The 144,179-nt window shown below is 44.8% G+C and overlaps 3 protein-coding genes across 4 annotated transcripts; 2 read left to right on the top strand and 1 right to left on the bottom strand.

Moving 5' to 3' along the window:
- Window positions 1-63,352: 63,352 nt before the first annotated feature.
- Window positions 63,353-68,050, top strand: TMEM119 (transmembrane protein 119). The gene is made up of 2 exons (XM_083145824.1): window positions 63,353-63,431; window positions 65,801-68,050. Exon 2 carries the CDS (start codon window positions 65,821-65,823, stop codon window positions 66,688-66,690), a length of 870 nt encoding a protein of 289 aa, XP_083001950.1. The 5' UTR covers window positions 63,353-63,431; window positions 65,801-65,820; the 3' UTR covers window positions 66,691-68,050.
- A 7,470-nt stretch (window positions 68,051-75,520) lies between these two features.
- ISCU (iron-sulfur cluster assembly enzyme) lies at window positions 75,521-86,476 on the bottom strand. Its single transcript, XM_083145810.1, has 5 exons — window positions 86,299-86,476; window positions 82,467-82,580; window positions 82,105-82,215; window positions 79,648-79,726; window positions 75,521-76,726 (listed from the first exon to the last, which is right to left on the bottom strand). The coding sequence occupies exons 1-5, from the start codon at window positions 86,380-86,382 to the stop codon at window positions 76,644-76,646; spliced, it is 471 nt and encodes a 156-aa protein (XP_083001936.1). The 5' UTR covers window positions 86,383-86,476; the 3' UTR covers window positions 75,521-76,643.
- A 2,320-nt stretch (window positions 86,477-88,796) lies between these two features.
- SART3 (spliceosome associated factor 3, U4/U6 recycling protein) lies at window positions 88,797-142,449 on the top strand. 2 transcript variants are annotated; one of them, XM_083145797.1, is made up of 19 exons: window positions 88,797-89,223; window positions 92,131-92,257; window positions 98,948-99,052; window positions 102,816-103,000; window positions 103,755-103,860; window positions 104,560-104,684; window positions 109,200-109,355; window positions 109,925-110,063; window positions 118,037-118,144; window positions 119,422-119,499; window positions 121,626-121,684; window positions 122,089-122,198; window positions 125,202-125,314; window positions 129,864-129,940; window positions 130,051-130,219; window positions 130,473-130,915; window positions 133,374-133,526; window positions 140,727-140,908; window positions 141,779-142,449. In XM_083145797.1, the coding sequence occupies exons 1-19, from the start codon at window positions 89,023-89,025 to the stop codon at window positions 141,954-141,956; spliced, it is 2,814 nt and encodes a 937-aa protein (XP_083001923.1). In that variant the 5' UTR covers window positions 88,797-89,022; the 3' UTR covers window positions 141,957-142,449. The 2 variants fall into 2 exon arrangements, with proteins under 2 accessions (XP_083001923.1, XP_083001915.1); XM_083145789.1 differs by having other exon boundaries at window positions 88,798-89,223; window positions 130,470-130,915.
- The last annotated feature ends 1,730 nt before the right edge of the window (window positions 142,450-144,179 follow it).

Below are 144,179 nucleotides of genomic sequence, written 5' to 3'. Positions count from 1 at the left end.
TCGGGATTTGACCCCCTTCCTCAGGACACAGTCCTACAGCAAATGTGCAAACAAACACTTACCAACATTGGCGTGCGTACATTGAGTGTTAGGGGTGCACAGGCACCCCCTTATGCTGTGCACAACCTTATGAACACCTTTTTGCCGTTAGCAATACCAGCACTACCTTTCAAAGACTTTTGCTTTTTAGAACTGTATTCCATTCAAATAGTGCCCATCAATCAATTATGTGTGTTTTGCATTAATGGTACTGGACCATTGTCATATCACTACATACCATGTATGTTTATGACTTTATTTGCATGTACTGTTACACAGAGTAATTAGAAGGTTAAACCTGGAGTAGGCAGGAGATTATGGTGTGGCTGAGAGATGTTTTATATTGTAGCGAGTGCCAATAGATCATGGTAGACACGCCTGATTGGGCGTGTTAGACATACCCAATGGGCAGTGTTAGACATGTCCAATAGGTGGTGATAGAGAGGGGTACTGTGGTACTTGCAGAGTGGAATAGAGGAGGACTGGCAGGGGGGATAGAGTAGGACTGGCAGGGGGGGGGGGCACAGGAGGACTGGCAGATGGAGGCACAGGAGGACTGGCAGATGGGGGGGCACAGGAGGACTGGCAGATGGGGGCGCAGGAAGACTGGCAGTGGGGGGGGGGGGGGGTCACAGGCTACAGAGTACAGTTGCAGGCTACTGACAGACATAAGGGGGGATACACATTCTCAGTGCAGCCAGGCTGCATGAAGCTGGCTCACCTCACTACCTTAGAAGCAGCTCTGCCATGGAGATGCGGGGTGTATCGTCAGAGGAGAAACATTACAGGCGCCTCTCCACGTCAGTTCTGATGGCCATGGGGAGGGATGCAGAGGGCAGCCACTGGGATCAGAAAAGCATCTCCTCCTCTGCGGTTCAGGTGGCCGCATGGAGGGATGCTGCGGGCTAATGCTGCTGTGATCTGGAAGCTTGGGGGAGGAAGAGCCGTGGGTGCAGACCAGCCAGTCCGATTCTGCCCCTGCAGCAGCAACCGCCCTTCCTCCCTCCACAGTCAGTCAGGCACACTCTGAAGGCTGATGTGGATTCTCTGGGTCTGGAAGAGGCGGTAGTGGGGCCAGGGGTGTACGGCGCCTTTGTGATGTCGCACGGAGTGCCATCAGATGGCGCGGAGGAGATGCTTGGGTCGCAGTGAGTATGTGGTGCAGGGAGGGCTGTAAAATCCTTCCACTGCGCCACCAGCATTCAATCCACAGGTACTGTGGGGCAGATTTATTAAGCTCGGTGAAGTGATAAAGTGTCTGATTTTTATCATCGGCCAACCAGCTCCTAAAAGTGAAGTTACAGGCTTGGTTTGAAAAAGGACAGGCAGGAGCTGATTGGCTGGTGATAAAACCCATACACTTTATCACTTTACCGACCTTAATAAATCTACCCCTGTGGCCGGTAGCAGGGGTTGTGTTGAGACTGACATTTTTTCCTGTCTTCTGCAGCAAAGAGCTCTTTAGATGCTGTGGGCCTGTTTGGAGTGTGGGCCTGGAGCTGTAGCTCCATCAGGCCCATTGTTAATCCAGGATACGGTCGTATTGTCGACCTGACTTAGGTCGACAGTCATTAGGTCGACAGGGTTCTAGGTCGACAGGGTTCTAGGTCGACATGGATGAAGGTTGACAGGTGTCTAGGTTGACATGGGACAAGGTCGACATGGTTTTAGGTTGACAAATGAGTTAGGTCGACATGGGTTAGGTCGACAGGTCGCGAGGTCGACATGGGTTTTTTCACAGTTTTTTTCACACATGTGCTGACAGGCGGTATTTACAAGGGCGTAACTACCATAGCTGCAAGGGGTGCAGCTGCTATGGGGCCCAGGGCTGAAGGGGGCCATCTTTGCTGTCTAACTAATATGTTTTACATACATTTATCACCATCACTTGCTAAATAGGGGGCTCTGGGTATTTCATACTAGGGTGTGGTGGGAAAATAAAATAGTGTGCCGAGCATAGCAAGGCACCGTGCCCGAAGCATGGCAAGCGCAGCGAGCGATGAGAGGGGATGTGGTGCACTTTAAAATGTGTCCAAGCGAGGGGCTGCAGTTGACTTCCAACTGTGTCCATGTCGACTGTGTCGACATTTAGGTAAAAAAACTGTGGAAAAACCCATGTCGACCTCGCGACCTGTCAACCTAATCCATGTCGACCTAATGCATTTGTCGACCTAAACCCAAGTCGACCTAAACCCATGTCGACCTAGACACCTGTCGACCTTCACCCATGTCGACCTAGAACCCTGTTGACCTAATGACAATACGATCCACACCCGTTATTCCGGCCCTGCCAACAGGCATACTGGGAAGCTGCCCAGTGGTGGGAGTAGCTTGCAATACAAGCCCTACACTGGCTCCCCTTCAGAATACAATGCAAGCTTCTCACACTCACATCACCCATTCTACTCCCACCTACACATCTGACCTTATCTCTCTGTACACTCCAACCCACTCCACAAATGCACACCGCCTCTCCTGCCAATGGGTTACTTTCTCCCATTCCTGCCTCCAAAATTTTGGCCATTGTGGTCTGTATCTCTGGAGTTCTCTATCCCTCCCAATCAGACTCTCCACCTCCCTACAAAACTTTAAATCTAGCCATTTCTCATCCCAGGGCCGCCATCACGGGGGTCACAGGCCCAGGCAGATATGGGGGCCTGGGAGTCAGCGGTGTGCATAGGTGGTGATTCCAAAATGTTCATAATGTTGGGACACCCAAACCCCGCCCATGGACTTACTTTGCTCCTGCTCCTGCACGGCTGCAGCAGAACAGATTTCAGAGGCAGTGTACTCCTATGCACCACAGGCCTGCCACTGCCACTATCCTCCAGGCCTGTCTGTCAGCCTAGAGAGTGCGCTCAGTGCGCTGCAGTGCTACATTGTTCTGAAGGCAGAACTGCCCACCCGGGCAACAGCAGCATGCTCCTTTCACTTTTCCCCAGGCTAGTTAGCAACGGCACCTCCTCACATGCCATGATTATCGTGCCACGGCAATCACCAGCGTTCTCTCATCTGCCTGGCCCTGGCTAGCTCAGCCTCCTACCCCTACACAAGAGAAGAGATCAGCTTCAGCATGCAAAGAGAACAGGAGTCTGTGGGCAGTATTCAATGAGAAAAATTTGCCGTGTTTTATGTCGAATTTGTGCTTTTTTCACGTTGAACGGAGAATTTTGGTCTAAAAAAAGTGAACCACCCTATTCAACGTGCACTTCTCGCCGTCTTTCTAAGTGATTTTCGCTGTGTCTCTCTATGTAGCAATTCTCCATCTTTTCATGGAGAAGTGGAATGTGAACTTTTAAAATTAAAGGTTTTTTTTTTAATTTTGGTGTAAAAAAATCAGGAATTTTATTCTGTGAAGGGGCATGCTATTTTTATTCATGTGCTTACAGCTTGTGCTGCCTGGGTCCCGGGGAGCCCTCCTTCCCTCCACATATGTTCTGGGGCAGGCAGGGAGACTGCAATCTCCCTGCCTGCCACCGTCCCACGGCACCCTGCAGCGGGCGCTCGTCCGCTGGGACGAGCGGGTTAAGATTCGCCGAGAGGGGCAACGAGCCCCTGCGATATTGAATAGTGTCTAAAGACCCGTGACGGAGAATCTCCAAACATGGAGAATCTCCGTAAAAACACGGCGAGTGCATGGCGAGAGAAAAAACCTCTCGCCATGCAAGGAGAAAATTCTCATTGAATACTGCCCTGTGTGTCCGTCAGCCCAGAGAGCTTCATATGCTGATGGGACAGCTTCCAGCATCAAGTAGATCACAAAAGTAAGTTAATATAGATCTTACCTTATACAAGAGGGGTGTAAAATTGTTGTCGGGGGAAGGGGTGTGCGTATGTGATAGAAATAAGGTATATGAGGGGTGGTGGGGTGATTTACATAAAATATACAATGGGGGAAAACAAAATTCTAATACATGGTGTGTGTGTGTGTCCTGCACCTCTCCATCGGATTTTTGACTCATTTTGCGCGGCGTAATGTGATTTTTGACTTATTTTGGGGGCCTTTTTTGTTTTTTTTTTTACTCTGACTCAGTCCCGCTGTTTGCTTATCAGTCTTCAAAGTGCTTTTTCAGCATTTTAGTCTGCGTCTGTAAATGATCTCAGTATCTGCTTGGAAGTCACAGGCGTTAGAGAGAGAATCATGAGTCTGACATATGCTCTCCACTTTCAAAACTATTTTATACAAGCCAAGACAGCTTCTCCTGCCTGCAGCCATATTACTCAGTTCCTGAGCTTGTGCAAAGTCATAGAGCAATGTTTGCTAATCTGCTGCTTAAACTAAACACACTTTAAAGAGATGAGAATCTGATAAAACAAATATTGCATTTGTTGTTTCTTTCAAACCTGTAAACAAATCGTGTGGAGCCATGCAAAACAGAAGGAACAGCCAAATATAAGAGAATTGTCCCAATTTGCTGATTTGGAAGAAGGCCTCCCTCAATTCTAAAGTCAAAGGGGGAGATGTATTAAACTTAATTTGACATTTTTTAATTATCGGGTCCCTTATATGATGTACATGTTGACATATGTTGACAGACACAAACAATTGTGCCTATCTTTTCCTGTGTTTCCATGTTTATGTTGACCTTTTGCTACTGTAGACCTTCTGTCAATGTCGACATAGTGTATATCGACCATTCCTAAGTGTCGACCTACTCACTGTCGACCATTAGTGGTCAACCTAGTGATTGTCGACCAAAACATTGTCGCCCATTTATTTCAGAACCGTGATAAGTGGCCAGTGTATTTACCTTGGTCCCACTAATATACATTATTAGGGTTATATCCCTGGAGGTTTTTGCCGAATAGGAATTTGTCCAACCCTTTCTTGAATGTATTAATTGAGTCCGCCGTCACTACCTCTGCCAGCAGAGAATTCCAAACCTTAACTGCCCTTACTGTAAAGAATCGCTTCCTTCGTAGTGTACAAAATCTCCTCTCTTCTAGTCTCAAGGGGTGCTCGCGTGTCCTTTGCATAGACCTCAGAGTAAATAGGGCACCCGACCATTCCTTATAGTGACCCTTGAAATATTTGTACATGCTAATCATGTCCCCTCTGAAATGCCTATTCTCCAAAGTGAACCAATCAATCCTGGCTGACCTTTCCTCATAGCTCAATGTTTCTACTCTTACTTAATCAGTTTAGTTGCCCTTCTCTGAAACTTCTCCAATTCTACTGTCATTTTTATGGTGCCCGGAGTTTACCTAAAGATCCTACCCAAGTATTTAAATCTGAACTTGATGCTTTTTTGTCCACAGCTGTATCTGAGGGGATTATTGATATTGAAATCAAAGAGGCACTCACTACACAATACCGAGTGGTGCCCCTAATATATACGATCCCCAAGATCCACAAGGACCTTCACAAACCCCCTGGGCGGCCGATAATATCTGCCAGGGGGTCTTTTGAAGCAGTCTCCGTCTATCTGGACTTTCACCTGCAGCCTGTAGTACAGGCGCAAAGGACTTACCTGAAGGACACTAACTCGCTCTTGGTAAAGTTAAACGATATAGGGGATTTGCCTAGCGGTGCACATCTTTGCACCATCGATGTGAAGAGTTTATACACCTGCATTCTGCATGATGGCGGTCTGCGGGCTGTTAAACAACTGATTACAGAAAATCCTGTGTACACTGGGCCTACTGTTTCATTTTTTCTCTCTCTGCTAGAAATGACGTTGAAACGTAATTATTTTATGTTCAATAACAATTTTTTTCTGCAGCTACAGGGGTGTGCGATGGGGTCCTCAGTGGCCCCATCATTCGCCAATTGCTATATGTTTCTAGCCGAGGAGGAAATCTTCTTAACGCAGTCATCCATTAGCTGTCAAATTCTTCTATATACTGTACACGCTATATAGATGACCTTTTGGTCATATGGTCGGGTTCACATGATGCGCTCATCTCTCTGATTGAGGAGCATAATGCCACTGAATGCCACTGAATCTCCAATTAAATTGACATTTGAAATAAGCGTGGAAACAATCCACTACGTGAAGATCACAGTCGATCAGGGTAAAATAAACACGTCCCTTTTTTCCAAGCCCACAGACCGAAATAATTTACTTCTGGCCAGCAGTAATCACCCAGTTCCTCTTAAAAGAGGACTTCCATTTTCGCAAATGCTCCGTGTTAGCAGAATTACCAAAACTAGTTCCGAGCTCATTTCTATCAAAACCCGCGGTTGAATGCCACCAGTCATTTACGTACATCCTCTGCAGTAAACTCCATGTTATTTATTGCAGCATTATCAACCTTATTGTTATCTGTTGGTTCCCCCTCTTGATTCTTCCTTGTAAATACTGATGAAAAAAATCATGTTCAGTTCCACTGTCTTTACCTTATCCTTGCTAATCCATACACCTTTATTGTTTATTATGGGTCCTATGCTATCCTTTTTTTTTAACATTTTACTGTTAATGTATTTAAATAATTTGTGGGGGTTTGTTTTGCTTTCTAAAGCTATTTTGTTTTCATTTTCTCTTTTAGCTACTCTTTTTTATAATCCTGTTTATAGTCCTGTTATGCCCCTTTCAGACCGCACTTAAAAACCGGTATTTTGCCGATTTTTAACCGTTTTAAAACGGTAATCTGTGCGGTCAGAAAGGTGCACAACCACTTTAACTGTTTTAAAAAAGCAGGTTTTTTAAAACAGTTGAAATGGAGAGTCCTACCCCTTTCAGACCCGGTATTTTGGCATCAAAATCAGTCTGAAACGGTATTTGTGACCCAGCGCAGTGAATGAGTCACTTTTCTTATAAGAAAAGTGACTTTCCGAAAATGGCTGCCCCCATACGAAAGACAGTTTTTTGAAACGGGCTTTCCTATGGGGCAGCCATTTTCCGAAAGACACTTTTTTTTTACAAGTGCAATGCATCCGCCCATACTGCCGGGATCCTCAATGCGTCGCAGGAGGTACCGGCTGAACGGGGGGTTCCTTAAAAACATTGGGGGGGGTCCTTTAACACATGGGGGTTGTGTGTGTGTGTTAACACGCGGGGGGGGCCCGGTTGTGTGTGTGTTAACGGGAAGGGGGGGGGGGTGCGGTTGTGTGTGTGTTAACCCGGGGGGGCACTGAAGACCGCACTGGCTTTGACCCTGTTTTTGGAAAGCTTCCAAAAACGGGTCTGCCAGTGTCAAAAAAACGCCACTTAAACGGTAATATACCGTTTAAGAGATGCGGTGTGAAAGGGGTTTTACCTGGCAGACCCGTTTTTGGAAACGTTTTCAAATACAGGGTCAAAGCCAGTTATGCTGTCTGAAAGCAGCATTATAATCCTTGTACAATAATGCAGAATATCTCTTCATTCACATTCCTTGTACAATTTGAATGCTTTCCTCTTTCTTTCCATTTTATCCCTCATCTTCTTATTCAACCACTTTGGTTTAGAGTAGACCTTCCACTCTTACATTTATTACCCATAGGGATATAGTTATGTGTATATGTTATTAACAGTGATGGCTAACCTTGACACGGATGTTGATGGCTAACCTTGACACGGATGTTGTTGAACTTCATACACATCCCAGCATGCCCTGCTACAGTTTTGCTATTTGGCCATGCTAAAACTGATGCAGGGCATGCTGGGATGTGTAGTTCAACAACAGCTGGAGTGTCAAGGTTAGCCATCACTGTGTTATAAACACATTTTTAAAGGCTTCCCACATATCTTCCACATTCTTCTCTTCATATGGAGCATCCCAATCTAGAGTATGTCCTATGTACAGTATGTTCTGAGTAAAGTGTAATAAGAAAGATTGCCACACTCTTCTCGGAGTCCTGGAACGTCTGTTATTTACTACTTTTTGTCAGAATGCCTGTTTTTGGATTGTAGGTGAAAACCACTTCATCTGGAGGATGACAAGGAGGACATTCGAGCTCCACACAGATAGGGCATTGGTGGGAATCGATCCCAAGACCTCAGTTAGGTAATATTGCTATCTACTACATGAACTGTGCTGCCCAATGGGGTTTATGGAGTTCTCCTGCATTAACCTCTTCACCGCTGAGTTTTCTTTAAACTAGATTGTGAGGGCTACATATTTTGTCTGTTCACTTTAAAGCACTACATACAAAGTTGACACTGCATAAATAATAATAATTAAAAAATACAATTACATTTTGAATTTGCAGCAATTCTAGGCTTCTTCCACTAGAGAGCAATCCTATACAAGATACTGTACTGTACGTCAATGTTCTATAAAATTGTTTGAGGAATTTTTCCATTTCTTCTATTTATTTTTCAGTCACAGTATTAAAATCCTTGGACAGAGATAAAGTAAAGAAAGATAAAGTAGCAGCCAGTAAACTTCTAACTGCCATGTTTCAGACTGTGTTTGAAAAATGACAGGAGCTGATTGGTTGGTATCTCTCACCGCTTGAACACCCCACAGAGAGAATAACCATGGGATCACTGTGCATACACAGCACTATTGTAGTGCTAAAACAACCTGCACTGTGTTAACTTATATATGTAACTAATACTAATAATGATTATAATATTATTATCAATAATAATAATAATAGTAAAAACCAATGCTTTAGAAGTGCCTCATCAAATTACAATTATTCATATATTATAAAATATATCTATAGCCATACCATTCCTATAGATTTCCAATAATCCATTGATCAGCACTCACATGTGCTGAGGTTACTGAGTAGCAGGTACACTTGTATAAATAATCCCAACTAGTGAGCATTTACAAATGATGTATATTCCAATCAGTTGATAACCAATAAGAAATGTGCCAGTGTATATTAGAGATTCCTTATGGCTAATGACAGCTTATGCCCTTCCATAACTACTCTTCCCGTCGTATTTGGCATTTATCAGTGCTTATTGTCCAAAGGTTCGCTTTATATCTGTCAATTTGCCAATCGATGGTTAAATTATCCTTTCACACAGATCAGTTTATCTGCAAATTACCTGGTAAATTGCTTTTCTGTGTGAAATAGGCATCATTATTATTACACATGCTGGGTAACCCATCCACATCATTATCATTCCCCTACATACTGTCCCAATTATTATTGAGACTGCAACTCCCACAACAACAACTGTCTTCTTTAGAGTGATAACTGTCTTCATCGATTTGAATAATAAGAGATCTACTATTATTCATCAGTGGCATCTTCTGCATTTAATTGATCCAAAGGATATAGTAGTTCAGAACATTCACTCATGTTGTAGTTTCATATAAAAGATATAGTATATAACTACTCATGTTGTAACTTTTCCATTTCAGAGTGTGAGTCCATAGACTCGGGCGCCGACAGCTCTGCCGTCCCCTCGTAAAATTAAGGGGCGTGACCAACGGGTGGGGGCATGGCCAATGGGAGGGCGTAGCCACCTCCCTGTTAAAAAGAAAAGAAAGAAAAACAGCAGGAACTAGCGGCGGCAGGCGGAATCGAAAAACCCTCTTAGGGAGAGAGAGGACAGGCTGCAGCTGCCTCTCTCCCTAGCTCAGCAGACAGCACTGAGCAGCGTGTGCTGGGCAGAGAGACTGCTGAAGGAGGCGTGGTATCAAAAAAAGGAGGCATTACACATTATGGAACACACCGTAATGCCCATTACACATTGACGCGGCGCGGCTGCAGGAAGTTCAAAGAACCTCTAAGTTCTAAGAACTTTCTGCACAAATACGGCCAAAAAGGCCATCGGCGCTTCTGGCATTTGCCAGAAGTGCCAGATGGTCAGTCCGGCCCTGGGCTACAACACTCTGATGCTGCTGGTGCCAATCTATGATATACTTTACATGCCAGAGCTTGGTAACTGTAATAGCATGGCATCCCCATAGAAACCTCTTAGGGCAACAGCTGCTGTCAGAAATAAAGGCATCAGAGATATCTGCTACTATGAATGCAGTCAATAGGTCGACAGTAGTAAGGTCGAAAGTCAATAGGTTGACCACTATTGGTTGACAGGCAAAAGGTCGACACCTGAGAAAGGTTGATATGCATGGTCAAAAGGTCAATATGTCAACATGGAAAAGTCAACAAGAGTTTTTAATTTTTTTTTTTTTTTTTAAATAAGGGGAGACTATAACAGCGTGCCAAGTGTATCGAGGCTTCATGCCCGAAGCGAGGGGTCACAGTACACTTATATGTTGTCCATGTAGACATAGACACCCAATAAAGCATAAAAAGCCTGATGATGACCTTTTGTCATGTTGACCTATTGCTTGTGTCGACCTTTTGACCTAATGCATGTTTACCTTTTTCATGTGTCGACCTATTAACTGTTGACCTAATTACTGTCAACCCTATGACCCATACCCCTGCTACTGTCCCTCCTTCATACATGCGGGTTATACTAAATATTTTCAGATATCCCCCTAAAATGTATGTTTTCGGGGAATATGGAACAAGTAGTTATTACCGATAAATGGCCCTTGGAAGATTTAGCAGGGTACTGCTGCACAGCCACATTCTCCTTACCCAGAATCCCTTGCTATAACACAGTTATTTAATGATAATGTCATTGGGACTCTATTAACTCCCAACTGTTCTATGTTCTCATACTGAGCTCCCGTATATCGGCTGAATTCATCTTAATTGGCAGCATCTGGATTGTTATCACACCCTCGCTTCTGTTTGCTCCATGACGTGTTATCTATTTATTACCAGTCATTTATATAGCACACATATATTCCTCCAGTACACATGGGGGGAGATATATTGCTTAGCAATATATTGCTAGCAATACATTGCTGAGCAATATATCAATATATTGCCCAGTGTCTTCTTTTCATCAGCAACCAGAGATGGTTGCTGATGAAAAGGAACCTTTGCCGGGGGAGTCGCTACTGTTTTTTCTCGTATTACTCTTGTGTTACTATCAGATCTGGGCATTTACCACCCCCCCCCCTCTAAACCTATGGTACCTAGTTGTACTCATATTTGCAATATTTAACTGACATAAACCCCTCAGTGGCAATCCCGAGAATTTTCCAGGCCGTGCCTCAGTGCCCAGTCTGGCAAGCCTGGAAAATTCTTGGGATTGCCACTGTTTAGAGCTAGCTGCTCCCTCCCCAGGGGTGCAAGTATGGCGGTACGAGGTGGTATGGCGTACCGTTAAAAGATATGTTGCCGGTACCCTGTACCGCCATAAAAACATCCTTGAAGTATTTAATGCGCATGCGCGCATATATAAGTGACGGGGGGTGTGGTCTCCGCCGCCCCGCCTCAGCTGATCTAAAGCGGGTCTACAGTGACTAACCCGGCAGCGGCTAACTACTGTACTGATGTACAGCACCACTTCTGGCTCCTGTATTGAACAAGGGTAGTGAAGGCTGATAGCACCGGCTACCGAACTTTCCCCTCTCAGCTCCTGGACTCATCATGAGTTCATGACACGCCCCCCAGCAGCGTGGCTCCCGAACAGCCAGATCAACACACCGCCTTCCTTCCTCCATTATGCAGAAGCGCCAGACTGTGGGGTGGGCGCAACAGGTGACCATTAGTGAGGACTGACAGGTGAGAATGCCGGGAACTGCACAGGCTCATGAGAACGGAGGCAGCAGCTCTGCCGCAGGCTGTCTGAGAGTGGCTGCACACGTATCTGGCGCTGCGGGCATACTTAGCACTGTGGGGGCTATATGTGGCACTGTGGGGGCATATCTGGCGCTGGGAGCATACTTGGCACTGTGGGCATACCTAGAACTGTAGGGCCATATGTCTGGCACTGGGGGCATACTTAGCACTGCTGGGGCATATGTGTGGCACTGTAGGGGCATATCTGGCGCTGGGGGCATACTTAGCACTGTGGGCATACCTAGAACTGTAGGGCCATATGTGTGGCACTGTGAAGGTATATCTGGCACTGGGGGCATACTTAGCACTGTGGGGGCATATGTGTGGCACTGTAGGGGCATATCTGGCGCTGGGGGCATACTTAGCACTGTGGGTATACCTAGAACTGTAGGGCCATATGTGTGGCACTGTGAAGGTATATCTGGCACTGGGGGCATACTTAGCACTGTGGGGGCATATGTGTGGCACTGTGGGGGCATATCTGGCACTGGGGGCATACTTAGCACTGTGGGCATACGTAGCACTGTAGAGCCATATGTGTGGCACTGTGGGGTTATATCTGGCACTGGGGGCATACTGTGGGGGCATATGTGTGGCGCTGTGGGGTTAAATGATATCTGGCACTGTGGGGGCATATATGTGCACAAGCCCAAACAGAAATGTCATTGGGCGGTATTCAATGAGCCAGAATCGCCAAGTTTTATGGCGATTCTGTGTTTTTTTCATGTGTGCCGGCGATTTTATGAGCTGTATAAGCGAATCACCCTATTCAATGACCTATAATCGCCGTTGAGGACCGGTGAATGAAGCACCAATCGCCAAATGTAATTCTCTAAAAATCGCCGTTTTTAGTCTATAGGATTTTGCATGGGGAATCGACGGTAGTCGAGGGGAATCGCCAAAAGTGTATTCAATGTGAAGTTGGCGATTCCTTTTTCTTGTTACATATCGCCGTTCCTCACCGAGTGTCCCTCGTCATTTTTTTCTGGTGAACTTTGATAGGAACATGTCAAATAATTGGTTTTAAGTGTTCTATTTAACTGTGCAAGTGTAATGTATTATTATTTGCTGCCCTTGTGTGATGTGATGGTCGTAGAAGTGCTATACAAATATATATTTAATTTTTTGAGGTATTTTTTTTTTCTCCCACAAAGCACTGTTCTTACCCATGGTGCACCTCACTTACCCATGATTCTCCTCCCCACCTCACTCCTTCGTTTGCCCTTTGTGCAGATTACCCCGATTTTGCCGGCTGCAGTATTGGAAGCGTTTATTCAGGGTAAATAGCATTTCTCTTGCATTTCACTGCATTTTTTTAAACACTGACGACATTACTGACGCTGTTTTGGGAAACGCAGGGTTGGCTGAGAATCGCCGTTAGGGCCGGCGATTCTCAGCCACGTTGAATAGGGTGACTCGGCGACTCCACACGAATCCCCATGCATGGCGATTGGCAGCAAAAAACCGGCGATTGGCTGGCGAATGAAAAAACTGAATCGCTGTGACAAACGATTCAGCTCATTGAATACCGCCCATTGTGTTTTGTCATGTAGCCACTCCCCCTCGTGTCATATGACCACACCCCCTGACCACGCCCATTTTTCGTCGTGCCCCTTCGGCGCGCAGCACAGTACCAATAAGAATTTTTTTCTACTTGCACCCCTGTGGACCCTCCCATCTGCCGTAGACTTATGCGACTTATGCCAGGAGCAGGGACAGAGCGGCAGGGCCCAGGGCCGGGCAGCGGCTGATTGACAGTTCAGTGACACTGCCCGGACCAGGGGAGAGAGTGGGGGGGTTTTGTTTTAGCGAGTGCTCCTTATAAAAAAAGTCGCCCAGTGGGGAGCACTCACTAAACAAAAAAACACCACTGAAGGGGTTAAACATTACCCGGACTCATGATAGATTGACCTCATGACACAGTCATAAGGTCAACCACTATTGGTCAACAGTGAAAAGGTTGACAGGGTCAAAAGGTCGCCTATCAAAAGGTTGACATGGTCAAAAAGTCAACATGGAAAAGGTTGGCATGAAAAAGGTCGACATGCATTTTTTTACCAAACTTTGAGCCAACATGTGCCGACAGGCGGTATTTCATACCCTACCATCCACTACGTTGTGGAGGGAGAATATAATAGTGTGCATCGAGGCACCGTGTCCAAAGCACGGCGAGCATAGCGAGCTATGCGAGTGGACGCAGTAGACTTAGATGGTGTCCATGTCAACCTATGTCAACATAGACAACAAAATCCATGAAAAACTCATGTTGACCTTTTGAATGTCAACCTTTTGAATGTCGACCTTTGGACCCTGTTGACCTTTGGACTGTCGACTATTAGGGCTGTTTCACACAGTACGGTTCCTGCCGCACGGTGAAATCCCGTACGGCCAGGGAGCCGTGCCGCACTCAGCAGTTGTGAATGGACACTATTGTGTCCATTCACACGGGACGGCCACGGCCCGGCCGCACGGCTGCAGCCGGATCCCCCCACTGGAAGGGACGGCTGCCGGGCTGTGGCCATCCCTGCCATTATAAAATTCTGAGTGCGGCGCGGCTCCCTGACCGTACGGGATTTCACCGTGCGGCAGGAACCGTACTGTGTGAAACAGCCCTTAGTGGTCGATCATATTACTGTAGACCTAGACATCGTAGATCTAAAATACTATTAAACAAATCAGAGCTGACACACTGCCTCCAAATAAAGCATGTTATCTGGCAGCTGAAATAGCTTTACCAATCCTAATTGCTAGGTACACTAGAGAGCACTGTGAAAGATCTACACACATGCATATAATTCACCGTGTGAATGCGACTCCTAATTATGCTCACCACAGCACATGTGCAACCAGGTGCCACATTCCCTACAAACCTCATGCCCTCAGCGCCTGTAATTACCAGCCTTCTTTAGCATTTTGTAAGCTCCTATTTATTGCAATGAAAGTAACAGTGGAGGAACACCCAAAACATCAAACTTGGTAATACTGTAAGCCAGTGGTTCCCAAACTGTGCGCCTAGGCTCCCTGGGGTGCCTTGGAGCACTTGCAGGGGTACCTCAGGTTGGTGGTTCAGAATCAATTCAAGTTATTTATGGCCAATGAAATAGGCAAAATCAGTGCTTGTGGCTTCCAATTAAGAATATGTGGGTAACCAGAAGTGAATCATGTTTCTCACCACATAAGTGGACCTTAGGAAAACATTTAAATCACAACTTTTTTTAAAAAAAATTCCTGAAATTAGTAACCAACTTTTGGCCTAGGGGTGCCGTGAAAAATATTCTGATACTTTAGGGTGCCGTTATTAAAAAAGTTTGGGAACCACTGCTGTAAGCAGTTCTGAGCAGAATCCTGTTGCCTGGTCTTCTGCCGGCCTGTTCATCTGTGAATCCTTGTATTATGGGCCTGACTCAGACCAATCGGTCAGGGACGAATTCTGCCCCTTTTCCGATTGTGCGGGTCTGCGCATGCGTATGGGTATATATATATATACGCATGTGCAGAACCCCTGTGCGAACGCCTTTGGCGAGCATCACACTCCCCAAGGCATTCGCACGGGCAGGGGGGCATTCACACGGCCAACGGTGGGTCAATGATTGCTCAGGGCGGATGACTGAGGTCACATGATATCAACACCCGTCCCCTTTTCGGCCATCTCCATAGGAAATAAGAGCCAGTCTAGACTGAGTTTTATTTGAAAACCGGGAAAAAAATTATTCGACCAATGCCGACCTTGCAGTATGTCGACCTCACCTAATGACTGTCGACCATCTTTAGGTCAACCATATGATCCATACCCGAACAGAGGGTGCATGGAGGCGTTTTGGCGTGGGAAAAGTGGAGCTTACCAGGGTGTCACCACCCCCTCCCAAATGATGTAACCAGGGGGCTTCCAATAGGCCACCCCTCCATTATAACATAAATGGGGCAATACCGCTTACCACAAAGACACTTCCCTTTTTATGGGGGCACAATTTGATACACTAGATGTCACCCTTGTGCCATAACTACTTTGTATGTATCAAAGAGGAAAGCAGGAGTTATCAGAGTTATCTTCTGTTTTTTTGTCCATCAGACCATCTAGTTTTAATGTGTGTTAGTTATTTAACAATCTCTTGAAATTGAAGCCTGTCTGATGGGCTGCATGATGCTTTACAGCTCTTGCCTCATCGCACATATGCAAGCATACCTCCCAACTTTGTTGTCGCCGAACTAGGGACACTGCTGTGGCCTAATTTAAGGGGTGTGGTCTATACGCGCGGCTCTCCTGCGAGGCCACGCCCCCATTTTGCTGCTATGGGTGCATGACCCAGAGGCTCTGTGAGCCTCTAGCCATGCCCCCAGCCCCCTGGCTGCGGGAATAGACGCTGTGCGCATGCGCACAGCGTTTATTCCACGCTGCTTAGCAGCCAACAGGGGGGACTCCCAACAGCCCCCCCTCACCGCGGGACACTGCCGCCCGCGTGTGGTACAGCGGGACAGGCCATAATAATAATCGGGACTGTCCCGCTAAAATAGGGACTGTTGGGAGGTATGTGCAAGGTGTGCATGTGTATCAGGTGCAAGGGGGCATTTTGGGCCCGATTCAGTAACAATCGGTCTCCAGTGTATTCTCATATGCTAATATATGCATGTGCAGTAGGGTGACCAACTCATCCCTTTAATCCGGGACACATATTAATTACACAGGTTCTGTGGCAGTTTAAAACCAGGTGAAATTGAGTCTTGAGGTGTGGCAGTTTAAAACCAGGTGAAAGCCAGCCACAGAACCTGTGTAATTAATATGTGTCCCGATTAAAGGGATGAGTTGGTCACCCTAAAGTGCAGGGACGCTGTGTGGAAGCGATCAAGGGGATGGTGCATGTACGTGGGTGGGCAGTTTCCTGCCGGGGCGGTGACTTATTTTTGCGAACAGGGGAAACATTATTCAATGGTGACCACTCTGCTAAACATCAATTTGCAATGTGGCAGGGGGGGGGGGGGGGGGGGTCGTTATTTGCTCGCCCGGCAGGTGGCTCGTTAGGTAGTGAATTTACGCTGCTTAGCGAGTCAACGTGAATCAGGCCCTTTATTTCTTGCAGGCAGCCTCTTGCAGAGCCCGTGTCCCGATGATTAAAATTTACATTCAATAAAAATTCAGACATATTTTTCTGATAAATAATTCTCACAAATTGTGGAGATATGCGGGGAAATTTAATAGGATGCGAGATTCAGAAAGGGAGAGATTTGTAAGAAATCTGCAATTTTTTTAAAGCAGCAATCATTCACACTGCAAACCCAGTTTATTTTGCAAGTAAATGATTGCTGCTTTAAAAAACTGGAGATTTCTTACAAATCTCTCACTTTCTGAATCTCTCATCCTATTAAATTTCCCCGCATATCTACACAATTTGTGAGAATTATTTATCAGAAAAATATGTCTGAATTTTTATTGAATGTAAATTTGAATCACTCTAGTTCTCCTTGGTACATTGCTGCAAAATTTGAGGCTCTATATAAAAAAAAGTCAATAATAATTACTGGGTGTGGGTCATAGGGTCGAAAGTAGTTAGGTCAACTACTATTGGTCAACAGTCAAAATGTCGAAGCATGAAAAAAATCGACATACATTAGGCAGCCATGGTCAAACGGTCAACACAAGCAATAGGTCGACATGAAAAGGGTTGATGTCAAAAAGATCAACATGAGTTTTTCATGGTTTTTGATGTCTATGTCGACTTACATGGTAAACATAGTAGTTGATGTGGAAAACAGACTTACTTCCATCAAGTTCGACCTTAGACAGGACCCGTTAGGTGGTATAGGCTAGATGTGATTTTCCCATTTTAGTATTACCATCTGTTCCAACTATGGCTGAATAGTGATTAGTTGTACCCCTGAATGTTTTTTTCTAGAAGATGTTCGTCCAACCTTATTTTATATGTGTTCAATATGTCTGCCATCACCACCTATTCTGGAATAGTGTTCCATACCTTTATTGCCCTGACCGTAAAAAAAAAGTTTCCTTCTATTGGTATGGACTCTTCTCTCCTCTAGCCTGAAGTCTGAACGCATGCCCCCTTGTCCTAGTTTCCGACCTCAGAGTAAAGGTTGCCGGATAGTTTAGAATATTACCCACTGACATGTTATGCATGTCTCCCCTTTAATTCCCTTTTTTTCTAGCGTAAACATTCCTAATTTGGCTAGTCTGTCTCCGTAACTTTTATTAGCTTGGTTGCTCTTCTCTGGACTTCTTCCAGTTCCAAAATGTGGGGCCCAGAATTGCCCTCCAAATACCAGGTGAGATCTAACCAGTGCCATATAAAGTGGTAAAATTGCATTGTCTTCCCTAGTTTCCATACCCCTTTTTGTACATGCTAGTATCCTGTTGGCTGCACCATGAGTCTGAGCACTGCACCCCAGTTTGTTATCAATTTGGACTTCTGTTTAATGTGTAAGTTGCACGCTGGTTATGTCCTCCGAGATACATAACCTTACATTTATCTACAATGAACCTAATTTTCCATTTATCAGTCCATTCATCAAGTTAATCTAAAGGAGTGTACACATGGTGAGATTTTGGCAGGAGATTTTGACTAGATAGTCAAAATCTCTTAGAAGGTTAGCCAAAATTTCCCAGTTTTTCTCCTATTGTCTAGCATAGATTGCTTAGCATAGATTGACTGTGCAGGGAAGGCAATTTTGACCAGATCATAGACCAGGGGTGGCCAACCCATCCGAGACAAAGAGCCAAATAATTTACCCTGTTAAGACAAAGAGCCGCGACCATTTGAAAATGGGCGTGGCCTAGTGCCCAGAAGGCCACGCCCCATTTTTTAATGATAAATATATATATATATATATATATATATATATATATATAAAAAAAATCTCAAAAGTTGGGAGGCACTCACAGGTCTTATAGTGCAGCAAATAAAGTAATATGAAGAGTACACAGGTCTCATTAAGCTTATATATATAAATATACATATATACATATATATATACACACACACACACACACACACACACACACATATATATACACATATGAGTCTGTAGGATCTCATAAACACATTAAGGTGATATACATGAGTATAAAGGAAATACATTATAATCCATTATACACAATAGCAGCATATATAAACAATGAAAGTGTCAGTGCATAAAACGTACCATAGCCGGCTGCGCGGATTGCTATTAGTCCAGTGGACCGCAAGATGGAACGCACGCCACCGGAACCGGACGTTCGTCACCAGGGTCAAAAACCGGTAGACGCAGCACAAGGGATCTGCGTCGGGTACCCTATGTACAGGGGAGGGGACATAACAAGGAGGCACAATCCGGAAGTGTTTTACTGCGCTGTGGAGCGCATTTGAACCGCATATTATATTTGATCTACTGTGCCAATTTCATCATCGCGCTGTGCTGCCGGACGCAGGAGGCAAGGGAGGGAGCCGCACATAGGGAAGAGAAGAGCCGCATGCGGCTCGCGAGCCGCGGGTTGGCCACGGCTGTCATAGACTATCATTGCTTAGACAAAATCGCTTAGTCAAAATCTCCAGTGCATCTACCGAAAATCTATCTCAAAATTGCTTAATCAAAATTGTTCATTAGCCAAAATATCCCCGTGTGCTCACCCCTTGACCACCATTAAATTTTTTTGTCACCTGCAAAAATTAAGATTCTGCTTACTATCCTGTCCTCTTAATCATTAATAATTATGTTGAATAGAAGAGGACTAACAACGAACCCTGTGGTACTCCCCTTAGGACTGGTATCCAACTTGGGAATGCACTGTTTACCACCATCCATTGCTCTCTATCATGCAGACAGTTTCTTACCCAGTTATAAATTTTAGCCCCTAGTCCCAAATCCTCCATTTTTTATAACCAGCCTCTCATATGGAACGTTCCAAATTCCTTTGCAAAATCCATGAAGGCCACATATAAAGCCTTGCCAATGTTTGGGTTTCTGCTAAAATCCTCATAAAACTTATTAGGTTAGTTTGGTATGAAGTTCTCATCCAAATCCATCCAGTGGAAGGCCCTGAACATGTATCCCATGCCCATATTTTCCCCGGCATACTCTCAGTAGTTGGCTCCCGGATCTGACCACATTGTTTTTCTTAAATCCCATGTCCTCTACCCTTTCTATGTAATGGAACTTTGCCATATCTTGTTTGCTGACCCATGTTGTGTATTGGCAGGGCCCCTTTATGGGCCTCTGGGTCCCCCATGTGGTCACGATTGGGGGTCTTATTTACAGTGAACCTAATCTGGACCCAATTAAGTAACCTAGTAAATTGGTCCAACAGTATCCATATGCATACTGGACAAACAAACAGACAAATAACTGACAACCTACGAGATAACAAATATGTAAGAGATCGTGGCTCTGGGGCCCCTGCTCCTCCTACTATATAACTCTCAGTCTGTGGCTTCCAGCTACCTCCATTCCTCTCCTCACATCATGTCAGTGCCACTGTCACCTGCAGCCCTGTCTTCAGTGACACATCCCTCATCACCTGGTATACTCTGTGCTGCTGAGGACCCTGCTCCTCCCACTATATAACTCTCAGCCAATGACTTCCTGCTGCCTTCATTCCCCTTCTCACATCATCTATTTATTTACAGTTTCTTATATAGCGCAGCATATTTCGTTGCGCTTTACAATTATGCAGACCTGTCCTCACTGATACATCACACATCTCCTGATATACTCTGTGCTGCTGTGGACCATACTCCTTTAACTTTATAGCTGTCAGTCTGTGGCTTCCTGCTACTACCACATCATATCATTGCCTTTGTCACGCGCAGCCCTGTCCTCATTGACACATCACCCGTCTCCTGATATAGGGCAGTATTCAATATCAAATATTCTCCGTGCATGGCGAGAGATTTTTTCTCTCGCCATGCACTCTCCGTGTTCCGGAGCCTCCTGCTCCCCCTATTCAACGTGTTAAAGACTCGCCGCCACTCGCGGCGAGTCTTAACCCCTGCAGCGGACGAGCGTCCGCGGCAGGGAGCTGTCAGGGAGCCGGGGGACGTAGCAGCCAAGAGAGATTAAAGTCTCTCTTGGCTGCTGCAGGGGACATGGGGTGGGGAGCAGGGCTCCCCTGGACCCAGGCAGCACATGCTGCCCCCCCTATAGCCAGCGGGGGACCCAGTATTCACTGTACCCGAACGTGCATCGGGTGCAGTGAATATATGAATATCTAATGAGCGGCTCGAGCGCTCCGGCCCCCTGCTGGCTGCACTGTGTAAAAAAAAAAAAAAAAAAAAAATGTAAAAAAATATTTTTTTTTTAAAATTAAATATATATTCATGTGCTATAGGCACATGAATAAAAATAACATGGCCCTTCACAGAAAAAAAAACCTGATTTTTTGACACCAAAATTAAAAAAACACCCTTTTAGTTTAAAAGTTCACATTCCTGCTCTCCATCAAAAGATGGAGAATTTCTACACGGAGAGAGACGGCGAGAATCACTTAGAAAGACGGAGAATATTTCACATTGAATAGGGTTGCTCGCTTTTGGAGAGCAAAATGCTCCATCCAAGGCGAACAAAGCACAAATTCTCCACAAAACACGGAGAACTTTTCTCATTGAATACTGCCCATAGTCTGTGGCTTTCAGCTGCCTCTATTGGTGTTTCTTGGGTTCATATCTTGCTTCTCTGACCCACATTGTGTATTGACTGGAGCCGTTTTTGTCTAGTGTCTGATTGTGTGTCTCTGAAACACTGCCATCTGCAATCACAAGGTAGCAGACTAGCTTCTGAAGCATTTGCTTTGAGCGATCTTATTTATATATATATTTATTTATATATTACACATACAATGTTAGGAATCTATTCAAATTATTTAGATTTGGATATTTCTCTTGCTATGCTATATAATTAGTCTAATTCTTATGTGTAATTTCTCAAAAAGCAAGAAGAGACATTCTACATTAAATTCCTGAAACTTACAAATGATCTTATCCTCTTTTCCTGTTTATCCAAAGATACTGTATGTAAGTTTTAGGCTCTGTTTCAAATATTTTCCTATTTACAGGAAAATAGAAATATTTCTTCTTCATACCAGAGATTTATGCTGCTTTCAGACCGCATAACTGGCTTTGACCCTGTATTTGGAAACGTTTCCAAAAACGGGTCTGCCAGATAAAACCCCTTTCACACCGCAGCACTTAAACGGTATATTACCGTTTAAGTGCCGATTTTGGAAACTTTCCAAATACAGGGTCAAAGCCAGTGCAGCCTTCAGCCCTCCCCTCCGTGCAGCTCCCCCCCCCTCGCGCGTGTCGACCGAGAGCATGTCGACGCCCCCCGCATGTCGACGCCCCCCGCGCGTGTCGACGCCCCCCGCGCGTGTCGGCCCCCCCCCCCTGTCGACTTACCCTGTGCCGGTATCTCCGTTGTGGTTCCCGGCACTGCAGCTCAGTATGCTCGGAAAGCACTTATGAAAAAAGTGTCTTCCAGAAAATGGCTGCCCCATAGGAAAACCTGTTTAAAAAAACTGTCTTTCGTATGGGGGCAGCCATTTTCTGAAAGACACTTTTTTCATAAGTGCTTTCCGAGCATACTGAGCTGCAGTGCCGGGAACCACAACGGAGATACCGGCACGGGGTAAGTCGACACGGGGGGCGCCGACACGCGGGGGGGCGTCGACACGCGCGGGGGGCGTCGACACGCGCGCGGGGGGGGCTCCAGTGCTGTGAATACTTAATGAGCGCTCATTAAGTATTCACTGTGCTGAATTTAGGACCCAGCTCATTGGCTGGGTCCTAAATACCGTTTCAGAACCGATTTTGAGCCTAAAATACCGGTTCTGAAACGGGTAGGACCCTGCATTTTAACCGGTTAGAAAAAACGTTTTTTTCTAACCGGTTAAGTGGTCCTGCACCTTTCAGACCGCACACATTACCGTTTTAAAACGGTAAAAAAACGGCAATATACTGTTTTTAAAGTGCGGTCTGAAAGGGGCATTATGCTGCTTTCAGACCGCATAACTGGCTTTGACCCTGTATTTGGAAACGTTTCCAAAAACGGGTCTGCCAGATAAAACCCCTTTCACACCGCAGCACTTAAACGGTATATTACCGTTTAAGTGCCGATTTTTTGACACTGGCAGACCCGATTTTGGAAACTTTCCAAATACAGGGTCAAAGCCAGTGCAGCCTTCAGCCCTCCCCTCCGTGCAGCTCCCCCCCCCTCGCGCGTGTCGACCGAGAGCATGTCGACGCCCCCCGCGCATGTCGACGCCCCCCGCGCGTGTCGACGCCCCCCGCGCGTGTCGGCGCCCCCCCCCTGTCGACTTACCCCGTGCCGGTATCTCCGTTGTGGTTCCCGGCACTGCAGCTCAGTATGCTCGGAAAGCACTTATGAAAAAAGTGTCTTCCAGAAAATGGCTGCCCCATAGGAAAACCTATGGCATCGCGGGCGTCAGGGGTAAAAAATCGCGGGCATCGCGGTCATTGTATGCACATAAAAAAACGGGTGCGACGCGATGCCTGCGATTTTCCCATAGGGATCAATGTTAAAAGTCAGATTGGACGCGATTTTAGTGTTAAATGCCTCAATGGCCGCGATTTTTACATAGGAAACAATGTTAAATGGGCCACAGAGCCCTAATAGTCCCCCTGAAGTCTTAAATGGCCCCCACAATTTTTAACGCCACCCCACGATCAACGTGAACCCGAAGCGTGGCGAGCGCAGCGAGCCCGCGAGGGGCGGCGGTACGCGTCCTCCGACCTTTTCATACCCCCACTATCCACGTCGGCGTGGAGTTGAGAATAGAATAGTGTGGCGAGCGCAGCGAGCCACCGAGCCCCAAGCGTGGCGAGCGGACGCGGATACCTGTGAAGCCCGCGAAGGGACGCGTTTACCTGTGAAGGTATCCGCGTCCCCTCACGGGGCTCGCTGCGCTCGCCACGCTTCGGGCTCGGTGGCTCGCTGCGCTCGCCACACTATTCTATTCTCAAATCCACGCCGACGTGGATAGTGGGGGTATGAAAAGGTCGGAGGACGCGTACCGCCGTTCACGTTGATCGTGGGGTGGCGTTAAAAATTGTGGGGGCCATTTAAGACTTCAGGGGGACTATTTGGCCTCTGTGGCCCATTTAACATGGTTTCCTATGGAAAAATCGCGGGCATTGAGGCATTGAACACTAAAATCGCGTCCAATCTGACTTTTAACATTGATCCCTATGGGAAATCGCGGCCATCGCGGGCATCGCATCGCACCCGTTTTTTAGTGCATACGATGGTCGCGATGGGCGCCGTTCTAGGTTAAGAGTACCAAAATAATAATTTAGTATTCAATTGCAGCCGGTTTTCAGTAATTTTTTGCCCATGCAGGTTTTTTTTTTCCAAAGTGAAAATTGCATTGAAAAATACAGTCGAAAACAGAATCAATTTCACCCAAAACACGTGGATCAGCGAGTAATTCACTGATCCACATGTTTTGACCAGATTTTTCAACTACTTGCACTTTGCTCTGCTCTGCTCTGCTCTGCTACTGCTCTGGCTTCAATGTGACTGGAAGTGACTACCTATTGGAATTCCGACCTGCCAGTCACTCGAGGCAGTCCCATTGGGAGGTGTACCCTCCCTCAGGGATGCCTCTCTGTGCGCAAATGCCCCCAAAATGGGTTCTTTGCATGCACAGTACCATGGACCATACTGCGCATGCACTGGACCTGGGAACCTGATTAAGCCTCCGGGGGCTGCAGCAAAGGCAACCCATGGAGGCTTGGGCCAGTGCAGTGCCTTAAGGTCCCCATACATTAGGCTGACTTGTCCAAAGAACAAGTCAGACCTGATTTCCCTGGCAGCTCCCCAGGAGGGCTCACATACGATTAGGCACTTGATGTGACATTTTTTACATGTGATAAATAGCATGCGATTTATTACATGTAAAATCCAGGGAGCTGCAGGTATAGGGAGTCGGGCTAGGGGGCGCAGAGGGAGCCGGGTTGCAGGAGAATAAAAAAAAATATATACAAATGAATGGACAGCCACTGATTGGCTGAGAGAGCTCTCTCAGCCAATTAGCGGCTGCCTATTCATTTGTATGTTTTTTTTTTATTAGCCTGCCACCTGCCTCCCGCCTCCCATCCGGCTCTCTGTGCCTAGGGCTCCCATAGCAACTGGACAGCCCATGGCTCCCTCCCTGCCATGGCATCTCTCCAGCGATCACCGGCTGATCTGAGCGGTGCAGAGCAGAGGTGATCTCCGGCACCTCCCCCTAATCTCCTTACCCCCACCCGCGAGACATTGCCGCCCGCGGGAGGGACAGCCTCCAAATAACAGGACTGTCCATCTGTAATCGAGATAGTTATGCCTTAATACAGTAAAATCTGTGTCAAGTTCCAAATAAAAGACCTTGGGCCTAAATCAGCTTATCAGAGAATTTGTAAATTGAGCGATTATTGAACGACTGCGCATGTGTACCATATGCATTGCATTGCGCATGCACGAGGGGAATAAGCGACTGAAAATGTGTATGGATCGTAAACGCAATGGAACCGCAATTTGACTGACTGGAAGCCAGCATTTGAGGGCGGAAATTTGACATTTTCTGGGTGTGTTTGAAAAAATGCAGATGTGTTTGTAATTGTTTTGTTCTATAAACCTTTTATATACAGTAGGTTTGGCTTTGAGGCACCTGTATTGCAAGCTGATAACACTTTTTGATATGCTGCAACTTGTATCTTTATTTGTATTTTATGTATAAGGATCATCTATGACAGGGGTTCCCAAACTTTTTTGAATTACTGCGGCCTAGAGCATCAAAATATTTTCAAGGCACCCCTAGGCCAAATGCTTCTTATCGTGAAATTCTGAATTATTTTTTTTAAATGAAGTGCATTGTGTTTACATGTCACAGTTATCTGGCGAGGGACAGGATTTGCTTCTGTTTTTCCACATATATTATGATTGGCAGCCACAAGCCATAACTAATATGAATTGATCCTGGTCCACCAACCCAAGGCACCCCTGCAAGTGTCCTGAGGCACCCCAGGATGCCTAGGCACACAGTTTGGGAACCACTGATCTATGTAATTTACAATAAGTGATTGTTAGGCTTAGATTTAATAAATATCAGAATTAACTTATTTTTCAAGGCATCTGAATCCTTGAGTTTATTCTAATTAATTTATATTAGGTTGCTACAGTGCCATCTACCTGATCGATGGGCTGGGAATCTAAAGTGGGCCCTCATTCTCAATTGTAAATGTATTTTTTATGTAATCATAAAACTTACTGGCATAGTTAGAAAATATAAAAATTTGCTAATTACATTTTCAAAATAAACTTAATGTACAGTAGTACTGGTGCCGTGTGTGTGTTTTGTACTTCTAGTACAGTTTTCTACTGTAGCCAGTGGAAGTTATAAATCCACCACACACTGTCCAGTAAAGCTTGTTAGCCAATTTAAAGCCTACTAAGGATGTATTTACATGTTGTCTTCCTGCCAATAACTCGGCGCAACAACGACTAAGCCCTATCTGGTGCCAGAGGACTCCCAGCATGCTTTGTGATCTGAGCAATGCTTTAGAAATCATGCTTTTGGCAGTAGCGGCATTAACACCTACCCTGCCAGGCAACCTTGTAACAGTGCTCTCAGCAGAGAAAGGGTTGTAAAAGGAGGGGACAGTTATTCCAAAATAGACGTCTGAATTTAATTACAGATAGATGAATATATGCTTCTAATTAAGCATCCACCACAGGCAGGGCTAAATTCCAAGCTAGTTGGGTGGGATACACAACACAAACTTTGCGTAATATCAACGCTTTAGAAGTGGTCCAACTTTAATGTACAACCATTGTGTTTTAGTGGTGGAACTAGAGTCCTTTTTTCACGTTGCAGCAGTGGATCCTAGTCTTAATTTTACCTTTCATATATGTTAACATATTATAGTTCTATCTCTTGGGGATTTTCACAACAACAACAGCAAGAAAATGCATCCCTGTGGTATTGAAAAAGTTGTTAGGCTGATACAAAGCTGAAGCTACACCTGTTTGTGGTGTCTATCTTGCGTGTCCTCATGCAGACAATCAGGGCCGGATTAAGCATGGGGTGACAGGGGCGGTTGCCCTGGGGACCCCGACATGGGCACTGCTGTGGCGGTTGAGTGGCGGGGTTCCTGCAGCAGATGGGAACTAGTAGCGCTACTAGTTCCCATGCACCACAGGGACCCCACCGTTGACTGCCAATCTGCCACAGGGACCCCGCTGCCTCCCTAGCACTGCCTGGATCCCCTACGGCACATCCCCTGCTGCCCAGGTACCACCTGCCTCCGTGGGTGGTGGGCCACCACAATTTTGTTGTCCAGGGCCCCCACAGACCTTAATCCAGCCCTGCAGACAATGCACAGTGTGGGTGTGACGATAGAACAGTGGGTTGATTGCAAAAGTGCCCAGACAAGATTTTCTGAACAATTCAATCTGTTACCCAATTTCCCTTGAAATTCAGAACACTCCTTGCCAAAAAGATACAGTATCATGCTCACACACACAGAACCATTGTGTAAATGATCAAAGAATTAGATGGGTTGTTTAATGACCCATCATTGAGCGATGTGTGCTAAATTGTGAACGAGAGGTCGTTATCTTTCCACATAGTGAAGAGATCAGCAAGCTAGATGAACAACTGGCAGGTACGTGTATTGCATTAAGAAAGGCTGGTGCAGTGTCAGAGGGTCCAGCTGGTTGTGCTTCTTTGTATGTACAGATGATATCTGAAAACAATGAATAAAAAATGTACAAGTTAGCAATGTTAATTCCAGGATTACATAAAGATATTGAACTGAAATGGTTCCTGTGACACTCCATACTCATCTTTCCGAATAATATCTTTTTAATACTTTTTATACTTCTATATGTATATTTGATATATTTTATAGATATAGATTTTTTCTATTCATTGTTTTCAGATTTTGGGGGAGATTCTCTAAGAATCTCCGCCCCCCTTCGCCGCCCATCGCATTTATAATTATCGCATATGTTCTAACATATGCGATAATTATAGCAAAGGACAGCTCTTGCATTAAGAGCTGTCCTTTGCGGTGAGAGTCGACGGGTCCCAGCAGGTCCCGGCGGCTCCCCTCTCCCTCACACACCCGGCGCTGCTGCGCCGGGCTCTCCTACTCCCTGCACCCGGAAGAGGATCAGTGCAGGGAGGAGGTCACAGGTCCGGGCAGCACAGCTCTGTGCTGCCCGGACACAGGTGAGGGGGCGATGCGGGGCGGCGGAGGGTTGCGGTAGAAGCCCATTGGCTTCTATGGGGCATCGCCAGATTTTTCTGGCGATGCCCCCCGCCGCGGTAACCCGGCGGGGGATGCTTACAGCATCCCAAAATGCGGTAAAAACCCAAATAACTGGGTTTTTACCGCATTTTTCGCTTAGAGAATCTCCCCCATCATCTTTTGTCTAGTTTCAATATATTTATGAATTCTATTCTATTTTGTTCGCTTTTATATGTACATTATTCTTTACAGTTCTAATATATTCTCCCCTTATATTTCAGGTAAATCTAAAGGAATAAATTGTCCCAGGAATAAGAAACCTCAAATTACATACTGAACTATGAACATGTGACCGATTACCGCCAAATTATGATCACTTCCGGTAATTACGGGACGTCACTTCTGGTCATACGCGACTCCGCTTCATGAACTGGATATAAACCATCAAAAATTAACCCTTAACAATGTTACCTGCCTTAATTCGAATAAGTCCTGCTAGATACAGCTAATAGCGGGAGATGCCGTGAAAACTTCTTAGCACTAAGCGTAAGTTGAGGGGGGAAGCACTTCCGGTGATGGACTTTCCATTTCCAGTCACCTGACTGGATCACTTTTAAAAGAGAAACCTGGAAGAGCATGCAGACATCCTTGACAAAGGGCACATAGGCCCGAAATGCATTGGGCCATGCTACTATTGAGATGTTTGACTGACTGATCTAATTCCATTCAGCCTGTGAGTGTCAGAAATAGAGAGAGACTGCAGATTCCCTACTTTACAGAAATAAAGAGTGTATCTTTTAGCCTTGCAGCTAAAGGGAAAAAACAGGCACCTACTGGAGTGGTGTGTCAATCTGCTCCTACGGGGGGGATGTCAAAACCCCTAAGAGGGTACATGTAAAACAAAAAGGTGGAGCGCTAGAAATGGACAGTATTTATTAATTAGTATAAAACATATACTAAAATGCATGGGTATAAAAATTTAGTTTTTTTAATTATTAAAACATAAACATATATAGTATTCAATGGAAAAAAAAAAATAGGGAAATCAAAGGTTGTATACTTAAAGGTTGGAATCGCATTTGTGTACCTTTGGAAAGCTCAATTGGTGGTTAGAAATGCTCAGTTTCCCCAGGATGGGTCCATTGTGTGATTAAAGCACATGTGGGAGTCCATTAACCTTGTAGGATTCTGTAAACAGCGCTGGAGGATGTTTAGCAGTCCTCAAATGGAGAGGCGTCCTCAACGATATTGCAGTGTTTGTAATCCACAATCGGCAAGTGGTGTCCCAAAAATGGTAGTTTTCAGCTGTGGACCCAGGGGTGGGAAAGTCTTTGAGCCAATTCCAATAAGGGCATCCAAAAAGAAACCAGAGATTATCCCAAGAGCTGTTTGAAACCATGTTTCGTTAATGAGCACCTGCTGACAGCTCTTGGGAAAAAGAAAATGTGGCAGGGACAGCATATTTCCACATGAAGATAATGTGGAGGATCCACTCCAGGTTTTAGGGCAGCAGCAGGGAACGTGATGTGATCAAGGTTGGGCTGATGAGCATCACCTGTGCCTTCCTAATAAAAGTGTTTCTAGGGCAGAGGGTCATTGCTCTTGATGGTGGAATGGCTACCCAAGTGATAGGCTGGGATGTGGGCCTATAGTAGGGACCACTGTAGCTTTCTGAAGAGTTTGTACTGTGCTGTGACACCTGTATGCTGCAATGCTGTATGCATTCTTGCTTATGCTGATTACCTAGTAAGCTGTGAACCTGCTACAAAATAAAAACCAAGGGCAGGATGAACATATGCGGCTGGCATCGCGGTGCGGTGATGGAGACCCCCGCGATACCTGTACTGTGGTGTGTGGGGTGTATCCGTCATCTCCCTGCTGCCTGCTTCTCCCTCCTGCTGGGGACTGACAAGCAGGCTGTCCCCGGAGCCTCCTCCTTCCCCTGCAGCCGGAAGGATGTCCGGCGGCCTTGCTAGGGGGAGGAGGGGTTTACATTCCGGGGATCCAGGAGGACCTGCAAGAAGGTAAACTGGAGGGAGGGGTAAAGGGGGGTCGGCAAGGCGGCGGGGTTGAGGCGGCAGGCGGTGAAAAGAAGCCCATAGACTTCTATAGGGTATCGATACCCTACTATGCAGTATCGGTGCGGCCGGGTTTTAATACATAGGAAAATGTGGTAAAACAGGGGTTTTACTGCATTTTCAGCTTAATACATCTCGCCCCAAAACTTCATCTTATCCAGTGTATGTGATTCCTGGTCACACAACCTTATCCTTGAAGTAAAAAGCAAGATATTGGGCAATGGTTGCAGTCAGAATGTTTGGGGTAGAAGGGTTGAGAATAAAGATGATTGGAAGTATGTTGGTTCATTAGCATCCATAGCATTTCATAGGAGTGGTAGATAACAGTATCATCAGGGCTTGAAGTCCTAGCCCCAGCTGACTGTGAGCTTTAAGTGTATTGTCATAAATTCACCATCGGTACTCTCATGCTTAAAACCCTTAACACTTAACCTATAAAACTTATCTACAAATAACGACACGGACACAAGTGCTGGCGTTTCAAAATAATGAATGTCAAATTTATTTTGACAACAGATTATAACTATAATATTGGTGGCGGCACTAAAGAACGGTCAGAGTAAGAAAAAGGGGTGGGGTAGTATCACCATAGCATTCACACACCGCTGGTGATCAACTTTACCAGCCAACCACCCAGGTTGGTAGTGGCAGCCATCGTCCGTGCCCAGAAGTATGGCACGTGACAATCGATGCCTGGAGAGCGCACCCACTAATCTACACACATTACATCTACACAATTGACTGTTCTTTACCGCCGCCTAAAGGAAGGAAATAGAGACAGAAAAACAGGGATGGGAGGGTGGGGAAAAATTCCAGAGAGGCTGAACTTCCTGTTCACCAGACCCTTCTCTCCTCCCAACTCCTCCCCCTGCACCCATTGGCTGCCAGACGCAGCACACTGCCTAAACCTTTTTGAAAACAACAGATGTGTCTTTGGCGCTAGAAACTGAGGGGGTGTATAACTTGTAACCCTGCTGCCAACCACGTGGGAGGATTGCCAGCCTCCACAAACCAATAAGCAAAAAAGAGAAATACGTGGGGCGCTTAAAGGTAAACAAGAATATGAATTTTATTAAAAACACATACACACAACACAATAATCACAATACATATGTATATATAAAAAAACACTAAAAACAATGGATGGCACTGTATCACAATTGTAAGCACTAGATGAATATGCACAAAACAGCGTGGACTCTTTTCCCTTTCCAATTGGGGAGAGATGGTATATGTTAGGGAAATCCAATTATTTTAATTGAGTTAATGTCCACTTCTGCTTGAACCATATAGGTTTGAAATAAATGGCCAGTGTGCACACTTTAGCAGTCCACAGCAATAACGTTTGCTTTTATGAGAATAGACAATACTGAATGGGTGATGACAAGGACTTCTGTTATGGATAGTGAAAACAGTGTCCGTCCTGTTATCACAAATAGTAGGGCTCTTACCACTCCGTGGCGCTGGGCAGTGTTAGCAGACTCTGATGTGCATAGCAGCGCTTGCTGCCTCCGTCTCTCTCAGCTGACCTGTTTGTAGGACTGGATCAGCCGGCTGAGTGAACCCGACAGGAGCCGCCTCTTCGTTGTATGCCTTCTGTTGCTGCGATTCCCACACAGCGCTCTGCCACAGCGTCTGTGCTTAGTTGGGGGAAAAGAAAAGCTGCGGCTTTGGCGTGGAGGCAATTTCGGCTTCTAGTAAGTAGCAGATGTCGAGGGAGACGGGAGAGCGGCACTTCAGGACTTCAGAACGCTTTTCGCCGCACACTGGGCGGCTTTCTCAACAAGATACCTTGTTGAGAAAGCCGCCCAGTGTGCGGCGAAAAGCGTTCTGAAGTCCTGAAGTGCCGCTCTCCCGTCTCCCCGACATCTGCTACTTACTAGAAGCCGAAATTGCCTCCACGCCAAAGCCGCAGCTTTTCTTTTCCCCCAACTAAGCACAGACGCTGTGGCAGAGCGCTGTGTGGGAATCGCAGCAACAGAAGGCATACAACGAAGAGGCGGCTCCTGTCGGGTTCACTCAGCCGGCTGATCCGGTCCTACAAACAGGTCAGCTGAGAGAGACGGAGGCAGCAAGCGCTGCTATGCACATCAGAGTCTGCTAACACTGCCCAGCGCCACGGAGTGGTAAGAGCCCTACTATTTGTGATAACAGGACAGACACTGTTTTCACTATCCATAACAGAAGTCCTTGTCATCACCCATTCAGTATTGTCTATTCTCATAAAAGCAAACGTTATTGCTGTGGACTGCTAAAGTGTGCACACTGGCCATTTATTTCAAACCTATATGGTTCAAGCAGAAGTGGACATTAACTCAATTAAAATAATTGGATTTCCCTAACATATACCATCTCTCCCCAATTGGAAAGGGAAAAGAGTCCACGCTGTTTTGTGCATATTCATCTAGTGCTTACAATTGTGATACAGTGCCATTCATTGTTTTTAGTGTTTTTTTATATATACATATGTATTGTGATTATTGTGTTGTGTGTATGTGTTTTTAATAAAATTCATATTCTTGTTTACCTTTGAGCGCCCCACGTATTTCTCTTTTTTACACTGCCTAAACCCTAGCAAAACTGTTAACTAGCTTGTAGCATGATCTCCCTTCGGTGATTTATGTCACCTCCAGCCTAATCAGCCATCGGTGTTACTTACTCCAACCAAAGATAACTTTTTTTTAATTGTTTTTATGATCATTGAATCCATATTGCTGAATTGTGCTTTAAAAGCTGTTTCTGCCTATTATCACGGCCAGATCATTGTTGCGCCTATGCTGCATTTCCTATTTCCTGTGATTTGGCCCTGATGTTGTTCCTCTTGGCTAGCTATAAGCTATCCCAAGATACCAAGGTCGACTCTGAGAGGAAATAATAGCTGTAGCCACTAGAACAGGGACTGTTGGTATGATTTATTAATATGTGGATAGAATAATGGAGGATTGGGGAGAGAAGTTGTTGCATAAAGGTGGAAAGACTTGGAGACCTAGGGCCTGATTCAGACCTGATTGCACAGCAGCGAATTTGCAGCGGCCAGCGAACAAGTTAACACCGCCCCGCTAGAGTAAAATCCATCCTTGCGAATGAATGTGCTCGCTGTGCGAATAGATGTGTATGGCTGCTAATCTAAGCGCAGCTGAGCCAATATGCCCAATATCATTCGTTAGATGCTCACTATCGAGTGATTTCCCCACTGGTCATAACTGATCACAGGCTGAGAGAAGCCAGGGACTTACTCGATGGCTGTGATAAAATTAGCCTGATCGAGGCCCGAGCTGAAGTCAGAAGCCCTCCTCTAAGATGCTTGGTCATGCCTGCATTTTCCCTAGTCCATCGCTGGACAGTGTCACGCACGCGAATTGTGCAGATGCACAGGTCTCTGGAAAAATGGCCATTCCTCACATTGCTGCTGCTGCTGCTGGCAAAAGCACCCATTTGTGGCGTCTGAGCACTAGAGCTCTCAGACCCTAATGCGCATGTGCAAAGCTCTGGAAAAATGGCACGGCGGCCATTTCTCGCATCGCTGCTGCTGGCAACAGCCCACATTTGTGGAGTCTGAGCACTAGAGCGCTCAGGCTAAACTGCACATGCGCAGATCACAGGAAAAACAGCAGCCATGCCATTTTTCTGGCAATTCCGCCAGCACTCCTACTGCCGTGGCTGGACTTTGGAGGGTAAGTATTAAAAAAATTAGTGCAGCATGGCTAGGACATAGGTTTTCAAACAGTTTGTGTTTTCCGGGTCACCACACATCTGATCGCTCATCTTCAAATTTGCAGCTGACTGCGAGCAATTACCCGCTGCCCAGACAGAGTGAAAACCCGCCCTGTGGAAATGTGCGAGTGAATTGCAAAAAAATTGCTATCCGGTCACACATACATATGCAATTTTCTCACCATCCAATGGTTTTCCCAGTTTGTGCAAATGTGAGTCTGACCCTTCCACAACTCCGCTACAGATACAGGCCTATCGAGGCCAGCGCTGATGTCACAGGCTCTAGCTATAAAATACCTAGGCATGCCTGGGTTTCTTTCTGACACTGAAAATGGCTGGTTACAACCCCAAAAGCCCTATTTTGGCTTGTGCATGTGCACAACGTTCCATACGCATGCGCAGTTGTTCAATAAACGAAGATATTGCGAATTCACACAACAGCAATCAGCTCTGCATAACACCCATAATCACAAGTGAAATAAGTAGCTCTACCTGTGGCTATTTTCAAATGTGTTAGTGAGTAATGAGTGCACCTGTGCGCCTACTAGGTAACCTGCAAAAAGAGAACTGGTTGGGGTCCTAAAGATGGCGTTTAATATATTGACTGTTCTTGTCAATAGTTGCAGCATGCATTTTTGTCTATGGGGGGTTATTTAGATGGACAATTCTCACAGCCCATGGATTGGATAGCCCACCCACTCAGACCCATGCAAGTCTGAGAATGGCTAGCGAAAATCTCACCGGTCACCTGCAAATCCATAGGCACCTCACTCACCATCCAATGACAATTCCAGTCTGTGCAGTCTGTGTCCAGACCCTTCTACAACTCTGCGATAGAAACAGACTGATTGAAGCCGGAACTAACATCACAGACCCTGCCTAAATAAGTGCGTGAGAACGCTTGCGGTTTTCCGACGCGCCCAGAAAACAGATGGATGACACCCGCAAAAGGTGGCTTCCTGTTAATCAACTTGCATATAGAGTAATCGTTGATTTTTCGCTGTTTGGACTCACGCATGTGCGCTACGACTCATGCATGCACAGTTGTTTGATAATTGGTCGCCCTACAAATTCGACCACCGTGATTTAGGGTAACAGATTGTTAGGAACAAGCTAGGAAGCATAAAAGAACATATTTGTCCTATTTTAATTTGAATCATACTTTTTAAATTAGACTTTGTAAAACTCCTCTCCGGGCTTCCCAGAGAGGAGTGAAAGGGGGGCTGGACGAGGCTTCGTTTTGGGGGCGGGGTGAAGCTGACGTCACCAAGCCCCGCCCCCACAACCGGCAGCCGCATTAATTTGCGGGCCCGTGGATGGGGGAGGGGCTAAAAATGACACAAAATGACGCGATTCGTGTAATTATAGCCCCGCCCCCTACCCGCGGACCTGCGAAATTCGGAAATTTATACTGCGGGGAAGGGGGGAGCAGGGGCAGTGGCTACAATGCGGGAGACTTGCCCACCTTCCCGGGGGCCCGGGAGGGGGAACCGATTTGCGGGACCCTCCCGCCCATTCCGGGAGGGTAGGCAAGTATGATTTGAATACACGTTACAGGTTATGGGCCAGATGTACTAAGCTTCAAAAGTCTGTTGTTACCCAGTTTGATTTATCTCTGTTTATAATTGTAAAGCGCAACGGAATCTGCTGCGCTATATAAGAAACTGTAAAAAAAGAAATAAATAAAAGTGATAAATGGAGAGTAATAAACAGCCAGCCAATCAGCTCCTACCTGCTATGTCACTGACTGTGTTGTCAGGTAGGAGCCGATCGGATGGTTGTTTATCACTCTCCATTTTATCTCTTTTGAAGCTTAGTACATCTGGCCTTATGTGTGAATGAGCCCAAAGTCATATGGAACAGATACTTTTTATCTGCACAAAGCTTTTCTTCTAGAAGTTGCTGAATGGCTTAGGGCAAGTTTGTTAAACTCATCATTTGTCTTTTCTTCCAGACTAGTTGGACATAATTTCCATTAGATGATGCAGTTTTGTGACTGATGTTGTCAGCTCTGTGCGCAGATAAAGTTAACGCTTACTGTTCCCGAGAGCTCAGCAACACAACAGTCTCGCTTTAAACAAATGACAGGCAGGGAGTTCAAAGTCCCTAAAATTACAGACAGCAGTAACTTCACAGCCTCCATCCCAAACCGTCATGCATTCCTCCACTGCTATTTATATCCACTTCAAAACTCTGTGGTTTGAATACAGATGAGGAGGGAGAATACAATATGTTTAAAAGTCCTTTTTTGTACATTTCTGTACCATTTGGTGCTGACTTAACCCTCTTGTAGATGACTGACAGGAAGTAGTTAAGTAAAACACAGGCACCACAATTATTATCCAAAGGCCATACGGCTAATGAAACATAGCTTAATAATGTCAGAGCTGTATATGTTGTCATGTATGTCTGTTTAAATACTGCTGAATTCTAAATATTATGTGCTTTAAAGAGCAAATCTTATAGACCGCAACGGTGCCTAGTATTAGCAGCCCATGATATAACTCTTATAAGGGATGTGCACTGTTTAAATGTCCGATTCTCATTGCCAACTGTGTCCATGTCGACTGTGTCGACATTCGGATAAAAAAACAGTGAAAAACCCATGTCGACCTTATGACCAGTCGACCTTACTCATGTCGACCTTTATGCAAATTCGACCTTAAGTCATGTCGACCTTGGCCCATGTCGACCTTAAGTCAGGTCGACCTTCCTGCCAGTCGACCTAGTGGGGTCGACCTAATGACTGTAGACCTAAATGCAGTCTGACGAATGATCCCATTCCTGTTTCACGTAGTGGAAACTAGCATGGGACTTGTGCCACTCATCCTTACCCACTGTGAGTAAATTTACATGCAGTGGGACTCACCGGAAAACTTTATGACCACTTTTTTTGACCCTTTAAAATGTACTTGTCACTGAGTCTTCTCAGCATAATACTCATATAAGCCATATTGCCAACTGCTGTCCAGTTAGGAGGCATTATGGGTGTGGTGCCACATATGACATCTATTCAGCCCAACCCCTACTGCTCTATAACAGTTTGTGTAATTGTATCATCCAGTCCCCAGATATGGATCTATCCACAAAGTTTTAATTGCCCCTTCCACCCCCATCAGCACAACATGTATTTGTGAAGATGTATTATTGCTCTGTCTTGCTGGAATTACTCTTAAGAGTAATGGGTTTATTCTGATTATTATGGCCCCTAATGATACTGCCTGGGGAATCCGCTTCATAGTTCTACAGAGTCTAGGACAGGCATGTCCAAAGTCAGGCCCGGGGGGCAATTGCGGCCCGTGCTGTCATTTCAAGCGGCCCGCAGCCTTCAGCTGGAAGCGGGCAGAGCATCAGATGTGGGAAGCACAGGACACTAAAGGTGGGGCCCCGGCGAGTGCCTTTACCTTGCTGTCTGTTGCAGTGAGGAGGTGCCGGCCGTCACAGTCAGATGTGTGTGGCGTCCTACCCCTGCTGCTTCAATCGTATATCACCCTACTCCACAATCACAGTGACAGCAGTGTTTGGGGAGGGGGGCAGCAAGGGGGAAGCTTGCTCCCGTAACATGCAGAGCGGAGGAGGGCAGCAGTGGGAGCCCAAGCATCTCCTGTTCTTGCAGTGCCTGCTTTGCCTCTCCTTCCTCTTGCTTACACAAGGGGCTGGGAATCATACAGAGAAGGGAGGTGGCGGAGTGGGGGACATACAGTGAAGGAGGGTCAGGCTTGGGGACAGTGAATGGAGTCAGTGATGGCCATTCAGAGAAGGGGGAGCAGGGGCAGACTTGGGGACATACAGTGAATGGGGGCAGAGTGAGGGACATACAGTGAATGGGGGTCATACAGTGAATGGGGGCAGAGTGGGGTACATAGTGAATGGGGGTCATACAGTGAATGGGAGTCGTACAGTGAAGGAGGGTCAGGCTTGGGGACATACAATGACTGAAGGCACTGATGGACATTAAGAGAAGGGGGGAAGGCTGGGGGACAGAGTGAATGGGTGCAGAGTGGGGAACATACAGTGAATGGGGGACATACAGTGAAGGAGGGGCAGGCTGGGTGACATACAGTGAATGGGGGCAGGCTGGGGGAAATACAGTGAAGGGGCAGGCTGGGGGACATAGAGTGAATGGGGGCAGAGTGGGAGACCATTCTGATGTGATTAATGATTTTTGTGCCACATGGACTCGGAATAGTGTGCCGAGTACGGCAGTCAGTGGCGTAGTCACCGTAAAGCAGACCCCGCAGTGGCTTGGAGGAGCGACCACCAGCAGGGTCTGTGGTGGGTGCCGGTGCCTGTCAGAAACATGCAGTGTGTAGCTGCGCTGCGCTCTGGCGGCTTTGCTCTAGGACCGGGTTCCCCGCTGACAGCCTGAGCCGCCGGTGCCTATAGAAGAACAGGACAGCTGAGCGACGGCTCAGCTGTCCAATTGTGTCTGCCACAGCAGCCTATGGGCGGATTTAGGGGGGGCACCCGGGCACGTGCCCCCCTTTCATTTCTGTCACTTTTTTTTTTACTTTCAAAAACCTTTTCAGATTCAGACATTGTGACCAGAGCACACTCACTGAAGGTGAGAACCGCCTTTGAATTAACTCCAGAATCTGTATTGAGTTTACTGTTTTATTCCAATTTCTGAGCTTTTACAGTTGGATCCACCAGGGATTGAAACCATGTCCAATGTGAATTACACATCGGTACTTCCCCAGACCGATTGGAGTAGTCATCTCCTTCATAACCTTATACTGGTACTGCTATTAAAGAGAAACCTTATCCACCAACTTAACATCAGACTACAAATGTATTAGCAGCATAATCAAGAGGAAGGCCATCCGCCACCCAGCCAGTGGGTTTATCCACAGAAAACATATCAATAGGTCTTGAAACCCCTTATGATCTGTTAACCCCTGATGAAGTCCTAGTAAGGGACAAAATGCATTGGGTTTCTTCTGTGCAGGTTTTAGACTACACATTGCCATGTGCACCAGCCATCCCATGAGCACACCTCCAAATAGGGATGGCCATCATTACCTTTGCCATCGATGGTGGTTTTTACATATTGATGGCCAACCATTTGCTTTGAAAGATTGGCCTGTGGGCCAATCAAACTACGGGGGAGGGGCTTCACGGGTATTGGGGGCGGAGCTATGATCCGTGTCCCGGACCCTTGATGAAAAAAGAAAAACTAAACTATTCAGTTAAGCCTGACATCGATGGTTGGAAAACATCTGGTTCTCCCCCATCGATGTAAAAAATATTCGACATTGGCCATAAACCAACGATGATTTCTAATCATCGACGGTCGATGGCCATCCCTACTTCCAAACTGTCCCACTCTCCCGGTTTTTGGGGACGTTCCTGCATCCCGCCCGAAGCCGCCAGTGTCCCGCGGCAGGGGTGGCAGTTGGGAGTCCCCTCAGCCTGAAGGGAATAGACGCTGTGCGCATACATACAGCATCTATTCAGCGATGCAGACGGGCAGAAAATAGGGGCATGGCCTAAGGGCATGCCATCCTGCTGGGCCATGCCCCTTTCCATAGGCCATGCCCCTTTTCAAGAACACACGCGGCTCTGCCGCGTGAGTGTCCCAAGTAGGGAGACGCAGATGTTGGGAGGTATGCATGAGTATATGACATCCCAGGAGTATATCATTCTATATTCATCTTTTGTCAAAGTCTAATATTCTGTTGGCTATGGATTTGCTTTCTAGGCATATTTACTCATTTTTTCATTTAGGGCGGGGTGTATTAACATACATCGGTGATGGAGGCCCCCTGCTGCCAGAAGGACATCCCAGGCTGTGACATGCTGCTGGGGGAGGAGGAGCAGCACGGAGGACAGGGGAGGGGGTTGCGGACGGCGGGCAGCGGGCGGCGATAGAAGCCCTTAGGCTTCTATAGGGTATTGCCACCCAAAGGCGGCGATATCCTGCCCACCGAAGACGGTGTGGCCGGGTTTTAGTAAATTTGAAAATGCAGTAAAACGGGGGTTTTACCGCATTTTCGTCATAGCCCTTAGTCAGTGTTACTTCTGCTGATGTGCACATTTTTCATACACAATGTATTTGCCTAAAATATTTGAGCTGCTTTCCCATTTGGCAGTAAGAACTCTCTGTTAGTAAGAAGAAACCATGTGGCTGAGTAAGAGTCTAGATATGGCGGTGCGGTGACTTACAGACTCGGAGTATCTGCATTTCAAAGCCAGCCAGGAAATTGTTATTATTTAAACTGCACAGAGACATCAAGAGCAGAGGAGAAATTCCCTTGGGACAAAGAAACAGGGAAGTCATTTTAATGGTTCATTTTGTGCTGAACACACTGAAATGCAATTATAGTGGCTGCATTCTGCTCAGAGGCCTCCGGTCTGCATGAGAGCTGTGGACAAGGTCTGGCAAAGGCAATTAGAGTTATTATTACTCTTATAAAAATCACATACATTAAAAGGTGGGTATAATTGGCAGGTGGAACCATATCAAAACTCAGCAATGTTTACAGGATCAGATCCGATCGGATGTCATACACAAAATACAATTTCTCGAACCGATCTGACAGAATCGGGTAAAATCGGGCCCAAATCACATTGGGTATTATTCTGGTTCACTCCTTCTGGCAAATTCCTTCTTCAATGGACAAAACCATGTGCACTGCAGGGGGGCAGATAAGGGGGTGCTGAACACTCTAGCACTGGCCCTGGCTCAGCCTAGGTTGCAAAGGACATAAGATCCAGCACCTCTCAAGGACCACTTTAAGCACTGAGTAAAACCCCACCCAAATCTAACTCTCTCTGCACATTTTACATTTGTCCCGCTGCAGTGCACATGGTTTTGTCCATCTAAGAAGGAATTTGCCGGAAAGAGTAAATCAGAATAACCCCCATAGTGTATGGGGTCCTTACAAGTGCTGTAACTTGCCTTTCTGACAGGGGGGGGATCAAACATATGGCGTGCATACTGAGTCCAAATGAAACTTTTCTGGTACACAGATGTAGAATCTTGGGTGACATTCTATGCTCTGCGCTAAATGCGCATGTTTAATTCGCACACTATATCGCCGCAAATCGCCTATTTTCAACTCGCATTTTTCAGCCTAAATGCGCATATTTAATGTGATGCGCATTGGAGGCTGAAAAGTGCGAATAGGGGCGATTTGCGGCGATGTGGTGCGCTGTTTTTAGTCCTGAAAATGTGCGATTTTCATGTGTGAAAATCGCACATTTGCAGGACAGCGCAAGGTGTAAAAAAAAGAACTGAGCGCGGGGTCCCCCGCCCGAGTGTAACCAGCCCCGGGCTCACAGAGCCGGTGCTGGTGACATAAAATCAGGGTCCCCGACAAATAGGGGTCCCCTTGATTTTATGAAACCAGCACCAGACTCAAGGTCCGGCGCTGGTTCCCAAAATACGGGGGACAAAGTGACTAGGGGTCCCCCGTATTTTAAGAACCAGCACCGGACACAACCAGCCAGCAGGGTAATGCCACAGCCGGGAGGAGACTTTTTATACAAGTCCCCCCGGCCAAAGCATTAACCCCCTGGCTGGTCAGCATGGGCAGGGGTCCTGGGGAAGTGGGGACCCCCCCCCAATGAAGGGGTCCCCCCCCTCCAGGACTTACCAGCCCATGCTGATAGTCCGGGGCTGTCCTCCATGCCCCTGGGCTGTGGGCATGGAGCTGATGCTTTGTGTAAAAAAAAGAATGTAAACTATTGTTTTACACTGGCGAACTATCAGTCCCAGCAAGCCTACCCCGCATGCTGGGACTTGGGGAACCACAAGTCCCAGCATGCGGGGCATTAAAGGGCCCGCTGGCACTTGTAGTTCTGCAGTGTAAAAAATAGTGCACAAAATCACACTGACACCCTGTAAAATAAAACTTTAATACACACAAAACACACACACACTGATACTTACCTACCTTGAGCCCGTAGGTCGGTCCCTGGATCCTGGATTCTTCCTCCGGGGCTCCAGGGCAGAAGAGTCCGGTTCCGGGGCCTTGGTCCTGGTTCCGGGGCTGGTCCTGGGGTTCCGGGGCTCCTGGCGTGAAGAATCCGGGGTCCGGGATCCGTGGTAGTCCAGAGGGGTACCTAAGGAGGGAAATCCAACTCACCTGCTCCCCGGCGGCGACCTCCGGTGACAGCGCTGCTCCCGAATGGTACCCGGCTTCAAGGAGTTGGTCCGGCGCTGAGATGTTTCCTCTTCGCCGTCTCTGAACAGAATGATTTCTCGGCCAATCAGGAGCCGAGAAAGTCGGCTCCTGATTGGCCAGAAATCATTCTGAATATAGACGCCGACGGAGTAACATCTCAGCGCATCCAGAGCAGAGATGTTACTACGTCGGCGTCTATATTCAGAATGATTTCTGGCCAATCAGGAGCCGACTTTCTCAGCTCCTGATTGGCCGAGAAATCATTCTGTTCAGAGACGGCGAAGAGGAAACATCTCAGCGCCGGACCAACTCTTTGAAGCCGGGTACCATTCGGGAGCATCGCTGTCACCGGAGGTCGCCGCCGGGGAGCAGGTGAGTTGGATTTCCCTCCTTAGGTACCCCTCTGGACTACCAGGGATCTCGGACCCCGGATTCTTCACGCCAGGAGCCCCGGAACCCCAGGACCAGCCCCGGAACCAGGACCAAGGCCCCGGAACCGGACTCTTCTGCCCTGGAGCCCCGGAGGAAGAATCCAGGATCCAGGGACCGACCTACGGGCTCAAGGTAGGTAAGTATCAGTGTGTGTGTGTTTTGTGTGTATTAAAGTTTTATTTTACAGGGTGTCAGTGTGATTTTGTGCACTATTTTTTACACTGCAGAACTACAAGTGCCAGTGGGCCCTTTAATGCCCCGCATGCTGGGACTTGTGGTTCCCCAAGTCCCAGCATGCGGGGTAGGCTTGCTGGGACTGATAGTTCGCCAGTGTAAAACAATAGTTTACATTCTTTTTTTTACACAAAGCATCAGCTCCATGCCCACAGCCCAGGGGCATGGAGGACAGCCCCGGACTATCAGCATGGGCTGGTAAGTCCTGGAGGGGGGGACCCCTTCATTGGGGGGGTCCCCACTTCCCCAGGACCCCTGCCCATGCTGACCAGCCAGGGGGTTAATGCTTTGGCCGGGGGGACTTGTATAAAAAGTCTCCCCCCGGCTGTGGCATTACCCTGCTGGCTGGTTGTGTCCGGTGCTGGTTCTTAAAATACGGGGGACCCCTAGTCACTTTGTCCCCCGTATTTTGGGAACCAGCGCCGGACCTTGAGTCTGGTGCTGGTTTCATAAAATCAAGGGGACCCCTATTTGTCGGGGACCCTGATTTTATGTCACCAGCACCGGCTCTGTGAGCCCGGGGCTGGTTACACTCGGACGGGGGACCCCGCGCTCGTTTTTTTTTTTATTTAACCATTTGTTTTATTTTTTACAGCAGAACCCTGCACGGAACATTGCGATCTGTGCAGGGTTCTGGCTAATTCGCCTAACAGACCCAGGTCTGAAATTAGTGCGAAAATTAGTCACTTAAAAAATGCGATGTGCAAATGCGCATAGCATTAAATAAGCGACTTGTATACTTTTCTGTGCGCAAACATCTGGATGCGATAAAAATGCGAATTAATCTCGCATTTTTATTCACCAGACCTTAACGCACAAAATATGCGATTTCAGCCCCTATGCGCATCCCATTAAATCAACGATTTAATGGGAAAATGCGATATCGCCATTTTGTGGTCTAATTACCGCAAAATAACGATACTCGCATAGCATAGAATGTCACCCATTGTGTTTTCAAAGCGTTCCATGTGTAAGTCATTCTGTGTGAAGAAGGGCTTTGTCAGAAGCAAGTTTACAGAGGCACCTGAAACATAGGTTATGATTAGTGGGACACAGTGTAGTCATTAAAACTGTGCTTTTAAAATAGCGTGCCTACTATTTATGAATAGTAAACCTCACATTCCACCTATTCTCAGTTTATTGCTGACTTCTCCAGCAGTGAAAGGTTTAAGAGATGCCAGACATTCAGTGTGTCTGCGTCTGTACATACCCCAGCAATACAGACTGCATTTACCCTCAGTATATATTACAGGGTTGCCAGTGTAACTTGTGGCATTGACTAGCTCATTATTTTGACACTGAGCAGATTGTGCTGCCTGTTCTCCGCTCTGTAATTTTCCTGGATAAAATAAGAACATTACTTTGAAATCCTAGCTCCTCCTGCCACAGGTTGTCATTGAATCGAGTCCCAGACCACAGATTCTAGCAATTTGCTCTTGCACAGATTAAAGTCTGACTGTAACAGAAAATGAAGGGTCTGCAGCTTTGGGCGTCACACTGAGACTGCTCAAACAGAGAACTAGTCGTTTTTAGGCTGAGGTTCCTATGTAGTGAATAGCTGCTAAAAATGCTATGTACCAGAAAAGAAGCTGCTGCCTGAGTGACAGGTGCATATATATAGCATCATTTCTCTGCAATCAGAACAGTAAGCAGGGGATTCATTCAGGAGCAAGTTTTGAGCTGTAACCTTGCTCAGTAATGTTCCACAGACTTTGCAGGATATTTTTACATTGCCGCTCGGAAAATCCTATCTAGTTGACTTAGATCAAACTTAGGTCCTTATTCTGGTTGACCCGCAAGGCTGCGAATTTTGCAGCCTTGTAAGTCCCTCAGCGGCCGCCCGCCACCCCCGATCCCTGCAGGCATGCGAATGGATAATTTGGATAATCATCCATTCGCAGCCTTGGGTGCGGGGGAGAAATCATTCAATGCTCGCCGATCTGGTCTATGGTGTCTCAGGCCTGCGAGTGCCCTGTGTGGGAAGAAGGCAGGTAGCTGACCCCGCACCATCAAGGGAATTACCATGGGAACACCCAGCATTCTCATGGGAACACCCATGAAATGCTGGGCTTTCCCATAGGCAAATTACCTGGCCCGCCCCACGCCTCTCCATGCCCCCTGCCCCGACTTCTGTGTGCGATCGCTGTGGGCGCTCGCACACAGCAGCTGAACAATCGGTCCACCGTGCGAACGCGCGGGGGATTGATTGAATTAGAATAACCCCCTTAGTCCTTAGGATCCCACACAGGTCATGTTTTACAGGTCACACGGAGGAGCACTGTGTCATATTTAAAAAATCCACAGGTGACCTGGAAAACATGACTTGTGTGGGGTCCTGAGGACAGCGTTTGAGAACCTTTGTCTTTGATTGAACTGTGCATCGCACAAGACGTGCAAAGTACATTTTTAACAGTAGCTTAAGCTATCAATAGACTTTGCCCACAAATCTGTGTTCACCTCTACAGCAAAAATGTCAAACAAACCAGTGACAGCTGACAGGTAATAAGAGCTGTTTTAGGGGCATATATACATACCTCCTAACATAGATCGATAGTGAATTGTGAAAAGGTGGCATAGCCTCACAAAATGCCAGTATTGCAAGACACGCCTCCCTCTTTCATCACTGTGGGGACATGCCCAGCATTGTGTGCTGTATATTTTCATAGGAATTGACCATTCGGCCCTAGCCAGGTAACAGCCCTTTCCAGTGAACAGCTGGAAGCAGAGTGATAGCTTTCACCAGCTGTGGTGAACCACGAGGGGCAATCAGTCAGCACATGCATTAGTAATGGAGAGGGATCTGAATGATACCTCTCAGAATAAATCCTCTATTCAATAGTCCATGGGCTACAATAAGGATCATCGGACCATCTTTAGGCATGAGCTATCAGGGTCAAGCACTTGCTTTGTAACAGTGGAAGGGGCACTAACGCATTTAATAACTGCATTAAGTTTTAATCATAATTGTCAATGAAATATAAATATGGATTCAAGGGTCCAGGAATGTATTGGGACTGAATTGTTTGAAAACAGAAGTAACCGTAATTACTTATTTCTATGTTTGATCAATGTCTCCGACATGAGAATAATTAATTGCACTTATTTATTACCCACATTGCATGGGTAGCCCCAGAGAAGAGGTGGCTGATTGGGTCTTACAATGTTAAAGCACATAGGCTCTTTCCTTTGTTCTCATAGCAAGTTAAAATTTCCTGGCCACCCAAACATCATCAATAAAGGCACAAAGATCTGATAACCAATACAAGAACCCATTCATTACATCTTTAACAACCTGAAATCAGGGCTGAATTAATCACTGTTGTAAACAATTTTCTGCATGAATAATGAAATATATTTTCAAATGGACCATTGATGGCCAATTACCACTAATTCACCCGAGAATGGGCCATGTATTCCCTGAATGGGTTGGCTTTCTGACAGTGGGTTACTGGAAAGGTAGAGGGTATCAGTTTCTCCAGCTGTCCTTGTGTGTCTCCACCCATCAAGCCTCACTCTACCTTGTGTCTCCAGCCATCAGACCTCACCATATCTTGTGTCTCTAGCCATCAAGTCTCTGTTGAAGAGGGTGTGGATCAGTTGGTCACCAGCAAGTTGTTAAACAGTCATAAGATCGACACCATTAGGTCGACATGCATTTAGGTCGACATGTGTCTAGGTCGACATGCAGGAAGGTCTACATGAGTCTACATGTTGAGCTAAATGCATGTCGACCTAATGGTGTCGACATAATGACTGTCTAACAACTTGCTGGTGACCCAATGACCAGCGTATCCTGTTAAAGTTTGTGTAGATAGTAATTTTGAATGGGGACAACATTGTATTAAGACTTTTGTGCAGCTTTCTTTATCTGGTTAGATCACTTGTGCCATTATTACCTTATTTTTCTGATGTATTTTGCTAGAAGTTTGCTGATACCTTACTTGTGTATTTTAGTTTTGATTGCTTTATCAAGATAGTAAACAAATAAATTAGATTTTTTCCCAAAGAAGGATGGGCGTTACACCCACGTAACACGAATAGGGATCTGAATAAAAAAAGTCTTTAATCAGATCAGATGGCCAATGCTTTCTCCAAGACTGTCCTCAGAGGGTCTTATAACCTCCTCTGAATTAAAAAGGGTGTTGAAACTGGTTTCAATATTCACATATCTGGGGTCGCCATTTGGTTTGTGCAATATCCCTTCATTGTTTCAATATGTTTTTTTATCAGTAGTGTTTATTAAAATGTTAGCAAAAATATATATATAGAATGGGAGGGGAAGGGAGGAAATCATCAATCACAGTCGAAAAATACAATAAAAGGAGAAAATACAATTCAAAGTGGCAATTGAAAGGACAAAGTAAAAAAAATAGTATGAAAGACACAAACTAAACATCAGGAGCACCCAAAAGAAGTGTCATGGACTCCCAAGAAGCATAGTGACAAATCAATGTTGTTTAAACCATTTTTCCAATGGGGGAGAGACAGACTACAGTATGCCCAAAGTTTCTATGTAGAAACCCAGGGGCGTAATGGGATGGAAAACCAGCCAGGGAAATTTATGGAAGCAGCCCTAATGGGAGTCGAGATCTTGTGAGAGATAGAATGGATCCCTCCTCATAAGGCTTGATTCTAAAGGCCCCCATATACTACTGCGACTTCTCCGAGGGGAGAAGTCACAGCTGATGCCCCTTAACCCCTTCCCGACATATGACGTACATGTACACGTCATATGACGGTTGCGGGGGAATCAAGCCAGCTCACGGAGTGAGCTGGCTTGAAAGAGAGCAGGTAATGGCTGTATATTACAGCCAGGTACCTGCTCTCACGGCCACGAGCGGTGAGTTCGCCGATCGTGGCCGTTTAACCCTTTAAGCACCGCGGGCAAAGCGCCCGCAGTGCTTAAATAGCTGATCGGAGGGGGGGCGCCACAAGAAAAAATCAACACAGAAAGGTCAACACATGTAAATGTTGACATAAGTGTTCCACTTCATTGGTGTCCATGTGGACACATGACAATGAATATGAAAAAATTAAAAAAATTAAAAATAAATCTTCAAAAACTCATGTCAACCTTTTTCATTGTCGACCATAGCCATGTCAGTGTTTTGCATGTGCCATTTAATCCTGGGGCTGCTGCGAATTGCGGGGGGGGGGGGTGCCGCGAATCGCGGGAGGGGGGTCGCAGGGGGGGTGCCGCCAATCGTGCAAGGGGGGGTCGCGGGGGGGGGTCCTTTTTGCCGCGAATCGCGGGAGGGAGGTCGCGGGGGGGTGTTTTTTCCGCGAATCGGGGGGGGGGGGGGTCAGGGGGGGAGGGTTTACAGCGATTCGCGGGAGGGGGGGGGGGCGCGGGGTGGTGGTTATGCCGCGAATTGCGGGAGGGGTCGTGGGGGGGTTCTTTTTGCAGCGAATCTGGGCTGGTTCTCTGTCACATACCTCCCAACATGACCCTCTCCAGGAGGGACACAATGCTCTGTTTCTAGACTTCCCCTTAATTTATGATTGCCATCACCTGTTTTAAACAGGTTAATTTCTCAGAAAGGTGTTCAGCACAGATGAAGGCAATCACACATTAAGAGGAAAGTCCAGGAACAGAGCATTATAGACACAGACACCCACTTTGAGTGACAGATGTAGCCAAATATATAGGAGATTCCCATTCACCACTGCCGGAAGCTGTCCGATCCGACTTATGTGCAGCACCTCCAACTCCAATGTGCATGGGGCCGCACATCGGATCGGAATCGGAATCAAAACAAATATGTTTTGCCACATTTCATCCGATTTCTTGGCTCGATCCATCGATATCGGATGACAAGTGGCCAAATCGCACTAGTGTATGGCCAGTTTAAGCTGGAATTGAGGCCTTCTTGTGTCTTTTGTTGTAGTTGAGATGCATCCTATAGCACATGGAGCAGTAGAGGCAGATTCAAGGGGTGGGGAACCATAGTCTCAGTTATCCCACTGGGATGGCATGACCAGGAGCCTCTAAAAAGCATTATTATACTTTGTCTTTTAAAGAAAAATAATAGAGAATTTTTCCAGTGCTAACCGAGGCTCCTCCAGGCACTTAGTGGCTGGCCCTGAGTGTACCATGATTGGTTTAGTTCCAGCTTGAAAAATTACTGGTTCAATCACCATGGTAGCTCTATTTACTGCTCCTCACCAGCCTCCAACAAGCTCTGCCCACTGGATTAGAGCAGTCAGCGTAGGAAGCTGGATACAGTAGTGGGTGAAGGGTAAATACTGGCTGCTTTATTCTTAAACTTCAATTTAGATTTCACTTTGAACACACCCCACCTAAATCCATACCTCCCAACTGTCGCGATTAAAGCGGGACAGTCCCGATTTTCGGTCCTGTCCCGCTGTCCCACCCACAGCAGGCATTGTCCCGCTGCGGGGGGTGGCAGTTGGGAGACCCCCAATCTAGTAGAATAGACGCTGTGCGCATGCGCACAGCGTCTATTCTCCTATGAAAATGAGGTTGCAGCTAATTAGCATAAACGCACCCTCATTTGCATATGCCCCACCTCTTTTTCGGACGCTCGCCGCGCGAGTGTCCCTATTTGTTAGGCACAGAAGTTGGGAGGTATTTAAATCTGCCTACTTGCACATGTTGCATCTGTACCACCTGTAGTGCAACATGATTTTGCACAGTTGTGTGCTTTTTTGCTTTGCTAACAAAGCTGAATCAGACTCATAATCCACTAATGTGTATGCAATTGTGAGTGAGTCCAGTGGGTGTCTCTATTAATTTCTGGACAGCAGTAACACTTACAAACATTAGCATTAACATTGATTATTATATTATAACACTGAACTTTATAGGGTATTTATGGTCAGGATTTTGACCATCAGGATACAGACAGACAGACCAATTCCCAACATGACCCTAACTGTGTGGAGTTTGTACATTCTCCCTGTGCTTGTATGGGTTTCCTCTGGGTACTCTTCACACAATCAAAAAATACAGTGGCTCCCAACACAAACACATCCTAGTGTGTAAGTATTTGCGTGCACATGTCTTTAACGCAGAATAGATGGGCCAAGTGATTCTTATCTTTCATTGAATTCTATGTTTTGTAGTAAAACATGCATAAAAATAATACAGAAACACTAATACCCCTTTAACACCGCACTTGTAAAACAGTATATTGCCGTTTTTTTTTTCACATTTCAACATGTTTAAGGCTGCAGTGGGAAAGTGACAGAGTTGATTTACCGGTTAAAGATAACTGGTATTTTAAAATGTTTAAAAAGCAGAGTCCTACACATTTCGAGCCGTTTTTTATGTAGTGAGAATGGCTCTGAAATGGTATTTAGCAAAAAACAACAGATTACAGACCTGTGATAGGCTGTCCCCTGCATTCTGCCTTGAAACGTGTTGAGGGGATTAAAACGGGTTGACTGATGTGAATGGTATTTAAATGGTATTTAAAACGGCAATCTACTGCAATGTCAAGGCTCAGACCCGTTTTAAATACCGTTTTAAAATACCATTTTTTAAAACGTTTAGGCAGTGTGAAAGTGGTATTAAAAGCAGAAAAATATTTTCCCAGGTAAAACCAAGATAAACAATTCACATAGGTATTAAGGAATTAAAATAATATTTTGGTTTTACAATATTTTATTTAGTTTTTTGTTTCTTTTTTGTTGTCTTTTTGTTCTTCATTTTCTTGCTGTAGCAGCAGACATACTTAAGCGTTTATCCCGCAGGTATGATGTGATTACTAATGCCTTTCCTGTATCTTACTTCCTCTGACAGTAGATGCCTCATCATATTATTGCAAATGTGCACAGGTAAGGCGTCTGAATTAGATTATAAATAGAAGGCAGTGTTTTCATTTGCTCCTTTTATATTTTATGTTTTTAAAGACCAGTAGTGCTTCTGGCTAGCTGTGCCACCTCCACTGGGTTTCAAAGGAACAAGGGAGAAGGGATAGGGGAATAATGATCCACCTCCACTGTTCCATCAATCCCCACTCTATAGGGCTAAGTGGAATTACTGTATTTTACTACTATATACTGTATTTTATCTACACATTGGCCCTTATTCTGATTGATGCGTACTTTTCCGCATACTTTCGGATCGCGTTTTTACGACGTCTGCGCATGCATGGAGACCGCTACGCGCATGTGCCACGCATGGACTCCGTACCTGTTCGGGCAAATCCCGTACAAAACTGTGCACCGCAATCAGTCTGCAAATATGGGCGTATTATGGACGTCATGCGGAATGACACATGGGCGTAGTTTCAAAGTGGGCAAAACTGGGAGGAAACATGGGCGGACACGGGGGAGTACACTTATGTTGGGGGGCGTGCATTCGGATAGGACTCCGAATGCACGCGACCCAAACCGATAGAAATGTGCGTTGTCCATAAGTGAAGTATTGCTTTGCGGAAACCACTCGGCCTTGCGGTAGGCGAACGGAACGCCTAATGACTACAAGCATTAACACCTGAACCCAATACAATCCACTCCTTTACTCATTACTCACTAATAGGACGCTTGTCAGTGCTTTAATTGAAACTATTGCTGCTTCAAGGAACCTTTACTAAACACACACATATGCTGTACTTGTCCCACACTTTTAAACTGCTAAGAATGGACATCACTGAATATTAATCCTATCAATACACATGTGTATTCTACATGTACTAATTAAACCACACAATTTTGGTAAAGTAAAGAAATTTATTTAAATACATTTCACAGCCAATTAAACTGTGAGGCAATAAAAAAATGAAAAAAAAATAATAACAAAAACCATGGCAGGAATGTACCAAAATAACTTAGAATCCAAAATAAATATAATTGCACACATTCATAGCCACAGCAGAATCATTTGGAACACAAAGGGACTTAGCAACATCACTTCAAGTACAGCTGACAGTAATGGCAGGCAAAAGAGGCCAACAGGGGAACCAAAAATGACATATGAAGCAAGGGCTCATCTGGTTACCCTCAGCACGTGATTGGACACAAGAAGCTGACACACACAGCAGAATGAAAGAGTTGGGACCACATAACGGTGGAGATTAATGCAGCCACAAGTTCATTTGCGAGCACGTTTGCCCTTGGTAGGCTCCTTGGCCTGTGCAGCAGCTCTTCGGCCACGGCCAGATGCTGGGGCAGGTGGAGCAGATGCTGGTGAGGGGGTGGATGGTCTACCCCTCCTGCCAGCAGGGAGTGTTGCAGGTGGTAATGCACCAGAAACAGATGACATTAGGACCCTATTGCTGTTAACTAGCTCCACCATAAGCTCATTATGGTGGAGGAGGAGATCATTTTGACGCGTGGCTTGCTCGGCCAGCACCTGAGCACTTGCAGCCATGGCCTGATGCGCCTCAGCCATGGCCTGATGCGCCTCAGCCATGGACTGCATGCTCCCAGCGATGGACTGCTGGGTGCTGACCAAGCTCGCCATGATCTCCTCGGTCCTACGCATCTGTTCTGATGCCAACTCTCCCTGCTGGTTAATGTTCCCAAGCATCTGGGCCAAGCTGGCATAATCGGCTTGGGCCGCTGGCTGCTGCTGCACACGCCTACCACTGGGGCCAGGTGGCACGGACTCCTCCACCTCCTGAGAAGACTCTTCACCAAGCAGTGGGGTGTCTGTTGAAAATGATAAACACAATTAGGACACATTCTAAGATAATTACTTGCACAAGCTTATGGCATGACAAATATTTACCTTCCAGAAAAGACGCAAACACTTCAGCTGGGGCCTCGCTATCCATCGTGCTCACCCCCCTGACCTCCTCAACTGCTACACAGCTCTCGGCCATCAACTCCAGGGGGGTGAACTCTAGCCCTGATGGCATGGGCCCGGCCCCAGATCTCTGGCTGTGTTCCCACCGCTTGGTCATCTTCCTCTTCAGGTTGGTTTTGAAGTCGTGCCACCTGCAATGTAAGTTGACATATTAATACATGTCACTCCAGATGCTTGATGTTGCAGCCATTGCTCTGTGCTACATATTACGACATGTGATTCATGTCAAAAACATGACATTACATTCAACTATGATATCAACCGTTACAATACACATTCACACTCACCCTACTCTAACTCTCAACTAAATAACATGGCAATAATGTCTGTGTATCGTACCAACCTCACCGGCCATTTGCCAAATCCATCTAAGCATGAATTCAAACATTACTTGTCCATTACTGGGCACATGTATCACAAAACAACTTGCCTCTTCTTGACGTGCTCCGTCTCACGAACTTGTGGCGCCACTTCATTAATCTCTGCCGTTATGTCTTCCCAAATCTTCCATCTGCGTGTGTGTGTCAGCTTCTCCGGTGGACACTCAATCCAATCACGTGCTCGCGGAACCAGGATGGCAAGCTCCTGTGCTTCATATGCCTTATTTCTGGAACTTGGTTCCTCTGTTGGCCTCTTTTTCCCCTTGCCACGTCCATGGCCACGCCCACTGGCACGTGTCGCTGTACTTGAAGTGCTGGCCATGGTAGTATCTTGTGAAGTCCCCGGTTGTGTTCCAAATGATTCTGCTGAGGCTGCATATGAGGCAGCTGCAGGTTGCCCTGCTGTAGAAGGGCCAGGTGCAGGTTGCCCTGCTGTAGAAGGGCCAGGTGCAGGTTGCCCTGCTGTAGAAGGCCCAGGTGCAGGTTGCCCTGCTGGAGAAGGGCCAGGTGCAGGTTGCCCTGCTGGAGAAGGGCCAGCAGCCTCAGCATTTCCCACTGGCTGCCTGTGTAGTGGCACATAGGAGGTGCTGGAGTCCATCCTTTCAAAAAGTAGCTGCAACTCTTGGTCCACCTCTGATTGGGATCCAGACATGTTAGCAGCAACTTTGTCACATTCTAATACACCTTTATATACTGTTTGTGTATCCTGTTTGGCGTACATCAGCGGCAGCTGCGTTCCGTGCGCGAGCGTAGGGCGTGGTTTTTTCGCGCCGCATACGTTGCGGAAATTCCATTGTGTAAAACCTGGCGAAACTTCTACATGAAATATTGGTCACCAATTCGAACATTGCATAGAATATTCTGATACACCTGTGACTATCGCACAATATACATGCTATTTGGTAGCATGACATGACATTTGGTTCATGACTACTGTGGTATTGTTGAGTTTGATTGCAATCTAAAAGTAGCCCAATTCCTTAGAAAATCCAGGCCACAAGTCATGCAATACTCATCACTACTGTTATAGACAACACATGTGAGAGGCCTATAAATAGTGAATTGCTGCTAGAATCATTTGTCTCCAGATCTGTACTTGTCAGGGTCTAAGGTAAGCTCTTCCATGGTTCTTGTAGATATGATATCCATTAACAATGTAAGTGTATGAATGTATGCACCATTGCCTCACTGACTACAGATTGTTGGGCCAGCAAAGTGTTTGTAGCATTATTGCAACATGTCACATGTTCACTATTTCACTCACAGGTCTTAAACCTGTGTGTGTCCATCTATTGCAGGACAACATGTCCCAGCAATAGGTGAAATGTGTCAGAGTACATGATGTCGGCAACAAATGCAGACACCTTTGATACTCAAGTAGTGTTTAGTAGTTCGATGTTGTAAGCATCTGTGTGTTTAGGACGGTGTGTATTGAGTTCATATTATTGTTACATCATTATAGAGTCAAATGGATCTTCGCTATTTGACGGGGCGGCCATCTATTGTACGTATTGAAGCCTACAAATCTATTTGTTGTCGGATATGGCCATTATGTGCATAGGTGCATCATTATTTATGTTCATTTCTTTATAGGTTGCTGAAGCAATGATGGCATTAATGGAATGGAGGCTAAGGGCACTTGCGGCTCTCCCCACTCGTCGCCCAAGGAGGCCAGGACGTGCTAGAATCTATCGCACACGGGTGACTCTGTTTGATATGCCCGATGATGAGGTACTTACTAGGTACCGGTTACCGCCACATGTCATTCTGGATCTGCTCTCGTTAATTGAGAGTGATCTGGAACCTCTTCACGGGATCACGACAGCAATTCCGCCTCACACACAGCTGCTGGCGGTGTTGCATTTCTGCGCCTCAGGATCATTCCAACAAGTAGTGGCAGTACTTGCTGGAATATCTCAGCCGGCCTTCTGCCAAATCCTGAGGCGTGTGACGTCGGCCATGTTTAGGCGCAAGGGGCACTTCATGGCCATGACATTTGCCACTGAGACCCTGCGCAGAAGCCAGCAGGCCTTCCATCAAATTGCTGGCTTCCCTAATGTGATAGGGGCTGTGGATGGCACCCATGTACCATTTGTGCCTCCATCTCGAAGTGAGAAGATATATAGGAACCGAAAATTGTTCCACTCACTGAATGTGATGGTGGTATGTGGCCCATCCATGGAAATTCTCGCCTTCAACTCGAAGTTTCCCGGAAGTGCCCATGACTCTCATGTCATCCGACAAACTGGGATTTGGCAAAGACTACAAGAGCTGGAAGGCCGTGATGCGTGGGTTCTGGGTGACTCCGGTTACCCATGTACGCCCTGGCTAATTACGCCGTACAGCTCACCAGCACCAGGCCCACAGGAGGCATTCAATCGGGCGCATGTTGCCACCAGGCAAGTGGTGGAGCGCTCAATTGGCCTTTTAAAGGGTCGATTTAGAGTGCTCCACCGCACTGGTGGTGACTTACAGTATGCGCCTGAAATGGTGTCGAGGATCGTGGGCCTGTGTGTATTTTTCCATAACATTGCTGTGCGGCGTGAGATACCCTTTGATGAGTGGGAGGTTCCATCTGAGCCGCAAGATCCGCCCATGCGCCCATCCCGCGCCCCTGAATGCCGGAGGGGATACCAGCTGCGGGACTCTGTGGCGCAAAGATTCTTCAGGTACATTTTATATAGTTGACCAGAACACACCAATTGTTGTAAAAATCACCCCTTCAAATAAGTACAGTGTGTTAGTTGTCAGTGTTACAAAACGACAATTAGCCAGCCTGCCCTCCTAATGGCAAAGAAATAGTAGATATTTATCATATGTGCTTAGTTTTGGTGGAAGTACAATATAGGTGCTCATTATTATACCTTGTGCAAGGGATCTTATGTGTTTGTTCTATCTTCATTATTGTAGTTGATACTATCCTTGATGTCTGGTGAGTACATTGATTTATTCTCTAATGTGGTGGGGACTTTTTTCTGTGTTGATGTATGATTTGTTTGCATATATATATATATATATATATATATATATGATATTGGAATTTATTAACATGTTTAAAAATTTCAAGGAGCAGCCAGCCAGGCAGGCAGGCAGCCAGGCAGGCAGCCAGGCAGGCAGCCAGGCAGGCAGGCAGGCAGGCAGGCAGGCAGCCAGGCAGCCAGGCAGGCAGCCAGGCAGGCAGGCAGGCAGCCAGCGCTGGTGTATAATGCTGGACTCAGGATACCTGCAAGTATGTGTATGTGTCTTTTAAACATAAATGTATGCATACACATAGATGCATAGAGTAAGTAATGCTAAGTACAGCTAGGCGTTGCTAAGCTATAGCACGCGTTGCTTGGCGGAGCGAGGCGTTATTGGATTTGCAAAGTGCATACACACTGTGTTTTATATATATCAGATTTGTTCATTGCCATACATCAGCACTACCGTTTTGAAGGCATGCGAATTTGTCACCATTTGTGTTGGCGCAGAGACGCTGTTCATGTCAAGATGAACAATAAAGTTATTAACAGAAATAACTGTGATAAACCAATGCCACCACATGATTGGTTGATTGATGCCATTGTTAACATGGCGGAGACACGCAGGGCAGAGCCGTTTTCGCCTGCGGAACTGAGGGCTCTGGTCTCCGTCATGGAGACAAGGCTGGGCCGTGCAGGGCCCTTCATAACAAATGGCCAGAAGCGGCGGGCCTATGCTGCGGCAGGGCGCCGCATTTTCGCCCGCACTCGGGTGCGGAGGACCATCGGCCAGCTAGAGAGGCGGTGGTCAGACCTCCGCAGGCGCCAGCCCCAGCTTCTCCACCAGATTAGGAGGGAGATAGCTGATTGTGAGTATTTTAGCTATGAAATTTCGCACTGACATCATAGCATATATAAACTATAACAATTGTCTCATGATAAGTGGGTGTCCATGGGTTTAAAAGTCCATAGACTGTTATGTGTGCTTCTTCCTGGTTAACATGCAGTCATGTGCCTTTTATATGTAATTACATAGCATTCATGATTCTGATGCATACAATGTGCCAGATCTAATATGTGTTAAACATTGATAAATGCCAGGGTTGTAATGATTGAACAAATTACTAACAATCACATAATAACTTAAATGTCACACTTTGGAGTCCATTAACAGTAAGGAGCTACTTTCAAACATCGTTTGCCAACATTATCACCCTTCCATGTATGTCTTGTTATGGATTAATACATGTGCCCCAATGACCCTACATTGACCATGATTTTGGTTTCTTCCACACAGCACGAGCCACAGCACGACAGGCACGTGAACAGGCCGAGGCAGGCCAGGCCGAGGAGGAGGGGCAAGAGCCTGATGAGGAGGTGCCGCCGATGGTGGAGGAGGAGCAAGTGGAGGAGGAGGAGGAGCAGATGGTGGAGGAGGTGGAGGAGATGGTGGAGGAGGTGGAGGAGTATGTGGTGGAGGAGGTGGTGGAGGAGGAGGAGGAGGTGCCTGAGGAGGTGGTGGTGGAGGAGGTGGAAGAGGAGTTGGTGGCGGAGGAGGAGGTGGAGGAGGTGTTGGTGGCGGAGGAGGAGGTGGAGGAGGTGGAGGAGGTGGAGGAGGTGGTGGTGGTGGAGGAGGTGGTGGTGGCGGAGGAGGAGGTGGAGGAGCTGATGGTGGCGGAGGAGGTGGCGGAGGAGGGGGCTGAGGAGGCCACGGTTGCCCCGGAGTTGGCCGAATCCGAGGGGGAGGAGGCGTGTGAGGCGCCGGAGGACCAACAAATCGGTATGTATACATAATGCATCATTCATGAAGTAGTTGTACTGGTATTTGTTATGTAGCACTGGTGATGGTAAATTTTGTTAGAATACTATTAATACAGAACCCAAAGTGGGTAGCTACAGATACAGGTACGGGTTAGATGGGGTGTCCAAGGCATCCCTTTCATCCAGGACACCTCTGAATTACACAGGTTTGTGGGATGGCTTGGAGCTCCATTTTGACTGCCACATAACCGGTGTAGTTAAACAGGATCCGGGAGTAAAGGGATGAGTGTAACATTTGTGGATTAAATTCACCTGCTGCAAGCGTCGATTCTGACCCATCATATAGTGGAATGTATCTTTTTGTTGAATGTTATTTATAAACTATATGATGTATGCTATAAATGGAGTATGGGCCGGCCTACCTTGGAATGGAGTCACAAATTGCCAGTGTCCCTGGAGCCTCCTCTACCTAAACACCCCCTGTAGTTCAGATTGTTTTTTTGCCCTCACAGAATTGTAGGTTGGTTTAGACTGAATTATGATTTGGAGGATGTGTACTGTGCATTCCTGACATTTGCATAACTCCCATGCCACGAACCATCACTGAACTTAGACTGAGGAGATTGTGACAAGTTCTTATTGACGGAGGCCATGACATGCTTGTCATTGGTTAGTCATGGGTGGGTTGTGAATGAGAAGAAACACTATGACTGTTATGTCTTCTGCAGAGTAAAGGGTAGAGGGACAAAAACACAGTATGTAGTAAATAAGTTTGCATGTATGTATGTATATATGTATGTGTCATATCTATTTATCTATGTGTGTCTCTATCTCTCTACATATATATATATATATATAGAGATATATATATATATATATATATATACACATGTCACCGAGCATTTCTGCAATTTATGTAGCAGTATGTGAAATGTATGCATGAATATCATGACTAATTTTTGCCCCTTTCACATGCCCACAGATGCCACAACACCGGCAGATGAGGGGGTGCGTGGGGCCCTCCTGCGGATGGGCCACCATTTGCGGCTCCTAATAGCCGACCTACAGGACCTCCGAGATTTACTGTTATAATTTATTTTTTTTTCCTTTTATATTTAAATGTTAAATTTTCTAATCAATAAATGTTTTATGCAAGGTCAAAGTTGTTGGTTTTATTTGCACATTAAACAGTATATGTGTAGATTGTTTATAATATTTTACACAGGGTCTAATACAAACCATTGCACTTCAATTGCTGTAAGGGTTAATGTGTGCAATGCATGTGTTAGGCATGCTTGTAAGGATATATTGGCATCTAATTGATTCCAATTCCAAACAGGCATTTTTGTATGAGGATAGGTAATTGAATAAGTGGGTCATGTGATGTATTGCAGAATAGACATAATAGTTTGTAGTTTGGCGTAAATACACCGCTTCCGTGCGGAAGCACCGCTTGCCATCCGTTTGGATGCGGGATTCCCGTGCATACTCTGTAATACCGTGCAGAAACTGAGTGTTTCCCCCGCACACGCATGGTTTTTATGTCGTCCGTAAACACGCCCTGTTCTTAAAGAGTGAGTCCGTCCGAATGCGGAGGACATGTGGGCGTTTCTACGGACGATGGCCGCACGCGGCAGCACAGCGTGGCGTGCGGACCGCACCGTAAGAATTCGGGAATATCCGCACCGATCAGAATAAGGGCCATTGTTATACATATACTATTATACATGTAACGCACATGGGATCCATAGGTTCTGCAAGGCCACCGATAGTGGGTGCTTTGATCTGATGCTGCATCCTAGTGCAGCAGGAAGAGCCTTTATGTAATTGAAGCCTCTTGTTGCATTACCATCCCGTCAGGGGTGGATTGGGGACTAAAAGTGGCCCTGAAAAATGTCTTGAAGTGGCCTCATGTGGGCGGTACCAAATTAATAATAGGTGGAGCCCACATAACAGTAGGTGGGGATTCGAGGAAGCCAGCAGTAGAGGCAAGAGGGCACAAAGATAAACTAATCTAGAATAATTCTGCTTAGTGCTGCAGTGCTTACTTACCAGTTACCACTGGTAGTCTTCTGACTGCACTGCACACTGTTCATATTTATCTGCGGGTGTCGCAGACTTGGGGGGAGCAGGCAGGGCTGCAACTCCAGCTGCTTGGCGCTCAGTCATTTGGAGGGCATCCTCCCCCTGCCCCAGCACTGTTTGCGAATGTAATGTGCGAGGTGACATCATGATGCCCCGTTGCACAGCACACATGCAGGAGAAGGAGGGGTAGCAGCCAGCATCGGTGGGGAACTGTGCCGCAGTGAGAGACAGGGACATCCCAGGTAAGTGTAAATTATGCAGTGGAAGAGGCAGGCCACGCATGACTAGCTCTATGCAGTGGGGAGGAGGAGGAGGCAGGGCCATAGGTATACAGAGAAGGAGCCAGAGGTGAGCGGACCAAGGCCAAGTTGCGTGTGCTAGCTAGTGCATCTTTTGGCCTCACTGTAGGTTGGCCTACCAAGAAACTTCCAAGGAAGCAGCGAGAGCAAATCTGAGGCCCATGCCGCTACTAGATATTTCTATTCAAGGCTGAGTTCTATAAAATCGTTGTGTCAACCAACAGAATTCCAGGAACTTTATGGAAAGCTTGAGGCTAAAAAAAAAAAAGCTTTGGAGGGCCTTACCTGGGGACATGTCACCAATTAGGTTGTGTCACTACAGAATGTACAAGTCTCTGTATGCATATTTATCTTTCTGAAGGCCTATACACACTGGGCGACTTGGAGCTGAAAACAGCTCAGTGTGTACGGGGCAGAGCTGTGATGAGCACGGATGCACACTCTCGCATCATCGCTGGTACTACCAGCAGATGAGCAATGGAGTGGACGGCTTTCCATAGCGTACTGCTATGGAAAGCTACCCACCCCTGAGAAAATCACCAAAACGGGCAAAAAGCATGAATGTACTGAGCGTTTTTCAGCCCAGTAATTTTCCTCATCATCGGTCAGCATACAAGCTGGGCAAAATTGGCCAGTGTGTATGGACCTTTAGGGATATTTTCAATAATGCCCCTCCAAGTTACAACATTTGAAATGAAGATAAACGTTACTAGTGTGAGACAAGGGCCGTATTCACAGGACAATTTGGGATATTAGCAGATATCTGCTCTATGGGAAGAACTTAATACATGATACACAATTTCCTCTCTCTTTTTTTCCCAGGAACAAACTCCCCTTTTTATCTGATGTTCAGTCTCTTATCGGTAGTAAGGAGGATGCCAGGAAATCCCACAGAGAATACAGCAGGATGGAAAACGGTCTTTTGATGTCTATCAGCCTTGTTTCTACTCTATTTTCATTTTCTTTAACCATGGTACATTGGTTGATGAAGCAACGGTAATGATGACAGAGATTTATGTATATACTTACAACAAGGTCATATACACTGGACAGGGAAGGCAAGACAGTTGAATCAGACATAGCTTCATGGAATGCCCTGTAACTGTGGCAAGGATGTAAAAAGCAGCTATAAACATAAAGGAAGCCAAAGATCAGACTAGGTATGGTTTCATTATTTTTTACCATTTATTTATATAGCGCACACATATTCTGCAGTGCTTTAGAATATTTGGTCATTCGCATCAACCAATGCTAAGTGGAGCTTGCAGTCTATGGGCCTAATTCAGCATGGGTCACTAATCTGAGAAGTCGCAGTTGTCTGCGAGTAAATGGCCTCCACCTGTACAAGAATAAAAAATGCGAAACTAACGCAGACTGCTATCCACGCGCAGATCCATAAGCAAATTCTGAAACATCGAAAAGACTTTGAAGTCTGTGAAAATTGAATAGCGCTGAGGCTTCCGCCAATCTGCAGCTAAGATGGGCTAAACAAAGCTAGGGCTGATGACCCACCCTGAAAACGCCTGGGCACAGCTGCATTTTCTTCTGACACACCCAGAAAATGGCAGGTTGATGCTTACAAACACCGGTTTACTGTCAGTCAAATTGCGTTTACGTTTTAATATGCTTTTTCTGTCTCTATTCACCCTCACACATGCGCAATGCTTATGGTACACATGCTCAGTCATTCAATAATCACTTGATTTCTGAATTCGCTGAATTAGGCCCTATACTCCATACCACCAGTGGCGTAAATATTACATTTGTAAAAATGTTGGCAGCGCCCCCCCCCCCCCCCCCCCAAAAAAAATAATCTTTGGGCAGCGCCTTACCCCTCCCGCATCTGCCGCCGGTCTTGTCTGTGGTCCTGGCTCCTGCTGCAAATGAAAAGTGACACTCACAAAATGGCTGCCCCTATACAGCAGATCATTTTTAAGGATTCTAGAGGCGGCCGCCGCCTCCTCTAGCATCCTCAAAAACTGTCTGCTGTATGGGGGCAGCCATTTTGTGTGTGTCACTTTTCATTAGCAGGACTCGAAGCAAGGAGTGCCGAGACGGGACCGCAGACAGCAGCAGCGGCAGGTCCAGGCAGGCGGCAGCGAGTAACAATAGCCCCGCGGACCCCCCGTTGCCCACACTTTCTAAGCGCCTCCCCGCCACTGCGGGGTCTGCGGGGCTATGGTTACGCCAATGCATACCACATATGTTCACGCAAAAATTCATTCCAAGGTTAATTTTTGATCAGAGACAATTTAATTCCTATTATATTTTTGGGAAGAAACTGGGGTACCCAGAAAAAAATGATGCAAGCATGGGGAGAATATACAAACTCAACAGAGTTAGGGCCATGGTGGGACTCAAACCTGTGACATTCAGCCAGCTTAAACACTTTGTCAAGTGCTTTGTTAACTATTCTTTGACCCAGTCTTCCCTAGCCTCAATACATGTACTGTATCTGGTCATCGTCTGTTGACATGTGTGATTCTAATTGTTATCAGCATTTATATCTGTCACTGAAAAATGCCTCACTTTTCCACTAACTCCTACTTTTATAATCAATAAATGGCTTTGGAACAAATTCTCCACACATGAAATAGTCTATTTTATGTACTTAAAAGCTATGTGTTTTCTACACTGCAACTTAAACAGGATACACTCTAGAACAGCTTGCCTTCGTTCAAGAGAAATGCTGCATGTGCACTTTCCCCAGGCTTAGAAGAGAGAGATAGCCAAATATTTTCCATGGAAAACCTGATTTCTGCTTGTAGAGAAAGCACTGTAAAATGACATGGAAGGGTTTTAGAAATGGATCTACAGTATAACAGCTGTCTAGGTCACGTCAAGCTACTATTAATAAATAAATAAATAAATAATATATATATATATATATATATATATATATATATATATATATATATATATATATATAGTGACTTTTGCTTCGAGTGGGCTACTAGTATATATTTAACATTTTATTTATATTTAGCAACCTGTTGCTAACATTGTACATAGTATTTTGGATTTCAGCCATTGTACCAACTCACTAGTCCATAGTTCAGCAATGAAGTTTTGAGCAGTCAAGCTTTTGAAAATGCCACATGTGATGCACAGATGCCAAGTACTCTTCCTACAATGTACTAAGTATCTTCAAAGGGTTTTTCAAAGTACAGTTCACTGGTCTGCTTTTAAATGTGCCATAACGTAGTTGGTAAAACTATGTACAACGTGTACTGTAAATTGTATTATATTTAAGATTATTTCAATATATCAATATAATCTGCTATTTGTCTTCCCTGCTGTCTCAGTGTACACATCCTATATAATTTGTTGTAAACTAGTAATTTCATCCAATTGCTAAGTTCAGACAAAATGAATGGCTGTGCATTATAGAGGCTTATATCTGCACAATGGACAAAAAGATCTTATTTTGTGTTTATGTTTATCTTGTATGATGTATGGTAGTATAGGGTAGCTAATGTAAAACAGTATGGTTAGCGGAGGTTATTATTGGAAACAAAAAGTCTCCAATAGATCTCTGTACAAAATGAAGACATAATTGTTTTGTGTGCCCCCCCCCCCCCCTTCATGATAGTGATAGGGTTAAACTTCCCCACCTCAGGATACAGAATGATGCGTAGAAAAGGCAGGAGGGATTTTTATAAGGGCTGAGCTTGCCCCCCTCTTTCTTTCTTTAATGAAAACAGTCTGCATTAGACAGAGTTGGGAGACTGACTATCTTAGCAGCAGAGACTGCAGGAAATTGCAAGGCTGGGACATACAGTAAGTTACCAGACTCTCCGCACTGACTCCAAGAATATAACACACACAGATATAGGGGAAGGGGTGTGTATATATATACATTTATGTATGTGTGTTTTATGTATGCTCATTAAGACACGGCTGGCTTGTAGCTTACAGGCATTTTTTTCATATGATCTGGTATTCAAAGGCTTTTGGTAAGTCAACTTATTCTGCTGTGCAACCAAAGCAACTTTCATATCATTAGATGCAAAAATAAAATAACTCGTGTGCATATGTATAGGTATTCATACACTATTTATATTTTCTTTTTTTCCCGTATGACCCGTGTTAGTAAAACGTATCTAATTCCAAACATATCAAACGTGTATATATATATATATATATATATATATTTATGTTTAGTTACGTATGCTGAAATAGATTTTCATATATCTGATGAAAAAAACTTTTTTTTCGGTTAAATTTGTATTTTGTGAGGAATTAATAAGAGCAGGAGAAAATTGCATACATCCCCTATAGACCTTCTGAGATTCACAACGTGCCAAATAAACAGTAACACAAAAGCCAATTCTATAATGACTTCTAAAAACTCCTAGAAATAGCCATTGATTCTACAAACGTTCATGAGATTAGTAAACGTATATTGTATATAATGTAGTTGTAGTTACAGAAATCTGGAATTCAGAGTAGAATAGCAACCCTAGAAGAAAAAAAAAAAGTTAGACCCACCTCCCCTATATTACTGTTTCCTCCAGATGTGGAACATTTTCTCCTTCCTAACCTGTGAGCCTAGGATCTGGACTCTCTAGGGGCTCAATGTAACAAAGAGGCAGACAGAGCCCAGATGTGGTAGGCACAGAACATTTCTACAGGGGGCAGGGCTACAGTCGGCTTCAAGTTTGCAACAGTGGGAGCTGGGATTCGCTACTTCAATGCATTTCATTCTCATCTCAATCATTTTCTCTAAAGTAAATTCTTTGGACTATACATACATTATCACTCAGTGCACATTAATTCATAACAGTGAATTGCTTTAGTTATGTAACCATCCTCCTGTATTCTATATGTTAAAATGGTATTATTTTATCTGAGACCAATGCATTCAGCTAGTCCTTATTGCTCAGTCCAGTCTGCAGTATAGAATTTCACAACATTCCTGCTTAAACTCTTTCGTTCCTGGTGTGCATACACTACCACCCATGCCGATAGGCTGGTATCTGGTAAAAAGCTGTGCTAATGGTTTAAAGTTGAGCATATTAACCCTTTGAGTGCCAACATCTTTGTGAGAGATGTGTAAAATATCCGCTAAAAAGACCAAAATCTCTGTGAGAAGTGTGCAAAATATCGGCTAAAAAATGCCAGCTCATATTTTTTATATAAATTCAAATAAAATATTTTGTGTAAAAAAATACTATATTTCCTATATAAGGTAAATATTACATCTCATTATGATGAATCAAAATGTTTGCTTTGCAATTTTCAAACCTATTTTGACAAACTCCTTGGCACGCAAAGGGTTAATGGAAACATAATGGAAACTTGAAGAAGTAATTTCTAAATTTGGCGTACTTGCAAAGAAAAATTTAACTTTTAGCACCTGAACAGTTCATATGCTAGTTGATATGACAGCATACGTGTTTTACAGTCTGGGGGAAATTTACAAACATGGGAGTTCTATTTAATTTTATTTGGAGTTCTATTTGATATTTGATTGTTGCTATGGGCAACCAATAAGAATCTACTTTCTCTTTATTAAACTCCTTCTAGAATATAATAGATAATACCTGATTGGTTTCCCATAGCAACATCCCATCTGAAATAGAACTCCCATCATAAATGTACCTCTATGATTATTTCTCATTAATGTGTACATTAAATCTGTAGATATTGATGTGTGTCAAGGTGGCATTTCTCTAAAGGCGCCCATACACTAGTAAGATTTATCTTCAGATCTGTCTGGTTGGAACAAAAACATGGTTATGGATGAGTGACAGTTTGTCAGTTTTCCAGCATTTCCAAGCAAATGGTCAACCCTCATTTGCTCTCATCCATAGCCATGTTTTTGTTCCAACCAGACAGATCTGAAGATAAATCTGCGTGTGTATGGCCACCTTTAGAAGAACAAGTTTTGATAGACAATGTCTAATGAACATGAACACTTAAATCTGTTTAAAACACATTGTAGACATATTTTAGAGAACCGGCTTTGCAAATGCAGCACTTTATTAATAGTGTGACCCTTACATTTTAATAAACATAAAATATCTGGTTCATATTTACTAAGGAAATAGAGTATATGTATTTGCAAAGTTCTTGGTGTTTTCTACAAAAGTTGTGTTGCTTCTCCAATACTTGATGGTTATAACAATGATCTTCTACTTTAACAGAATCAAACTACAGAAGAAGAATGGGATACCTTGTGACCTTATGTATTCTGCTTTTCTTCACTTGCCCCATGTGCCTGGCTCGATACACCACCCCTGAATTTGAGAATGGAAGTGGAGATGATGAAGGCACAAGTTTAACTTCCCCTACTAAAGGCAATGAGCTTGTTGAGCTTACGACAGATAACAATGTAAAAGTGAATGGCACTGCCACCTCATTCAACCTTTTGGAGAGTATAACTCAGTTTTTAAAGGAGTACATGTTACTTATAATTGTGGTGGGTTCACTGGTCATTCTGCTGTTATTTATAATATGTGCAGCAGTGATTATGAGTCACAAACACAAAGCATCTGCCTACTACCCTTCTTCCTTCTCACAGAAAGAGTATGTTAACCTAGATGACAAATGTGGAGGGGCCAGGTCCTTTAATGAGATTCCAGAGAAAGCACAAGATGTAAAGGCGGAAGAGGTTGTGGACTCAACCAAGCAGCTTCAAGCTGACATACGTAATGCTGCACAAAACCTTAAATCACCTACCAAAGGTGCAAACTTCAAAGAAGACCAAAAGATCCCAGAGGAACCAAAAGAGACCATTGAACCTTCTAAGAAAGAAAATACGGAAGAGGCCACCAGCGACAAAACCCAAGAGAGTATCAAAACCCAAGAGGAATCTCCCTGTGAAAAAGTGGAGGAGGCTCCAAGTGAGCCACCAGAATGTAAACCTGCAGGTGATACTCAGGAGACTCCAGCTGAAGCAGATGTTCCAAAAACTGAGGAGCAAGGTAGTGGAAATGTGGAAGAGGTGAATCCTGTGCCCTCCAACTGTGAAACAGCAAACAGTCGTTGTGAAGGTCAAGAAGCACAGCAGGCCCCAGAGATATGTGGGGTGTGATACAGTATGACAGCATTATAAAAAAAAAAAAAAGACATGCAAACTAAACCTAAATTAAAGGGATTATTGTGTAGCTGCAGTGATTATTTTTAAACAGGTGATCCAGTCAGCAAACAGAGAACTGGTGTCATTTTCATGAGCAATCAGGAGATTTTGAGATGAACTGCAGTATTCATGCATCTGAGAAAAATTCTAACTAGAAGTCATGATAACTTTTATTTTACATTTGTTTCTAGAAAACGAACAAGCACATCCAGTTTCTACATTGGAAGACACTATACTTTCCTTGTGAACTCATGGAAGGTACAATAATGAAATCAGTGATTGCTGTGTCACATATAGTAGTGATGATGATTGTAGTTCAGTTTGTGTTTGCATATCTTTTCAAAACCTGGCTGGAGGTCTAGTCTAGAGATAAGTAATAACAGACGCAGACATTGTAGTTACCGATTACTTTAGTAAAACCCTCTAGATCTAGAGGTGGGACGGCATGCTATCATCAAGCCCCAAGATCACTCACTTCACCGAGGATGTAGGCAGATCCATTAGGCTGGTACTCCATCTTTGGATCTAAGGTTTGGGGGTGTCCCAGACCTACTAGAGCTGGCAGCTATGATACAATATGGGTAGTCGGATTACATCGCAGTCCTACAAAGGGTATCTACCTTTATTCCAGTTGTTACCCTTACATACAGGGCACAGGCCACAAGCTGCTCTCTGGTCCCCAGCACTTGAATTAATAATAGCTCAGAATTGAGATATACTGCTCATTTGATACACAGATTCGCATTGAGAAATTAAGGAAAATTATTAACAAAAGGAAAATATTTCATTATGTCAGATACTTTATTTGTAATCTTTTCTGAACTTTATATTGCTTTCCCTGAAAAAACAAAGCTTAACCATGCAAACCACTTCCCACTGAAATGGCTCATACGAATCATAAAATACAATTTTACAACAGAAGGACACGCCACCATCTTGTCATGGACGTCTGACTTTTCAGTTCATTTAAAAATCAGCGGTTTTTATGCTGCATACTGGTTTGGTGCTTTTGCTATGCAGCAGGTTCAAAGCATATTCTGTTTACCAATATACTAGGGTCTAGCTGAATTCAATTCTCATCTGTGAAGACACCATGTTTGTGCCACCAATGTGCATCATTTATTACCCAAACAGGTGAAAAGTGATCACAACTGTGTGATCTTGGCATTTAGCTCAACCCACCCATCAGAACCTTATGTTTATATCATGAACATGTAAAGTTGAATAGTCCTTTAAATAGAGACTCTCATTTTTAGGCACTGTGTAATATTTTTCCACATCCATGAATTAAAATTAAATGCACTACTTTATTGGACCCATATGCTGGGTTATTTCAGTCTCCTCCAACTTCACCCTGCCCCATCCAGCACTCTATCAAGTACCTTCTCCCTCTTTTCTCTTCTGACCCCTGCCATTCTGTCCCGACTGACCCCCATCTCCCATTCATTGCTCTGTCCTGTCTATCCCGTTGCTTATCTCCACCCTCCAATAACCCCCACCTCTTGTCGTCCCTCTGCCCCCTCTCAGCTCCATACCTATCTCCATACCGGTAGCTGGTCCACGTCTCCTAGGTCTGTCCCAGTTCCCTCACAGTGGGAGCTGATGGAAAGCCCGCCCAGCTTCCACTGCGTGCGAACTGAGAAGACAGGACAATCCTTATACAATTATTATGTAGATGAAATCCATTCAACCCATGGTTGCTGAACTAGATAAGTTAATAAACCAAGAGAGTCACAAATTATATTTTTAATGGTTATAATGATCAAGAGTTAGTGGTTATACTGTATATTTAGTTAACAATAGCGAACTAATGATTAATGTGTACATACTATCACAGGGCCTGATTTAGAGTTTTACACAAGCACAGTGTTTGCAGCTGAGCAATTATTAGTGATCTGCATATACATCTAAGTCACAAGGCATATGTGCTGCAATGGTTTGAGGTCTCCGAGAAGATGTATTCTCAAAGTGATGTACAGTCAGGAACCATTTAGGTGGGGAACTGTAAGAGGCATCAAAAATGCTTTCAGGCCAATCTGAGACCACAGCGTACATCTCTGTATCAGTGTTTGCCTCTAGTGACCTAGTTAAATGAGAAATAGAAATACATGTGTATTTCCTTTTCTTGATATGCACTTAAAGGTATCAATATATATATATCTATATTTATATAGATATATATATATATATTGATACGTAACACACAACATGTTTTACATATGTGGAGAAACATTTAAAGCATTGTGTATTGGAAACCATACATTATTAAACATACTCATGATCCATCAGTATATTTTGAGGATATTGGGAGCTATTCAATTGTTTGTTTTGCCTCCTTTGGGCAGGAATACCATGGAGGATGCCCAATTACTTCAATGAGAAAACTTGGTCTTTTTCACATTTTACCTGTCACACCCAACAGTTTAGATGGGTCTAGCCATTTTATGCACCTAAACCCTGTATGTTTGGGTGCAAAAGGTGTGATAAAGGAATGGGTGCTCAGTGTCAGCTCAACAATTGTATAGGCCCTGTCTAAAGAGACAGGTAAAATGGCAGGATGGGGTTCGCTAAAGCAATTGAATTACCCCCAGAAAATGTTTCTATTGCGAATTAATAATCATTCAACAGGTTATAACTGAACTTTATAAAATAATGTTTCTCTGTACTGTATATATAGTAATATCTTTCATTTTAGGCATTCATTTTATTGTATTGATTTATACGTGTTAAACCTCTTAAAACAGGTCATTAAATTATTAATTTCCAATTTTCTTTATAATTATAAAATAATGCTGTGTGTAACTAGCCACTGTGACACCAATGGTTAATTGTGCAATAACAGCATCTCTAATTTACAGTCCCGGAAAGCATTTGCTTATTTTGGAATGACTGAAAATTTTTGATATATGATCTGAACATGATGTATTTAGCTACAAACAACTGTATACACAATTGGGATAAATGTCAGTTGTTTGAGCAGATCAACAATGCAAAATAAACCTTTTAATATATGCATTTTTTTTTTGTGAACAAGTAAGGTTGGCACTGGATTTCTGTTGTCAGCCCTGTGCAGGCTAGGACTGTACCTCTGAATAATCACTTCACTAGGTCTTCAGTGATTGCTTGCATGTTTTTTTTTCTTTTTGTACCGTCTTATTATTTTTTAGTTGACACATCAGAATATTCTGAAAACTTATAATGGATGGCAAGATCTTTCTTTTTTGCTCTATAAATAAAAAAAAGGGTTGTGTGTACACAAACACACACACAATGGTTATAAGGAGGAATGAGGGTGAGAAGCTTCGACTGTTGCACAATGGGTGTAATTCAGTACCTCTCACTAAGCAGCGGCCATTTGTTGCTTAGCCGCTCGTCTGAACTTCCCCCCACCCACCCCATTGCCGAATCCCCATGGTACCATGCAAGGGGATGTACGCAAACACATCACCTCGCATGCGGTCCCCTTCAAAAAATAAGGCAGTCTAAACTACCGTTAATTTCCGTCGGTGTCCGCTGAAGAGGGGGCAGCACTGCCGACAGCTGCCCACTCCCTGCAGGCATTGGCCTACCTGCATTCCCATGTGAACACATAGTATTTTCATGGGGATGCCCACAAAACGCTGGACATTCCCCTGCTCTGGCCTGGCCAGGACTTTTATATATATATATATATATATATATATATATATATATATATATATATATATATATATATATATATATATATACATATATATACAAAAACTGCGCCTCAAAAAAGGAAAGCTGCACCTCTGATTGTCCCGTTAGTCGGGACAAAGGCAAGTGATAGAAATAAAAAGGAGTAGAGTGCGCTTATAAATGAACATACAATTAAAAATGACTGTATTTAACAAAACAGTGCCTCAAGGGCTACACTACATACACGGTACAATAGTCAGTATACAATATATTAATTTCACAGAAGATTTTGGTCTGGCCAGCAACTTCATTGGAAAGACCAAAATCTTCTGTGAAATTAATATATTGTATACTGACTATTGTACCGTGTATGTAGTGTAGCCCTTGAGGCACTGTTTTGTTAAATACAGTCATTTTTAATTGTATGTTCATTTATAAGCGCACTCTGTACTCCATATATATATACATATATATATATCTGGGTAACAAAAGTAGAAGATTGAAGATATCCTTCTACCTTGCCTTCAAGATGTATAGTAAGTAAAATAAATTTTGATTTTCTTCTTATGATATTTAATGGAGGTATGCGTTTCAGGTTGAATGCTATCATTTATATTACATAATGCTGAATAGTGCAAATGATGGAGGATTGTACTTAAGTTTTTGTACAATGCATCAGTTAAGAGGAATTTAAGACTTGTCTTCCAGTGGAAGTTTGGTGGATTCTTAATGTTATATTCTCTACTTTGGAATCATCAGAACACAAAAGAAACCTTCAGAAAGCACAAACCAAGGTGGAAAAAGGAGCAACAGATTAAGTTGTGTCATATAATTGTGAAAAAAAAATGGAATTAATTACAAGGTTACAGTCAGGTCCATAAATATTGGTACATTGACACAATTCTCATATTTTGAGCTCTATACACCACCACAATGGATTTGAAATGAAACAACTGTGCTTTAACTGAAAACTTTCAGCTTTAATTTGAGGGTATTTACATTCAAATTAAGTGAACGTGTAGGAATTACATCGGTTTCTATATGTGCCTCCCACTTTTTAAAGGGCCCAAAAGTAATGTGTCTAAACAATCCTACTTTTTAATACTTTATTGCAAATCCTTTGCAGTCAATTACAGCCTGGTGAATGTTCAAATATTCTCTGTACAGTGCTGCGGAATATGTGTGCGCTATATAAGAAACTGTTAATAAATGTCTGGAACACATAGACATCACTGGGTTTCATCCCTGACGATGCTCTGCCAGGCCTCTACTGCAAATGTCTTTAGTTCCTGCATGTTCTTGGGGCATTTTCCTTTCAGTTTGGTCTTCAAGTGAAATGTATGCCCAATCGGATTCAGGTCAGGTGATTGATTTGGCCATTGCATAACTTTCCACTTATTTGCCTAAAACACTTCAGAATTCATCCTGCTGCTTTTATCAGCAGTCACATTATCAATAAATACAAGGGAACCAATTCCATTGGCAGCCACCTTGCCATGACACAACCACCACCATGCTTCAATGATGAGGTGGTATGTTTTGGATCATTAGCAGTTTCTTTCCTTCTACATACTCTTCTCGTCCCATCACTCTGGTACAAGTTGATATTTGTCTCATCTGTCCATAGGATGTAGTTCCAGATCTGTAAAGGCTTTTTTAGATGTTGTTTGTCAAACTCTAATGTGGTCTTCCTGTTTTTGAGGCTCATCAATGGTTTACATCTTGAGACTAACCCTCTCTCTTCAGTCTTGTGAAGTCTTCTCTTGATTGTTGATTTTGACACAAATACACCTACCTCCTGGAGAATGTTCTTGATCAGGCCAACTGTTGTGAAGGGGTTTTTCTTCACCATAGAAATAATTATTCTGTCATCCACCACAGTTCTCCGTTGCGATCTTTCTCTTTATGAATGTTCCAAACGGTTTATTTGGCCACACCTAATTTTTTTGTCTCTCTATAAAGGGTTTGTTTTGATTTTTCAGCCTAATTATGGCTTGCTTCACGGATAGTGACAGCTTTTTTAGATCTCATATTGTGAGTCAACAAGCAACCGATTCCAAATCCCACTCCAGACCTTTTACCTGCTTAATTGATGAAATAATGAGGAAATAGCTTTTGAGTTGATTGTCTCATTACTTTTGGTCCCTTAAAAAGTGAGGCACATATAGAAACGGTTTTAATTCCTACACCGTTCAACTGATTAGGATGTAAATACACACAAATAAAAGCCAAAAGTATGCCATTAATGCAGATCTTGTTTGTTTCATTTCAAATCAATTGTGGTGGTGTATAGAGTAAAAATATGGGAATTGTGTCGATATCCCAATATTTATGGACCGGATTGTGATTTATAGCAAGAGAGAGACAAGTACAAACAAACCAAAACTTATGAAGCCTTTCACTAATGTTACAATTGGTAAATTATGTGATTTGACAGACTTTAAACATAGATCGATTGTTGGTGCAATCATTAGCAAAACTGTAGCACTGGTGCATTGTTCAAGGGTGAATTAAAGGCAGAAAATGAGCATTTTTTTATTTTTGTTGTGTGTCAATATCTGGAGTCAGTCAGTACAATATAATACTACAGAGCAACCGATGTGCAGACTTTTTGGGACAGAGGTGGGTAAATCCAGCAAACTTTTGGTAAGGCTCATGTAAAATCCCAATATTGCCCCCTCACATTCTCTAGAAGTATATCAAGCTACTGGAGATTGGCCAAAGCAAACAGCTGGCTGAGCCAAGACACTAGCAATGACGAGATGCCTTAAAAATCGCTGTTCCATTTTCCCTAGGAAGTAATAAAGTTAGCCTAAAGAACTCGCAGCATTTAAACAGAACTTTTTTAATTTAACTTACCTTTAACCCATTCAATACAAGATCCACTTGTGTCAAACAGAACAGAATTTGTATTTGATTGTAGGAAGGTTTTTTTTCTTTATAAAAAGGGTTGTTTGTAAGACAATATCATGTCCTTAAAATTCAAAGCTCATCATTTCCTCTCTTATATATGATGGCGTTCTAAGGCATCTTACCTTTTATGTGTCTTACTAACACCATGCCTCTTTATTGTTTTGCAAACATGTCTCCTATCTTAATCATCTATCTATATAGGTCTAGTATCCATGTGTCACCGAATCTGTTGGCAGCAAGTGAAACAACATCTATCTTTCAAAGCATTTGCTTTGAGTGGGCTTACTAGTAGGACAGTTGTCTTTTTGTCTCTAAAGACCCAAACCCCCCATGTTCCCACCCCAATGTATATTTTACAAGTGTTTTCTCTAAATCACCATTGCTCCTTCATGAAGTAAGTGTGTGTTTTCCCTAACATCCGTAAGTGAGATGCTGAGGGCAACAATCTTAAGGCCCCCACATGACAGTCTTCAGATCTGATGTGCATAGGGCCATATAATACTAGTGTAATGGTTTTGTCCAAAATTCAGAGCACTCAAACATCAGGAGATGGTGGAGAGGCAGCTGGATACCTGAAGAAGGATGGATGATGATGGGGAGGGGTTTCAGGAGAGGGATAGTTGTGTGCTGCTGGCATAGAGGTAGTATTATAGGCTGAAAGCAATTATGAGCACAGGCAGGGAAGAGGTGCACAGAAAAAGGAGCAGGCCTGGTACAGAAACCTGGGGAACACTGACAGGGTGCATGGAAGAAGGTAAGGTGGAGGTGGACGCCCAAAAGAAACAGTTAGCGAGGTAAGAGGTGCACTAGGCCAGAACATTGCTAGAATGGCCAATAGTCTGGAGGAGGAGATCCAGAAGGATGAGCAGAGAGAAGTGACCCCTGGATGTGGCCGATAGCAGGTAATTTGTGACTTTGTCCAGGGCAGTTTCAGTGGAGTAGAGTGAGCAAAAGTCGCAGTGGTGTCAAACTCGTGGCCCTCCAGCTGTTGTGGAACTACACATCCCAGCATACCCTGCCACCGATTTTATATAATGGATTGCTAAAACTGTGGCAGGGGATGCTGGGACATGTAGTTCCAAAACAGCTGGAGGGCCATGAGTTTGACAGCACTGGATTAGAGAATCAAGGGTGGAGTTTGCAGTAATGTAGTTGTGAGATGGCTGTAAACAAGACGCTCAAGTAGTTTGGAGGTAAATGGGAAAACCGAAAAAGATGGTGCGGTAGCTAGTGGGTAAGGAAGGGTTAAGATTAGTTGTTTTTTTTCAGAAGAAGTGGTGAGACAAGAGCATGTTTGGATGATGAAGGTAGATGCCAGGGTGTGTGGCGGAAGGGGAAGAGCAGATACGATGAGGGAGTGGACTTCCATGTCTGTGATGGAGTGGAAAGGTTGGAGGGAGAGGATGGTGTAGGTGCGTAGGAGATTCTTTGGGTAAATTTACTACAGTTTAAAAATTAAGAGGCGATGTTGCCCATCAGATTCTGTCTCTTTTTTCTATTACATCCTAGAAAATGCTAGACAGAATCTGATAATTTTTGTTTAAGCCTGATCAATTTATCATAACTCTTAACACTCCTCTGCTGCTGTCCTGCACAAGGTAAAATGTAGCGGTAGTACAGGAGTGCACCACAAAAAAAAAAAAAAACACACAACAGCACCACTACTTACCTTTAAAATATGAAATGCTTTCACAGGGCGATTGCCTTGAATAGGACTTTCGTACATTAACTTTGTTGGACACATTAAGCTCTATTTTCCTTTCCATTAATGTACAACTATATTAAAGGCAAGTGGTGTAACTAGATGTACTAACAGCTCAAAAAAGATTTGTGTACCTCTGAAAGTATTACTCAATGATACATTTAGCCAAAGCTTATGCGCTGCAATTCTGTACTGCCTCCACATTTAACCTTGTGTGGGTCAGAAGCTTCTCCTCGAGAGGCCACTACCAACATGGAAGAAGAGCAGCAGCCGCAACTTCAAATAAAAATAAACTACATCTCCTGTGTCAGTGGTCACCATGTCATTGATAAAGACACATTACTAATGCATCAGGCACCTCATACACATATACACACACACACACACACACCATAGGCAATTGCCTAGTGGCAGCAATAGCCCTGGACATGTATTATATTAAAACCACAGCAATTTCTATTCTTCCGGTACAATCTGACAAGTCCTAGAACATTTCAAACACGCAAGAGAGAAGTTTGATATATTTATTTTATTTATGATAAAACGTTCCTTGCTTAAACTATCTACTACATTAAACTAAGAAGCTTAAAATAAGCCCCCTTATCCATTGCAAAATATAGGAGTTTTCATTTTGAAACAACAGCTCTCATCGCAACTATCTATAAAAACACAACAATTGTAGACCACAACACTTACGGGGCCTACACACATAGCAATGCTGAAGTGTTCTGAGCGATGCTAGATAGCCGGAATGCTTCAGCGCAATTGCTCAGCACAAAGCAATGTGTCAGCGCCAGTGTTCTCTTGTGAGAACACTGGCCCTGACCGATGTATAGCCAGTGTTCTGCATAATAATCGCCGGGTGATCACAATGCACAGGGCCGTGCATCACTACGGCACATGAAGCGATGTAGGGGCATTTTCTAAGCAATCTAGTAAGATCGCTTAGAAAGTGCCTGTATATTGCTTCATGTGTAGGCCCCATTAGGCACACATTTGAATATCAGGCAGATTTGGGGGATCAGCTTAATAAGACATTAATACAATATCACATGACGTGAGGAACCCAAAGTGAAATGTGAATTAGCTTTTATTCATCATAGATCTCTTAAGGCAGTTACAAGTAAGCAACTGATTTGAGACATTGCGAAGGGTCATTTTTCTAATCTATCACGGCTTTAAATTTATACTAATGGTAAAGTGATGTATTTTAGTTTACAGAGAAAAAAAAAAAAAAAAAAAACACACACACACACACACAGATTTCATTGCAATGCATGCCACACACCCTTAAGTGTAAAATGGGATTAGAACACTGATTTCATGTGATAAAACAGAACACACAAAAAAAAGTTGTGACTATCAGCAAGTAGCTGTAGTAATGTTTCTGTACACATCCTGCTTATATCATTTTCTAACTGGAGCAATATGTAACAAGCCAGATTTATGGCCATTGCTTTCCTCCCTTGTTCTAAGGCACACTTTGCAAATTGGAAAAAAAAAATATCACACAAGTACAAAATAGACAGTCACACAGTTGGACAAGCCGCTATATTATTGTGCGTATAATGGTAAAGGCATGCCCTACTTCCTAAGAGAACAGCATTAAAGTGTCATGAGCTAAGGAGAGATTTTATCCGCTGACTGCTACCTCCTCCTTGTCCTGCTTCAGTCTGTAATCTGCTAAAGCAGCCCTGATAGCGTCTTCTGCAAGCACTGGAAAGGAAAAACAGAATGATGACATTACACTAATATAACTCAAGTGTTAACTATTGCAAATGTCACTATTGCTAGTTTAATGTACTGAAAATGGCAACTTCTGACATTTCAGCCTGCACGGGAGGCTATAAGCTGAGTGACCCCATGGTTATTCGTGGCTGAATGGAGCAACAAATTCTGCATTTTCAGCACCATCTAGTGGCAGCTGCAAGAGAACCACCCACATTTAAGGGTCCGAATCTGGATCACACATAGTGATCCCAATTCGCTCACAACAGCTGGAGGGCCATAGTTTGGCCGTGAAACTAAACAAGAACCAAAAATTCAACTACATCTTTAAGAGGGATGATAATAAGTGAATAGTTTAACCCTTTGAGTGACATATGTGAGATGTGCAAAATATCTGCTAAAATGCCAGTGTTGATCACATTTGTGAAGAATAGAATAAATTCAAATTAAACATGTGCAGAAAAAGATTATATTTCCTACATAAAGGTAACTTTACAGGTCATTATAATGAATAAAAGTTTGCTTAAAGTAAAGATCCTGAATTTCCAACATTTGAAGGCTGGAATGCAAAAATTATCCAGATAGGTACTGGAGGAGAAAGGAGAACTGAAAGAGTAAGGAGAGGGTATGGCCCTGTACACACCATACTGGCTAATGGAAAATGTTGACTAATCAATTTGAGATTTGAGTGCTAGATGCACTGGTGATTTTGACTCTAAAGGGGAGTACACACGGAGCGGTTTTTGCTAGTGACCGACTTTAAGCGATTTTGAATAAGCAAATGGACTAAATGCACAAGCGATTTTGACTAAGCGATATGTCTACGGGCGATTTTGACTATACTAGAATAAACATAGTTGCTTGTTATTCATTGCAGATCGAGGTACTTGTGTATTATCACGGTGCCTGCAAAATCGGGCGAAAATCGCATGCAATAAAAAAAAAAAAAAAAAAAAGTGATTTGCATGCTATTCCATCCTTGCACACCCCCACTATCCAAGTTAGCCTGAAGCGTGGCGAACGGACGTGGTACGCGTCCTCCCGACCTGTTTATACCCCCACTATCCACGTTGCAGTGGAGTTGATTTTATAAAGCATGGCGAGCGAGCCACCGAGCCCGAAGCGTGTCAAGCAATCAGTGTCCCCTCGCCAACAATCACAAAGCGTGTGCGAACCCCGTGAGGGGACGCGGAATACACGTCAAGCAATCCGTGTCCAATCGCCATGCTTCGGGCTCGGTGGCTCGCTGCGCTGGCCACTCTTTATAAAATCAACTCCACGCCGACGTGGATAGTGGGGGTATGAACAGGTCTCGCTTTGGGCTGACTTGGATAGTGGGGGTGTGCAAGGATGGAATAGCATGCAAATCGGCCGCGAAATGGCATATCGAAATGGCCGCTAAACCGTATATGATATAGATAAAATCAGGCGCCGTGATAATACACAAGTACCCAGATCGCCTAGTGAATATCTCCCTCAGCAGTGAATATCAGCAATTTCGACTAGACAGCCAGCGATCTAGTTAAAATATTCTTGCATGGCAACTTTTTTTACTAAGCGATATTATAGGGCGATTTGTCTAACCTTGACAGCGATCTTTACTAACCTTCTAAGCAATTTTGACTATGTAGTCAAAATCGCTTAGAAGGATCGCTCCGTGTGTACACCCCTTAAATAATGATAGTTTATGGTCTAGTTAAAATTGCCTTGCCTGCACAGTCAATCTATGCTAGACAATATTGACTAAGCAGGAGAAAAATATGGAGATTTTGTCTAACCTTCTAAGAGATTTTGACTATCAACAAAATATCCTGAAAAAAAAAAAAAAAAAAAAAAAAAACCCTCACCGTGTGTACACCCCATAAATGTGAAAAGTTGTTACAAGGTCAAGAATTAGTGAAGCTAAACAGTGATTAAAATAGGTTGGGCTTCAAAGTGATCTATTCAGGCTACTAAATCTTGATAAAATTGGCTGACATATCATGTAAAAAGGACATGATTAAAATAGTGGGTTAACACATTTTTTTTAAGACATGTCATCAACATTGATACATTTGCCTAAAACTAATGTGAACTGCAGCCTAACCCAAGCAGCATGCATAGACAATGTTGACATTATGTCAATGCAGACAGGTTATTTGTGGACACTGAGTGGTTACTCTGGTTTCTTCCTACAACCCAAACCACACTAGTAGGTTATTTGGATTCTGTCAAAAAAGGAATCCTGCTGTATAGCGTTCACACTAGGTTGTTTTAACAGGGTGCAGAGCCCTGCCCAATTTCTAAAGGGCAAAACGTGGGGAAAAAGGGGGACACAGATTACTTGACGTGTATTCCGCGTGCCCTCGCCATACTTCAGGCTCGTTTTACGCTTACACTCGCCACATTTTATAAAAACAACTCAACACCGACGTGGATAGTGGGGATATGAACAGGTCGTGAGGTTGCATACAATGTCCCCTCGTGGTGCTCACCACACTTCGGGCTGACGTGGATAGTGGGGGTGTGCTAAATCACATCGCAGATCTAATCGTACGTAAATCTTGCATGCGATCCGCTGGGAAGTGCCACCGCGAAACTACACAAGTACCTTTTTGATAGTTTTAATGCTGCAATTTATCTGGTTTATATTTATTTGCCATAGTAATTATTTACTTTATTGATATTTAGGCCAAAGTGCTTCTTTTGAGACGTTAGGTTTGTAGTAGAAGATATAGGTAAAACAACCTGCTTTAATTGTAATTATGTTACATGTAATGCATTTTTAATATGTTGGTTGCATGCAAGGTTTTACTTATTACTTTAGAAGTCAAAAGACATGTATATAATGCCATACTAAATTAAAAAAGTACCATTGACTGAGTATGCACTATACTCACACTAAACCGTTTAAGCGCAAGAATACTTACTGGAACAGTGCAACTTCACTGGTGGAAGGCAGAGCTCTTTAGCAATGTCTGTGTTCTTGATAGTCATTGCTTCATCAACCTATAAAAACAAACACAGACCATTAAATTATGCAGCTATTTTTAATAAAACATTGTATTTGTTTTCATACAATCTTTGCTTCGCAGAATACATATGTGATTTATTGGTATGTCAGTTCACCAAAAACTGCAGGAAACAAGTTCTTTACAAAATGTACCCACATTACACAAAAGGAGGAAAGAAAGAAATCAGTTTATCCAGACGCACTCCTCATCCACGCAGTCTTGAATGACTTAAAACAACAATGTGTCGTACCAATAATGGTGTATATTTTATTAATGTATATTCAACTCAATAGCTGGCAGGCAATCACTTATTTATAGTTAACAATTTTATTAATTGTACATGACCTGGTAATCTAATCCCCTGTAGCCCTACAGGCTTTTTCAAGGCTCACCTAGGTTAAGCCTTGAAAAAGCCTGTAGAGCGAAATGCACATCAGCATGCTCTCTCTATAAATCCGTTTTTAGACTTACCCAATATGTAATACTTGTATGTGTATTGTTATCATCATTAATTAACTGTGCAGCGATAGTGGAGAGCCTCCGTAGCCAAGCGCACACAAACACGCTGGCACACGGGGCAGTATTCAATGAGAAAAATTTGCCGTGTTTTATGGCGAGTTTGTGCTTTTCTCATGTTGGACGGAGACTTTTGCTCTCAAAAAGCGAGCAACCCTATTCAATGTGCACTTCTCGCCGTCTTTCTGGGTGATTTCATGGAGAAGTGGAATGTGAACTATTAAAATAAAAGTTTGTTTTAATTTTGATGTAAAAAAAAAAAAAAAAAAAAAAAAAAAAAAATCAGGAATTTTATTTTGTGAAGGGGCATTCTATTTTCATTCATGTGCTTAATGGCTCCCGGCCAGCAGGGGGTCGGGAGCCGAGCCGCTCATTAGATATTCACTGCACCCGATCATTACATATGCATGATCGGGAGCAGTGAATATACCCGGTCCCCTGCTGGCTCGGGGGGGGGGGAGGAGCTTACCTCCCCCCCCACACATACGTTCTGGGGCAGGCAGGGAGACTTCAATCTCCCTGCCTGCCACCGTCCCACGGCTCCCTGCCGCGGACGCTCGTCCGCTGCCGGGGTTAAGATTCGCCGCGAGGGGCAACTCGCCCCTCCGACATTGAATACAGGAGAGCGAGAGCCAGCCAGCCCTCCGGAACACAGCGAGTGTGCAGCGAATCCTAAACAGGATTCGCTGCACACGGCGATATTTCACATTGAATACTACCCACGGTGTCTGAAAGGGAACAGATTCCTGACAGTGCTAGTGAGACCGGAGAGTGGTGTGTGATGCCCCAGCAAAGACCTGTTCCTTTATTACGATAACATATCACCTAATATGCACACTACCTTAAGAAAGGAATAGATCCCTGCTGAAAGGGTATAAATCTGTGTAAATGTACCTGTGAGACCGGAGAGCTTTGACTTATGCCCCGGCACAGACTTATTCAACTGACACGCGAGTGTATGAAGCTTGAAAAGGAATAAACTCCTGCTAGCATATTTGTGAGATCGGAAAACACTGATCAACGCCCCGGGACAAAGCCACTGTATTATCACCCTATATCACTTGATGTGTATGTAAAATTTTACCTGTTCTATCATAACGATAATACATTGCATGGTGTGTACACCATTTCATAGGGACGGGATCCCTGATAGCAGTTTGGGAGACCGGAGTGTACTGTTTAAATGCCCCGGCGTTGACCCATGTTACCATCACATTGATAGATCACTCCGTGTACACGCTACCTGCATCACACCAATAGATTGCCTAGTGTGTATAAAATGTGCAACAGTGCAATCGATAAGACCGGACACAGAGGGGAGGGCGGCAGACACAGAGGGGAGGGCAGTCCATCTGCGCCCTGGCCAATATATGCCAACATAGCATAGTCTATATCTAACTTAAACAATACTCACAGCGTGGTCTATAATCAAATTTATGAGATTAGAACTCTGCTTATTAACAATACCTGATATATAATGACCACATGTGAATAGTGTTTATCTCCCATATGCTATACACGGTGTAATAGTATAACAACTTAATGTGGTGGCAGCCACAAAATTAAATTATAGAATTGTTGCTTACAAATACAAGCATAAAAAGCGGGACATATAGACAAGCAATAATCATCACATGATATACCAACAATCTAGCTAGACACATATATGCAGTAACTACAATGTATCCCATGTTAAGTATAAATACAGAGATCCAATTGTTACAAATGTGAACCGAAAAAAAAAAGCCACACCAAGTTTGAGTGGCTTTCAGTTCAAAACCTCCCAGCGAGTATGGGCCTTTAGAAATGGCATAGTACATAGAATGAGGCCTGTATATAAATAAAAATACAAGTTACCGTTTTTCCTTTCACCCACTCGGTTGCTAAAGAGCTGGAGGCAATTGCAGAACCACATCCAAATGTTTTGAACCTGGCATCAACAATTTTACCATTTTCATTGACTTCAATCTGCAAGATATGAAAGACTGTAATATGCATAGTAGCTGGTCAACCTGAAAAAGTTGCAAACATCCACTCTTAAACATATAATTAAGAACTAAAAATGATATACCAAAAGAAAAAAAAAAAAAAAAAAATCATGACACCTTATCCACTTGATTTTGCAGTGAGCCAATACGGTTTAACAATGAGGATACTTATTTAATACTACAGCAATAGTGTCCCTATAAAACACCTTATGTAACATGCAGCATACATACCTGCAGTTTCATAACATCTCCGCACGCTGGAGCACCCACCAAGCCAGTTCCGACATTTTTTGAGTTCTTGTCAAGGGACCCAACATTCCTAGGGTTCTCATAATGGTCAACAACCTGTAATTTGAGACATGGACATAGTGTTAATGAATGAAGGTCAAATCACTCTACGTCTGCCTTTTAATAGCAGTTCAACAACTATGCCAACTCTTATACAATACATTTACCAAAATGGGCTGACACAAGTATATACTCGCTGCATTTCATCATTGTTATAATATAAACTAAGTACACAAGTGGTGCGAATAGAAAATATTTACGAATGCCAGATCATATGCAACAAGCCAAAAATAAGTGTTTACATTTACAAATTGGATCTCTCAGCATGCATACTTTCAAAGGGTGTTTAAATATTGTAACTACATCCGTTATTGTGGTCTGTTGAAAACAACTGCCTGCAAGTTTCAGTTAGCAAGTTTCTCAGAGATTTAAAATGGGCTTTACTTGTTGTTTCACAGACCTCTAGCTTAATATACTGCTATACTTTCTAACATTCACTGTAGCACAATACAACTTTTAAAACTCATGCAGTATCTGCCTGGGGTGTCATCTCTGCTTTGTGGCTTCTAGCAGAGTCTTGTCTGTATATCAGCACTGATATAAGCCAGACTGTGCTATAAACACCCCAAGCAAGGTGTTGGAAGCGGCTATACACAACGTTATAGTTGATGTAAGTTACGTTACCTTGTTGCCATCAGCTGTAAGTAAGAGCCAAATATAAGAGGCAATAAAATACTTCATTTATTACTGCTTAGTAAATAGCATCAATAGAGCACCAAACACAGTATTATTTCTTTATTGCCTCTTTCACATCCCAGGTCCAACCCAGCTCAGCCAGACACAATGGGGCAGATTTATTAAGCTTGGAGAAGAGATAAACTGGAGATAAAAGCGGAGAAAAGGTAAAAGGAGATAAAGCACAGCCAATCAAATCAGCTGTGTTTGAAAAAGACAGTTGGGAGCTGATTGGCTGTGCTTTATCTCCTTTTACCTTTTCTCGGCTTTATCTCCAGTTTATCTCTTCTCCAAGCTTAATAAATCTGCCCCAATAAACCCAGGTTACCCATTATGCAGAGGGTGACCCAGGTTTACCCCTTCTTAGAACCCAGGTCGAATTGCCGTTTTGCTCGACTTGGGTCCTTACGTCAGCGACTCAGCAATATCCCGGGCCCGAGGTGCGGTGTGAAAGGGGTGTTAGCAATAACAATATTAGGGAGATGCATTGTCAAGAATGATACTGAAAGCATTAGTGTTGCTTGTGGATGCATTGCGCAAGGGATTATGAAAACGGAGATTAAAAATAAGATGCAACTGCTGGCTGACATTCCCTGCTACTGCTGCAAAATTTCAGAAAGACAATATTAAAGAGAAAAATAGACAATTCTTGTACCAGCGTTGGCCTTATAGGTAATTATTTCAATGCCAAGAGCAGGACTCAGCATGCTGATATACTCATGAGGATTATTAAACTTTACTTTTCACTTTAATCCCTTCCCGACCAAATTTAAGGTCAAAATACTGTACCAAAAAAAAGGTTTATTCTGTAAAAAAAAAAACAGAAACAATTTTAATTTCCAGTGTGTTATTGAAATGTTGAAGAAAACGGATACTGTCATGATCAGAATGTGAAGAAACAATGCCAACCAGTGGCGTAACTATAGAGGGTGCAGCTGCTACGGGGCCCGGCGGCTTGGGGGGCCCATGGCTATCCCCTGCACCCTCTGCATTGTTTTGTTACATTTTTAAAAAAACTTACTCCTGCTGCGGAGAGTGGAGGAGGACAGCAGAGGATGACTGATTTGCACCCCGGAACCGGAAGAGTCACCGCGCGTCTGACTGACACGCCTGTCAGCCGCACATCCCTAGCGCTGCTACAGCAGCACCAGCAGGCGCGCCTCGCCTGACATCATTCTTCAATTCAATTGGAGGCTGTTGCTGAAGCACTTGAGGGGAGCGGAGATGAGACTGCTGCGCTGCAGGGGGAAGGCGGAGGACTGGAGAAATGCTGCTGCTGCATAAGAGGGGGAGAAGCTGCTGCTGTAAGGTAGGCCAGTCTGGAGGAGGGGTCGGGGAGGGTGTCCGGGCTGTAGGGCTGCTAGTGAGGCTGAAATAATGATCAGTATCTCCTCCAGCAGCTCCATCCATCATAGCCAGATTCCTACTACATTCTGCAGCCTCTGCAGAAATGGCCTTATGAAATCCTGTGTGCTCTATTTATCTGTCCATCTGTACCCCATCCTGCAATTCCACCAATCTATGTCTTCCTCTCATCCATCCATCGATATCCATCCACCCACCTATGTCCCTCCCATCCATCTGTCTATGCTGCTAACATCTGTCTGTCTTTCTATGCCCTCTCATGTCTGTCTATGGTTCTTCCATCAGTCCCCCTCCTGTTCCTACTTCTTGAGCCATCTACATTTGTATGCTCATTCCGTCCATCTATGCCCCCCCGCTAATCTGTCCATCTATGCTTCCTCCCATCCATCTGTCTATGTTCCTTCCTATCCAGCCATGTATGCTCCTTCCGTCCATCCATGCCCCCTCCCATCTGTCTATTTATGCTCCTTCAATCCGTCTGTCTGTCTATGCCCGCCCCGGGGGGTTGGGGCCTTTTAACATTTTGCTATGGGGCCTGCAATGTTCTAGTTACGCCTCTGATGCCAACCAAGGCGTCATCATGTTTTCTAACACCGTGGAGAAAACTCAGCCTCTATTTAAATGGCTTCATTTACTGCCCCGCTCTCAAAATAAGGTACTCAAATCATATACAGGTAGGCCCAGACAGTGATAAAATTGGGGACTATGTAAAAACCGGACTACACTCCGGACCACCGGACAGGACATCAAAATCTGCAGTCCGGAACTTGTAGGGTCCGGTCCGGGGGGGGGGGGGGGGGGGGTCCCTGTGATAGCTATCACCAGGGACATGGGAGAGGGGAGATTACAGCCTCCCCGTGTGGTCCGGACCGTCCGGTTTTTGCTACATGCCCGGACCATGCAGGGAGGCTTTATTCTACCCCTCCTCCTCTACCTGGTGACAGATGTCACAGGCAGCCCCCCCGGACAGGACAGCCCCCCGGACCGGAGGCTACAAGCCCCAAAATGCAGAGTTTGTTGTCCGGCGGTTTTGTCCTGGTCCGGTTTTCACCCATAAAATTGACACTTTAGAACCAATCAGCTTCATCAATCTGACAAGTGCGCAAGATGACCGTTAAAAGTAGATGGGCTGCTATGGGCAACTTCTCTATCTCTGAGGCTTCATAGGTCTTCCTCGCAGTCTACCTATCATGACCAAAGAGTCTCCATCATGGCTGCATATGGCGAAGGACTTGTTTTGCGTGTAAATAAGACACTTTCAAACCCTGGTGGCCCCTTAGAAAACATTACAGCATGTAGGTACTGCAGACAATAAACAGCCCAGACAGAGTAATATTTCCAGTAACTCATCAGAGAACTAAGGAAACCCATGTTACAATATGCAAACCATTCCCACGCTGCATTCAGAGGTTCCACATTATGTAACTACATATAAAGAAAGCCATTAGTGTACAAATAAAGCTCCGTATATACAAGATACAGTTAGTGCGGCCACAGGCCAGGAGGAGGACGCCGTCGCGGCAGTGAGATAAGCAACTGCCCGGAGACAGAACCCTGCTGCCAAGTAATATCACCGTTGCTGCAGTGGCGCCCCGTCCCCCGGCTCAACTGCCACACCGCCACCGGCTGTCACTACCACCACCACCAGGGCACCGCAGCCCGCCCTTCAACGCACCTTCTTGTGATAAGCTGCACAGGGAACCCGAAGCTCCGGGCACCGGCTCCACGCAGAGCACAACAAACGACCTACTCCAGCCATTGCGTGTGTCGTACTTCAGGCAGGCAGTCACTCTGGTAGAAGGAGACGCGGCGTAATTGCGTCACTTGGTGTGCGGAGAGTCACCTGACCATCCCTAGGCATACATCATACAGTAGTGTGTTTGGTCACGTGATGTGAAGAAGACTAAAGTCGCACACTACTTACTGCTAGGTTATGCAACAGCTCAATGTTACATCTGCGTACCCTCCAACATGACCCATTCCATTAGTGCTCTGTTCCTGGACTTCCCTGCAGCTGGCAGTTACAGAGGTTGGACTCCGGCACAGTCCAAAATTCAAAGAGGGGGATAACATCAACTGCCAGTGAGTCCAGGACAGTGATGTTTGGGGTGGCAGTAGGTGTGGCTCCCCTTTTTGAATATTGGACAGTGGTGCAGCCTCACCTCTGCAACTGTCACGACAGGGAAGTCCAGGAACAGAGCATTTTGTACCTAATGGAATGGGCCATGTTGGAGGGTATTATGGATGCACATGTTTGTTGTGGATAAATATTCATCACAAGCTTCTAGAAATACATTATGAAAGGCTATATTATACAATGTTAGGCTGTCACATTTTCATGTGGAAATAACTGAACCTTAATTAGGTGAATGTATGAGTGCAGGTTTTACTGGGTAGACAAGTGACCTCATGTATGTTGTGGAACTGTACTATTTTTGCATTTCATATTACTCTATACTCAGGGGCATAACAAGAATGTTTGGGCCCCATAGCAAATCTTGAAAGGCCCTCCCACCCCACACCATTGTCACTACAATGACCCTTAGTGGGACAGGAGAGAGTGAGAGGAGGGTGAGACAAAGAGTGTGTCGAGAGAGAGTGAGAGAACAGATAAGAGTAGAGGGGTTTACACATTACAAATTTACACATTAAGGGCCTAATTTGGCCTGATCTCTGACTGCAAATTCCAGAGCTCTTCGTATGTGCGTGCGTGCACGTAACTTAAACTGTAGTACTCACCACAACCACAGTTTAAGTAGTGAAATTACGGCAGTAAAATTAATTTATTGCAAAGCGGTTTCTTTTTGCTAATATGTATATGTTTTATTAGGTATGTGTTCCTCCGTGGGGTATGGTTCCTCCTTCCTACCAACGTGTATCGGACCAACAGGTCCTTCCTCAGGGTACCCTGCCATGTGTACATGGGTGTTTTTGAAAAAGGTCAGTTAGGAGGTGATTGGCTGATATTTTATTGCCAGGGCCATTTTTATAGGGGGACAAGCCGTGCAACTGCATGGGGCATCGCACAGCTCATCCCGCTGTTGCTATATTGCTGCCGAAAGGAGATCACCTGCCGGCTGCCCACCCCACCTGTGCTGCTGTTGATGTGAAGCTGACAGATGCCAGTGGCGGGCTAGGCCAGGGGGCAGGGTCTCCACGTCTTTATCTCAGATTAACACCATTAAAATGATTAATTTGCCATAATGTTCACACATACCCTCCAACTGTACCGAATTTGCCGGTACAGTACCGTTTTTAAACGGTCTGTACCGGCAAATGAAGACTGTACCGAATGTACCGAATTTTGGTATTTGTCCTGCTCCAGGCTCGGCTGTCAGTCCTGGTGCGCTCTCCCCATTTTTGTCCGGACTCCTCCGGGCTCTGGGCTTGTCTGTTTATCCCTGGCGCCCTCTCCCTTGGCCAAGCACCTGTTCCCAAGGGGACATGCGCACAGAGCTCAGCTGCCTCAGGCTGAGCTGAACAGCAAGGGTGCGATTGCCAGCATGACAGGGGGGCCGGATGAGCACCTGCAGCCCGGCGAGTGGAGGCTGAGCAGCGAGGAAGGTTGGCTGCACTTTACTTTTTTTAGCGCTCACATTGTATTTTAAATGCCGGGTACAGATTCGGAAAGGGGGTGACCACTCCCCCTTTACAGTGAGCACACCCACTTTATCCATGGCCATGCCCCCTTTCTGGGTGTGTACCGAATTCTATATACTTCAGATGTTGGAGGGTATGTTCACACACTTATTGCTTTAGCATTTGCAGTATAATTTCTCAATGTATGACTCATGTGAACCATGTGAACATTAAACAAAATTCAATACAGTAAGAATTAAAGTTTACAAGTCTGGAAATACACATGTAGCATTAGATGCAGAAATCATTTTACCTGTGAAATCAAATGTCTGAAATAAAAATAGAAACCAATTACTTGGTATTGATACCAAATCCCTAACTCACATGGCTATTTCTTGTAACCGTCCTTTTCTCTGGATTTTAACTTTGCTAATTTTAACTTTGCTAATGAATGATTTTTATGAAAAATATGATTAAACATCATGTCATACTCTATTCTGCCTGCCACAACCAACATGGCAGAAAACGTTACCGAAATATCGCGAGCACACGACTAGCGAGGGCCCCATTCACGCGGGCGTTCGTCTCCCTGGAGACAGTGCTGCCCGCTGCTGCCTGCATGAAATAAAATGATTTTGTCTCGGGTCACTGGTATTAACACGTAAAGATAGAGGCTAAAAGGAACATGTCTTACGCGCACACTTTCGAGATATATATTTTAGTTTATGTATCTCTCGGCAAATAAACATGTTGTAGACAGGAGTCGCTGTGGCACACCTGCACGCCCAACAAACGTTGTGAATTCGCAGCAAGGAGCACGATGGCGGCTGCAGAGCACGGCCAGGAGGAAAGAGAAACACAGGTTCTAGGGGACGAGGAGGAGGGCGAGGGAATGGAGTCGGAGGGAGAAGACCAGGGAGATGACCAGGGAGATGGCACGTCTGAGGGAACGGGACCGTCCTCCTCCGATGAGGAAGATGAGAAAGAGAATGAAGCTGAAATCCAGCGTCTGGAAGAGCAGGTAATGATGAGAGGTAACCGTGCATCTGACAATTGTCTGTCGACTCGCCACCCGGCCACCTGTCACCTCAGGGTCATATAGAATAATATGGAATCATGACTACACTGCTGGTGCGGGTGTATGATTGTATTCCCTTTCCTTCCATCAGAAAGTTCTCACGTGTAATTGTGTGTAAGTATCTATATATCTAATCTAGAATATTGGTCTCAGTCTTGCGCTGTGAAGGGGACAGCAGCACCTCTATTTTCCACTCCTGTTAGTGAAGTTGGGGAAGTACAGAAAAAGATATTATAGAGCGCACTAAATACTAAAATATATATATTTCCTCATCTTTGCACACACCGCTACGCCAGTTACGTTCTGCTGCTATTCTGAAAGCCACCCTATGTCCACGCCACCATCTATTACCTTTAGTAAAGTTGCCCGAGTCCGAAGCGTGGCAAGCGAACAATTACGCTACGTAAATTTAGTAGCGTAAGCCAGGGGTGTCCAAACTTTTTGCAACAAGGGCCAGTATTGGTGAGGGGAAAATGTGGGGGGCGGACCATTCATCCTGACATTCTTTGAATCATTAATCACATCAGAATGGTCCCTCACTCTACCCCCATTCACTTTATGTCCCCCAGACTGCCCCCCCTTCTCATTATTTCCTCCAGCCTGCCCCCATTCACTGTATATTCCCCTGCCTGACCATCTTTCTCTGTATGTCCCCCATTCACTGGATGTTCCCCACTCTGCACCCATTCACTCTGTCCCCCCTTTCTCTGAATGTCCCAAAGCCTGACCCTCCGTTCACTATATGACTACCATTCACTATGTCCCACAGCCTGCCCCCTTCCCTTCTCTGAATGTCCATCACTGCCTCCATTCACTGTATGTCCCCGAGCCTGACCATCCTTCACTGTATGTCCCCCACTCTGCCTCCATTGACTGTATGTCCCCCTGCCTGCCCCCTCCCTTCTCTGTATGTTTCCCAGCCCCTTGTTTGAGCCAGAGGACAGAGAGGCAAAGCAGGAACTGCAAAGACAGGAGATGCGTGGGCTCCCACTGCTGCCCTCCTTCACTCTGCATGTTACGGGATCAAGCTTCCCCCTTGCTGCACCCCCTCCCCACACTCTGCTGTCACTGTGATTGTGGAGGAGGGTGATATACAATTGCAGCTGCAGGGGTCGGATGCATACTCACCCGAAAGACACCAAACTCCTCTCACTGTGGTAGCCGGCACCTCCTCTCTGGCAATGTATGGAAGCAAATAACAAGCATTTGCTCCCAATTGTTGCGAAACATAAAAAAGAAACACATTCATTTTACAAATGTATCCAAACAAACGGCTTTCACCAATGTGCCTGAATGTCTATTGTCTGTTTTCCAGCATTTGGGAGTGAATGGCTGATTGTCCTTTGCTCCCATAGATTACCAGATTTTCGTTCCCACCAGACAGGTGAATCTTTGTGTGTGTATCCAGCTTAACCCTTAGAGTGCAAATATCTGCCAGATGTGCAAAATAGGTCAGATCCCAAAAAAATGAACCCCTATTTTTAACTGACGTTTTATTACCTTGACAGCATGGACCCATCTGATCCATTATTGCAGGGTTTATGTGATGTTATATTGGGTCATTCAGGTGCTGTCAGATTTGCTATCACTGCTTCTTCCTTGTACAGTGATAGTGCTGTATGTTAATGCAGCAGGAGATGTCTATTATCACACCTTAATGACTGCCATAAAGCAGATAGCTAAGCCTTTGTGTTATTTAAGATGAGGTCCTCCTCTATCCCTACTTGTTAGAACTCTACTAGACAAGTCTATTTACATCCTCTGAAATCTGGTCATGTGTTAAGCTGTAGATTAACAGCAGTTTCTAAAACGAAGGTACCCTTTGCCACTCAGGGAGTTATACACCTTATATTTTCTGCAAATCTCTGGAGATCGTTGGGAAGTTGATAGCTTTTAGGTTTTCAGTGGAGAAGGTGACATCGCCAAGATAGGCTTGTAGAATTTTCAACCCTGTGTGTAACTTCCTGGCCATTTATCAGGACAAGGCAGTGGGTTGTCTGGTTTCTGACTTTTCGTGTAAAAAGGAGGGATGGGGAACATAATAAGTGGATACAGGAAACAAATTCTAGAATTGCCACACTGTAATAAACATCAAAACAAAACAGAAATGGAAATGCAAAATGAGGTACACAAACCAGTCATAGAAACAGAAATCTCATCTGGATGTACTAGATCAGTGGTTCTCAAAGTGTGGGTCCCCACCTTCTCAGTATGGGGTCGCGACTCCATGCTGATGACTTCTCTAATCTCAGTCAGTGATTCAAGCAGTCTGAAATATCTGTTGAAATGTCTGTTATTTTAGACTCCTCCCATCAGTTTGTGCCTCCACAATGCTGCCATGTATGTGCTGTCTGCTGACTACACATGTGATGTGATGACCTTCTGCAGTAACTTGCTGGGGTCCTGTCATTATTTTTGTCTAATGGGGTCCCAGACCAAAATAGTTTGAGGACCCCTGTACTAGATTCATTTAAACTAGAAAGAAATCTGTGAAGGATTGATTGTAAATTTAGGGAACACCGTCTCCATCAGTCACACATTAATGCCAAGCCATCCATTTCAATAATGGAGTGGATGCAGAGGCTTCCATTAAAAAACCTATACGAACTTTGTGAAACACCTTCAGAAAAGGAAGGGGGGAATCTGTAAGAACCACATGTCTCTGATGTTGCCCTAATACAGGACTGATCTGCAACAAGACCACTGATGGCGATGGGGGCAAAGATTCACCAATCGGAGAGAACACTCCAATGAAACTATTTACTTTTACCAGTCACTTTTTGCATTATGATCATACTCCATTATTTAAAAAAATTTTTTTTTTTATTGTGCTTTTTCTTTTTTTGTCAGCTATCTATAAATGCATTTGACTACAATTGCCACTTGGACCTTATCAAACTGTTAAGGCAGGAGGGGGAGTTGGAGAGGCTAAGACGTGCCCGTCAGAAAATGAGTGAACTCTTTCCACTTACTGAAGGTACGTAGATGCAATGTTAATAACTTTCTATTTACACTGTTGTATAACTGATCTCACCTCGCAACTCTGTACTACACTGTTGTACATTTATGCACATCACCTCTAAAACATGTAGATGGGGTCATTCATTTAACAGTGTCAAATGTGAATTCCATACAATTTGTTCAACAAATACATTTTATATGCATTCGATTGGAGTATAGTGGATAGATTACTGTGGACTTGGTGCATAAACTGAATAAATTGTGTTTTTATCATTCAATATTATGCGGCCCATACATCAGCAGTCAGAAAGATTCACCAATTCCGGGTTTTGTCTCCCCAGATTATAATTACTAAGGGGATTCCGATTAATGTTGAGCTTGTGGCATGTTTTTTTTTTTTTTTTTAAATCATGTATTTTTTATTAAGTTTTGTAAATACAAACATTATAAAATAAACAAAACATAAAAATTGCATGTTTGGTGCATCATTCAGAGAGTAAAATACTGTATAACCAAAGGTGTGTCTACATTGTAATATTAGTCACCAGGGGTCGTAGACGGTTAATAAGAGAATATTGGGGCATGTATGGGCAGGCATTGGGTACGAGCGGTAAGTCTTCCATTCTAAACATATAGATGATATTGATGAATTACGGCAAAGGTCTTGTAAATACAGTGCAGAGGTCTGTCATGGGTTCCAAATTTTGCTGAATTTACCTAAACAGTTCCGTTTGGTATACATAAATCGTTCATGGGATATAGTGGTGTTAACAAGCGCAATCCACATATTAGAAGACGGTGGGGCAGGGCTCATCCAGGCTCTAGCAATACATACACGGGCCAGGGTGAGAAGATTGTTAACATATATTCTTTGATATTTAGGGAGTAAATCTTCCATATCCAAACCAAAGATACAGATACAAGGGTTAAAAAGCGGTACCTGCACACCTGTAACCTGAACCTTTGCCAGAACTGTTTCCCAAAAGGAGTGTACCCGTGGGCAACACCATAGCAAATGCCAGAAGTTAGCCTCTGGCCCCAGACATTTAGGACAGGCATCAGACCCGGCACCACCCATCTGCATCAGTATGTGTGGAGTCCAATAAACTCGGTGCAGGATATACAGCTGAATCTGCTGGAACCTGGCAAATGCCGTGGCACCTCTAGGAGAACCCAGCATATGAGACCAGTCCTCATCCTCAATGGGCCCAATATCCCCCGCCCACTTAGCTCGTAAAGCACCCAATTGCTGAGCACCAGAAAAGGTGTGGAGAGGAGAGTACGTAGCAGAAACCCTTTTCCGGTCCGGTAGCTTACAGATCATCGCGCGGACTGGACATTCTACAAGTTCAGGAACATTCCCCCTCCACTGCGCACATATCGCGTGTCTAAGTTGGAGATATTTATAGAAGTAGTGGCGTGGAATTGCATACATAGACACCAATTGTTCAAAGGAGTGTAGTACCCCATCCTGGAAAAGATGACCAATTTCAGAGACCCCAAAGAACGTCCAATCCAGACAGGCCCTTAGCTTGTGAAGTGAGCTTGTGGCATGTTTATAACTTTCTTGAATACATTTCTATTCCTAGAAGAAATGTTTTGAGGATTTCTGTCTCTGGATGTACTGTAGGTGTGAGAATTTCTGTCCCGTCAGAAAAAATTTACTCATCTGTGCATGATTAAATAAATGAACCATAATAAAGACCTGTCGGTGGTACTCGAGAACTGGATGTGACAACCCCTAGTCTAACTAATAGTGTCTGGCATATTGTTTCTTTAGCCCTAAGTTTACATCTTTAGTACGCATGCACATTAGGATTCGCTGCTGCCTGTTATTAAGTGGCGCACACTACACATCGGGGGTGATTCAACTCCGCTTGTTAAGTAGCATTTATTCGCTGCTTAATGTCGCCCGCATTCCCTCTGTAACATGTGAGAGGATGTGTCCAAAGACACAATCTTGCATGCGGCCGAAGGGGACAGAAATCATTCAGTGATTGCGACCATCGAATAATTTATTTTCTCTTTGGAAATAAGTCGGTCTTAACTGACTTTTATTTCCTTCAGATTTTGCCAAAGAGAGGCTGAGCACTGACATCCTGTGACGTCAGCTGTCCACCCTTGGCAGGCATCGGCCCGAATGTGTTGCCATGGGAATGTCCAGCATTTTCATGGGGACACCCATAAAACGCTGGTCCTTCCCATGGGACGGCCACGTTTCTGCCCTGGTCTCCCCATAGCGAGCTGCCTGGTAAGTGTGTAATTTGACAAAGACGTTCGATGCCGGGGTCTGCACATGCGCAGCCACAGCCTATAACCCTAACCATACAAGCACGCACCCCGCAACCTATAACCCTAACCATACACACACACACACACCGCAGCCTATAACACTAACCATACACACACACCGCAGCCTATAACACTAACCATACATGCACACCACGCATCCCACAACCCTAACCTTACACACACACACACACACACACACACACACACACCGCAGCCTATAATACTAACCATACACACACCCCGCAACCAATAACCCTAATCATAGAGTGTATTGTGTAAGGTACTTAGGTTCCCTAAGGGACAGTATGTGGTGGGGCGCCTGAAAATATTTTGGCTGGGGGGCAAAATTTATAGTTACGCCACTGGCCGGCAGCATAACCCCCCCCACCCCATCTCCCTCCAGCATCTCCCCTCTCCAGTTCCCGGGAGCATCCATCACCACACCCCCCGCACAGCTCAGTGTGCAGGGGGTTAATGCAGCCGGTGTGCAGCCCCCCCCCCTCCCCGGCGCACACAGCTTACTTATGTGCCGCTGCCGCTACCTCCTGCCATGGAGTTCCAAACCTACACTTCAGCTGCCTCACTGCAGCCATCGGCAATACTCCAGGGCTGCAGTGCACGGAAGTCCTGCCTGGTGGCTCGGCTCCCTCCACCCTTCTCAAGCGCGCAGGCAAGGTTGCGCCTTCAGCTGATCCGGGGCTGGCACACATCCAAGACCCAACGCAAACTTCGGTAATCTCCCCCTGGCCCCGCAAAATGTAAGTCGGAACAGGGGGGGGGGCGCAATAGCGCACAGTACTTACGCTGCCCGCTACAGGGGGCCAGGAAATACATGCTGTGCCCACACAGCACTGCTGCCCCCTGTCCAGCTGAACTGCATCTAGGGATAGCAGCTATACAAGGCACAGGTACGTGCTACCCTGGGGACCCCCTTGCTGCTCTGACCCAAGACTGCACTTTACACAATCCCCTACTGCATAGCAATTTCCCAGCATAGGCACTTTCTGCCTGTAAACTGCTGTATGTGCACATGCCCATCCCCCACCAGCAGTACACACACACACACCTATCTCTACCACACCAGCACCACAAAAAAAACCAGCACCCACAACATCAACGCAACTGTCCCTCATTCTTACCGCACATGAACACCCCACACGGACCACACCAGTAACCTGTACCTACACCACCCACAGTATCCCAAAACCTGCCACTAACCCACCCACACCAACTCTGTTCCCTACCCCATCACCACATTTACAACACCTCCACACAGCCCACGCCCCACCAGACTTATCCCTTTCTACATCACACCCACAGCCCATCCATCACCCACGCACACCCGCAACACTCACTCCAACACTGCCCTCACACCCAGACACAACCATCCCCCAGCAAAATGCAGCACTACTGCACCTGCCCCTCTATCACCGACAGCACCTACCCAAAACAACAACACCCCCACGGCCCACCCTCACATCTGCATCTCAACCACCACCAGTATCCAAACAACCCACCCACACAACCCCCAAACACCTTCACCCAACCATCCATCCTTTGCAGCTGTCCCTCACCCACCCTCACTTTCAACACGCCCTCAGAAACACCACAACCGTCCACGGCTTACCACCATCCACCTCCAAACTAACATATAGCTACACAGCACACACTACCCACAAGGGGATAAAACACACCTATAACTCCACCAGACACAGTATTCGTCAACCTGCAACTTCCCCACCCACAACACCACCAATCACACTACCCCACCCTCACCACACGCAACACCATCACCATCTCACACCCCCAACACACCCACACTGCCCATCCACCACCCATGCCCCACGAACTCACCCATTTCCACAGCACACCCACAACCCGTCCGTCACCCAGGTACACCCCACACACAACCATCCACCACTCAACTGCTGCACCACTGCACCCACCCCTCCATCACCAAAAGCACCTAACCAACACAACACACATGGCCTGCACCTGCAACTCAACCACCACCACTATCCCTAACACACACACACACACACACACACACACACCCCAAACACATTCACCCAACCATACAGCCCTTGCACCTAACCCTCACCCACCAAACGCAACCTCACATTCAACACCTATGCACCCCCACAGCACACCCCCGTCCACCGCCTTACTAACATATTATCTTCATGGCCAACCTTATAGCAACATTTAGCCTGTGTACTGCTAGATGCACACCCGGCCCTCCCTGACCCACGGCACACCGGCTTCTCTACCATCCACAGCACGCTTTCACACTGTCCCTCACCCACGCCAACCCCGAGCCCACCATTCTAATCCCTGCTGCACCGCCACCCTCCCCCACGCAAGTGCTGCACCCATGCATCTACTCCACCGACACCACCCCCGCAACTGCAACTCTACTACCCACACGACACCCGCCCCTCCCACACCACCACCAGACACTCGCATCCACCTGTGGCAAACCCCCCCCCCCCTGCCACTAACCCCCACCTGTGGTACTAATGCACCCACCCATGGCACCCCCCAACCCGGACCTTCTCAACCTGCAGGAACCCCGGAACCCAGCCAAGACAACACAACACCCACCCCACCCATCCCCCACCTGCTATAGCCACACGTCCATTCCTCCCCCATCCACACCACCCCCGCTCACACACCCACAGCAACCCCAAGACTACCCCTCACTTAATCGATGCACCCCTGCCCCTAACCAACCCACATAGACCACCCCCGTACCTGCAACTCCACCATCCACAGTATCTCCGCACCCATCACTCCCCCACCCACAACACTCCCAAGCACGCTTGCACCCGACCCTCACACACCCACCGGCAACACCACAGCACCTACCCCTCCACCACATATAGCACACCGCATCTACCTGCAGAAACACGCTACCCGACCCTCTCCATCCTGCAGTACACCCACCCCTACATAAAGGCGTTCACATGTTAAGGGGGGCCCCTTACGACGGTGTGAAGAGCGCCCGTAGGGCGCGATGAATCACCTAGTGTGTGTGTGTGTGTGTATGTGTGTGTATATATGTGTGTGTGTGTGTGTGTGTGTGTGTGTGTGTGTGTGTGTGTGTGTATATATATATATATATATATATATATATATATATATATATATATATATATATATATATATATATATATATATATATATATATATTCTGTGGAAGACCGCACTCGCACGGGGTGTGTAATAGTAGCAGCGGGCGGGGTGCCTAAAGGGAGTTCATTTCAAGTATGAACACCTTAGTACAATCCAAGGGTTTCTCCGGGGAGAAAATAGGCACTCTCCTAAGTAAAGTCATAAACTTGTTGTGATCCAAGTATTTTGATTTATTAGTGTGTGTGTGTGTATGTGTGTAATATATATATATATATATATATATATATATATATATATATATATATATTTTTTTTTTTTATTTATTTATTTATTTATATATATATAATTAAAGTAAGGGTTTGCTCTGTGTGCTGTCTGTTTCCCCCTGTGGGAGTCCCCACCCGGTACAGATGGGTAGCCTAACCTGGGAGTCTGCAGCAGTTGGCTTCCTCACTACAGTCTGCGCAGAAGCAGCTGACAGGTGGCTGTGAGTCGGAACTGTCGTAGCCACTGGGGAGATCTTACACTGCGGTTGCCTCATGATAAACTCCGTTGCAGTAGAGTGTCACACGGGCAGTTTGTGAGTGATGACAACAAGATGATCACTGTGATGGATTGTAGAACAAATAGTAACGTGCTGGAGTCCTTTCCACTTGTGCCTTTCAAGCCACTTGGGTCTTTTCACTATGCACTTATTTTTTTATTTATTTTTAACATTTTTATTGAGTTTAAAGAATATAATTACACAGAAACAAATACAGGTTGAGTATCCCTTATCTGAAATGCTTGAGACCATGAGCATTTTTGATAAGGGATTATTTCGGATTTGGGGAAAAAATGGACCCTGGCTGTGCCCCAACTGTCCCCCGACATCCACGGTGTCCCTGGCGGCCTTTGGATTCCTCTTCAGCAGCATCCCCAGTCCCAAGGATGCACTGCGCCGGTGACATCACTGGCACACATGCGCAATACATCCTTGGTACCAGGGATGCTGCTGAAGAAGAGACCGATGGCCGCCAGGGACACCAGGGGACGAGGTAAGTATAAAGGAAAAAAAACCCGAAATATTCTGAAAACCGTAGGTTTTCTGAATATTTTGAATATGAGATATCCAGATAAGGGATACACAACCTGTATATTTTATGTTAATTCTCAGAAGTCAGCATATAGGTAGATGACAATAAAAGTAAGGAAATAAGATTATAAACAAATCTTGTTGTCCTCATGCACATATTCTGTGGGTTTTATAGTCTATAATATGTGTTCCTTTCTTCTGCAGAGATCTGGCTGGACTGGTTGAAGGATGAGATGAAAATTGAAGGAGATGATTTCAGTCGGGAAGCTGTTTATGAGCTGTTTGAGAAAGCTATCAAAGATTATATCTGTAAGGCCCTATTGTCTATTGTATTTCATTCAGACCAGGTTTCCTCTTTGTAACTGTCCGTAATTATAGCCATGTATATTTTCTGTATATACTCTAGGTAAAACTGTATAATCACGTTTGGCCTTTATTTTTAAGATTTCAATTTAAAGAGCATACAGTATCCTAAAAAAATGTAGAATACAATACACTCTAACAAATACCGCTGATTTTTATTTAAAACGCAAAATTGGTATTAATTGAAATATTGTTTTTTTTTCTAGCAGCCAATGGTGTACCACTTGGAACATTGGGTATTATGGTCTCCCCAGACTGGGCACCAAGGAGTTAACTTCTTGAGTGCAGTGGGAGAGGCCCCTCCTCCCCATACAAGCCTGCCTCAGACCAGCTCAGTTTTTTCCTTGGTGCTCTAGGAGAGGGCACGTTTTTTAGGCGCATGGCTTTTCAGCCCTAATTAACGAACTTCATTTTATTATTGTATTTTTCTTTTATCACTTACTGCTGGCAACTCTTAGCACTGAAACCGCACTATTATAGAGCCGCCGGGTCCCTGTCCTTAATGTTCAGATGCTCCAGCACATCGCAGGCACCGGGAGCGGCCTGCAGCACAGTAATAACGGCAGTGCGACCAGGCCACCAGGGACATATTTGCAGGAACTGAGGGGTAGATTTATTAAGCTCGGGGAAGTGATAAACTGTCTGGTTTTTATCACCGGCCAATCAGCTCCTACCTGTGAAACTACAGGATTGATTTGAAAAATTACAGGTAGGAGCTGATTGGCCGGTGATAAAAATCAGACAGTTTATCACTTTACCGAGCTTAATAAATCTACCCCTGAGTCCCGGAGAGGCTCCAGGCGGGACAGAGACACCGTAGCTCCGCTCACAACCCTGAAGACTGAGCCCTTCATGGGCTTCCCGCCACAGGGTTCCATCTTCTCCCTTTCTTGTCCCATTCTCCATAGCCAATTTATTGGCATTATAGCAGAGGAGAGTGAAGCCTGAACACCCGGCTGTTACACAGCGTTCTGCCTGTCACAGCCTGGGTCATCCACAGCTGCCTCACCTCATGGGGTTTGGTGGCTGGGATTAGTGTGATAGAGAGAGGGACAGAGGAAGGTTTCTCCTGCCCCATACCAGCACTATCCTAGTGTTGGGTTACATGTCCCCTACCTCACCTCATGGTGTTTGGTAGCTGGGAACAGAGTGACAGGTTCACTTTCTATTTCCAGATGCTGTTTTTAGGATTACTGCTTTAAATTGTTCTATCTATCTGCCAGCCAGCCAGTTTACTCTGCATGTCAATTTAAGGTGTTTCACTGTATTATACACATTCCATGTTAAGTACCTCTGTTTACCTAAACAGCAGCTACTTCTGGGGTGGACTCAGTGCAGGAGATTTAACTATTTATTCCTTTATAGATAGTTTACCTTTTCAGTGTCTTGTTGCCCCACTACTTAGTAAGTGTGTGCATGTGTTTTCTTTGTGTGGGTGTACATATTGGCCCTACAAGGCTCACTGTCTTCTAAAGGAACCCCCCCCCCCCCCCTCAGAAGGGTAGGCATATCAGGGATACACACTTATACCTGCACAGAGTGCCAGGAGTTTTTTTTTCTGTGCAGCACAGGAACACTCGGACATTTGTGACAGCTGCTCTGCAGCTCTACCGCCGCTTGCTGCTGTAAATGTTTCAGGTTCAGCTGGGCCGAAATATCCATGCGTGAGCTGCCACCCTAGCGGCCTTTAGAGCGCCTCCTGTTGGTGTACCACAGCCGAATCCCCCACAGTTAAAAAGGCATGAGTTCATGGCTTATCCTGGTGTGTGTAAGATTTAGTGCAGGTCTCTGCATCCATGGAATAAGCTATGAGCTCATCTGCTAGGCCTAAATCCTCACATGTCAGTTTTGCAGTTTGAGGATTCGCAATCGGAAGAAATTTCTGACACAGAACTGAAAAAGGTTCCTGACCCGTGTGGATGCATTAATATGGGCTGTTCTGGATGGCCTTACCCAAGGCAGACCTTCAGCACAGCCTCCTTTATTCAAAATGAAGGACCTGTCCATTTTTCCACATCCCCACAGCTAGAAAAGCTCTTCAGGGAGACCTGGGCACATCCTAATAATAACTTTCTTTTGGCTAGGAGGTGTATTTTCTTTTACGCTTGTGAGAAAGGAAAAGAAAATGTTTGAAAACCCTCCACCAGTCGATGTTCATATCGCACGTCTTGTTAAGGCCACTTCCCTTTCTATTCCAGATGTTGTCCCTTAAGGAACCTACAGTTTAAGGACTTGTTCCAATTTTCTATCTATGCAAATTCAGGAGCAGTCATAGGCCCTGCATTTGTTTCTGCAAGAATATCATTCGCCTTTACTTATGGCATTGATACCCTGTCTGAAGGGTTAAGATCCTGAACAAAATGTTCAGATCTTATGGTCCTCGTGGATTATACCAGTGAGGCTAATACCTACATCGGAGAGGCTGCTCTAGATGCAGGAATCATTGCGTCTACGGTTTTGACGTCCTCAGTAGTGCAAAAAGACTCTAAAAGCGTTTTCCTTTTGTGGGTACTTTTTCCTTTTGGCCCAAAACTTGGTAAGATCATGGCCCCAGTGTCCGATTTCAAAAATGTCCGTTTGGCCCCAAAGTAAGACAAGAAAACAGTCTTTGTCTCGCTTCCACGCACCAATTGCAAAGTCTCAAGCAAAAAGGGGCATCACTCCTGGACCTGCCCCCAAGCAGATTGACATACCTTTTGCCTGATTGGATGCATTCCTACCAGGGATCTTCACTGTAGGTGGTGTCTCTTACTTTTTGCTGTGTCGAACACTTCGATCAACAGAATTGTGTCAGATGGTGACTCTGGTCTCCTGATCATGGATTGGGTCATAGTCACAACCAATGCCAGTCTCGGGTTGTGGTGCTATGGTAAAGGACCTCTCCTTTCAGGGCCATTGGACTCCTTTGTTGGAGCTGCAGGCAGTCTATCGCACTCTCTGTGAGGGGAGGTCCTCCACCCAGAATCGGCTAGTGGAGATCCAGTCAGACATTGCCACAGCAGTGACCTACATCAACCACCAGGGAGGCATCCGAAACAGTGTCAATGCTCAAAGTGACACACATTCTCCTTTGGGCAGAAGAGCACCTACCAACTCTCTGCAGTCTACTTTCCAGGCCTGTTAAATTGGGAAGCAGACTAACAAACAAGCAGGATGTCCACTCCGGGGAGTGTTTTCTCCACCTCAAGATAGTCCTCCCTCCAGCAGGATGCTGGCGGAAAAGGGGCAATTCGTATGCGGCAGGGCGGGCCTGGCGATGTCAATAATGTGGGCAGGCCCGCCCGCTGAAGTCTGCCTTGGGGGCGTGCAGAGGCCCGCAGCAGGGACCCGACGGGCTAAGTTGTTTTAGCAGGGCCTTTAAAAATCTGGTAGGGCGCAGCGCCTCTCTGCATCCCCTACCCTGCTCTCTGCAAACATGCATCAAGCAAAACTTGGCACATCAAGTGCCAAATTGTGTGTGACCTAATGTATGTCGGCCTTTAGGCCCGATTCGTCTGAATTGGACATGAATGGGGGCCTTAACACATTATAAGGTTTAAATGTAGCCTCCGAGTACATTGTCACTGTCCTTCCTCTTTCTCAGTGTCCACTATTTACATAGTCTTAAACTAATCAAATGTTAAATGTTCTTTTTTTTGTTATACCTGTACATTACTGTTGAAAAAAATGTCTATGATGTCCACTAACTTAATTGTATGTTATTATGAAGGTCCAGAAATCTGGTTGGAATATGCACAGTATTCTATTGGAGGTATGGGTGAAGAAGGCGGTATTGACAAGGTTCGTTCTATATTTGAGCGAGCTTTAACAGCTGTTGGACTCCATATGACTAAAGGATCAACTCTATGGGATGCCTACAGAGAATTTGAGAACGCAATATTGGGAACCATACAGGTAAAAAAAAAAAAAGTAATTTAGGATATGTTTGCATGCATAAGGTTTTAATAACCGTACTTGTAAGAACATTTCATTTTGAACCACCACCAATCCTATTAGAACGTATGTCAACATGCCATACAATTTATTTTATATGCTGATAAAAAATGCATAGAGTAGACAGTCTGCTCCCATACAAGGGAGTATCTGATTAGCCATGTTAATTTTGTCACTAAAAAGGGATTTTATCAGTTTTTTCCTGATGGCTGTCCGATTCATTACCCATTTTCGCGTGAAAACACATACAGAAAGATTGGCAAAAATTTACAGATCCTGTGTGTGTTTTTTAGCAGTGATTGCACAAAATACAAATATTTAATGGTGCTAATAGGATTGTGGAGACTGAGGCAGATAAAAAAAAAAAAATAATCACGTGCAACAGGGCACATAGTAGAGCCCCAGGTGAGACAATTAGCTGTGATTTATATTACCACCGCTATTTAACCACCCTTAATCTACTTTCTGCTACTAGTAACTTGCTTTGATGTTCACCCATTTAGTAAAATGTGTTTCATGTGGATGACTGACAAAATGTAACCTACTGTGTATGAATGGAGTGCACACTATTGGCTCCAGTGGAGTAGTTCTAGATGTGCATGATTACGTATTCCCTGTGCAGTGCTGCATAATATGGTTTTCTATAAAATAAACTTGATTGTGAGACCGTGACAATACTGTAATAATTACCGACTTTCTTAATGTTTTTGTTTAGCCATTACCTGGTACCGTCCCTTCGGCAGAACAGCAGCAGATGCTGAATGTCCAACTTGAGAGGATCCATACTCTCTTCAAACGTCAGTTGGGTGTTCCTCTTCTAGGTAGGTCCAAGACAAATGAAGGCTATGAGGCTTATGCTGGCCATACATCAGACCAACTTTCCTCTAACTATTCAACTAGTGGGTTGGTTGGACTGAAAATCTGGTACTGTATGGGAGCAAATGACAATCAGCAATTTGCTCACACACCCAGGAAAATGGCCAAAAACTTTCAGTCAAATTTGTTTAAATCAAACTGATTACTACAGCACCTTGTCTGAGGGACAGTTTTTGTCTGTTTCCAGATTTTGTGAGCAGATAACTGAATTACAAAATACATTTGCTTCTTTCCAGTTCCAGATTTCATGGTTATATCAAAAGTGTTGGATCAGTCATACTCCTTTTTTATATACTGTATAACTATTACATACTTCTTATGGATAACTCATAGAATTCTCTAGTGTTTTCTGCTTTGTTTTTGGACAGGGGAGGAGTTTTTTGCATAAACACTTTTTGTAAAGGTCTTAAGGTGCCATACACTGTACAATTTAATGGGTGCGATGCGCGCTCCCGCGCACATTATATCGCACAGCATAAAAAGAATGTGCTGCACCATTACTTTATGCAGTCCAGGTAGGCCTTAGTGAGCAGGACCATATATGACAAAGGTATCTCCGCTACAGTCCTGTTTAACAGTTTGTGCAGTACACCTTTTCAAAATGGGGTCATTCATGCTTTCTGACCTTGCTTTGTGCTTGATAGAAATGGCTTCTACCTATGCGGAGTATGAGGAGTGGTCAGAAGAACCTATTCATAATTCTGTCATACAGAATTATAAGAAGGCTCTGCAACAATTGGAGAAGTACAAGCCTTACGAGGAAGCACTGGTAAGATCCATACACCGTTCTTCTATGTGTACCATGCATCAACATAAAAGTTTCAGAAATGACCAGTTAAAAATTACTTTAGCGGTTCACAGTAAGCTGGTTTCCATATTACCAATTGCAGAACATTGTAATAAATCCTTTAATACTATGTATGTAAGACTGGAACCGGTGTGGATCAGTTGGTTACCAGCAAGTTGTTAGTCATTAGGTGACATGAGTCTAGGTTGACAGTCAAAAGGTTGACATTAGGTTTTTTTTATGTTTTTTTTTTTTACCCGAATGTCAACACAGTCGACATGGACACAGTTTAAAGTGCTATGCTCGGCACACTATTTTATTCTCCCACGCACCCTAGTGGATGGTAGGGCATGAAATACCGCCTGTCGGCTCAAAAAATAGTGAAAAACTCCATGTCGACCTTTCTGCATGTCGACCTAATGACTGTCTAACAAGTTGCTGAAAATGACGTATCGCGACTGTAACATGACCAAAATTTTAACTTAATATTGCTTGATATAAGGCCGGGGGCTGTATTCAGTGTTGTCTGTAGATCAACAGAAGTTTCTAATTAGGAGCAATGTCCAGTTTAACTATTTTACATATATTGGCGGTTCTTCATTGCTGGGGTTTTTTCGGGTCCCTCAGATTAAATGTAATTTAATGACCGATAACTGGATTTTGGTATTACCTTGAAAATCCCTTTTTTCTGAATCCATGGTGGACAGTGGGGTGTGGGTGGAGCTACCAGCTACAGGCACCAAGGAAATTATAGTGTGGCGAGCCACCGAGCCCGAAGCGTGGCGAGGGGACGAGGATTACTTTACATGTATTCCGCGTCAGCTCGTGGGGCTCGCCATGCTCCGGGCTCGATAGTGGAGCTGACGTGGATAGTGGGGGTATGAAAAGGTTGGGAGGACGCATTCCACCACCCCTCGTGGGGCTCACTGCGCTCGCCACGCTTCAGGGTGGCGTGAATACTGGGGGGGGGGGTTAGGTGTGTTTTAAAACAATAACTACTGAGATTGCATCACACATGATTCCAATGGTGGACAGTGGGACATCCCAGAGTTGTCCCTTCATGGGCGGGGATGCTCCTGAGCTGAACTGAGGTCAAAAGCAGAATCTGCTGTGGCAAGCATGTCAAATTGGTAAACCTTGAGGAAAATAAAGTACTGTATGTGACGACCAAGTCGCTGCACGACACCACTGTTATTGTTATGCAGACACCCCCTGACGAGCTGCCCAACTGGGTCACACTGAGCCCGGATAGATAAAGGTACGGGTTGATTTGAAGGCAAATACACCCAAGTCTGCTTGGATGCAGGCTACCTTCGTCTGGACGCATTGTACAACACAAACTGCGCATCCGACTTGTGGATGTCACAAGTACGCTCAACATAGAGCCAAAAGGCCCGAACAACTTCCAATGAACAAAGTTCTGGGGAATCTTCCGAAGGAGAAAATGCATTAACAACAATTTTCTGATTTAAATGAAACCGGGAAACAACCTTAGGAAGAACATCCCAAAGAGTTTTTCCAGTTTATCAGCCAACCGTGCGCCTGAAGCAGGTCTAAGGTTAGCTGAAGGTGATTGTGGAGGAATTTTGGAGACTGCGCCAGGATTAAGAGGTCGTCCAGATACGGTAAGGGCTAGATTCCCTGAGCTCTCAAGGTGGCTGCCATGACAGCCATGATCTTGGGAAAGCTTCTCGGGGCTGTGGCCAGGCCAAACCGCAGAGCTGTAAACTGGTAATTGCAGTTCTTGACTGCGAAGTGCAGGAAGCGCTCACAGTCCCTGCGGATAGGAATGTGGAGATATGCATCTCGGATGTCAAGAGACATCATAGTCGCATGGTTCCAGGGACTCTATCCTGAATTTGGGGACCTTGAGGAAAGGTTAGCTGTTTCAGATTGAGGATGGGACAGTACGAGCTGTCCGGTTAGAGTAAAAACCTGTTCCTCTGTGAAAGGGGTGAACCGCAGCAGTGGTGACCAGGACCCCCTGATTGGACAAGGAAAGCGTTGCCGCCTTGTCCCTGTCTTGAAGGATCCCCGTGGTGAAGAAATGGACCGGGGGACCACCCAGAAAGGAAGGAGTAGCCCTGCGATACTATGGCAGTCACCCACCTGTCCAAGGTTGTGGCCTGCCATCTGGCGGCAAACTGCAGGAGGTGACCACCCACCCGGAGATCCTGGGGGGGAGGCAAATTCTCATGCTGCGGGTTTCTCCGGCTGCTTGGGAGCATGGCGGCAACCCATCCAGCAAGCGAGAAGCCTTTCCTTGGAGGTGTAAGGCCTTTGTCGAGGACGGACTCCATGGTTTACCTTGGGGTTGAAATTTCCAAAAAATGCCGGGCCGAGAGGGAGCAGACTATAAAAAGGCCGTTTTGGATGTTGCCACCGTAGCAACGAATCTCGGGGCCAAAGAGAACTGTACCTGAGAAAGGTAAAGCCTCCATAGCCCTTTTGGAGTCAGCATTTTTTGTGCGTAGTCAGATCGCTCAATGGGCCACCACTGAGGACGCCGATATTTTGGTCGAGAGGGCCACCGCGTCCAAGGCAGCCTCTTCCAAGTAAGAGGATGCCTCTTTGATCAGATCTACAGAGGACAATAGATCTGAGGGACGAGTTCCAGAAGTTATCATGTTCTGTATTTCGTCTGCCCTGGCGATTGCCGGGGCCAATTGCTTAAGCCACATCTGCTGAAGCCAATGCCGGCCGTGCGGAGATGCCTGCGTTAGTGAAGATATCCTTCAGGCAGTGCTCAAACTTCCTGTCTGAGGGATCTCTGAGAGAAGCCACAGTGGTAGTAGGAAGTGTAGTAGCTTTTACCAGATTCGCTATGTGAGCGTCGAACTGTGGAGGGTTTTCCCATTTCTGGCGATCTGCCGGATTAAATGGGAAGAAGGAGGTGAGGTGCTTGGACACCAAAATTTTTTTGGTATTCCTTAAAATTTTCATTAGAAGGAAAGACTGCCAGTTCCTCCTTCTTTTTGAAGACAGGCGTCTCAGGGACCGCAGTTTGATCCTCTTGAATTTTAAGACCGGAACAAACTGCTTTTAATTAGAGTGTCTACCCTGGACTGAGTCCCTTGGAGAATCAGTCTCCTCAACATCCTCTGTGTCAATCAGCACATCCTCCTCTGAGTCAGATGAAGGCCTATGAGCCAGGAGCGGTGGAAAGGAGGCCCTGTGTTTAGATGGAGGTGACTCTAATATAGATTGAAGGGAGGTGGCTACTTGCACTAACCCCTGTACAGAGGAGGACAAACCCTGCACCCAAGTAGGTTCCGCCCCAGCCGAAGGGAACTGAATTTTAGGCCGTGCAGCTCGCATTGCCAGTCTCAGTAGGCTGTGTGGGTGCCCTGTCTGCGGCTACAGAAGAACAATTCTCCTTACAGCTATTACATGTATAAGCCCACAGTTTTGGTGCATCCCCTCAAGGGGGTCTAGCAGAGGGCTTTGATGTCCCTTTTTGTGACACACAATACTGACAAGCTCTATTTATAGAAATAAAGAGTTGACTGTTTTAGGGAATATTCCGTAATACTGCCTAAGAAGCAGAATAGGGAAAGGTAAAGGTTAGCGCACACAAACTCTGAACCAAACACCAAAGTAGCATGGTTACAGTGGTAGAAGGGAGAAAACTTGGTCCTGTAGAGTGTAGGAGGAGCAGCGATCCGGGTGCACTTCTTCCATGCCACCTGTGGTGCTGTGAGCAATGGCTCCTGAACCCTGCGAGTGCGGGGAGAAGCAGAGCCCAGCCGGGAAGTGTGACTGTGCCTAAATAATGGAGGCAGAGAGCTGAGAATCAACTCCGCCTCCCTCTGGAACCACCAGTGCCATGCACCATCATGGCGCTTCTCAGTACAGCGTCTCTCTAGTGGACTACCAGCTGCACGGAGAAGACCGGGTGCCTGCTGGCAGGATCGCTGGGGGGTATGCACCGCTAGCGGGTGTCTGGCTACTCGCGCTGAGGAGAAGGGGGACCCGCTTTCCTAGTGGATGGTGAGCAGCGTCCTTCTTGTGCAGGGATGTCTCCAGCGGTTCTGGCTGTGGACGTCAGCGTACCGGGGCCGGCCACACAGGCGCAGCTGCTGCAGATGCAAGCCATCTCCTAGTGAAGAAAAAAATAAATTAAATTTAAGTAAAAAGTAGAAATCAAAATAGGGCACAGATTCCTGAAGGCTGTAAAGGCATTGAGGAGGAGCCTGTGCTGCACTCAAAGAAGTCTAATATCCTTGGTGCCCCTAGCTGGTAGCTCCACCCACACCCCATTGTCCCAGTGTCCACCATTGGTATGATGTAAAAAAAAAATTTTTTAAGAAATTGCTTTCATTTTATGTTTTTTAACAAACATGAAAAAATTTGAATCTGTAAAGTTGGGAGAAAATAAGCTTTGTACTTTCTACACAACTAGTAAGTGCTTAAGCTGCTCTGCACGCAGTAGACTTTGTTTTTATGTTATTTTTTTCCAGTTCTTAATGGCTATCTTTCCATGGTATGTTCCAATAGCTGGCTGCTGAAACACCGAAGTTGGCAGAATACCAAGCTTACATTAACTTTGAAATGAAAGAAGGAGACCCACCTCGGATCCAGATTATTTTTGAACGTGCCTTGGCTGAAAACTGTCTGGTGCCAGATCTTTGGGCAAAGTACACAGAGTATCTTGTGAGTATCTGGTTTGAAGGGTAATCACTTGTATAATAATCAAAATTATAATAGAGATGTGAATAGTGTTGCACAAATGGCATATTAGTAAGTTCTAAGGGCCTGATCCAGCAGGCCGCACAAATTACAGAAAATCGATAATCGCAATATTCGGCAATCTGCACTTACGCCAGCGTATGTGAGCACTAAAACTGGTTGCATTTTTAAAAATGCAACTGCATTTTAAAGGATGATGGGGGCAGCGACTCAGTATTGAGGTGGAGCTGACTGGATAGTGCAGTTGTGTCCTGACCGTCTGCAGGGCAGGCTGCGGTTGCTGCGTGACATTACAGCTACTGCAACCGAAACATGGTGGCCATGTGCCTTGCATTGCAGCTAGGCTGCTGCCGGTAATATGCAACCAATTCCTTGTATGGCAAAGTGTTCACTTAATAGTGATGCAATGTCTTAAGATTGCATTGTGTTGATTATTGAACAAAGGTTTTGTTCCAATATTTGTATAATTGTAACAAAAGTAATGGTAATTAATAGTGTTGTTTTTTTTTTTTTTTTATTACTACTACTTTTAGGACAGACAGCTGAAAGTAAAGGATCTGGTGCTTTCCGCTCATGACCGAGCTGCCAGAAATTGCCCATGGACTGTAGGTCTATGGAAACGTTATATACTTGCAATGGAGCGTCACTGTGTAGATCACAGCACTGTAACTGGTAATTTTAAATTTGTATTTCTAAAACCTGCTAAGAAAATTAAATGACATATCTGCTTTATATAAAGCTTTTTATTTGGTCAGTGACACAAGGGATGTGTGTGCGCCAGTGGTGCACAGCTGAAAGGCACTACAGGCGAAGACCTGCAAATCGGTGGCATGCCCGGAAATTTCTCAGGACAGCCCGCTCCTGCAACGCAGCTTAGCCTGAGATATTTCCGGCCATGTTACCAAAGAGTTTAAGTCAAGTCCCCACTGACGGCAGTTACTGTAAGGCCAAGTGCCCATATGCAAGTGTGTTTAGCTATGCATATGGGCAAATACACATCTTTTATACAAAGTTATTTGGATTTGCAATGCAAACTCTGCATTATTGCTTAAACCACTTGTTTCCGCTTCTATACAGTACGGTAATTGTGGGGTAGATTTATTATAGCGGCGCCTATTGCGCCGCTATAACAGTTCCTGCTTCGCCTCATTAGCGAGGCGAAGCAGGAGGGGACACCGACAAGATCTATTAAGATCTATTAAGATCGAGGGGCGTGGCTTGGACGCCGACGGGAACAGACGTGTCCCACAGGAGCGCCTGCGCTCGTTACCGGCCGGAACGAAGTGCGGCTCCAGCACAACTCGGGGACTCTCCCCACCTGCTCACCAGCTGTCCGCAAGTGCTCCGGACACCTCGGTCCTCGGTCGGTGAGCCGGGAAGTGCTTTTAAGCGCTTCCGCGGGTTGCGGCCTAGCCGAGGGGTTGGAGCCGGGGACTCAATTTTGGAAGCGCTGGCTCCCGGCGTCACAGAAGAACGCCTGGAGCTATTCAGGAGCGGCTTTGGAAGCCCCGCTGACCCCCTCCACACCAACAGCTGATAAGGGGACACCCCACAGACCCTCCGGCAGCGTTTACAGGCCGGCAGTTGAACTCACCACCACTCGCTGGGCGGACGCCAGGGCCACACATCCACCAGTGAGTACACACCTGGAGCTTCCCTACCCCTCACACTAACCACAAGGGCCAGGGTTAAAGCCCCCCTACAAGCTGTATAACTGCCATATAAGCTGCTTGTGCCTGGCAGCTCACTGACTCTAATCCTCACTCTCCTGCCCTCCTCTACCTCCCTACCCTCATAAGCATTACCATTTAAGAACAGGGTGGAGAGGCAGCCCACTACAACTGCCAGATATCAGCAGCAGCCCACAACCCCCCAGTCAGCAGCTGAACCTCTTTCCTACAATCAGAGCCATCTGATCCTGATAACTGAACGGACGGGAGGTGACCCGGGGGCCCCCCTGCTAGGGCCACCCATGTAAATTACATGCCCGCTGGCTGCCACTCACTAATGTTGCGACCTCAGAGACCAATAGGTTAATGTAAACCTGCATAAGAGTCCCACAGGTGCCGGTTTTATCACACTCTGTTTCCTTGTGCTACAACGCCCCAACATGCCTCCCAAGAGACCAAAAGAGGCACCCCCATGCAAGATATCCCTCCCCGCCAGGAAATCACCCCAACCCTCACCACCCCAAACCAACCAACCACTCCAAATGTCCCCCACCCAGGGCGTACAGCCCGGCACGTCGTCCTTGAGAGGATTGGCAGGAGTGGACACTGAATCTGATGCCCCAGTTACAGTGAAATCCCTGTGCCAGGTCTTCTCAGCTTTCCAAACAGAGATGTCTAAAGACCTAAAGTCTGCAATTCGAGAGGTTAAAACGGAACTGGTCGCTATTGGCGACAGGACCGACCAATTGGAACGTAAACTTGAGGAAATAGTTACATCCCACAACGATCTGGTCAACTCTTACGACCGCCAGCAGCGCGAAATGGATCAATTCAAGTCTAAGCTAGCAGATTTGGAGGACAGATCCAGACGAAACAACTTAAAAATCAGGGGTATCCCAGATTCAGTGACAAACGCAGAGCTGGAAGATTACGCAACCACCCTGTTCCGCAGACTCCTCCCCTCCGCCGATCCTAAAGACCTCTTAATTGACCGCATTCACCGCCTCCCAAGACCCAGAACAGTCTCCGCTGATCTGCCTAAAGACACGTTGCTGCGGGTGCACTTTTTCACAATAAAAGAACGCATCCTGAGAGTTGCCCGGGACTCGAAGAACAACGACACACTTGGTGGCCTACAAATCTACCAAGACTTCTCTCCCGCAACGATTGCCAGCAGGAGAGCATTCGCCCCAATCACCGTAGCACTACGAGCCAATGATATCCGGTACCGGTGGGGATTCCCGGTCAAGCTGATTATCTACCACGAAGACACGTCTTACACCATTTCTTCCCTGGACGCGGGGGTTAGACTCCTGCTGGACTGGGGTATATCCGTCGCGGATCACCAGGAGCCGAAGCACCCAAACACCGTACAGCACGATTGGTCCTCCACCTGAAGTTTCCTCGTTCCTTGAAGAGCGACCAATCAAATAACTTTACAGCTGATGCCCATGCTCTTGTTGAGCCCTCCACTGGGACGGGTCATTTACGATAAGTATTAGTTCCATTGTCTAGTTTATCATGCAAGACATGTGTTATTCAGTTCAATATGTTACAATTTGACCCTATTTAACGGGCCATGAGTTAGCTTAAACAAGCTTGTTTTTGTTGCACCTAACATGCTATAGGTGTTAAGTTTCTCTAATTTTTTTAATTATTCTATCTCTGACCTATATTCTGCAGTTAGCTTGTCTGTTGTCTCTCCGTACCCATTTAAAATGTATATCACGTGAGTGGCGGCCCCTCTCACCTCCCCAGGAGTCCATGCCGCCCCCCAACTCTCCACGCACTACTGCAAGACCCTTTCTCTCCCCTGCAGTAGTCATGCGGGTCCAATACACAGGACCCTTTTGTTTTGTCTTTCCCTTTACCCTAGCTCTTTCCCTTGCCTCTGTCTCCCTCCCCACTCCATCTTCCCCCCCCCCCCCCCCTCCAGGGTTCGCAACGGACATTGCAAGTCCGCAAACCTCCTTTTTCTTGCACCCCTTCTCAGGACCTAGCTATACATTAGCATTTCCCCCAGGTTCCCAATGCCTACCTTAATGTCTTTAAATGTGAAGGGGCTGAACTCTCCAAACAAGAGACGACTCGCCCTCTCCTATTTCCACAAACAAAAAGCAGATATAGTAGCCATTCAGGAAACTCACTTCAGCTCCTTAAACCCCCCCCCAGTTCAAAGATCCCCATTATCCCACAGCCTTTTATGCTAACGGTCCAGCCAAGCGCAACGGAGTAGCTATTATGTTTAACAAAAACACCTCCTTTGTACCTCACTCCCAGTTGCGGGACAAGAATGGCAGATACATAATATTGGTGGGCCTACTGGAGGACAGGATGACAACTATTGTTTCGCTATATGCCCCCAACACAAATCAAATCACCTTTCTTCGCAAGCTGCTCCTTCTAATTAAAAAATCTGCGAAAGGCTCCTTAATAATTCTCGGGGATTTCAACTTAGCCCTTGACCCTAGGCTTGACAAATCCCGTACCCCTGTATCCCACTCCACACAAACCTCGGGCCCCTCATTAGCCTTCCGCAGCCTCCTGACAGAATTTGACTTATATGACGTTTGGAGGTCTACCTACCCATCAGGACGGGAATACACGTTTTATTCCCCAGTACACAACACATACTCTAGAATAGACTACATCCTCTGCGACAAATGGTCCCTCCAAAATACTAAAGACATCGACATCCTCCCCATCACCTGGTCGGACCATGCCCCTGTCACCTGGAAATTGCACATGAATAACTCAAATATCCCTTCAAAACCATGGAGACTCTTCCCCCACTTATTAACAGATCCCACAGCCAAAACCACCATATTGAACTCAATTACCTCATACCTTTCTACCAACTCCCCACAAGACACATCAACCATAACTCACTGGTGCGCCTTAAAAGCGGTCACCAGAGGAGCAGCGATACAGGCAGGGGCAAACCTTAAAAGGAGGAACATGCAGATTCAACCATCCTTAGAGTCTCGACTGACAGAACTAGATGCACAAAATAAAAAATCCCCATCTACTATCCTTAAAAAAGAAATTGCAAGCATTCGCAGCCAGCTCCAAAAATTCCTTCTTGCCCGCACCCAAGCAGCCCTAAACAAAATTCGCCACAAATTTTACCTCTCTAGTAACAGGTCGGGCAGAATGCTCGCCCGAAAACTCCGTGCCCAGCAAGCTAGAAATAAAATCAAATATATTCGTTCGCCCACTAATGAGAAGATAATTAACCCAAAGGACATTGCGAACCAGTTTGCTTCGTACTACTCGAAACTCTACAACCTCTCATCAGACTCCTCCACCCCCCAGCCATCTAAAGAAACCATTGACTCATTCCTAGACAGGACCCTACTCCCATCTTTAACTATAGAACAGCAAAATGCTCTCAATGCCCCATGGTCGCAGGGGGAAATAAGAACAGCCATCGAATCCCTCCCCCTAAATAAAGCCCCAGGCCCAGACGGCTTTATAGCTGATTTCTATACTACCTTTAAAGATCTTCTTACCCCCCAAATAACAGACCTATTTAATGAATTGTCCTCTCTGGGATCAGCCCCCCCCAGAGCTTCTAGAAGCTCGGATAGTAACAATCCCCAAACCTGGAAAGGACCCCGCCCTATGTCAAAATTATCGCCCCATAGCCCTACTGAACTGTGATATTAAATTATATGCCAAGGCTCTGGCCCTCCGTATCAAACAATTCCTCCCCTTGCTGATACACCCGGACCAGACGGGGTTCGTCCCGGGAAGACAGGCTTCCGACAACACTAGAAGGGTGTTTAATCTGGTCGACTCTTTAGAAGAAGATCAGGGCCTTCTTCTTCTATCTCTCGACGCTGAAAAGGCGTTTGATAGGCTAAATTGGCAATATATGAGGGAGGTTTTACAGCGCTTTGGCTTTAAAGACCCAATCCTCACCTCTATCCTGACACTATATAGCTCCCCCTCGGCCCGGGTGTTCAGCAATGGTTTCCTGTCCGAAAAGTTCCTCATCTCTAACGGAACCAGACAGGGCTGCCCCCTATCTCCCCTTATCTTTGTCCTCTCAATAGAACCCCTGGCCAATACCATACGCAATGACACTAACTTCCCAGGACTACAAATTGGATCTATTAGACATAAACTAAGCCTCTTCGCCGACGATGTACTGTTGTTTGTGACTGACCCTCTCAACACCTTGCCCCCCCTGCATAGCATTTTGGAAGCCTACAGCGCCGCCTCTTTTTACAAGTTAAACACTACCAAGACGGATGCCCTCCCGATTAACCTATCCAGCTCCCTGCCCCTTTTGCAACCACTATACAAATACAACTGGCAAAAGGAAGCAATAAAATACCTTGGTATTCTCATTCCCTCATGTACATCCAATGTCTTTAATGTCAATCTGATCCCAATGATCGCAACCCTCTCGGCCCTAACCAAATCTTGGATGGCATATGAGGTCTCTTGGATGGGCCGTATGGCAGCGTTTAAAATGTCCCTTTTACCCAAGCTGATGTACCTATTCCGAACTATCCCCTATATTTTCCCGCGGAAATCCCTCCAGGCATGTACTTCCCTGATGTCGAAATATGTGTGGTCAACCAAACCTCCAAAAATCGCCCGCTCAAAGATGTCATTACCAAAAGCCTTTGGGGGGCTAGACCTCCCAGATCTTTTTCACTACCACTCAGCATGCCTTCTGGCCCACATCAAACATTACTCTGAAACTGATCCCCCCACAAACTGGGCCACAATTGAGCAAGCAAAGACCCTCCACATACCCCTAGCCGACCTGATTAGAATTCCTAAACACATGAGACCAGCTCATCTACCCCTGCTTCCCTCTACCAAGGCAACTTTACAAGCCTGGGACCATTTACTATCCTCACTACCTGTCCTGACATACCCCATTCACAACATTTCCATCTCCTCTGTAGCAAAACTGATCCCCAACCTCAACCTGGGCACATGGAAGGCCCTGGGAGTTACGACCTTGGGAGACATACTAGAAGACCAGACTCTACGCCCATTTACCTCCCTACAGTCCCTCTTCCTGATCCCCGAGTCCGAAAAATTGCACTACTTGCAAATCTCACACTGGTGGAGATCCCACTCTCCCACATTTCCTCCTCCCAGTGCCCTATCCCAGGCGGTCCTCTCTAGACCCTTTCTGTTGCACACTAGAGGTGACATAACCTTCTGGTATAGAACTCTCATATCCCCTACAGAGTTCTCTAAATCTACAGCACACATAAAATGGGAAACAGACTTGGGCAAAACCTTTACCCCAACCCAATGGCGCCAGATCTTCGTCACCTCTTATAAGATGTCAAAATGTCTAAATCATACAGAGATGCATATTAAGCTTATCAACCGTTTATATATGACCCCAGACCGTCTACACACTTTTTGGCCGACATGCTCGAACAGTTGCTGGAGACGATGCGGAGGCATAGGCACCATATTTCACATCTTCTGGTCCTGCCCCGAAATCCTCCGGTACTGGTCAGAAGTTTTTGACCTAATATCATCGGTACTTAAAATGAAAGTTGACCCCGACCCCTCTCTTGCTTTATTTCACATCTACCCACAAGACGTCCCCACAGAAAAGAAACTGGTCTTAGGCCACATTCTTATCGCAGCCCGAGCCAACCTGGCCCAACAATGGAAACAGCCCTCCCCCCCCTCCCTTCTACCAGTAATCCTGAAGACCAATTTCCACTTTAATATGGAAACAAACTTCACCCCTTATTCGTCCTCGAATTCCTCCCCCAGCATCCGCTGGCTCCCATGGCATGCCTATGTAACCGAGGGAGAGGGCGCCAAGTTCTTCCGCTTACCCTCCGCATCAGACCACAGTCGGTTTAGCTTGGCTGAATCTCCTGAGAACTGATGCGCTAGGAGGTACCCGCCCCTGCTCCCACCAAGGGAACCCCCTGGTTTGGAAATGTCTATTTAACCTATTTATTTGATTGCCTATATCCTCCTCATTTGGATCCTTTATTGATTGTTACTTATGTCTGATTGTTATTAATTGCAGTGTTCGCTCTGCGAAGCGAAGAAGTAAATCTAATGTGAATTTTTGTTCCCCCCCCTGGACACCCCTTCCCCCCCCCAAATGTCCCCCTTTCTGTTTTCTGTACCCCATTTAAAAAATATCTGTTACAATAAAAATTTATTGAAGTTAAAAAAAAGATCTATTAAGATCTTGCCGCCGTAGTGGGGGAGCGCTAACTCCCCCCTTCGGCGATGTCCCTCCTGGAGACAGCGCATCAGTTAATACTGATGCGCCGTCTCCTTCCCCCCCGTCCGGCTCACTGCGCATGCGCGGGATCTCGCTAGTCTCGTGAGATCCCAGCGCAGCTCAGCGCCAGCAGCAGGGACAGCACTGTCCCTGCTGTTAGGTATAGGGCATCGCCGCCTGCAGCTGGCGAAGTCGACAGCTGCAGGCGGCGGGACGGTCAGCGATGCTGACCGTTCATAAATCTGTCAGGAGCGCAGTGCAAAATATCGCCCCTGCGCTATGCCTCCTGCCCCACACCACTGGCGTTAGAGTAAACGCTCGGCGGGTGTGATAGATCAGGGGAAACGCTATCCCCTGCTATAACGCACAGGGATAGCGCAGATTCCCCTGATCGCCTAGTAATAAATCTACCCCTGTGTCCTGTAATGGAATTGGAGAAATGTATTTAACTTCTTTACAATTGTAAATTGCAAAAAAAATATGCTGTCACTGCAAGAAACTTGTTAATAAATACCCAAATCCTATTTTTCCCCATAAAGTGTATAGCTTCATAAGTCCCTATATTATCTTCTATACCCGCAGAACTCTCGTAGCTCTTTTATTAGAATCCTTGAGGCTTATCCAGTACCAACAATTTATGCACACTCCTATCGAACGGTTATCTTATTTTTGACCTATATTGTCAAATGTATTCCATGCAGATAATCATTTTATAAAGTGTGCTAACCCTTTTCTATTCATAGAAACATTTGAAAAGGCTCTGAATGCTGGATTCATCCAAGCCACAGATTACGTGGAGATTTGGCAGTCCTATTTGGACTATCTTAGAAGAAGAGTGGACTTTACAAAAGGTAATAATTAGATGTATAAACAGGTAATGGTGACCAAGCTCAATCTAAGCCCAACAACTTGTCATGAAAAAAAGAATGTAAATAACCAATACAGTGCCAACATAATAATTGGGTAAAAAATAATAGATAAATACAAATGATGTATGTTTTAAAGAATGGAAATGATGTAGGAATGTGGTTAATAGTAATGTATTTGCTAATACTGAGATGTGGATATTCTATTATGGTTATGGTCTCCTCTTAAGCAGTATATTAAAGTTGTTGTAGGCCAATGAATGCTATTATTAAATGTAAAAGAAGGTACTTTTCCTGCTTATAGTGACTTTTTAAAATACAAAGAAGACTATTGAAGACAGGATGTTGCCAATAGCAACCTATTCTACTTATTTATTAAGCACCTTCTTGAATATAATATATAAAATCTTATTGGTTGTCAATAGCAACATCCCATCTGCAATAGAACTCCCATCTTTAGTAAATAAACCCCTTAGTGTAATAATGGCATAGGAATCCTGTAAAGCTTGGTCCTTAAGAGCTAATCTCTTACTCTTTGATAGGCAAGTTCATGAATGTCTAGTAATTCCGTCACACTACACCTCTATCCATGACCCAAGTAGAGTTAGTCTTTATTTATTTTTTATAATGGATGACCCATGGTATGGTCTCTGCATCTGGAAATCCTTTAAGAGCATATTACCCAGGACTTTCACAACCACAAAAAAAAAAATCAGTCCTTGTGTATTAGCAAGGCGCCCACTAAGCAATTTGCTTAGTGGGCTATTCTGCGTAAGAAATCGCATCGCATGGGCCATTTTAGTGCCGTGCGATGCGATTTTCCTATGTAATTTATTCACTTCTCTCTCAGCCCCGGGCCATCGCATCTGCCGCAAAATCGCATGTGATTTTATAGGGTGTGCGATGCCATGAAATTAGGTATACAATAATATGATTGTATGTCCCCCAAATAGGTTTAACGCACCCCCACTATCCACGCCACCCCAAAGCATGGCGAGCGCAGCGGAACGCGTCCTCTGACCTTTTCATTTCCCCACTATCCACGTCGGCGTGGAGTTGATTTTATATAGTGTAGCGAGCGGACGTGGAATACATGTAAAGTAATGCGCGCCCCCTCGCGGGATAATACACAAGTATCAAAAAATCATAAGCTACGCAATTAATTGGTGAACAGCTTGGTGTATTTGGATCTTCCACAAACCTTTCAGTCAGCATAATTGTGTATACTTAATACATGTTAATCTAATCATTTCACTTTATAGATTCCAGTAAAGAGCTTGAAGAGCTTCGAGCTGCATTTGTTCGTGCACTTGAGTACCTTAAGCAAGAAGTGGAAGAAAGTAAGTACTGATCTGCGGGAGTTGTATTTTATTAAAATCCTTAATTCCGTAACCAGTTGTAGCATAATGCACACTGAATTATTTGGTCCATATAACATTTCATTACATGTGTTTCCCACACTTCCACTTTGTTATACAGTGATTGGGTGTTTGGCAATGGCTAGAGGCTTGTTGCCACCTTCCCAGCTGGCTTTATCATGTCTGGTTTTATTGAATTATTAAATCAGATAAAAAAACATTTTTTAACTCTTTATTTATTAAAGGAGAACGTAGTGAAAAATATACAATATCATGTACAAACGACACACAAAGAGAAGAATCAATCAGATAATTTAAGGAGGAAAAACTGTTTTTAGGAAAGTATTGAGGAATTCCCATTTTTGGAAAAATGGATCAAATATTGTATTATTGATGAAAATGGGACTCTGCTAGATAGATTGGGTATCACGGATGGTGTAGTGGTTAGCATTACTGCCTCACCATACTGAGGTCATGGGTTCGATACCCACCATGGACCTAACTGTGCAGAGTTTGTATATGCTCTGGATCTCGGTAGATTAGAGGAATGGTCAAGAGCATGGCAATTACAGTTTAATGCCAAAAAATGCAAAATCATGCACTTGGGTCTCAGAAATCCAAAGACTAAATATAGTATAAATGGCACTATAATGGAAACTACTGAGGAAGAGAGCGATCTAGGTGTCACTATTTCAGGGGACTTAAAAGCAGGTAGGCAATGTAACAAAGCAATGAAGAAGGCAAGTCAGATGCTTGGTTGCATAGGGAGAGGTGTCAGCAGTAGGAAAGAAAGAAGTAATAATGCCACTGTATAGGTCATTGGTACGACCTCACCTAGAGTATTGTGTTCAGTTCTGGAGACCATATCTCCAGAAGGATATAAATACATTAGAGACTGTACAAAGAAGGGCAACTAAAATGATGCATGGCCTACATCACAAAACGTACCAGGAAAGACTAAAAGATCTTAATATGTATACTTTAGAGCAGAGAAGGGAAAGGGGGGGACATGATAAAAACTTTCAAATATATCAAGGTTTTAACAAGGTACAGGTGGGAGACATTCTTCACAGGAAGAGGAGCAACAGAACACGAGGACATGCACTGAAACTAGAGGGAGGAAGATTCAGGGGAAATGTGAGGAAGAGTAGTAGATAAGTGGAATAGCCTCCCAACAGAGGGAGTTGCCCTGACATACTTCGTTTGCAGTTTTTTTTTCCCTTTATTGGTAAATGTTTGTTTCAGTATATGTTTTTTTAAATGCATATGTGCTGATTTAGAAAAACATTTTTTTGAATGGTCATATAGACAGGGGGTGGGTATTTGGAAGATAGTCTGGGCTACTGGGAAAGGAAGGTGAACTGTTTGGTGCCCAGCACCCAGCTAACCACTATACCTATTCTATATCCCTGTGTCTAGACAAGGATATTACAATCAATGTGTCCTATTTGCAAAGTATGGAACAGACCTGATATGTTCCAAGGTCCAAATAGACTGCAAGGTCTTTTTTATTTTTTATTTTTTTTTGCATTCTCTCAGGATTCAGAAATCTGTTTTATATGGGTGTATTCTCCAATAGTTCACCTACAATAGACCAGCACTATTTTGATTCAGAATATGCTGCAGCTCTGAGGAGCAGCACCATTACAAGCTCCACAGTGGCAGAGTTTGCGGCAAGGAAGTTGGTCCGGTTTATACCCACCTTTCTCTTCTGCCCGTACTTAGAGATGGCACCTCCCCAAGTGCTAGGAAATCTGGATCTATCCACTCTGTAAAAGGGACCTGGGTTAGGTGACCCAGATTATTGAGGGAGGAAACTGGAGTACCTAGAGGAAACCCATGCAGGTATGGGGAGAATATACATACTCCCATGACAGCTATTAGGCGGTAATGCTCTTACACCATCTGTATTAGTAACTTTCATAAGAACAAGCGTAATGTCCACACTGCATTCATTCTTAACAGTTTAGGCTTTTAAGTGATTTAATAATGCTACAATGATGTTCTATACAATATGTTTGCAGACTTTCATTTTTTTTTTTTTCAGTATTTACTCATTTAATAGATGTTGTGCTTGATCGCATTTGTATTTTCCCTTATCCACACAGGATTCAGTGAAAGTGGAGATTCTTCATGTAGCATAATGCAGAACTGGGCCAGAATAGAGGTAAGATTTTTGTTTAAAGGTCTGTCAACAGAGGAGGCAGATTACTGTTGTCAATTTGTTTTTGTTTTTTTTGTATTTTACATATGAAAAAAAAAAAAAATTACATTCCTATTGCACTGTAGAGGAGCAGACAGGCACTGCCATGTAACTTTCATCATACTGATCAATTGATTGGTTCTGTTTTGACTAGAGCCAGTATCATCGGGTGCAATAGTTTCAATATAAGAAACCCCAAATCCCAGTAAATACTTCTCATGCAGTCCAAATAAATTAAGTTTGGAATGTGGGTGTTTTGTTCCCACTAGGGCATACATAAAAATGTAATGGTGTATACAGATAAACTCTGGTGGGGTTAATATCTAAATTCCAAAGAAAAACTATTATCTCTCCGTCTGATCCCTCAGGCTCAACACTGCAACAACATGCAAAAAGCCAGAGAGCTGTGGGATAGTATAATGACCAAAGGCAATTCCAAATTTGCCAATATGTGGCTGGAGTACTACAACCTGGAAAGGTAAGAAGGAGCGGTCTGCGAGTTAGCTGTTAGTAAATACCTCATATCTTTTTTTAATTAAGCGATTTCCTGCCCTTGCTCTGCTTAGAAGCTAGCTTAATGGCTTATTTTTTTTTTTGCTATTACTATCATACTTATTCTCTATAATCCATAAGGGATACTGGGGTTTATGATGGTGTATAGATGGGCGTCCAAAGGAGTCTGTGCACATAAAAATGTCAACTAGTGTGTTGGCTCAGTTTAAAAAAAAATGTCCCCTCAGAGGATGCACACTCTGGAACTCCAGCACTTCAATTTATTTGAAACATTTATTTGGTCATTCTGCTTGGGCATGCAGCATGCCTATGACATGGGATCTTAGGGGGGGACAGATACTGGCCTCTTCAAGTACTTCTCTGAACCCCCGCTGCCAGAACATATTTTAGAATGGGTTAGTGTACCTCCTGGCATTGCGCCACGGCGCACACGCCCGCAGCATGCCGCACACCCTAACCTGTCTGAAGACGTCTCAGTGGTGAACAGAAGCCAGGTCCCCTGCTAGGGGGCTACCCCGGTTGTTTATTGCGGCACACATGCACGGGGGCATACGGACCCTCTCTGGAGAATCCGATAACCCCTTGCACACATTGGCAGCGTTTTAGTAAAGAATGACCTTAGTGGCATGGCTTCACATGTTTAATATATTTGCCAGTATAAATATTCTTCGTAGCTCCGGCGCCATTACAGGGGGCGGAGCTACCTCAGAGTGGGACCAGCAGTGACTCGGCACCACTTCCTGCCAGGAACAGCGTGCAGCTCGTTCTGGCTTCCTCAAGACACTCCAGTTACAGAACAGTATTGTTAACTGGGGGAGAGCCGCTGAAAAGCTTGTTAGGGCTTTGTATTCCTGTATATCAGTTTATATATTCACTGATGGCGCCATTACATTCCTGCTGGGTCTGTTTGGCAAGTGTGCTTGTTTCCTTGCTTCTGGATCCCTTTCAAGGCTGGGGCTGGAGCAGACTTGCGTTTATTCCCCCTGTGTTTTCATTGTGTGACTGTCCTATCATCTTGGGGAGAAAGTGTACTCTATGTAAACCTCCCCAGCTAACCCACTCATATGTGATCAGTGCAGCCAGCTATGTCAGCATAGTGAGGCATCTGAGGGTTGATTTTACAGAACCACAGTGGCCGAGTTCAATGAAATGCAACAAAAAGAGGTTGGATAATACCTTAATATTTTTCTCCATGCTGCTTATACAGTAAAATAACACTGTTTCCCTAGACAGATGAGGGCTTGCAGCCTTAAAGGGGACTGAGGGGTAGATTTATTATAGCGGCGCCTAACGCGCCGCTATAACAGTTCCTGCTTCGCCTCATTAGCGAGGTGAAGCAGGAGGGGACACCGACAAGATCTTGCCGCCGGAGTGGGGGAGCGCTAACTCCCCCCTCCGGCGATGTCCCTCCTGGAGACAGCGCATCAGTTAATACTGATGCGCCGTCTCCCCCCCCGGCTTACTGCGCATGCGCGGGATCTCGCTAGTCTCGCGAGATCCCAGCGCAGCTCAGCCCCAGCAGCAGGGACAGCGCTGTCCCTGCTGTTAGGTATAGGCATCGTCGTCTGCAGCTGGCGACCGTTCATAAATCTGGCAGGGGTGCAGTGCAAAACATCGCCCCTGCGCTATGCCTCCTGCCCCACACCGCCGGCGTTAGAGTAAACGCTCGGCGGGTGTGATAGATCAGGGGAAGCGCTATCCCCTGCTATAACGCACGGGGATAGCGCATATTCCCCTGATCGACGTTTAATAAATCTACCAGTGAGTTACTACAAGAGGCAGCTTAGATTACAGCTCAAATGTGAGCAGAAATTATGTCTCAGAGATACAGGCACACATCAATGCAAAGCTTGTATCACATCAGACAGGCAAGGGTTGTCACACTAATTGTACACAAATGTACATGCAAGGGTTGACACACAACTCGTTCACAAATTGTATAGTCACATGTTGTACATGCACAGCTTGTCACACAAAATTGTACATCAGAGATGTTTACAGTTGGCGCTTCATTCCTTTCACTGGCTCTGCGATTCTCTAGTCCCGGACACCTGTGTGGGTGTCTGCATTATCTGTGGTTTCTTTCAGATACCTGTCAGGGGTGCAACCCATATAGAATAATCGCTCAAATGTGACCTGCAAGGCTTGGCCGTTTTGGCTTGCGAGGCTTTTGCCATTGGGCATCAGCTGACCGTTCTCTAATTACTTTAGCTTGCTGCAGTTTTATACCTACTACGGCCCTGGACCTTAGGCCTTGACACACAGCAATTAGCTGCTACACAACACAAGACTCAATAGTAAAGTTGTTTGTAGAGGGTCTGAAAAATATCAGACATCCCTGGAGATGCATCATCTGCCGCCTGAAATCTCCACCTCATCCCATAAATGCTCAGTTGAGTTCATGTTGTGCGAAAGTGTTTGCCTTACCGTTCTACTTAACCCTCCAGAATGGTTCTTGAACCAATTCTGGACAACAAAGACACGGTCTGTTATCCTGCTTGTATATTGTGGGTGTACATGAAGGACTGCAAATGACATGATCAGATGGTCTAGCAGACAATGCCTAAGCCATGAGGCCATTATGTGATCACCCCCAGCCTTGCATGGTGCCTTATTGACAACTGGGGTACATGGCCTCACAGGGTCTGCACCACACGTGAACCCAAACTCCAATGATTCACATCCTCTTGCCATGAGCTTCCTAGCCAGTGTTCGTACTTATTCCTGAGATGTCCAATTTATAACTAATGCAGGTCTGGGCATTTACATGGCATATGCGTTACGTTGGGCCACCTACCCTTACCTTTTTACGTAATGCTGTCCCATGAATTTAGCACTTCAGTGTACATTCATATGTCTTTAGTGCAGACATATTTTGCATTATGCACTTGGTGGCCTTAGAGAAGGCAGGAGAAAAGTTTAGAACTGTATGTAAAATGTATTTATTAATAAATATATATTATTGCAGAGCACATGGTGATACTCTGCACTGTAGAAAGGCGTTGCATCGGGCTGTCCAGTGCACTTCGGACTATCCAGAACATGTGTGCGATGTACTTCTCACACTGGAGAGAGTAGAAGGCAAGTATTATTTTTTTATTTTTTTTCTGGCAAGAAAAAAATAGGTTTTATGGTCTTACCCTGGTAAATCCTTTTCTTTGAGTCCATAGGGGGCACATGAGGAATCATTACTGTGGGTGTAGGCTTGGCTGGCAGGCACCAAAAAAAGTTAAATTAAAACTCACGCAGTGCCTTACCTATCAATCCCTGGCCTGCCAGTTTAGTAGCAAGCCCAAGGCAGGAGCGGGTAAGGAAGAAGGAATGTACAACATACACACATAATCAGTCAAGGCAGTCGAAAACCACCCACACCACCCATAAAGGCAGCCCCCCCCCCCAGCAAGACAGGAGTGAGAGGGAGGGTGTCCTGTGCCCCCTATGGACTCAAAGAAAAGGATATTCCAAGGTTAGACCATACATCCTATTTTTTCTTTTTTGTCCACTAGGGGGCACAGGAGGAATCATTACTGTGGGGAGTTCCAAAGCTGTATCTATTAGTGGGACTGCGGAAAGGACACTACGCCCACATCCAGAGATGCAAACATGCCAAATGCGTAGAAGCAGGTAAAGGTCTGAGTGGAAGACCGAGCAGCCGCCTTACAAAGTTGCTCAGCTGAGGCTCCAGCCAAAGTGCCCACAAATCTAGTGGAATGGGCAGTAACTGTTGCCGAAGTTGGCAGGTTAGCCGTAGAGTAAGCCTGATGAATAGTCAAACTAAACCATCTGGTCAAGGTTTGTTTAGATGCTGGCCACTCTTACTTGATCGGGTCCAGCAATAAAAACAAGGAGTCAGTCTTGCAGGCATCTTTAGCACGTTTGACATATTTACAAAGCGTTCGTACTACATCCAAGAAACATTTGTATGGATTTCCTTCTGTCAAAACAGGAACCACAATCTCCTGGTTCATGTGGAACCGCGATACCAACTTGGGTGAGAACCCAAACCTAGTGCGGAGAACCTCCCTATCTGGGTAGAACACTAAATATGGAGCGCTAAGATCAGAGACTCTTCATGCTGATGAGATTTCTAGGAGAAATATGGTTTTGCAAGAAAGATAGCAGAGATCTACAGCATGTAACTGCTCAAACAGAGCCTACTGTAGGGTCCTGTGGAGGGAAGGGGTGATTAGGTTGACCAATATCAGGTCAACATGCATTGGGTCGACCCCTGCAAGTCAAAATGGCTTAGATCGACACAAGCAATTAGATCGATAATGGCTAGGTGGACAGTCAAAAGGTAGACATGGGTTTTTTACTCACTACGCTTGCCATGCTTCGGGCACGGTGCTTTACTATGCTCGGCACACTATTCTATTCTCTCTTCACAACCTAGTGGATGGTAGGGCTTGAAATACCGCCTGTCGGCTCAACCCTTCCAACCCTGTCAACCTATTTCATGTGTTGACCCAATGCGTAAAGGGGGGTTGAACATGCAAAACCCCTTGCAGGAAATTCTAGACGACATGGATGGAATAGAAGCCAGCTGGCACTGAAAAATTACTGACCGCTCCAAAACCTGGACCTTCAATGTGGGTTTCTTGAGTTAAGGTCCAGGCCGGATTGAGAAAGGCCAGAATATGTGAACAACTAAAATTTTCTGGATTAACCTTTCTGTTAAAACACCAAGTATGGTATGACTTCCACACCCTGTAGTAGACTCTAACCGAAGGAGGCTTCTGTGCCTGAAGCATGGTCTTGATCACCCTTTGAGAGAAACCTTTCTGGCTTAAGATAGCAGACTCAAGTGCAACCCTGTCAAAGCAACTCTACAGGGGTCTGGATGAAGACAGGGACCGTGAGATAGAAGATCCTGATAGAGGAGTAGACGCTATGGAATGTCGGCCAATCTGGAGCCACTAAAGTCATTTGCTCCCCTTCCGGTTGGAATTTCTAAATCACCTGTAGAAGTAGGGACAATTGGGGGGAGGGGGACACATACATCAACCTAAATGGCAAGGGAAGGGGGGTTAGTGGCCCAAAGGTCACTATAGAAGCGCTAGTGGTGCTAGTACTATTCTCACAGATAAAATGGATATTTAACAGAGTATAGACTGCTGCTTCCTACACAGGGTGTGTACCCTTGAGTTGCAAAAATAGAGATTGAGACTGCCACAAGTACAAATAGCTGCCACTTTAAGAAGCGCAGACCTACTCAGTAGATAATTCACACATTATAATTATAATATAATAATATTTATTTGAAAGGAGACTATTCATATGAAGCTTCAATTTGTAAAGTGCACTTAATTGGAACAACAATCATAGCCAAACAAGACTCACAACACATAATAAATAATTCATATAGGCTACTTGCGGCTTTCTATAATGGCTAAATAGATATAAAAGGCTTTAGATGTTCTAAAAGTTCCTCCAGAGGCAGTAACAGTGTTATAGTTACCAGTCCCGCATAATTGTAAATGCCAAATGGCTGTAAAGATGTTACACTCTTTTAGTATTGGTGTTAGGTCTTTAGTATTGGCAAATTTGGAATTTGCAATTACTGGTAACTTTACTGCCCCTGGAGGAACTTTTAAAACATCTAAAGCCTCTTATAGCTATTTAGCCATTATAGAAAGCCGCAAGTAGCCTATATGAATTATTTGCTATGTGTTGTGAGTCTTGTTTGTCTATGATTGTTGTTCCAATTAAGTGCACTTTACGAATTGAAGCTTCATATGAATTGTCTTCTTTTTAATAAATATTATATTATAAATGATTTTAATGCGTGAATAATTTACCTGTGAAGCCTTTCCCACTTGCGGGAGCGTGAATACATTAGAGCGTATTCGACCATGTTGAACATAGCTACCATCGATCCCAGTACTTTCATTCAAGCATGAACAGACACCCTGTGCATCTGCAGCAGATGGGGAGGGGGGGGTCAATCAGAGGAGGAGCAGAGTAACGGACCCCCGTTCTCTATTCTAGGCAAATACTCGGGTTAAGCAGTTCTACCTGGTAATTTGCCTTTCAACATGGGTTTTTTGGCAGTGAGAATGGGTCAACTTGTGTCTGCATACCCAGGTCTCAAATTCGGGTAAAAAGAAGGGTTTTACGCGTTTATGAGATCCGTATACAGACACCCGTTTACACTGCAAAAAACCTGTGTTAAAAGGCAAATTACTGGGTCGAAATGCTAGACCCGTGAATTTGCCTTGCAGTGAGAATGGGGTATAAAACTACTGGCAATTCCCAGGGATGGGGGAGGAGCCACAGGCTAACTACCTCCATATCAGATGCTAAAATCCTAGGGAACCTGCATGCCTACCCTGCTGCACTGCCCTGGTGGTCTATTGAGGAGATACAGGCCACTAGGTCTACACTGCGTCTGCCTCCTCCCCCACCCCACAATCCCAAGATGCGTAGAGGGATCGCTGCTACAAGTAGCTCCGGTAATACTCGCCCCCCAGATTTGGATGGGGGTAAGCCATGGGGAGGGCCAATCTTGTGCTGGTTCTGCCATCTCCCCGCTGGGTGTTGGAGCAGCAGCACCCTGCGACCTAATCCCCAAAGGCGCCGCTCAGTGTAAAAATAATTAAATAATAAAATATAGAATTTTACAGAAAGAAAAACTGTGAGAGCCAGAATCCAGAATCTGCCATAGCACCAAAAGAAAAAAAACTGGTGGACTTGGGGGCAGGGTATAGGGGATTTGGGAGGTCAAGCACTGTGGGAGTTTTAATTTAATTCGGTACTCTTTACCTAGAAGGGCGCCCACAATTTTGATCGTGGGCATCGTTAGGGAAAAAAATCGCATGCGATGCGACCGACGCGCTGACCGCGATTTCCCATAGGGAACAATGTTAAATGTCCCAATTGACCCGATTTTCCTGTTCAAAGGCCCAATTGACCCGATTTTCCATAGGGAACAGTGTTAAATGGCCCACAGAGGCCAAATAGGCACCCTGAAGTGTGAAATGGCCCCCCCAATTGTTAACGCCACCCCACGATCAACGTCAACCCGAAGCGTGGCGAACGCAGCGGTACGCGTCCTACGACCTTTTCATACCCCCACTATCCACGTCGGCGTGGAGTTGAGAATAGAAAGTGTGGCGAGCGCAGCGGACAGCTGTGAAGCCCGCGAGGGGACGCGTATACCTGTGAAGGTGTCCGCGTCCCCTCGCGGGGCTCGCTGCGCTCGCCACGCTTCGGGCTCGGTGCACTTTCTATTCTCCACGCCGACGTGGATAGTGGGGGTATGAAAAGGTCGTGGGGGGGGCCATTTCACACTTCAGGGTGCCTATTTGGCCTCTGTGGGCCATTTAACATTGTTCCCTATGGAAAATCGGGTCAATTGGGACATTTAACATTGTTCCCTATGGGAAATCGCGGTCATCGCGTCGGTCGCATCACATGCGATTTTTTAGTACATGCGATGCCCGCGATGGGCGCCCTTCTAGGTAAAGAGTACCTTTAATTCTTTTGGTGCCTGCCAGCCAATTCCCACAGTAATGACTCTTCCTGTGTCCCATAATAGATGAAAAATAAAATTAAAATAAATACATCTATTTCTATTTATCCTTATTTCTGATTCATTTGATCAGTAAGCTTTTTTAATTATTCCTTTCAGGTTCTTTGGAAGACTGGGATGCAGCGGTTTTGAAAATTGAAACTAGATTGTCACGTGTCAAAGAGCAACGTGCAAAGGTCAGGTGCAAGTGTCAGTGGACATGTTTGTCTCCCTATCACTTCATATGGCTGTACTGATTTAATGGGCTTGTTAATATAAAAGTTCTCTTCTGTCCTGTTCTCTACAGGCTGCCGAAAAAGAAGCAATGCTTGCTAGGCAAGAAGAAGAGAAGGCTGAACAGAGGAAAAAGACACGAGCAGAAAAGAAATCTGGAAAGAAAGTAAAAAAGGTGAAGCCTGGAGATAAACGCAAAGCAGAGGAGGAGTGTGAAGATGAAGAGTGGGGAGAGGAGCCAGGTGAGCTTTTCCTACTTTTTTGTTAACAATTTTGCTAGAATGTAAATAGTTTTTTTGTTACTGGAAAACAAGAAAATGATCCAGCACTATGCAGAGCATAATATGCTCTGTAACTCCATATACAGAGCATACATTTTTAAATTGGCTGCCTGATCTTAGTCAAACAGGTAGCCACTGAGGATACTATGGCAGAAGTTCCAAAGTGGTCCTTAATTACGTATACATACAAGTTTGCATTTCTGCATTACAGCAGAGCGGCCCAGTAAGAAGCAGAAAGGTGATGCAGCAGTTGAAGACCACGAGCTAGAACATATGGAGACTGAAATAGGGCTATTTGGCAGAAGCACCTCCACTACGGTCCAGTCAGCAGCCAAGCAGAAGCCCCCCGCAGCAAAGGAACCGCTCAGGGTGCCTCGTGACGTTAATAAGGACAATGTAACTGTGTTTGTCAGCAACTTGTCCTACAATATGCATGACCCAGAGCAGCAGCTTAGGAATGTTTTCTCTGGCTGCGGTGAAATCTCCCAAGTCCGAATAGTCTATACTACCAAAGGCTTCTTCCGTGGGTACGCTTATGTTGAATTTATAGACGAAAAAGGTGCTCTGGATGCAATGAAACTGGATCGGCAAGGGGTCGACGGGAGACCCATGTATGTTTCGCCTTGTGTGGACAAGAACAAGAATCCAGACTTTAAGGTGGGTTTAACATTATAATATTTGGGGATCCCAAGTTCATGGTAGGTGTGTAATGGTGTACACTGAGGTTATTGGTGAATGTGGGGGCTCATCGAGGGGGTACTTTTTGGCAAAGCCTTCCCAGCGGCCTGTGTCCTGCTGCAATCAATTCATTGGAGTCTTTCCACAGTCATTCATGATAATAAAAGGTAAGGAACAGGTGATAAAATGAAACTATGATTTGAGGTACATTGGAATCTAGCCAACACTTTTTTGATGTTGCTTTAAATCTTCTCTTGTTTTGTAGGTTTCCAGCTTTGGTTTGGATAGGGAAAGCACAATTTACATCTAATCAGAGTCACAGCATTACATAGTATTTCAGGAGATGCGTGTTGATTTTGTGTGAGGCAGTAATTGGTAATTGGTCAGGGCAGGGATGCATGTGATGGAGCAGTATGATTATAAAGTTGCTGTAGCTGGGTACACAAACAGCGTGGGCCAGCTTGCCTGCTGTTATAGTTACTACCTAAAGAGGGTGTGGGCGCTAGCCCGATAATCTATAGATGCTGCATATTTAATTGTGTTGACTGAGACTTATGAAGCTGTGTGATAGCGATGTGTGAATTGTACTAATACTGTGAGTAAGGCAATCACACGGCTCTGGAGGTGGGTTATTAAATACATGTATTAATTATACCATCTGATTAGAAGCTATTAGAAATTAGCAGGTAGAGGCTTTATTTAAAACATTTATGTGTAGTAACACAACAAATCGAGTCACAGTGAGCTACATATCAAATATAAATACATATAAAAATAAATGTATAATTATATAACAGTCCAGCTCAATATCATGGATTGATTGTATGTATGTACTGTGTGTGTGTGTTTGTATGTATGTATGTGTATATATATATATATATATATATATATATATATATATATATATATATATATATATATATATATATATATATATATATATATATATATATATATATATATACACAGGGGGCCCAGCACTCACTACAACAAACTAACTCACCTTAACATTCAAATAATCAATAAATAAATAATGGGGTTTTAGTTCATGAATTGATCAATGCATTTAAGCTTGCAGCCCATCGCCAAGGGACCCCATTTCACTGCAAGTCCTACACTAACTGGTTTTCTTGGGAACCTGGCACCTGCTTACACATCATAGCTAAAATGAACATGTGTTTTTTCTCTGGGTTAATGCTCAACTGCCAAGTAACATGGCTTTTATAAGGTGAGACAATCCCAAACACAGCACCTGAATTAGTATTAAAGGGGCAGCTGTCACAGGTTTCAGGTAAATGAGCTTATCAAGGGTGCATGAGAAAGCTATGATCACAGTAACAGAGGTTGATTAAAAATCAACCCAAATATATAGATACAGAAGTACCAACACACTCGCCATTCCTAGGAATGGGGTGCAAACAGCTTTCTCATGCACCCTTGATAAGCTCATTTACCTGAAACCTGTGACAGCTGCCCCTTAAATACTAATTCAGGTGCTGTGTTTGGGATTGTCTCACCTTATAAAAGCCATGTTACTTGGCAGTTGAGCATTAACCCAGAGAAAAAACACATGTTCATTTTAGCTATGATGTGTAAGCAGGTGCCAGGTTCCCAAGAAAACCAGTTAGTGTAGGACTTGCAGTGAAATGGGGTCCCTTGGCGATGGGCTGCAAGCTTAAATGCATTGATCAATTCATGAACTAAAACCCCATTATTTATTTATTGATTATTTGAATGTTAAGGTGAGTTAGTTTGTTGTAGTGAGTGCTGGGCCCCCTGTGTTTGTATTTACTAGTGTGTGGTCACAGGCCACCGCACCCCACCCTGGGATGTGGGTGCTGTTTGCACCCCATTCCTAGGAATGGCGAGTGTGTTGGTACTTCTGTATATATATATATATATATATATATATATATATATATATATATATATATATATATATATATATATATATATATACAGCTTGTGTGTCTTATGTATGATACTCTGTAGCAAACTGGAAGCAAAATGTATTTCATTTGATTGAAAAGCTCCAAACCATTCATCTTACAACAGTGTTCTTTGAATGTAACACATGGACTATAGAGCTATTACACTGAATAAGTATACACCATATATATATAGGAATTAAAATGCATTCATATAGGTTTAGTAGTTTAAATTTCTTTCACTTTATTCACGTATTTCAACAGTTTTAAGAATTACATAATAAAATGTATGTTTTAAACTTAGTGGTCCCTATGCTACTTTTAAGTTTAGGTCACCATATGATGAATCCTAAGTTTATATTGTAAAAAGCAGACCATAATTCTCATTCTTGTAAACCTCTTCGCAGAAGACATGGTTGCTCTTCTGAGAACTTAAAACGCCAACAATAATAGAAACTTGAACTTGCAATATTGCAGAAATTTAATGAATTCCAATCTGACTTTCTCAGGTGTTCAAATACAGTTCAGTGTTGGAGAAACACAAGCTGTTTGTGTCTGGGTTACCATATTTCTGTACCAAAGAAGAGCTGGAAGAAATCTTTAAGGAACATGGCACTATTAAAGAGATACGTCTTGTAACCAATCGTTCCGGGAAGTCGAAGGTAAGTCATTTGAGTGCGGCCATGCTATAACCCTTTGAGTGCCGACATCTCTGTGAGAGATGTGCAAAATATCAGCAAAACGTCTCACATTTGTTATATAAATTCAAATAAAAAATGTTTTGTTTAAAAAAAAAAAAAAAATGTTTCCTATATAATGTAAACATTACAGGTCATTATGATTAATACAAATGTTTGCTTGGCAATTTTCGCACCTATTTTGACAAATTCACTAGGCAATTAAATGGTTGAACAGTGCAGCAGAGGTTTGAAATTCCAGAAATACTATCTTGTTCCACTTCACCTTTCTGCCATTCAGCACATTGCTCATTTACAAATTACTAGAATAGAGCTGGAACACCAACTGTAAATTTTATAGTGGTGCAGTTTGTAGTTGGGGTAGGACTGGGAAAGTAAAGCTAGGTACATATCTATACAATCCATGTCTCTTTTAACCGTTTGGGCGACTGTACCCCCGTCGGACTGTCCACAAACAACAGCCGATCACGCGCGTACACACCTGTACAATTTTACTTGCGACGTCCGATGTACTCCCGTCCAAACAGTCGCAAGAAAAAGATTGTACCACTGTACACACACTCTCGATTTGGGCTTTTGACACGATATATATGAACAAAATTATCATAATGGGCTGGGTTAAGGGCATACCGAAACAAAGAGGCGTGAGTACAGAACCTAAACAGAAGTGACGGGGTACGCGTCTAAAAATTAGTCAGCCTGCAAGGTGACTAAACTTCTATATAGAAATGCCGGTCTGGTCCCGCAGTTAAAATATAGACGCTGACTAGTCACCTCCACACATGATTTATTAAAGTGTGTGTTCTGAATGCAATGTACTTATTATACTACATTGCAGCAACTAGTGTAGTTCATTATTTGTGACTCACCCCAGTCTATTACTATATACTTACATATAGACTAGGGTGAGTCACAAATAATGAACTACACTAGTTACACTATTATAAGTACATTGCATTCAGAACGCACACATGAATAAATCATGTGTGGAGGTGACAGGGTTAATGTAGTTCACGGAGCCGCGGCTCCGCTGCTCATGATATATCAGGCTGTCACAACATAAAGGAATTTGAGAGGCACAAGCAGACAGACAATAGCCCTTAAAATGGCTAAGGCAGTGGTTCCCAAACTTTTTGGGATCACGGCACCCTAGAGTATCAGATTTTTTTTCATGGCACCCCTAGGCAAAAAATTAGATACCAAAAACTTCAGAAAAAAATATTAAATTAAATAAAGTTGCGCTTATATGTCCTCTTTAGGTCCAGTTATGTGAGTAATGAGGAACATGATTCACTTCTGTTTATCCACATGTTATAATTGGCAGTCACAAGTACTGATTTTCCTTATTACTTTGACCATATATCATTTGAATTTGTCCTGGACCACCAACCCAGGGCACCCCTGCAAGTGCTCCGCGGCACCCCTGGGAGCCACGGCACACAGTTTGGGAACCACTGGGCTAAGGATAATACAAGGCACAGTTGCTAATATTTCAATATGCATTACATAATGGGGGTTATTCTAGTCCATTCTTTCTGACAAAATCCTTCTTAGATGGACAAAACCATGTGCACTGCGGGTGGGGCAGATATAACTTGTGCAGAGAGAATTAGATTTGGGTGGGGCTTTTCTTCAAAGTGAGATCTATATTGAAGTGTAAAATCATGCAGTCAGTATTTTCCCTGCACAGAAACAAAATAACTCACCCAAATCTAATTCTCTCTGCACATGTTAAATCTGCCCCCCTGCAGTGCACATGGTTTAGTTAATCTAAGAAGGATTTTGTCAGAAAGAATGAACTAGAATAAACCCCAATGTGACACACACGGAGCACCAAACTTCTATAAAGCCGGGTATGCGACTAGTCAGTTTGCGGTAGTCACCCTGCCAAACTGCTATAAAGCGGGGTATGCAAGTATAGTCAGTTTGCGGTAGTCACCCTGCCAAACTGCTATAAAGCCGGGTATGCGAGTATAGTCGGTTTGCGGTAGTCACCCTGTAGTCGCATACCCGGCTTTATAGCCGTTTGGTGCTCCGTGTGTGTCACATTATGTAATGCATATTGTTTTGTAATAGATACATTAACAGGAATTTAGATTAAGTTCCCCCAATAAACCCCCCAGCAGCTGCTGTGTAATAACTCGTAATTCTATGGGGGGGATCTGCCGGGAGAACAACAAAATTAATTGCAAATTAATTAATATTTAAATATTAGCACCGATAATACAGCCTATCCGGTTCCTAGTGACCGGATAGGCTGTATTATCAGTGCTAATATTTCAATATGCATTACATAATGTGACACACGGAGCACCAAACTGCTATAAAGCCGGGTATGCGCCGATCCTTCAGAAAATGCCTAAATATTTCCTCCTTGCATTTGCAATTAATTTTTGCAGATCCACACTCTGTTAAATAAATAAATATATATCTTGCTAACTTGAGCCTGGACATATATATTTATATATGAGGGGATATAAATAACAGAGCTACCGCAGTTAATGTGAATTTTCCCGACAACGTAGCAGCTGCTGGTGGTTTATTGGGGGAACTTAATCTAAATTCCTGTTAATGTGGCTATTACAAAACAATATGCATTACATAATATGACACACACGGAGCACCAAACTGCTATAAAGCTGGGTATGCGACTAGTCAGTTTGCGGTAGTCTCCCTGCCAAACTGCTATAAAGCCGGGTATGCGACTACAGGGTGACTACCGCAAACTGACTATACTCGCATACCCGACTTTATAGCAGTTTGGCAGGGTGACTACCGCAAACTGACTAGTCGCATACCCGGCTTTATAGCAGTTTGGTGCTCCGTGTGTGTCACAATATGTAATGCATATTGAAATATTAGCAACTGTGCCTTGTATTGTCTGTCTGCTTGTGCCTCTTAAATTCCTTTATGTTGTGACAGCCTGATATATCATGAGCAGCGGAGCCGCGGCTCCGCAAACTACATTAACCCTGTCACCTCCACACATGATTTATTCATGTGTGCGTTCTGAATGCAATGTACTTATTATAGTGTAACTATATCTGTAGGAGAGATCATGTAGCTATGGAACGCCCACATGGGCGTTCCAGCTTTGGCAGTATAGTCGCAAGGACGGCAGCATATCGATCGAACGTGCGTACACACTGCACTTTTGTTCCTATATGAGGCCGTCCTGTCAGATGAAAATTAAACAGCAAAGAACCGTCGACCGACCGAGTATGGACGGTCAAGACAGTTTTTTGCCGTTTATCGCTCGTACGGGATGGAACGGAAGAACGGCCCGACAATTGTAAATATGTGTACCCAGCTTAATACTACAAAAAAATACAAACTCAGGCCTTTTGGGGATTGACTTTGAGAACATTGTTCATATCCATCTCTCAGGCAATGCATGAGTCACAAAGAGAAATGATCCGAAACTGAATAAGAATCAACTTTAATGGGCAAGTATACTTGCGTATACTAGGAATTTGTTGCGGAGTACAGTGCAGCCAGAGTAGCAAAAATAATACATTTGTCACATAAAAAAGGCGTTACATCATGAAAGAAAAAAAAAAGCGAAAATCGAAAGCATAAAACCGTAAGATATTATGATAGTAGATGGGGCAGGGCACAGGGGAAGGTATACTGGTAGGATTTAAAAGTCTGTACAGCTTAGGAGTTCAGAAGGCACACAGCGGAGTTGTAGAAACTATTTAGGCTTCTGTTGGACTTGGACGGAATAGCCCTTTACTTCCTTCTCGAGGTGTGATGGATCCTTGGCACGTTTTTTTTAGCTCTGGCCAGGTACAGATCGTAAATCGATGATAGGCGCGTTCCGATGATCCTCTCCACAGTTTTAACTATTTTTGGAGCCTTTGCTTATCACTCGCGCTGGCTGATTAATACCAGACGATTAGCGAGGAGCACAGTGGTGACTCAATAATCCTGGAATAGAAGAGAAACCTGAGCTTCTGAGGGATGCTGTACTTCTTGAGTTGTCTCAGGAAGAACAGGCGTTGTTGTGCCTTTTTAATGATGGCATCCACGCTCGAGTTCTATTTGAGGTCCCGGGAGATGGTGGTCCCCAGGAACTTGAAGGAGTCAACTATTGACACAACGCTGCCGCCAATAGTGAGTGGAAGTATGGTGGCTGCCTTTCTCCTAAAGTCAATGATCATCTTGACAGTTTTGTGCAGGTTAAGCTCCAGGTTGTTCTGACTTCACCACTGGGCTAACAGTGCCTCTTCGTCCCTGTAGTCCAATCCATCACCATCCTTAATGAGGCCGATGACTGTCTTATCATCGGCGAACTTTAGGATCTTGACTAATTGGGACACCGAGACACAGTCGCTGGTACACAGGGCGAAGAGGGAGACAGAATGCAGCCTTGGGGGGCCCCGTGCTGGTGAGCCGCACTTGCGAGGTGAATTTTCCGGCTCGGACTTTGTCGGAAAAGAGCCAGGTGGTCAATTATCCAGGAGCATCAGGGATCCCAAGGTTTAGTAGTTTGGGGCGGAGGATGCTGGGAACAGTGGTATTAAAGGCCAGGCTAAGTCTACAAACAGGACCCTTACATATGTGCCTGGGGCGTCCAGGTGCTGGAGTGAGTAGTGCAGGCCTAGGTTGACTGCGTCTTCAAGGAGTGGTTTGCCCGATAGGCAAACTAAAGGGGGTGCAGTAGGGGGTCAGTCATAGATTTCAGACCGACCAGCACAAGGCATTCAAACGCTTTCATGGCCACTGGCGTCAGTGCGACTGGCCTGTAGTCATTCATGCTCGTGTTGTTGGGTTTCTTGGGGACTGGTACGATTACAGAGCATTTGAGACAGGACTGAAGGCTGCGATGCTCCAGGGACATATTTAGTATCTTGCAGAAAATGAGAGCTAGCTAGCGCAGACTCAGAGGGTGCATGGTGACAGTCCGTCAGGGACGGCAGCCTTCCTGGGCTTGGCCCACTTGAATTTTTCCTCCACCTCCTTGGGGGAGAACTGTAGAGCTGGGGCAGGGTTGCTAGTGGAGTGAGTTAGCAGAGGGGGGAGGTTAAGATCGCAGGGTGCATCCTTTTCGAACTTGCAGTAGAAGAGGTTCAGGTCCTCTGATGTTCTGGTGTATGTCGGAGGTCTTGGGTGTCTTACTACAGTTAGTGACGGCATGCAGTCCCCTCCATACAGCTGCGGGGTCAACGGTGGTTAGGTTGGCTGTCAATTTTGATGTCTGAGAATTGTTTCTTTGCCTGCCTGATTTCCTTTGTGAGGGAGTTCCTGGGATGGTTGTATGCCACTCTGTCGGCACTTCTGAAGGCCACTTCCTTAGCTCGAAGTAGTTCCCTGAGCTGAGCACTGAAACAAGGCTTGTATGCACAGTCACTGCCTATGTCAGCTACTTCGAAGATATGTATCGGTCAGGTCGTTTAGGTCGGAGCCTGAGGCTTCGAATGCGCCCCAGTCCGTGCTGTCAAAGTAGGCCTGCAGTTTTAGTTTGGCCTTGTTTGTCCATTTATTGACAGTCTTGATGGCTGGCTTAGCCACCTTCAGCTTCTGCTTGTAGGTGGGGAGGAGGTGGATGAGGTAGTGGTCAGATAGGCCAAGAGCGGCGTGGGGGGATCGCCCAGAATGCGGATTTGACTGTGGAGTAACAGTGGTCAAGAATCCGCCTGTCTCTGGTGGGGCACAAAACTAGTTGTCTGTATTTGGGTAGCTCCTGGCTTAAGTTGTTCCTGTTAAAGTCCCCAAGCACCAGGACCAGCGAGTCAGGTAATTTTAGCTCCAGATATGTTGGCAGCCAGATGGGGGATGGCGTCGACTGCAGTGGCTTGAGGTTATATAGACACACCCCGGAGGATGATGGAGGCAAACTCTCAGAGGGAATAGAAGGGTTTGCAGAGTATGCTAAGCGACTCCAGGTTGGGGCTGCATGATTTGCCAAGTATCGTGACGTCCGAGCACCATCTGTCGCTGATGTAAAAGCAGATACCATCTCCTTTGGACTTGCTCGGGAGTTCCATGGAGCGATCGGCCCTGAAGAGACTAAAACCAGGCAGGGAAACAAGGGGGTCCGTGATGCTGATGTCAGTCCATGTCTCCGTGAAGCAGAGGACTGACGTGCCTGCAATTCAAGACCTAGCACTGCTAAGGAGGGACAACGCGTCAATCTTGTTGACAAACAAGCACACGTTCAACAGCAGAATCGAGGGGAGTGCTGACCAGTGACCTCTGTGCCATCTCACTAGGACTCCCGCAAGGCCTCGGGACGCAGAGGCGTCTTATCGTGTTAGTATTGCTGTTAGTGGTGCAGTGGGCAACGTTATGTCCTTGGGGGAGGTTGATGGATGTAGCGCCAATAGTAGCGCGGCGGGCAATGTTCAGTCCATGGGGGAAGTTGATGGGTGGGACAGCTGCATTGACGTCGATGATTGGTCTGGTGAAAGCGGTGCAGTCAGGGTTAACAGCGCTGACTGGGTGGCAGGACAGAGACAGGGACAGTGCTGGTCCTTACCGTGGATGCCTCTGTAGACAGTCTCCGCATAGGTGTTCCTTGGGTTCTGCTCTTGCTGGGTGAGAGGGCGGGAGGGGCCAGGGCCACCTCCGACAGCCCCTACCAACCTTTCACCCAGCAAGAGCAGCCCCCAGAGGAACGCCTATGCAGAGACAGCGTTAGCTCTATATTCACTTTTCCTTAACACATGGACCTATTAATGCTCTGCGATGGCTGTTATGTGAGCAGTCCCTAAGAAAGCGGAAACCTTTCATTTTAATACATTCATAAATCTTAATTTTACACACCTGAAACCAGAAAGGCTAACCTACACTCCTCAAAATTACTTATTTGCTGCAGTTCTACAGTGATCCTAAATATAAACATATAAGGAACATTTAATAGTGTTAACAATGGATTGTGCAAAGCCACATTGCACATACTGCAGTCCAATATTTTTTTGCAATTCAGTCTGTTTTAAATGTTTAAATTTAATTGTAATTTTTTATGGTTTTAAATAAATGTTGAACGATGTTAATGTTCTTATTTTAAAGTGGCTCACCATTGGATCTACTAGCACTAGGGCTGTTGGGCCTGACTAGATGTTTGACCTGAAAGGGTTAACATAATGTCTTAATGGACTTTTCTATGAATGTTACTTTATATGAGTTTACTCCCTTTTTTTTTTTTCTTTAAATTTTTAGAGAATGGCATATGTTGAATATGAAAATGAGGCCCAGGCTTCAAAGGCTGTAAACAAGTTAGATGGCACAATAATTAAGGATCACAAAATTAATGTGGCAATTAGTAATCCTCCAATGAGAAAACGGACAGGTGAAACTGCGTTTTCATCAATGCCTATGGTTCCACGACAAACATATGGAGCGTAAGTATAACATATTGGCTTTGTTTAATCTTCAGTCTCTCCCAGAAAATTTCTGGGCATGCCACGGATAAGTAGGTGTGCGCCAGTGGTGCCTCCAGCTGTGCACCACCTCTAGGAGCACGCACATCCCTTACATTGCTACACCCCACTGTCACATACCTGCCCCCATTGCATACCTCCCCGGGGCTTCCCTGCGGCTGTCCCTGCTGAAGCCAGGCCCTGCTCGGGAAGTTCTGGGCCCCTTTGGAGCCCCTGGGCATTCATGTGTTCGGACGGTAGCCCCACGGGAGCAGGGGCTGTTGCAGAAGATCAGTGGCTGCAGCTTAAGTGGTGAGTATTTCTGGTAGGTTTGTCCTGCCCCAGAAAAACCCACCACTCAAGGGGTTAAACATAATTGTGGACGATATTAATTGTATGCAATTCCTTAATATAACTTCTAGCACACATCTAATGTACTGATTTTGCTCCGAGCTGCACATGAGATTTTGCACCTGTTTGTGAGCTAGCTGTGGGAGAGAGTTGATGCATTAGGCTGATGCGCTATGAGGGGAGGGGGGATTTGCACTCCCACACTTTGGCATCTGATACGTTAATGCATCTTGGTACAGCAGCTTCCATGATTTTCCTTGGTAAAGAGGCAAAGCAGAACACTTTCTAACCAAATGTATTGTGCAAGTGTGATACATTTATCTCCTAGTATCAGCGTTCCCCAATTTTAAAACCCCAAATTAAGTGGTTTCCAAAAGCATTTATTGCATATAACAAAAAAAGTACTTTCTGGTGACTTCTGATAAATGGGGGCTACAGTGTTTGGAAGGTGATCATAACTTGCAGTATTGCTACTGAAAGTAGTCTCTCTTTGGTTAACAGAAGGGGTAAAGGAAGAACCCAGGTTGCTCTTGTACCACGCTCACTACATCGCCAGAATGCACCAACCACAAAAACAGAAAATGGTACCCCTCAACTACCACAGACTTCCACTGGTGCTGAAGGAGAACCTCGAAAAATGTCCAATGCAGACTTTGCCCGGATGCTGCTCCAGAAGTGATTATTTAGAAAGAGAAGCCCCAGTCCGTACAATGGGAAAATGTGAACAAGTCGATGATACCCTTTGTGTCCTTATTCATGACTGTAGCTGCTCACAGCTCCTCTGAATGACTGAACTGCAGAATCTGCCCTGTAGGGCTCTAGAGTTGGGGATTAATACGTACAGTTCTGTTTTCTTTTCTAGTTCCTATTCTGATTTACCTTTTTATTTTTTTTAATAGCACAGACTGTAGGCTTCCTCATTTCCCTCATATTGAGGCAGGCAAGGCAATGTAGGAGCAGCTAATATCGGTCTGTTTGGGTATGTTTTTACACCTGTTGCGGATTGTTTATTGATCACATATTGTTGCAAAGGTCACAATGGAACAAACCCAAAATGGGCATTTTATGTTTTTTCCCTTATTTCATGTTTTTGTTTTTCCCTGTGAAATTTACAATATGTTTGCATTGGACAAAACTGGATTAAAACATTTGCTATTCCTATGCCATTCTAACTTTGTGTGCACTTTGCAGTTATTATGCAGTCTCATGTTAATGAGCGTTGTGGTATGGGGTTCCGACAGTCTGGATCCGACTGCCCGGACTCAGACAGCATGGTGAGCGCAACAAAGCCCCTTGCGGGCTCGCTGCGCTCACCACGCTGCGGGCACGGTGGCTCGCTACACGAGCCACCTATTCTATTCTCCCTCTATGGATGTCGTGGACCCCCACGAGGGAAAATAGCGGGTGGCCGTCGGGCACCCGGCTGTAGGCGTTTTGACAGACGGGATCCCGACGTCGGGACCGCTTCCGGCACCCGTTAATGAGGAGGTATGCTTTTATGGCCTGTTTATACACCTACTGGTTTATTATCCACTATCCAAGTTATAAAGTATATATACATGTAGTATAAAGTGCACGTGTAAATTATGTCTGATTACGGTGGGCATTAGCAGATTATTGATGCCATGCAATATTAACTTTTTCCCACGTCTTTGTTGCTAATCGGTGCTCTGGTAAATGAAAGTACCTATTCGGAGACAACCCTAAAATAATGTATTTCCTCTGAAGTACTACAGCTCTGTAGGTACTTTAAGGATATAATATTTTCATAAAGCAAAGCATCATTTGAATGTGCTACACTTCATTAATATCAATTTAGGAAGAGTAGAACATGCATCTATATGACTGCTAACTTGGCAGATGGCTGAATGTTCTTGTACATGTGCAGTGCACATTAAAAACGGCTTTCTGTAAAGTAAACCAACCTAATGTGTTAGAAGGTAGCCTTAAGGGTTAAGTAACACAGGGTCCCATTGCATCTGGTACACACAGGTATTTTTAATGTGAAAGGAGTGGACTACAATTGGGGGGAAATGGTTTCTAGAGAAAATACTAATATTGCATCACTGGAAATATCCACCATAACAATTAAACCCAAAATACAGGTTTTGTCTACAAAAAGAGCACATACGGTTTACAGCAGGGGAAGTTTGACACACTTCCACGTATACCTGTAATCAAGGGTATTCTATCTTCGTTAAACATGAGATAGAAACACAATGGCAGAGTAGAGGAGACTACAACAGGTGGACAACTTTGTATGGGAAGTTCTGATAAGCTTTTGATGCCTTTTTATATGTATGTGTGATTGCTATTAGTACTTGTAATATATATCACCTTGTACAGCAAGGAGGGGGAACCTTTGGCCCTCCAGCTTTTGTTGAACTACACTTCCCAGCATACCCTGCTTTTTTGCAATTTGGCTATGCTAAAACTGTTGCAAGGCATGCTGGTATGTGTAGTTCAACAACAGCTGGAGGGCTATGCCTGTCGTACAGTATTTTAGATTCAGCTGCTGTAAGCTATATTCCACCAGTGATACAATGCATGAACATTTCTGGGTGACACACAAGCACGTTCTGGGCAGTACTGGGCACTTCCACACTGCACGCATCCAGACATGGCTGTAGCTCCAATATTGTCTAAAACCATATTAGTTCAGTGACGAACAGGAGTAGGTGAAAAATAAAAAAACTCCGTTTCAGTAGCATGAAGAACCTTCTTGTATTTTACTACACTAGATAATGCAAAGCAAACTTTTTTTATTTATTTTTTTATCTGTTTTAAAGATATTCTTGTTAGATCCAAAAAATGCAGATGCTGTATAAAAACTGTTCTGACCTATTTTTTTTTTTTACTATTTAGTCCTGTAAGGACCATACAGCTATGTGTGGCAGGCTTT

This window comes from Crinia signifera, chromosome 1 (assembly GCF_055691185.1).
Source record: "Crinia signifera chromosome 1, ASM5569118v1, whole genome shotgun sequence".
Lineage (NCBI taxonomy): Eukaryota > Metazoa > Chordata > Amphibia > Anura > Myobatrachidae > Crinia > Crinia signifera.
The sequence above is the reverse complement of the archived record's forward strand: the minus strand, read 5'-3'. Positions and strand labels throughout refer to the sequence as shown.

Excerpts from the sequence above, each read along its gene's own strand:
- ISCU (XM_083145810.1), bottom strand. The coding sequence starts at position 86,382 with ATGGCTGGAGTAGGTCGTTTGTTGTGCTCTGCGTGGAGCCGGTGCCCG. Across the intron at positions 82,581-86,298 it reads GTGCAGCTTATCACAAGAAG|GTTGTTGACCATTATGAGAA; the intron begins GTGCGTTGAAGG and ends CTCAAATTACAG. Across the intron at positions 82,216-82,466 it reads GAGATGTTATGAAACTGCAG|ATTGAAGTCAATGAAAATGG; the intron begins GTATGTATGCTG and ends CATATCTTGCAG.
- TMEM119 (XM_083145824.1), top strand. The coding sequence starts at position 65,821 with ATGGGATACCTTGTGACCTTATGTATTCTGCTTTTCTTCACTTGCCCC.
- SART3 (XM_083145789.1), top strand. The coding sequence starts at position 89,023 with ATGGCGGCTGCAGAGCACGGCCAGGAGGAAAGAGAAACACAGGTTCTA. Across the intron at positions 104,685-109,199 it reads AGCCTTACGAGGAAGCACTG|CTGGCTGCTGAAACACCGAA; the intron begins GTAAGATCCATA and ends ATGTTCCAATAG. Across the intron at positions 125,315-129,863 it reads CACACTGGAGAGAGTAGAAG|GTTCTTTGGAAGACTGGGAT; the intron begins GCAAGTATTATT and ends TATTCCTTTCAG.